General features: G+C 37.1%; 10 protein-coding genes and 1 long non-coding RNA gene across 27 annotated transcripts; 2 read left to right on the top strand and 9 right to left on the bottom strand.

The window, feature by feature from the left end:
- Positions 1-232: 232 nt before the first annotated feature.
- sp3b (Sp3b transcription factor) lies at positions 233-13,470 on the bottom strand. 5 transcript variants are annotated; one of them, XM_077199432.1, is made up of 8 exons: positions 13,285-13,470; positions 12,065-12,193; positions 7,937-8,054; positions 5,309-5,406; positions 2,303-3,470; positions 1,138-1,318; positions 846-1,042; positions 233-654 (listed from the first exon to the last, which is right to left on the bottom strand). In XM_077199432.1, exons 1-8 carry the CDS (start codon positions 13,354-13,356, stop codon positions 377-379), a joined length of 2,241 nt encoding a protein of 746 aa, XP_077055547.1. In that variant the 5' UTR covers positions 13,357-13,470; the 3' UTR covers positions 233-376. The 5 variants fall into 5 exon arrangements, with proteins under 5 accessions (XP_077055547.1, XP_077055548.1, XP_077055549.1 ...); XM_077199433.1 differs by having other exon boundaries at positions 2,303-3,467; XM_077199434.1 differs by lacking the exons at positions 7,937-8,054; positions 12,065-12,193; positions 13,285-13,470 and adding an exon at positions 5,713-5,854.
- Positions 13,471-13,937: 467 nt separating this feature from the next.
- On the bottom strand, positions 13,938-20,107 carry ola1 (Obg-like ATPase 1). 2 transcript variants are annotated; one of them, XM_077199451.1, is made up of 11 exons: positions 19,991-20,107; positions 19,253-19,353; positions 18,409-18,552; positions 18,179-18,306; positions 17,791-17,966; positions 17,585-17,665; positions 16,552-16,649; positions 14,805-14,945; positions 14,535-14,631; positions 14,337-14,459; positions 13,938-14,258 (listed from the first exon to the last, which is right to left on the bottom strand). In XM_077199451.1, the coding sequence occupies exons 2-11, from the start codon at positions 19,351-19,353 to the stop codon at positions 14,157-14,159; spliced, it is 1,191 nt and encodes a 396-aa protein (XP_077055566.1). In that variant the 5' UTR covers positions 19,991-20,107; the 3' UTR covers positions 13,938-14,156. The 2 variants fall into 2 exon arrangements, with proteins under 2 accessions (XP_077055566.1, XP_077055565.1); XM_077199450.1 differs by lacking the exon at positions 19,991-20,107 and adding an exon at positions 19,441-19,807.
- On the bottom strand, positions 19,253-34,343 carry gpr155b (G protein-coupled receptor 155b). 2 transcript variants are annotated; one of them, XM_077199430.1, is made up of 18 exons: positions 34,200-34,343; positions 32,503-32,976; positions 32,229-32,407; positions 31,922-32,142; positions 30,934-31,102; positions 30,679-30,834; positions 28,500-28,583; positions 27,530-27,650; positions 27,300-27,384; positions 27,055-27,145; positions 26,789-26,984; positions 25,920-25,991; positions 25,713-25,816; positions 25,450-25,545; positions 25,285-25,349; positions 25,058-25,195; positions 23,202-23,326; positions 19,253-19,353 (listed from the first exon to the last, which is right to left on the bottom strand). In XM_077199430.1, the coding sequence occupies exons 2-17, from the start codon at positions 32,918-32,920 to the stop codon at positions 23,278-23,280; spliced, it is 2,244 nt and encodes a 747-aa protein (XP_077055545.1). In that variant the 5' UTR covers positions 32,921-32,976; positions 34,200-34,343; the 3' UTR covers positions 19,253-19,353; positions 23,202-23,277. The 2 variants fall into 2 exon arrangements, with proteins under 2 accessions (XP_077055545.1, XP_077055546.1); XM_077199431.1 differs by having other exon boundaries at positions 34,152-34,292.
- A 204-nt stretch (positions 34,344-34,547) lies between these two features.
- Positions 34,548-48,726, bottom strand: wipf1b (WAS/WASL interacting protein family, member 1b). 3 transcript variants are annotated; one of them, XM_077199444.1, is made up of 9 exons: positions 48,597-48,726; positions 48,244-48,326; positions 41,281-41,366; positions 40,585-40,714; positions 40,254-40,400; positions 39,161-39,919; positions 38,855-39,067; positions 37,297-37,410; positions 34,548-37,114 (listed from the first exon to the last, which is right to left on the bottom strand). In XM_077199444.1, the coding sequence occupies exons 3-9, from the start codon at positions 41,329-41,331 to the stop codon at positions 37,062-37,064; spliced, it is 1,467 nt and encodes a 488-aa protein (XP_077055559.1). In that variant the 5' UTR covers positions 41,332-41,366; positions 48,244-48,326; positions 48,597-48,726; the 3' UTR covers positions 34,548-37,061. The 3 variants fall into 3 exon arrangements, with proteins under 3 accessions (XP_077055559.1, XP_077055561.1, XP_077055560.1); XM_077199446.1 differs by having other exon boundaries at positions 48,244-48,323; positions 48,597-48,615; XM_077199445.1 differs by lacking the exon at positions 48,597-48,726 and having other exon boundaries at positions 48,244-48,381.
- Positions 48,727-49,004: 278 nt separating this feature from the next.
- Positions 49,005-59,675, bottom strand: chrna1 (cholinergic receptor, nicotinic, alpha 1 (muscle)). The gene is made up of 9 exons (XM_077199447.1): positions 59,460-59,675; positions 57,804-57,946; positions 57,611-57,655; positions 56,298-56,407; positions 55,954-56,149; positions 55,317-55,554; positions 51,043-51,266; positions 49,870-50,109; positions 49,005-49,728 (listed from the first exon to the last, which is right to left on the bottom strand). The coding sequence occupies exons 1-9, from the start codon at positions 59,503-59,505 to the stop codon at positions 49,600-49,602; spliced, it is 1,371 nt and encodes a 456-aa protein (XP_077055562.1). The 5' UTR covers positions 59,506-59,675; the 3' UTR covers positions 49,005-49,599.
- Positions 59,676-60,251: 576 nt separating this feature from the next.
- Positions 60,252-62,578, bottom strand: atp5mc3b (ATP synthase membrane subunit c locus 3b). Its single transcript, XM_077199458.1, has 5 exons — positions 62,506-62,578; positions 62,207-62,294; positions 61,463-61,540; positions 60,960-61,150; positions 60,252-60,552 (listed from the first exon to the last, which is right to left on the bottom strand). The coding sequence occupies exons 2-5, from the start codon at positions 62,243-62,245 to the stop codon at positions 60,438-60,440; spliced, it is 423 nt and encodes a 140-aa protein (XP_077055573.1). The 5' UTR covers positions 62,246-62,294; positions 62,506-62,578; the 3' UTR covers positions 60,252-60,437.
- Positions 62,579-63,190: 612 nt separating this feature from the next.
- On the bottom strand, positions 63,191-70,951 carry lnpk (lunapark, ER junction formation factor). Of its 2 annotated transcripts, XM_077199448.1 has the most exons (14): positions 70,875-70,951; positions 70,333-70,381; positions 70,214-70,255; positions 68,864-69,051; positions 68,552-68,610; positions 68,398-68,438; positions 68,188-68,271; positions 67,521-67,572; positions 67,257-67,439; positions 66,477-66,582; positions 66,261-66,331; positions 66,016-66,180; positions 65,702-65,788; positions 63,191-64,421 (listed from the first exon to the last, which is right to left on the bottom strand). In XM_077199448.1, exons 2-14 carry the CDS (start codon positions 70,357-70,359, stop codon positions 64,240-64,242), a joined length of 1,287 nt encoding a protein of 428 aa, XP_077055563.1. In that variant the 5' UTR covers positions 70,360-70,381; positions 70,875-70,951; the 3' UTR covers positions 63,191-64,239. The 2 variants fall into 2 exon arrangements, with proteins under 2 accessions (XP_077055563.1, XP_077055564.1); XM_077199449.1 differs by lacking the exon at positions 65,702-65,788.
- Positions 70,952-75,938: 4,987 nt separating this feature from the next.
- On the top strand, positions 75,939-79,515 carry mtx2 (metaxin 2). The gene is made up of 10 exons (XM_077199454.1): positions 75,939-76,128; positions 76,520-76,567; positions 76,670-76,716; positions 76,835-76,907; positions 77,056-77,132; positions 77,213-77,305; positions 77,939-77,977; positions 78,103-78,228; positions 78,358-78,434; positions 78,960-79,515. The coding sequence occupies exons 1-10, from the start codon at positions 76,089-76,091 to the stop codon at positions 79,162-79,164; spliced, it is 825 nt and encodes a 274-aa protein (XP_077055569.1). The 5' UTR covers positions 75,939-76,088; the 3' UTR covers positions 79,165-79,515.
- A 661-nt stretch (positions 79,516-80,176) lies between these two features.
- Positions 80,177-89,179, bottom strand: nfe2l2b (nfe2 like bZIP transcription factor 2b). Of its 5 annotated transcripts, XM_077199437.1 has the most exons (5): positions 89,054-89,174; positions 87,839-87,998; positions 86,004-86,213; positions 85,714-85,872; positions 80,177-82,287 (listed from the first exon to the last, which is right to left on the bottom strand). In XM_077199437.1, exons 2-5 carry the CDS (start codon positions 87,911-87,913, stop codon positions 81,058-81,060), a joined length of 1,674 nt encoding a protein of 557 aa, XP_077055552.1. In that variant the 5' UTR covers positions 87,914-87,998; positions 89,054-89,174; the 3' UTR covers positions 80,177-81,057. The 5 variants fall into 5 exon arrangements, with proteins under 5 accessions (XP_077055552.1, XP_077055553.1, XP_077055555.1 ...); XM_077199438.1 differs by lacking the exon at positions 87,839-87,998 and having other exon boundaries at positions 89,054-89,179; XM_077199440.1 differs by lacking the exon at positions 87,839-87,998 and having other exon boundaries at positions 86,004-86,186; positions 89,054-89,179.
- A 607-nt stretch (positions 89,180-89,786) lies between these two features.
- Positions 89,787-91,605, top strand: LOC143706961 (uncharacterized). Its single transcript, XR_013193054.1, has 2 exons — positions 89,787-89,985; positions 90,596-91,605. It is a non-coding gene; the product is annotated as an uncharacterized LOC143706961 (long non-coding RNA).
- A 3,878-nt stretch (positions 91,606-95,483) lies between these two features.
- Positions 95,484-99,427, bottom strand: cycsb (cytochrome c, somatic b). Of its 4 annotated transcripts, none has more exons than XM_077199461.1 (3): positions 99,317-99,427; positions 96,124-96,298; positions 95,484-96,030 (listed from the first exon to the last, which is right to left on the bottom strand). In XM_077199461.1, exons 2-3 carry the CDS (start codon positions 96,290-96,292, stop codon positions 95,885-95,887), a joined length of 315 nt encoding a protein of 104 aa, XP_077055576.1. In that variant the 5' UTR covers positions 96,293-96,298; positions 99,317-99,427; the 3' UTR covers positions 95,484-95,884. The 4 variants fall into 4 exon arrangements, with proteins under 4 accessions (XP_077055576.1, XP_077055574.1, XP_077055575.1 ...); XM_077199459.1 differs by lacking the exon at positions 99,317-99,427 and adding an exon at positions 97,147-97,381; XM_077199460.1 differs by lacking the exon at positions 99,317-99,427 and adding an exon at positions 97,156-97,236.
- Between the last annotated feature and the right edge of the window lie 2,140 nt (positions 99,428-101,567).

Genomic DNA, 101,567 nt, shown 5'->3' with positions numbered 1-101,567 from the left:
CACATATCCGGGCTTCCCGTGTACCATAATTACACAATCACACTCTCTCAAATGATCGTCCCCTGAACATATACATGAGAAAAAGTAAAAACACATGCAACTCCAGCATTTTATACTACAGATTATGATACAAAATAAGGCATTTCTGTGTATGAGCATGAGTTCATAATGAGCATGTGTGTCAGTGGAAACTGCAACCACATTTAATGTCATTTTTTGCCTTGTTTGTACAAAAGACTGCTATTGAACATAAATGGAGAAGTCATTTTTAAAATATATATATTTATAATATATATATATATATTTTTTTTTATCATATATATATAAAAATTGATAGTGAAAAGCAGACGAGCTGTGAAAGTGGGCGTGATTTTGGTCACTCCATGACCTCACTGGCAGACACAGTGACCAACTGGAGTGGGAGGTCGGAGTTTGAAAGGAGGTCCTGGGTGCCAGCCTGTTGCAAATTGGTGAGGATAAGAGTGGCTCCACCCCCGGTGATGATGGTGTCCGAGGGGGCGGCGGCTTCTATCTGACCTGCCCCAGTGTTGGAGTTTAGCCCTTTTTTGTTCTGGTGAGTTTTAATGTGTTTGGCCAAATGGTCGCTGCGCATGAAACGTTTCGAGCACTCTGGACACACAAACTTCTTTTCTCCTGAAAAACAAAAATAAAACTGTAAACCCATGTCTGATATCAACAAGGAACCTCTAGAACTACTACTCAGTCTATTAACCCGAAGCAGCAAACTGAATTTACAGCAAGTATCAATATAATGGGTCCAAAGAAAACATATGATGTATTTTCAGACTCTGCCTAGTCCCTGATCTCCTCCAGTGTGCCCATACCTGTGTGTGTTCTGCGGTGACGCTGGAGTTCGTCGCTGCGGGTGAATCTCTTGCCACAGTAACTCCACGAGCAAATGAAGGGTCTCTCTCCTGAGTGCCAGCGCAAGTGAGCTCGGAGGTGAGACGTCTTACCGTACACCTTACCACACCCGGGGATATGACAAATGTGTTGTTTCTTCTTTCCCATACTTGAACCTCTGAAATTGCACACAATTTTTAAAGTGTTGTAAAAAATAAAATAAATTTGGCTGTTAAAACAGAACTTGTGCTTCTGCTTTGACATGTACATTACCTTCCTCCAGCCTCTTTGCAGTTGGGGCAAGTGCAGGCTACTCTACGTAGTCTTTTTCCCTCTTGGCCTGTCCCCTCCAAATCATCCTCAACCAACCGCACACGCAAATGCGACAAATCATTGGTGTTCAGGGTGGAATTCGGCCAATCATCTGACTCTGGCTCCTCTTTAATTTGAATATCTGCACAAAAAAAAGAAGGTGAATCTTTTAAAGCAGACTCCAAAAAAAAAAAAATCAAGAACCTCCCCAAAAATAAAGCAACTGGGAGGTACACAATTTTTGAAAAAAGTAATCAAGACCAACTTAATGACTTAAGTTATTTAATTCATTCATGGTTCCCACACCTTTGACCAATGCATTTTCATGACTTTTCAAGTCATTCATTAGCTGCGTTTCCATTACCCTTCAAATTGCGCAAATAGAAATTGCGAATTGAAAATACACCCAATGGAAACCCGCCAATTTCGCAAAAAAACTCCCAATTAATCGCAAAAAAGTTCACGCTCGCATGAGGTGGTTTTTCAGGCAATTCGAAAAATAAATATTTTGCAAAACTGCAATGGAAGGTCACCCGACGTAGATGACGCGGTATGTTTGGACAGAATAGCCTACGAGACAGATCTAATTAAATTCATAAAAGACAAAATAATTACAGAAATACTGTTTCTAAACCTTAAAGAAATGCCACAATCAAAACCCCGAAGCAGATATGAGGGAGAAACACCTCATATGTGCCGCTCTCAAGAATAAGGCTCTTTCCTTGTCATTAATGATTGGATAACACACATAGGTCTCCTTTGATTATGGCCAGTGCGGTGGCTGAGATATACATAAACCTACCAACGTCCGTTGACATGATTTTTGGAATTACTTATCGCGAGAGGAAAAAAATTAAGTTTTAGTCATATAACATCGGTTAATAGAAACACTCATTTCGCATTCGTTTTTTGTCGACATTTAGAGGAGAAAAAAAACGCAAAAGTTTTGCGCAAATCTATAAATGGAAACGCACCTATTGTTACTGAATAATTAATCCAGAAAGATTCTATTTCTGATCTATTTCAGTGAAAAATGACATTTTTAGGGATAAGCATATTTTTTTTTATATTAACATAAAAAATACAAAAATAAAAAAAGGTATTCAGTCTGTGTATTCCTGCATACCTGAGTGGCTCTCCGTGTTCTCATCTTGCTGGTACTGACCAACCGTGACTGTCTGAAGGTTCGGGATCTGCCCCACTGTGCCAGTCTGCCCGAGAGAGAGGGTCTGCACTGGTGCAAGGGTAATTTGGGAGGATGAGACCCCACCAGCAGGCGGCAGCTGCAGATTCTGCAGGTTCTGAACTCCTTGAACCTGGAAGGTCTGCCACTGGATTTGACCGGTCGGAGAGACAGTTTGAGCTTGGATAAGAAACGTTCCAGCATTCAACAGCTGCACGCTTTGTAGTGTCTGCGCTGCTCCATCCGCCGTCTGCGCTGATAAGAGCTGCACCACCTGTTCGCCGCCAGACGTATGGTTATGCTGGATGTAAGACGGATCTTGATGCCCGGCTGATACCGCAGTGGCTTGGGTGAGAACTCCAGTCCCGTCTATCGTCTCAGGAAGCGATGTCGTCGTGGAAGAGGTGGTGGTTGGCACAAAGGTATTAGCGTTAGCGTCATTGGCGTTAAGTGGCTCTGTGCATTTGCCGCTTTCACCCTGGTTATCACTTGTTGAGGTGGTGGGACCGGTCATGATGAGCTGGCCATCTGCAGTAATGCTTGTCGCTATGGTCTGAGCACCAGCCAATCCCAGAGACTCGAGATCCATATTACTTAAGCTGTTTATCGGCACCAGTGTGATGTTGCCTGGCAGCCCCATCGGCACATTAGCGACAACCTGGCCCTGTGCGCCAAACCCTGAGCCGGCCAATGAGACGGTGGGTATTTGCTGCACGTGCCCACTTTGACTCAGTAGGCCCTGGAGGTCATTAGCATTGGTGGCGATGCCTTGCGTTCCATCCGGAAGGATAGTAATGTCAGTGCCAAGGGTGCTTCCGTCTGTGGATGCTGCATAGCTTAGTGACGCCCCATCCGCCCCCTGCAGCTGAGGGATAACCTGGTACTGTACCCCATTAGCACTGGTGCCATCTACCCCAGCAGTCACAAAAACAGACTGAGTCTGTCCTGCCATAGTCTGTAGTGGCACCACATATTGCCCGTTGCTGCCCAGAAGTCCTTCGCTGGGTACCTGCACAACTGATGGCTCATCTTTCACTGAGCTCACAGGCGTTAGAACCTCCCAGCGATCAGAGGAGCCCGTTAACTGGATGGTCGTGAGGTCTGTGGTCTGCTGGGGAGTGGAGATAATACTATTAAATTAGCACTAATACTTCATGATGAATTTGACCATACACATGGTGTATATGGTATGATTTGGTAATCGTCCTTGGTGTTAAAGGGTCTAAGCAAAGATAAAAATATAGGGGGGGGGGGGGGGGGGGGGCAATTTAAGTAATAAGCCTTAACTATAATCTCCCATGTAATAAAGATGTTTATGCTGAAAATCCAATAGTATCAGACCTCAGGGATGATAAAGTTAGTTTTCAAATATTAAATTTAGCTTGAAAAGGAACATTTGATAATTACTATACTTAAACTCGCAATGAAATGCAAGTGGGCGACAGATCTTTTCTTACGTATGGTGACGTACATCCAAGTGTAATGGATTATCGGGGGGAGCTTATTCTGTCCATCAGTTCTCGACGGGATTTTAACTCTCAGGCCCTGTTCACAGCTTGTAGGAGGATGTGTTTTGGTCAATCGGATCACAAGTGGACGACGCTAAACACATGTGTAAACGGGGTCTAAAGCGTTTTGAGGACATCCACTTTCGACCACTTCTAGAGGTAGTCAAAAACGCATTTGACCGGATTGCTTTTGTGGTCTAGAGGCTTATGTGGTCGAATGCTTTCGAACAGCCACTGAAGATTGCCTACTGATTTAAGGCATGCATTATGGAAAGTGCGCTAGCCAGACGGGATTTAAACATTGTCGCCAGACCCAAGTTTGGTTTGAAGATGAAAAGTAGTACCAAGTAGATTGTTCTCTCACCATTTCTGATTTCAAACTTGCAGCTATCACAGCAAACAGTAAAGCTGCTGCTCTGTGTTTTTCCATTGTCTCCGGTTGCATTCATATGTAAATTGAGTGAGATTTTTTCATCTATTAGATTGAAAGATCTGAAAAAGCCCATACATTTACCCACCCATAGACCCTCCCCTCGAAGAAATCACAACAGAAGTGGTTGAAAGTGGACAAAAGAGATGGATTAAAACACCAGGTGTAAATGGGAATGAGTCTACCTTGTCTACTTGCGATCAACCAAAACACATCTTAATACCAGGTGTAAACAGGGTCTGAGATGTGGGAAATGAACTCAAATGGAGGTAAGATGAACAAGATTGTAGGGGTGGGGTTTATGCAGACTAAATGATTTGAGAAGTCCTGCATAAGTCACTAGGGAGAAGTCTAACGTTTTCACTGCCAGCTCTGTTTATGACATTTTAATTAAACATTATGAAGACAAAACAAAAACAAACATACACAGATTAATTGTTCACAGTAAGAGCTATAACATGATTTTAAATCATTTTGATTATTCATTTCGTGCTGCCTTTGAAGTTTGAGGGTGTCATTCAGGGCTTTGGTTCAGTTGTCTGTTTAACAGAAAACTATTACGTCTTTCAATAGCCATGCATCTGTCATAAAAAGGCAAATTAATGATCTAGTCTATATCATAAGCCAAGTGCACATGACAAAAGGTGACAAAGAGCTTCTGTTTGCCAGGTCTGTGCACGCAGCCGCTCCAGGGGGAATGGTGGAGCTGTGGAAGGTGTGTGACAGCCAGGGTAGGGGTGGAGGCTTTTCCCGGTGGAGGGGTCCTCCCCTATCGTGGGGGTGACCCGGGATCACCGCAGGTAAAGCGGGCAAGGCGACGGTGGCGAGTCTGTCCGACCCACAATGGGCGGGTTTAAATGGGTAAGAAAGTGGGTGGCCGTACAAAGCGAAGGCTCACAGGAAGTGTTCGACTTATCCCCTATATTTAAAACGTGTGAACTTCACCAAAACACCACAACACCCCGCAAGACAGCGCCGGGGAAGCGAGAAACCAACAGGGGAATTGCATACCTGGTCTTGGGCGCCGCTGGCTGGCTGCAGAAAGTCGCTCTGATTGCTGTCGACGTCCAAGGCAGCCATTTCCTGCTGTTTCGCTGGCTGTTCTGGGGCTACGGAGACACAGCGAGAGAAGGGAAAAAAACTCAAAACAAATTCATGCTCAACGAACTCCCACCTCGAAAAGGCGGAGATTAGCCGCCAAACCGCCTGGAATTTAAACGAATCAGGAGGTTCTTTCTGCTTTCCCGTTGCCTGAGCAACAGTCTTTTCAAATGTTTACTTTGTTAAAGTGAGGCTAGCTGGCTAACGGTTAGCGTCGCTGCTTAGAAAGATTAAATACTGAGCTAGCTCGCTTGGCTAATGGCTCTCCAAACTCACCGGCGGTGCTGTGATCGGTCGGGCTAAGTGTTACGTACCAGTCATAGCGTGAAAAGGTAAAAATCGGAGGTTAATCTGTTCATTTAAACTCCCAACATGATAGTTTTAATCAAAGGCGGGCTGTGATCGGAGATTCGGGTCGATTTTTTTTTCTTATTTTTGATTGACGGTGCGGGAAACACAAAAGGTGGGGCTTCGGAGATTACCAGTGAAATTTGCGTCACGTAAACGGAAGACCCGCCTTTCTTCTACGACGTGATTGGCTGCGTGATTCGACCCCATGGACACCGAATGGTCAAAGCTTTACGTCTGTCAATTTTCACGCCACGAGCGTTTCCTGTTTGTTGTGCGCTTCGCAGATGCAGAGAGAGTCTTTGGAAATATAGCTGGAATTGTTCACGTATGGCAGGAAGTTAGTTGCAACCCTGGTGGCCATTACACTGAAAGCGCTACAGTAGACGTATTGTGAAACAGTCAGTACAGTTTGCACAATGCCAGAACATTGTTTTGCGTTCACATTAAAACGAAAGGTTATATTGTGACATTTGCTATATATAAGTTATATGTAAATTAACTAGTTTCGTTTTCTACCATAGCGTCCCCGAGTTTACGTGTCAGTTTACCCACCTGGGTAAACAATGCTTTGCGGAAACAGCTGTGACTCCGGATGTCAGGGTCCAACTCCAACGTTACCATAATCATCAACCGCCTCACGCTGCTCATCTCTCATTTGTCGTGCACGTATAACGTGTCATTTTGATATTATTATTAATAATAATTATTATATATATATATATATATATATATATATATATATATATACACACACACACACATACACTTTTCTTTCTTTTCTTTTTTTACAATCGGAGAATACAGTTTGGGCAAAAAAAATTCCCAAAATTCCCCAAAAAAATGTTGCCCCCTGTCCAGAAAGAACATTCATGTTAAAACTGATTGCCATAGGCTTCTAAGACCAAGACCAAGTCTCTGTATTCCAGTGGCATCCAGATCTCTAATCTATATGACACATCACAATAAGGAAGGACCAGAGCCGATCCTGACCTCCCTGGGGACCTAAGCTAAATTCGGTTAGGGGCCCTCCTATCTGACCCATGAGCCATGTAAACCATTTGCCATTGCCACATTCTCACCTGACACCCCAGTGCTCCCACTCCTTTAACTAGTACTAATGAAAATGTAATTCCTGTTATCAGAAACAGACATTTTTAGAAAAAGTACATTCTTAATATCAAGAATTCACATTTTAAATAGTACAAATCTAATTATTGATATCAAAAATGTATCCTGTGAATAAATAAAAGCTAAAATGGCTTGTCATAGCATGCCAGTGTTTTAAATGATAAAAGCAGTACTTGATGGTTATTATTTACTGAGATGTGCATCCATATTGCCCATTAGGCTATGTCCAGCCAATCAACATTTTAAATGCAATATAGCCTATAAATCAAAAGTCAATGTCAATATATTGCTTTCCATCTTGCTTTATTGCAGAGTTGTAACTAAACTGACTTGGAAACTAGATAATCATTGTCTTGTTTTAAAAGTATGTGTGCCTATGAGGAGTGCCATCACGCCCATATTGTACTGGTCCCCACAGATGTTTTGCTGGAAAGTGCGCGTTTCCTTTCGTGCACGCGCATATGAACGCATGTTAACACGCGACGCGGTTATCTTTTCCGAGCTGCAGTTTATAAACAAACACCGTTGCCCTTTGTTGTTTATCAAACGTAATAAATTGTTGTATTTCACTCTCACTTTTTTTGTCAGGCACAAATTCACAGAACACAGCCCTCAAAGCCCTGGAAGTGGCCGGTGTTTTAAGCAAGACACAGAAAGACCAAAATATGCACTTGCCAGCTGGGTTAGCAAGACAGACAGACTAGAGATAGATACACATCAACTTAACTTTACTGTTCTTTGCTGACATCAACTTGGAGAGGAGAGAACACAAGTCTACCTGATTGCTGTTCCCGCAATTCACTCTAATGGTGTGTTTTTTTCTCTCTTTTCGTGACCAGAAGGATATAGTTCCGATGTTTTCTCATCGATATTGTAAACTTTGATTGACGCGGTTTTACACGAGGGGGAGGCGGGACCTTGAGTAAATTGCGGGGCCCTACGCAACTTGCGTAGTGTGCGTATAGGGCTGATCGGCTCTGGAATGGACAAACCACCAATGTCAGTATATCTAAACTAAAGGCCATTAAAAAGATAGAGGTAGAAAACTGTAAAACACACGTTCACTCTTTAGTTCAAGTTTCCAGCTGTGCTGCTTCAAGTCATGGATGGTTTGGCATTGACCATCTTTGGTGCTGGGCTCCTCCGTCTGGCATCCCATTTCACGACATGTTGTGGGCTGCCAGTATAGAGATAGATTAATTTCAACATGCATATTATCCAAAGCATAAGACAAACAAAGTAACTAGACAGTATATAGAGTGTGCATGTGGCCACTAAGGCACACTTTGCCCTTTGTTTCACTCTCAGTGTGAATTGGCCATAGACCTTAAGTTAAAACAGTATTGAAACCTCTAACAATTGTGTTTTGTGAGCTCTTGATACAATAATAGCTTAGCTTATTGTATATTTAAATCATTTAAATATACATACAATAATATACGATATCATATCGTAGAACATGTATATGATGTATTAGCCTATTTGAGTTGATATTACTCTCGCCAAGCTCTGGATTTCTGAGAGATGCACGCATAGACGGATTTGCGCTCGTTTCATTTTTACTCTCACTCATTCACTTAACTCATTATTGCATAGAGATTTTAGATAAGGTATTTGGCTTCGGGAACACCCCTAATCTACTCCAGTAAAAAAATTCTGGAGGATGACCCACCCACATTTTTTTGCTTCTGACACCCATGTGCTAAAAGGGTATGTGTAAACCTATTCTTTTTTTAATTTGGATAAAATATTGTTAAAAGGTATAGAAGCTTGTTTCCGCCACAGAATACAAAATAAAAAAGGTAATTGCGATTTTGTTTTAATCTCACAATAGCCTAATGACTATTTATCACGCAATTCTGACTTTATAACTTGTAATTGCTCGCAATTCTGAGAAAAAAGTAAGAATTATGAGATAAAGTCACAATTATCATTTAAATTGTTTTATTACGTGATGGAAACAAGCTTCCATAAATATACCTATCTATTAATATAATATTCCTTACATTATCAGAGCTTGATAGACAGATAATTATTATATTTTTAGACATTATTAGACAGATAATTCATTAATATTATAAATAATGTTATTTAGATTGGTATTAAGATTATAAATGTCTTATTAGAATGTTATTAAGATTGTTATTTAATCATTTATCATTCATAGGCTACATATAAAACCTTTTCATATACAATTTTGACATTTAAAAAAAAAGATTGATTCAGACTGAACAAATTCCCTTGTTATGGAGCTAGAAATGTGTCTTTATTACATGCGAGAAAATAAATGATCTGAGAGAAGAAAAAAAAAGTTTGAGAGAAAAAGTTATCACACTGATAGCAAAAAAGCATTTCATGAGAGAAAAAAGAATATTTGAGAGAAAAAGTTTTCATACCAATAGCAAAAAATAATATTTGAGACTAAAAAAGTTTTGAGAGAAAGTATTTTCTCATAGAACATAAAAAAATATAAATTTGAAATTTTTAAAATTATTTCTGAGAAAAAAAATCTCTCTCAAAATACTTTGAAAAAAATCTCGAATATATATTTTTTGCTATCAGTGTGAAAACATTTTCTCTAAAAATAAAAAGTGTTTCTCTCAAAACGCTTTTCTTTGCTCTCGATGCAATTTTTTGCTCTCGTGTCAGGATTTTGCTTTAGCTGTGAAAATTGTGTCATGGGCGGGGCCACGTTCTTTTTTTTCCTATTGGAACGTTCCTATTGGCCAGTCGGGTGAGCATCGTCTTGTCTTAGGAGTCGAACTGAATCATTACACCATTGTTCGCGTTCGGTTCACCTAGATAGATGCCGTCTCTGCAGATGATGACACACACACAACTCGATGGGTAGCTGGCTGAGCAAGTTCAGCATCACTGAAGATTACACATTAAACAATAGCACTCATGCAAGTTTACCTAGCATGATGGCTAATTAATAATTAGCTTTACTAGCGATTAGCAAGCTAATAATATAATACACATTCATTCATGAATATGAGTGCTATTTTTAATGTTTAATCTTCAGTGATGCTGAACTTGCTCAGCCAGCTAACATCCAGTTGTGTGTGTCATCATCTTACCCAAACATTGGAGTGTCCGTGCTCGACTTAGAGCTTAGATCAGGCCCAAAAAATCAAGCCCGATCCTACCCGAGCCCGTGCACGTTGTGTCCGAGCCCAGCCCGACGCATTAACAATAATTATGAGCCCGAGCCCGATTTAAACCCGAGTCCCGACCATTTTAATACGTGGGTCGTTATAACTGACGTTCTCAACTCATTTCTATGTTACTTTCTCCTCCTCCTCTGTTCTGCACCTCCAAATACTTTCAAGTTAGCCTACGTGTCGCCATCATACACATCAGCATAAATGCTCCTGATAAATTATGTGTTATTAAAGCATTAACACACAAACCACTGTTATAACATAAAATCAAGCAGCTACTGAGTGCATGGTTTGGCATGACTGAATGCGCGCAAAGTGCGCTCCCTGAAAAATCCCTAAAGCTGACATCAGTTCATCGCGATCTCACACATCTCTGTTATTATCAATGACGCTGACTGCACAATGAATCTTTCATAATATATACACTTTGTTTGTTATAATTTGAGGATTTGCCAGCATACAGAATTCAGCTCTGAACAAAAAGTCCGTTTTGAGCAGTGAGGGGAGACTATCTTAAATGCTTCTGATTGGCCATTGCGTTCAAGAAATCAACACATATGTCTGTGATTGGCTACATCGCTCAACGCTGCAAACATGTTATAAAACAAAACTCTGGCCTGTAAATCATTTGTATTTTGTTTTAGTTGTTCTTGTTGTTTTTCTGCAACAGATGAATAAAAACGTATTAGTTTTTATGTTTTATTCATAGATATTTCTAGTTTGCGGGAGTCCCACAAATCGTTTTATTCTCCCGGAACCCACACACACAGAGTGAGTGCATTACAGCCCGCGCCCGCGCTCGCACTCGGCCATCAAACCTAGTCCCGCGCCACACTCTCTTGCGTTGGGAGTGCACGTCTCTAGATCAAAAGCCCGGCCTGGCCCGAGGATGGTGACGGGAAATATCGGCCCGAGGTCGGGCCTGGGCTCGGGCAGAGAATCTAAACTCTAAGGCAGAGACTGCATCTATCTAGGTGAACCGAACGCGAACAATGGTGTAATGATTCAGTTCGACTCCTAAGACAAGACGATGCTCACCCGACTGGCCAATAGGAACGTTCCAATAGGAAAAAAAGAACGTGGCCCCGCCCATGACACAATTTTCACAGCTAAAGCAAAATCCTGACACGAGAGCAAAAAATTGCATCGAGAGCAAAGAAAAGCGTTTTGAGAGAAACACTTTTTATTTTTAGAGAAAATGTTTTCACACTGATAGCAAAAAATATATATTTGAGATTTTTTTTCCAAGTATTTTAAGAGAGATTTTTTTTCTCAGAAATAATTTTAAAAATTTCAAATTTATATTTTTTTATGTTCTATGAGAAAATACTTTCTCTCAAAACTTTTTTTAGTCTCAAATATTATTTTTTGCTATTGGTATGAAAACTTTTTCTCTCAAATATTCTTTTTTCTCTCATGAAATGCTTTTTTGCTATCAGTGTGATAACTTTTTCTCTCAAACTTTTTTTTTTCTCTCAGATCATTTATTTTCTCACATGTAATAAAGACACATTTCTAGCTCCATACTTGTTGTTTTAAAATAAAAAAGTGCCACAGTCATCTTCAATAATTATTCTATTATTGTCATAGATCTTGTGCACACACAAAAATAAAAAAGAAGACTTATGTAACGTATAGATTCACGTGCTTTAATGATCTTCTTATAATAATATATTACAGAATTAGCGGTGTACAATAATTATAAATTAAAGGGCCATGAAACCTGCTGCTTCAGCACCAGTTTTCAAAAATGCTATATAAAAAAAGTGGGCATGGTAAGCTTCAACAACAACGGCTTCTGGATTTATTAATTTCGTTTTCATTGAGTTAAAATCATTCAGTTTTACCCAAATGGATGCTGCAATTCATCATTACGTGGTTTTGTAAGCTCACCGTAAATTACACATACATGCATGTCCTGTGACAGCTATATGATGTGCAACACACAGCTCTGGTCAAATCTGTAGCAGTTTGTAGTGTTATAAGACAAAACACTTGTGGTTGAATTATATAGCCTACATACCGCCTTTGGAGGGATGGAAAAATCCTCGGGACTTGGTACCGCATCCTTGCCTAGACGCAAACTGCCTTCAAGAGCAGGCCGAAGTCTACCTTTCTCCAATTCTCGTAGCTCTCCCGGTAAAAATGCTTGCTACACACAAACAATTTTGACTTGTCAGTAGTTGATGGCCAACCAACCGCCCGCAGCCAGAGTTTAGACCTGACAGCATCGCGGAGAAAGCCATGCAACACCCTCGAAGGAAACAAACACTTGCGACCCATGAACTCCCCTCAACTACTACGTGATCTTAGTTTGACATGATTTCATAAGAAATAATTCTTATAGAATGATAATTATGAGACACCGTCGCGTCATCGAAGTACAATAATGATTTGTCAAGTCATATCATGTGACGTCGACACGACATAGATTTTATGCTGCCTTCACGTGGTATCGGAATTTCGTGGAGGACGAAAATAGTGGGGGAAACTCAAAATTAAATGGCTTTCTCCAACAAAAAAACGGGTGCTAACACAGTCTTCTATGATGTAAAATACAAACACCTCTGTTAAAAAAAAAAAATCACAGATATATATATATATATATATATATATATATATATATATATATATATATATATAACAACTAGTTTAGTGTTTTATGACCCATTAAACATTTTTGGAGCCGTCAGTCTACGTCATTACCCTGTCAATAGAGCAGACTAGAAGTGTTGAATGTATATAAAAAAATAAAAAAATAAAAATAAAAAAAACACGAAAAGAATCTCCATCGCAAAATTAGTGTGTTTTCAAAAACTAATGGTAATGGGTTGGCTCATTTATTTATGGGCTTAATTAACAGAACAAATGCCCTGAATTGTGCTTACAGGCTTTGATTAAGCGTTTAAAGGTGCACTAAGGGATTTCCGAGAAACTTTATTGAAAACTCCCAAACAAACACAGCCCACCCTACCCAACAGAAACAGGACTCCCCTCATTGCTCTGCCAACGGGATAACGAACACGCTCTGCAACAGGCAACCACAACTAGCGCACCAGCCTGTCCCTTTACTATAGCTAATATTACAACATCATCATCATCATCTTGGTTCTGTGAAACGTTACTCACGTATCAAGCAGAAACAAAGCAACCTCAGCGTCCGTTTTCAGGCCTTCTCGCTCTTTAAAAGTCTCTCCAGCGCTGGAAAGCTTTTCCAATATTAACGCGGGTTCTAGCTCTTACCTGGTCGTAACATTTCTTTTTCCATTCATATTCCTCTGACCTCTTCCTCGTTGGTAATATCTCAGCCATCATCACTCCTTCTACAAACGTCCCGCTTGCTCATCTCTCTCCTCCCCATCATTAGCGTATACACCCCCTATTGCTGATTGGCTACAAGACGTGTTGTGGTGATCGGTCCGATCCAAGTGGTGCCCACTGCAGAGCCAAATGACGTCCAGCTCCGCCTCTCTTGACGTCTTGGGTTTTGCTTAACCCAGTCCAGCTCCACCTCTGTGGATCTAATGGATGGAGGGATAGATTTGTGTAGTAGGGTTTTGGTTGGACCTTCTAGCTCTACCCATTACACCTAGTGAGCAGCCTATCCTCCCATCCACTTTGCAAACACACACACAGAACAGTACATATAGCAAATATTAATATATTTTTTTTGGTGGTTGATTTTTAACAGCACATAAATGCTAAAAATTGCATTATTAAAATAATTTTTTCCTCCCAAATGGTTTCTGTATTCCTAATATATTTGCTTAAGTTAATCTCTATAAATGTGTTTTCTTGTTTCACAGCATCTTAATACTATGAATCCCATCTGACATCAATGCAGCACATACACAATCAATATAGACGATTAGGAAAGTACCTTGAACAGAAAACACTTTGGTCTGAGGAAGTGTTTTATTAGAATAAACTGCTGTGTGACATGCAGCTTTAGTAAGCAGACCAGCCTTTACGTTTATTTCAGCCATCAGCCAAAATAATAAAATAAAAAATAAACCACTAAGGTGTGATTGTGTTTTAAATGTTCCAAAGCCATAAATGATGAGACTCAGCAGGTGTCAGATGGTACGCTCCAACCAACTGGCATAATGATGACTTCACTTCTTCTTGGGTTGATTAGGTGTGTTGAATTTGAAGAAAATGATGTCACCATCTTCCACAATGTAGTTCCGTCCCTGTTGTCTGTATTTCCCTGCAGACTGCAAGTATTCAACACATTATCAGTTTTCAACCTTAAACAATCTATGCTATTTTCTATTATCTTTTTAAAATCTTACTTTAGCAGCGTTTTCACTGCCTTCCTCCTTAAAGTCTGTAAATTTCATGACTTCAGCCATAATGAAGCCTTTCTCAAAGTCTGTGTGGATCTTTCCAGCTGCTTGCGGGGCCTTGGTGCCTTTCTGTAAGGTGTTTCAGAGGTGCATCAGAAGTGTATCCCATGTAAAAATGTGTCTGTGAACATGTGCTTTGCTCACCCTGATGGTCCATGCACGGACTTCGTCAGGTCCTGCTGTGAAGAAGTACTCCAGCTGCAAGGCCGCATACCCAGTCTTGATGATCTTAGTCAGAATACTGAAACAAAAAAACAAAAAATTCACAACGTGAAAAATTTAAAGGGAAGAATTATGATGTCACGACCAAAAATATGATTGACTTTAGAGCATCAGTTTAGTACTGTTGAAAATTATTTTTGCATGTGAAAAAAATGTGAAGTTTCTTAAAATGAGCAAAGAGCAAATCCTGACCTCTGCGTTTTGTTTTCCTCACAATATTTCTGTTTCTCTTCATCTGTCATATCCTGATATTTGCACTCAAATCCCCCACTGAACGGGATGACCAGCGCACCTGGATCATGAGCATCAACCCACTCCTTGATCTTCACCAACCTACAAAAAATAAGATAGCAAATGTTTTACATCAGGTCTCCCAAACTCATATCACCTGGGGACGAAAGCCAGTTCTCCATCGGGGACCAGTTAAACTGTTGCAGCACAAATGTTTTAACAACCATGAATTTGGACTACATAGTTATTTGCTAGTTATATTGAGCGACTCATATCTCCATTACATACCAAGTATACTGCTCTACAAGTGTACTGGAGTAATGACACCTGAGACTGTATTACTTGACAAGTGCATTCGCAATTCAAGATCAAGCAGGAAACCGTGCAATGAAAGGAAAAGTCCATCCAAAAATGAAAATTCTGTCAAAATTTTCTCACCTTGTCATTCCAATCCTGTATGACTTTCTTCTGTGGAGCACAAAAGATATTTCTAAGATGTTGGTAACCAAGCAGTTTTTGTTCCCATTGACTTCCACTGTATTTTTATGAGAATCGAAGGGAACCAAAACGGTTTAGTTCACAACATTCTTTTTTTGTTCCACAAAAGACTGAAAGTCATACAAGTTTGGAAATGACATGAGAGTAAATGATGACAGAATTTTAATATTTTGGTGGACTATCCTTATAAGAGACAAGACACATCACTATCAGGCTTTGATGTAACAGGCAATTATTTAAAGATATACATAATCAACTAACATAAGACATTTGTAAATCATTTTTGCCTCACTTGGATGAACAAAATAAAATAGCTTGTGTAGCTGTGCTGTGTCAAAACTAGAAACGGGGTACAGGTTCTACATTTTTTTAGAAAGTGAATTTAAGGATAAACTATTAAAGGTGCAGGAAACAAATTTCTGAGAAAGGCTCTTGAAAGTGGATCGGACCATGCAGCACAACACACTTGTAGTCAGCAGTAGGGGGCATACACACTCATGATGGGGGAAGAGAAAGAGAAAAGAGAAAGAGAGAGAGAGAGAGATTTGAAGAAAGAAAGATGGCGGAAAGGCATTAAAAAAGAGAAAAGCTCAGAGGAATTTCAATGGAAAAAGAAGGGTAATGATCAGGCAAGAGCATTGGGACCTGCGTTAATTTTAGAAAAGCTTTCCAGCACTGGAGAGACCCAAGCGGGAAGGCTTGAAAACGTATGCAGAGGTCGTGTTGTTTCTGCCCATATGTGAGTAACATTGGTTTTGCCATGTATCACAAGATCAAGATATGCTGTAATGTTAGTTATAGTAACAGGACATTTTTGAGTGCCATTGTTTGTCTGGAGCTGGTGTGAGCTGGCAAACTACAAACTGTTGGTTGCATATGTGTACTGTATGTTCATTTTTTGTTCCTCCTAGTCGTTCCTTTGTTATCTTCGCAAAACATTATTTTGCATCACTTTAGCTATGATAAAGAGACCATGCATTGCATGTTCATGCATTTTGGGGGCGGAGCAATGACGGTGTGTTTGTTTGGATTGATTTAAAATATATTAACAATGTTTTCCAGAATTTGTTTACTGCACCTTTAACACTTGAAGAAGGATTGGCACGCTGGCCAGTAGATTGAGACCTGTTTCACATGGTCCAAATGATGTGTAATACCAGCACAGAAAGGATTCAGTAACAGAAGATAAACAGCTAACATGTCATCTCACCATTTATTCTTTTTCCTGATGTAATCTTTCTCTGAGAGGTTTACCAAGTAGATCATTGGCTTGGATGTCAGGAACAGATACTTATTCAAGACCTCAATCTGAAAAACAACAACAAAGTATAGAGCGCTGCAGATATGATATATTTTTGTAGGCCAACCCAGAAGGATATCACCCTTGTTCCCTCTATAAAAAGACAATAGGATTTTTTAATTGCAGAAAACAAGTTGAGTGACAAACAAAAGTTTGATTCTTAAACGAATTTTAGGGCCTTAATACAATCGCCAGAAGTCAAGATAGGCAATAAACTACACCACATGACTATAACGCCCTCACCACTAAGCTTCCAACAACTCTTTATTTAGAAGTTATTTAAAGTTGGAAAGCTCAAGTTGAATAGATTGCAAGAGCACAAGTATAAACATAAGTGGACTAGTGAGTAGCTGAGTTTTCCTGTTTGTAATATCCACGACAGTCTTTGTAGTCCCATAAGCCATTTGGCATGAAACAGAAGCTGCAATAGTTTTTTCCTCCCTATTGTGATGCATTACTTGAGTGAAACGGCTTCTTGAACTAGAAAAAAATGAAGGGCAGGAATTTTGCCCGGTAAACACGTCATCAGAGAAGAGATGCCGCTGCATGAGGGAGGGGAAGTTATTTTTTAATTAAAGATTACGAGAGCACATGAATTAAAAAACAATTATAATAATGATGATCTGCACGGATAAATCGTTTATAATAAATACTGAAATGTTATATAAAAAAACAATAATTGTCTATTTTGATTTCATGATGACTTTAACAATTGCTTTTTTCAATACACAAAAACTTTTTTCATAAAATGAGTTATAACGGATACATTTTATGTATTAGAATAAAACATAAAATTATCTTGAACTTGTGTTAATCACAGACCTTATTTCAGACATTTAACCCAAAATCCATTAGAAGTACAAAAATGCTAACTCATTTCCAGGTTTTAGGACTCCAGCATCTCTATTTTAGATTAAAAATAATGTCAAAAAAAGATTTTAACCTCTTTGTCGTTCCATTCAAGGTAATAACGGACATGTTTCTTTTCATCAACCACCCAGGACTTTATTTTACACATGATGTCCTGCAAGCAGAGGAAACATTAAAAGAAAATGTCAGTGCATGTCTCTGCAGGCTTTCTGTTAAAGTAGGAAGCAGGTTTTAATTCTGCAGTGGTCAGATGCATACTGGGATCTATAGTTCACTCACATATTCAGGTTTGAGTTTTTTGTCTCCACCCCTGACAGAGGTTTTCTCCAGCTTATCTATGATTGGCCCAATCATCTCTTCATCCTTCATCCTCAGCTCCTCGTGAATGATCTCAATATCCCTAACCGGGTCAACACACCCCTCAACATGTATAATATCTTCATCCTCAAAAGCTCCTATAAACAAACAGTTACATATATAACTGTTATATATAACAGGTTTTTATTATTGTTTTTCATCTCTGATATCAACATGTTTAGGTTTTTACCTGACACATATTGTTGAATTATGTCTCTCACTCACACAGTGTCACATTTATTTGCAACTACATGGTAACTTACAAATAAAGGATTTTATAAAATACAGTTTGAAATGGCAATCTACTCACGTGTCATGTGAAAGATGGAATCACAGGCACTGATGTGGGAGAGGAAGGCGTTACCCAAACCCTGGCCTGCATGGGCCCCTTTTACTAAGCCAGCAATATCCACCACATTCAGAAATGCTGGAACCTTACTGGAGGGAAAGGTAAAAGAGAAATCAAGATCATGTCACTGATGTCTAGGAGCAGAAGGTGCTGACAATTGTATTATGCAGATGCAGACATGCAGTGAGCACCTGACTGGTTTATGGTACTGGCAGAGGAAGTCATAGCGCTCATCTGGAATGGGCACACGGCTCTCGTTTGGGTCGATGGTGCAAAAGGGAAAATTCTCAGCCGCTGCCTGACTCTTTGTCAGAACATTGAAGAACGTTGACTTTCTGAAACACAAACAAATTAACTGAGATAAAGGACGAGGACACGGATCACTGACATTTTGCTATGCATAACAAATAACAAGTATTTGCTATATATACATAGATAGAGACCAAAGCTGCGTCCGAAAACCCACTGACTAGTACTACATTTGGTTTAAAACTTACTTCTCCACTGTTTAAAAAGTATGTTCTATTATGAAAATGGGTAGTATGAATGAAATCTGGATGTAGAACATTTGCCATGTTGTCACTGTCACAATGCTGCATTGCGTCACTGCCATTCACAGCTCCTCTCCCAAGGCTTCATGGGACTGAATCTCGCCGGAAGTAGTAGGTCATCCAGGTACTTTTTGCCATACTATGTTTTTGGACAAACTACTCTTTTTGGCATACTGTTTTTCACATCCTATATAGTATGAAAGTAGGCACATTTGGACGCAGCTCCAATTTGTTTCCATTTAAAAACCACTGCCCATCCTGTGGCATGATTATGTAATTTTCATAATTTGGACCAAGATCATGAATCCCCATCCTAATAATTTCACACAATATAGCAGGTTAAAATTAAGCACACATTTTAAAATAAACAAAAAACAACTGTGCCAAGTATTCACACTTGATCAGTCCCACTATTCCTCCAGCAATGTCATCCTAGAGAGCACACATACATAAAACCAAAATGCAAGCTGGAAGAGACACATACCCTACATTTGGTAACCCAACAATTCCAATTTTCAAGGAAGTCCCGAAACGTCCTATCAGGGGGGGTTGTTTTGGTCCATCACCACCCTTCTTTGGAGGCATCTGTGGAGAAAAACAATCATACCCACTTTCACTTTAATGCATTACATAATTAACTGAGAAACACAACCGGTCACGCAACTACCACACCTTTTTAGGAGCCATGGTAAAATGTTTTCAATAACGTTACTCTCTTGCAATATTACGAATGGAGTATATTTCGCATAATTAAGATGCAGTAGAAGCCACGCAACGTGTAACTTCTTCGCCTGGCTAACTGCAGAAACTAGTAGCTTTTTCACGACAGTTAAACCAATGGCAGCAGGGTCCCAAAATAGCCCCAGCATTGAGTGTAAACTGACCGGCCTGATTCACTGTAAGAGAGGCTAAATATATGCCACTCCCTGGACCAGAGAAGACATATATCAAATCACTGCTTATAAATCCCCGCATCACAACTAAGTGACAGCCGGGTTAGTAGAGGTAGGAGTTCTTCATCGCTCGCTAGGAAGTCAACAGAGACACACATGTGCATCCACAGCATTAATACCCCTATCACCAATTCATTACTATGTGTAGCAAGTTAGCATGCCGGTCATACGGAGGGGACAATATGCAATGAAAACAGACATTTTGAACAAAAAAATACCACGTTTTAGCGATCTATATATACATATGATAAAGCCTGCGCTTATATCACCTTGATATCACACTATTTCTGTAAGCAGATGGGGAATTTCGCTGTGCTCAAATGAACACACGCTGCTCCACACTTCGGCTGACGAAACGCAAAGAATGTGCATACCGGAAGAGTCCTGAATCCTCACATTGTGATTGGTCGAAACCACTTACGATATAATGACGTTAGTGTATGACATATGCAACATTTCGTTTCAAAAATTAAACAAAAATTAATTTAGGGAAATTTAATTTACAATGTTTCACACATTTTACCCTGCTAAACACTTTCTATCTAAGTTTAACTAAGGCAACTTTTTTTGTTTGTTTGTTTTATTGCAAACGGAAACTGTACCTCATATTTTCTGGCATTGTCAATATACAAAAGAGGTTATGAAGTTAGAAACGTAGTTATAGTTACTATTACAGGGAGTACAAACAAAGCTGTTAAAACTGCTTTTAAAAATACATTTAAGATTTACTATTATTTATTATTATTATTTTGTATTTATTTTAAATGCTTTTTTTCAACCATGTTGGGTTTCCATGTTTTAGGGGGACATTCCATACATACATAATGTTTTTATACAGTACAAACTGTATATTGTATTCCCTAACCCTAAACCAGAAAACCTTCTGCATTTTTAGTTATGCAGAAGGTTGACCCCCCCCCAACCCCAACCCCAACACACACACACACCCCAACACACACACACACACACACACACACACACACACACACACACACACACACACACACACACACACACACACACACACACACACACACACACACACACACACACACACACACACACACACACACACACACACACACACACACAGGGTTTTCATGTCTTACGTGGACTTTGCATAGTCATAATGATTTTATACTGCACAAACTGTATATACTATACCCTAACCCTAAACCTACTCATCCCAGAAAACTTTCTGAATTTTTACATTTTCAAAAACATCACTTAGTGTGATTTATAAGCCGTTTTCCACATGGGGACCAAAACATTTCCCCACAAGAACAAGGATTTTCAATTTTGCCATCTTTGTTGGGACTTTTTGTCTTGACTATCAAAGTAGTTTTTCTTTTAAGCTGAAGCTTTGCCCTTTAAACGTATGAATCTTGCTATGCAGTTGCCATTTTATAGGTACAGCTTATGATATTGTTTTTGACTTTAATGTATGAACAATATTACAGAAATAAAACAATTTATGACTTCAACATTAAAAAATGGCTTTCTAATGTAATTTCACATATCTAGATATAAAATTATGACATACTTTGTCACAGAAACATAAATGCCATCACTTGTATAGATTCACACCAGCTAAACAAATTTACATACATAACATATACAATTAGGGAGATTGCACGCTTCAGTAAACATGAAGGTACTTAATAGTTCTGTTGATTGAAAATGAAGTGACCCCATTGTAAATTCCAGAGATTGTCCTGAATTTCTCCTTAGCTAGCTCTCAAAACGTAACTGTGTTCATAAACATGGCTTGTATTGCTTTGCTACAAGGCCACATAGTCTTGTCATTAAGACAAGGATCTATTAACACAAAGCACACAATTAAAATCCCGGTCAGAAGTGTTTTCGCAGCACTTGTGTTGACAGCATATTCAGTGTTTTAGTTGCCATTTCATTATAATTAATGTAACTATAATAATTAGTGCAGATCCAGAGTTATACAAATGTGTCATTTGCTCTGTTCCAAAACCTTCTGGCAGCATTCTTGACATCTTAAAACCCATAAATTACTAATTAGAGATGCAGCAACTCTGTGCATCATACAAAAAGGTTTCTGCATATGAGACTCAACTTGCAATAGATTTTAACTGTGTTTAACTTCTGCATAGGATCTAATAAAAAATAATACCCATTAATACATAGCACTCACAAATACAGGATAAAAATATAGCTGTGAGCAGAAATTATCGGGGTTCAAGCGCTTTAAGGCCTTTAAGCCAATGCGTAAAAAGGTATTATGTTTTATTTAGCAAGCATGTAATAACTTAGATCATGGATGGAAAAGACCATTTATAGCCAATACAGGCAGTTTACTAAGGAAATACATGTTTTTTCACCTTCATAACAGAATTAGTAATAAAGTGACACAAATGGCCCGATGTCTATAAAAGTTTCCATGCTTCTTTAGAATCATGTGACGCATGTGCACAGACAATTCCGTGCAGTTCTATTCAAATCAGGCAGGAAGAGGGCCATTTTCAGCCATTTCATGAGATTTGCCATAGAAATGCAGCATTTTACACATTTTTAAGTTATAATGACCCCAATGGTTCGATTTCCATAAAAGTTTGCATGCTTGTTTAAAATCATATGTCACACGACTCACCTATTTTCGTGAAGTTAAAATTTTTCATTTAGGAATGATAGGCTTTTGGGTTAACTTGGCCATGGCCATTTTCTAAATGACCCAGCTATAGCTATCCAAAAGCCAAAGTTAATTTTGTTTTGATAATTATTGACCTATAGAGAGTCTCGAGAATTGTGGTTTTATCGAGGTTAAGCCCAAAACCTAGGAATAGTTCATGAAAGTTGTTCTTTTAAATAATCTCCAATATTTAACGAACGTTTTGATAGATCGCGGCGGTTTCTCAGAAAATTTCTCAGAATGAGGAGTTCTACCATGTGGTATAAATGACGTGGGTGTGTGCCAAAAGCGCGTGGTATACAGTCCTTTACGCACGTTTAAAATGCGCTACGCGTTTGAACCCCTAAAAATGAATTTTTAATTGATCTCACCATCTTGTACTTATTTTTCACTCAGCTTGTAATAGTGCATACTGGGATTGCCTTTTCACAAAAAACACATGCAATGCTGCCTTCAATTGGGCTAAAATGAGGTGTCTCAGGAGGCAGCATAACCATGTTGCTCACTTGATGCCTTAAAATGCTGTCTACACAGGCAGATCCTTAGGTTTTGGAACAGGCTGTTGATTGTGCATATGAGATAAAGAGTTCTGTGCTTTTTGCATGCCATGCATAGTAATTCAAGATGTACAACACATACTGATACATAAATCAGTCTATTTAGCTCTTGCTTCGGCTTGTATGACACCACAAAGTGAAGATTCACTGAGCACATCAACCCTATGAAGCAATATCACAGGAAGCTGGAAGCAATACAGATATGTCACATGAAGTAAGTCAACGTTTATCTGAAGCCATGTCCTGAAAGCAAGGACACACCTTTCTGTCTTTGGCCACACCCACATACAAGAGCCAATGATCCCACTGCCCATACGCCAATGAGTACACCTGTCAATCAAAGGAAGGATTCACCCACAGGTCCAGTGAGAGATTCAGAAGATCCACTAAGAAGAAATTGAAAAAATAAACAGTTAAGAGAGGAAAAAGAACAGGAATAGGTCAGAAGGAAGGTTTAAAGATGAAATTAGTTATTTTTCCGAATTTGGAGGGGACCTATTATGCCTTAAGTCTTGATTTTGTTTTTGGGGTGTAATAGAATAGAATAGGTTTTCATGCTTGAATATTCAAAAACACATTCTTTTTCACATTTTACATTGTTGCAGCAACTCCATTCCCAGTCTGTCAGTAACACTCTGGCTGTGTCCAAAATTTCATACTCTTTTGAGTAGGTACATTTTTTGAATAAGCACACTTCAGAATCTCGCCGGAAGTAGCAGGTCATCTGGGTACTTTTTGCCTACACTTTTATGAGCACTGTGAATTCAGTCATACTTCTTTCGTCACATACGTTTTTTCGCCAACTATATAGTACGGAAGTATGCGATTTCGGATGCAGCCTCTGTTTAGTTCCTGTTTCTATGAAGCCCCTCCTTCCAAAAAGCGCAATCTACTCTGATTGGTTTGCTGGACCAGTGTGTTCTGATTGGTCAACCACTTGAAGCGTGTTTCGGAAATGTAACGCCCTTTACTACAATTTTATTTTTTTAACACACTACTAACACAACTCAACAAGGCCTAACCCTTTTTTAAGCGGGAATTATTTAAATCAAGAATATTGTGATGCATAACGATAACGTTTTGCAGTTTTGTCACTGCAGTTTTGTCGTATGCTGCTCTAAATGGTGGAGCTGGATTCTGATTGGCTGTCCATGTTTTTATCGTTCATCAACTGTAAAATATACTTCAGAAAGTGATTCCAACGATATAGTTTCTCTGTGCCATTATCGTTATAATTGTGGTGTGGACTCTGCTATTCTTTTACATTCAGAACGATTTTTAGAACTAAATTTTTATTGTTATTATTGTTATCGTCATTGGTGTGAACGGGCCTTTAGAGTTGATTTAGTGATTAAGATTTACTTTTTCATGTTGAAAGAGCAACATTACACACTATAGAAAGTTGAAAATGTAAAAAAGCATAATTGGACCCCTTTAAAACACTCTCATATCCCATGCAGTTAAATGTAGAGACAACAACAGATAAGCCCTTTATATGTTGATTCGGTGAACGTGATTTCACCAAGTACAACATGTTCCTGGATCAACATATTTGTTGATCCTAGAACGACATTCCAAACAACCAATCAGATTTAAGGGACATGTTTACAGTTTATCTCAATTTTTGGCTTACAACAAGGGTTGGGTGCTTCTATATCAGTGTTATTAATCTATCATTCCCCTCTGATTTTAGGGATAATTTATGGGTAGGGATATAGTTAGGACTAAATTTTCAGACAGGAATGTTGTTCCAGGAACTACAAAATATGTCTGTGGTACTATTTAATTTGTTGAAGCATCCTGAACAGTCATTCAAAGAAATGTTTACTTAAATGGAATGAGCGTTGTTATTGCTTTGGTAAATATATATTATACAAATGTTATCAGTTATAACATTTAATAATAAATGTGTGCTGGATTGCCCACTTTTCCCTATCATTTTCAGTCCCCAATTTACTATGAATAAAAATGGCCAAAAAAATAAAAATAAAATAATATTAATATGTTTAATAATGTATTTGTGGTTAACATCTAGAAAATGTATGTAGAAATGAAAAGAAAGCGCAAAAGTACAGTAGAAAATATTTATTCAACCATGTGAACATACACATACTCACCCTCTTTGGCGAACAATATCCTGAACGCACTGATCTTTGTGGTATCTCACAAACTGTGTACAGGTCAGTCGTATTTCCTCAGGAACAGCAGCAGACTCGAGGCTTTCATCCTGACTGAAACCACACAGAGTAGCCAGCCTACAAAAACACAAAGAAGCTGCTGAAAGCACATCCAAAAGAAATAATAAATAAATAATACATTAATGACACAAACATGGCTGATTCACCTCTTTTTGAATGGAAGAATAATCAGGTGCTCGTCCAACCCAAAAATTCCAAAGGAAATAAAACCCTGATGGAGAAAAGGCATATTTTACATTTTTATAGCAACTCTTCACATGTATCTTCTAGATGTTCTAACTGTGCAGTGAGAGTTGTGTTACTGTGCTCACCTGTCCATAATTGGCCACAGCACAAAAGAACTGCAGCTCGAGGTAAAGCCGCCCTGGATCTGCGTTGAACAACCACCACAGGCAGCTGGACAGGTTCTGGGAGAAAAAAAAAAAAAATCCCAAATGTAAAAGAGATTATTTGACGTTGGAGGATGTTGAGTGCTCTGAGTATATTTTACAATGTTTCATGAGGCTTACTTCATTATGCATGTGTATATGCATGTGTGTATGTCTATCTCATACGGTATGTGTAGTGGACATACAGCCAACATGCTGACAATGAGAAGCAGGCAGAGGAGCACGTGTCGAGCTATCTGTCTCTCCTCCTGCACATGCCTGGAGCTTGACGCCTCGCTCAGGAAAATCCCTAGAACAGAAACACGCTCTCTTATACTCCCAGATGAAACTTGGCGATCAAACAGTATTTAATAACTTGATGAGCATAAGTATGAAGTAAAAAACATTTCAACCTGCTGAAGGCACTGGCGAGTCAGTAAGATGTTCGACTATCATATCTGGCATGGGTTCACTGCAGCAGACATCTGTCAACAAAGGAGAAGTTACAATACATGTACATCCTACAAATATGCAGCATTTGAAAAGCCCTTTTTTAAAAACAACTACAGTCCCCATACCAAATAAGGGATTTTGTTGAAGGGAGAGTTGACTCAAAAATTTAAATTGTCGTTATACTTGTTGTTCCAAACTTGTATGTGTTTCATTCTATATGGGAACACAAAAGAAAATATTTTGGAAAATGTAAACAACAACGAATGTTGTTTTGAACCCCTGTTATTACATTGACAAATTTATTTAGAAATGTATTCTTAAAATTATATTTTGTGATTGCACAAAAAAGTCAAACAGGTTTGGAATGACAAAAGTGGTCACAATTATGAGAATTTTTATTTTTGGATGAATTATTATTATTATTTCTTTAAAGGGTTAGCTCACCCCAAAATGAAAATTCTGTCATCAATTACTCACCCTCATGTCCCTCCATTAAAATTCTATTCATCCAAACCTCTTACGCTTTAAAACATTCATAAAGAGACAGAAATCCAAATGAATCGAGCGGGTTAATCAAAGTCTTCTGAAGAGACACAATCGCTTTACCATATCGGAGTGCTCCATCTATGCATGCTCGCTGATCAATGTTCATATGTGAATAAAAACCTAAATTAAATCTGAAGATGAACGAAACTCTTATGGGTTTGGAACGACATGAGAGTGAGTGATGACAAAATTTACATTTTTTGTGAACTGACCTTTAAGTCAGTTGCTTTGCTTATTGTAGAATAAATGTACATATATAATCTATATATAACACACAATCTACCTGTGTTGGTTTGATCCGGCTCAGATGAGTTCTGGTTCTCTGGCTGGGTGTGTCTCACATCTTCTGTTGTGCCTGTCATGGAGTTTTGATCTAGGGCCTGATAGTTCTGCTCCTCCTGGGCCCCTCGGCTCAAACTCAACAAAGACAGACCAGCCGGAACGATGCTGCAGCCCAGAACTACCAGAGTACACACAATCTGAAGAGAAAGGGACAGTTAGTATGTGTTTGGGGGGGGGGGATTGTTGCAGTCAAAAATCCCAACCTACCTGTCCCTTGCCGTAAAAGAAGGCGGAGTCTACGTTGTCATTCATTCTTTGTCCTATCATGAGCAGCCCGCCCACAATCAGAAAAGGAATTCTAAGGTAACAAAATAAAAACAGAAAAGGTGTTTTCTCCAGTAAATATGTAATTCTGCTGTATAATTTGCTATCAGTTTAAAAAAATTCATTTAATTTCTCAATGAAAGGATTAATTTTTTTTGAATAATAAACACACACGCATATAGACTCACCCCCATCCAAAGATGATGAAAACTATGGGTTTCACTTTCAAGTTTTCATTTCTGCCCAATAAAGTAAGAGCGAACGCCAAAAGACCTATAACACAATATCTACACAACTGCTAAACACCGCTACAACTGCACAACACAAAGGAGATGTCTCACAACCTAAAGTCACACTTTGAAAATGATCCTTATTCATCAAGGATATTGTTTACTGTAAGTGTTTGATGATTTGTTACCTGTCCACATGTAGGTACTGTAAAGAGACCCATAAAGTAGTGTAAAGGTGAGAATTTGGCCAAACACGTTCCCCTGCTTCAGCACAAACTTCCACAAGATCATCGACACACACGCAAGGAGCTGCATAAGAGACAAAATAAACATAGCATTCTTGAAGTAAATCAAGAAAATATATTTTTACATTTTCTGAAGAAATATGTTAAAACAACTTGCTGGTTGCCATGGCATTGCTTTGCGGAAGCTAAGGTGTTCTGAGCAAGTTTTATTGTGTCATTTGCAATTGTTAGGGTATTTAGGGTAGGTTGTTGCTAGGATATTGCCAAGTCAAAAGATCCCACCACAAGAGAAATGACTTGGGTCCCAAATTCAATGTAAGTCTATGGAAATGTTTGTCAGTAAACATTTAAAGGTGCTATAAGCGATGTCTTGTGACGTCACTTCTTGTTGAAGTTCGAAGTATTGTCAAACAAAACGGAGGCTAGCTAGACCCTCCTTCATCCGCACACTAACCCCCCAAATCCTTTTTGTCAGTTATTGGCTGGAACAGTTTGTTATGTTTCGTGGTGCGGGTTAGCCTAGTTTGTTTTTGTTGCCGTTTGTGGAGCCTGGGGTGTCTGCAGAGACCGTGTTTTTTTACAGTGTGTTCAGGGGACAGGCAGCTAGCGGATAGTGAGGAGATGTTTGCTGTATGTGACAAAAAAATGTTTTGGCCTAAAAAACACGTGACATCGCTTAGAGCACCTTTCATTTACTTTTAGTAATAGCACTCTTCTCAATAAACCACATGATTTGAGACATCATTCATGTCTGTAACATTGCGTGGAACAAGTTTGATACACTGAATTCTTAGGGGTAAGAGTTTTTGAAAAAGTGCCACTAATTAAAGAGAGAGGGAAAGAAACAGGGAGGGAAAAAAGCAAGTGAGTGAAACAATTATGGATATGTGTACCTTTGTGCAAGATTATGTACCTGTGCTAAAAACAGATTTGTGGCAAACATATGTGGCAGCCTCCTAAACTTCTTACTAAGAAGCATGACAGCAAGGGTCCAAACCTGCAACACACACACACACACACACACACACACACACACACACACACACACACACACACACACACACACACACACACACACACACACACACACACACACACACACACACACATTTTGTTAATCCAGATTCAGTAACTCATAAGATATTTCTATAAACCTCTGTTTGATATAGAACCTACGATTTCTAATCCTCTTAAAATTCTTATGTATGTTCTCTATGGTTAAACATGCATATAAAGCCAAGTTTTACAGAACAGTACAGAATAAAATAAAATCAGAAATTAACCAGATGAAAAGAATAGGAGAAGGAGAAGAGAATAAAACCTGAATAAAACAGAATAAAAATGTTATAGAATCAAAAGTAAAGTAAACCAGAAGGGGCAGAAGAAGAGAATAGGACCTGAATAGAACAGAAAATAATACAACAGAATAACACAACAGTGAATAGAACAGAATTGAATCAGAAGTGAACCAGAATAGACAGAAAAGAACCTGAGTAGAACAGAATAGACAGAAGTGAACAGAAGAGAAGAGAATAGAATCAGAAATTAACCATAAAAAATGAATAAAATTGAACAGAACAGAACAAAATTAGACAGAATAGACAATATAATAATAGAATAGAATCGAACGTGAACCAGATGAGTCAGGAGGACAGAATAGAACCTTAAAATAGAATAGAATAGACAAAAGAAGTGAAAACAGACCTGAAAAGAATTGAACAGAACATAACAAAACAAAATTGAATTGACAGAATAGACAATATAATAACAGAATAGAATAGATTGAAATAGAATAAAAATTGAACCACACAAGGCAGGGGGACAGGAGACAACTTAAATAGAATAGAATAATATAAAAATAGAATAGAATAAACAGAAGAAGTGAACACACACCAGACCTAAATAGAATTGAACAGAACAGAACAAAATTCAATAGACAATAAAATAACAGCACAGAATAGATAAAAAATAATCAAAAGTGAACCACACAAGACAGGGGAACAGGATATAACTTTTATAGAATAGAATAGAATAGAATAGAATAGAAAAGAACAGACAAAAGAAGTGAACACACACCAGACCTGAATTGAATTGAACAGAAAAGAAGAGAACCAAATTGAATAGACAGAATAGACAATATTATAACAGAATACATTAAAATAGAATTAAAAATGAACCACACAAGAGAGTGGACAGGAGAAAACCTTATATAAAAAAGAAGTGACCAGACCAGACAGAAGAGAAGAGAAGAGAAGAGAAGAGAAGAGAAGAAAAGAGAAGAGAAGAGAAGAGAAGAGAAGAGAAGAGAGGAGAAGAGAAGAGAAGAGAAGAGAAGAGAAGAGAAGAGAGGAGAAGAGAAGAGAAGAGAAGAGAAGAGAAGAGAAGAGAAGAGAAGAGAGGAGAAGAGAAGAGAAGAGAAGAGAGGAGAAGAGAAGAGAAGAGAAGAGAGGAGAAGAGAAGAGAAGAGAAGAGAAGAGAAGAGAAGAGAAGAGAAGAGAAGAGAAGAGAAGAGAGGAGAGGAGAAGAGAAGAGAAGAGAAGAGAAGAGAAGAGAAGAGAAGAGAAGAGAAGAGAAGAGAAGAGAAGAGAAGAGAAGAGAAGAGAAGAGAGGAGAAGAGAAGAGAAGAGAAGAGAAGAGAAGAGAAGAGAAGAGAAGAGAAGAGAAGAGAAGAGAAGAGAGGAGAAGAGAAGAGAAGAGAAGAGAAGAGAAGAGAAGAGAAGAGAAGAGAAGAGAAGAGAGGAGAAGAGAAGAGAAGAGAAGAGAAGAGAAGAGAAGAGAAGAGAAGAGAAGAGAAGAGAGGAGAAGAGAAGAGAAGAGAAGAGAAGAGAAGAGAAGAGAAGAGAAGAGAAGAGAAGAGAAGAGAAGAGAAGAGAGGAGAAGAGAAGAGAAGAGAAGAGAAGAGAAGAGAAGAGAAGAGAAGAGAGGAGAAGAGAAGAGAAGAGAAGAGAAGAGAAGAGAAGAGAAGAGAAGAGAAGAGAAGAGAAGAGAAGAGAAGAGAAGAGATCTAACTAAAGAAGTCTAATTTTCTCACTTCTAATTCACTGTAAGCAAATGGCATGTGTTCTTAAACACATAAACTCACACACACTCACCAGAGCTATTAGGCTGACAATGCTGATGTTAAAGCTCACGTCCTGTAGCTCCGCCACCAGGGACGAGGCCTCCAACCATGGGATGGTCAGTAACCAAGCAGAGACATACATGATTGGTGCTGACAGGAAGGTGCTAATGACCATACCAGAGGTCACCTACCACACACAAAACACTTGAACTGATCTGTGATGACTAATGTTTAATAGCAGTGACAGAGTCTAGGTGACATTTACAGAAATTCATTCATAGCTTACCACTTCCAGCTCCATGTTGTACTTGGCAGCATAGATAGCCACGCTGGGAGCGGTAGGAAAAACTCCATAAAGGAAAGCATAATCAGACAGGCTAGAGTGATTAACAGAGCTGGAATTACCAGCATTCAACAGCTCCATCATGTCCTTACACATCAATGGCATAACTAGCCTGGAAAACACAAACATACAGTCATAGATCTGCCTAAATTGGACGAATCAGCACTCAAAAATGGTTAAGATTTATGTATTTTAACTACATTTAAAATTTACATTAAAGGGATTGTTCACCCAAAAATTTTAATTCTGCCATAATTTACTCACTCTCATGTCATGCGTCAAAGTGGTAGTTGCGTAGGCTGTCAATGGAGTGAAAGAAATCTCTCAGATTTCATTAAAATTATCTTCATTTATGTTCCGATGATGAACGAAAGTCTTACAGGTTTGAAATGTTGCCAGAATTTTTATTTTTGGGTGAACTATCCCTTTACTTTGCATACCAGTTGTTTTAAAATAAACAACCTAAACTTAATATGATGCATTTGAATTAGCTTTTATTTTTATATTTACAGTTTTCATTTTCATTTAAGTTTTAGTAATTTAATTTAGTAGTTTAGCTTTAGTGACCTGTCCTGACCTGTTCCTTTAGTTTTAATACTTCATCTTCAACTGATTTAATTTTATTTACTTTAGTTACAAGTTTGTTTGTTTGTTTTTTAGTTTTTAAGTTTTTCATCTGATATTTATATTATATATTTATTTTATTTCAGCTTCATTTCAAATAATAAAAATGATTTGTATTATTTTTCTTAGTTACCAACAACAACACTGCTGATGATAGGAATGACACCTTGGTCTGATGGTAACGTTTGCTATAACTGGCATAATCACGGTAGCAAGTGTGGAGTTCAAAACTACAACCTTTTAGTAAAGCGGCTCAGATCTTAAACCACTATGCCATAACACCCCGCTTACAACTCTCTTCACTCACAGTTTGGCAGTGATAAGCAGGATGAGGGAAACCCCAGTGGTACGTGTGAGTTTACCCATCTGTCCCACCATGTTCAGGCCCAGATAAAAGAGTGCCGCCCCTCCGAAAGAGTCTGCCAGTCCATCAACAAACTCTCCTAATAAAACAGGGACACGTCCACCAAACAGGAAATGAGAGAGAATTCCGACAATAACCATGAAGACTATTGGGTTCTTCAAAACCTAAAAAGAGAGAAGAGGTGAGACCAACATGAAAAAAGGCTGACATCAACAGAAACTTCAGAATTCAGATAAATACACTCGCACACCTGCAGTATGACTGTAAAGATCACATGCAGTTTGCTGTAGCTGCGGTCATTCGAGTGTTTCCATCTCTGGATCTCACACAAAGCAAAGCCCACAGGGTTCAGCAGCATCAGAGACACAGGAGCAACCAGATATATATACTGCACATACTCTGGGTGCGAACCCCTGTACAGCGCATCCACTGTGTGGGGAATATGATCTTATGATTAATATGTTTTTGTACAGAACTGTCTGCATGTGTATTTTAGATCTATTTGTGTGTGAGAGGATCCTCACCTATAGGATATCCCAGTGCAAAGTCGTTGCTCTGTGTGGCAAAGATAGCAAACATCCCTGCTTTACTGAATTTGCTCTCAGGATTTGCCACTAACAGCGTCAGCACACAAACAAGCAGGAACACGCACACTTTTGCGATCAAAACGCTCCATAGAAACGACCAGACGACGTGCTCAAACTGAAGCTGCACCATGTTCTTGAAAAGCAGGGCAGGAAGTGCGAAACACGACACAAAACTGCCCAGTCCTTTGACCTGTCCCACGCTAATGATGTCACTGCGACCCGCCACATATCCGCACAGAATGATGCCAAAGCACTCCAGCAGAGCCGGGAAAAGTTTGTTGATGGACATTGCCGGTGCTCCGATAGGGCTGTGGGTGATGTTGAGGCCATGAATGGTGATATACTGGCCCTCCATGATGATGAGGTTGACAGTGACCACTGAGAGATGATCTTATGGTGCAGATCAGAAAGCTAGTAGGAATAAAAAAAATACATAAAGACATGTCAAAAAACATTAGTGAGGGCTCAACAAAAGAATGTGCTGCTGCTAATACAGAACTGGTTTACTCCGCACATGTGTGCAAAAACATACTGGATTCATAGCCTCCTCAGAATAGTGACTTGTGAATGTACAACAGCATGAATTAACAAAGCTAAGCCTAATACCATTGATACATGGCAATGTTTTTCTTCCAACATATTGGATTATAAAAAAGGAATGACCATAAAAACCCCTTTTTTATTAATTTTTTTCCTTTTTTCTCAGATTGTTAAATTATTGATAATATGTCTGTTGCTCCCCATTTTCCCTATCTGTTTGTTTGTTTGTTTGAATGGATGTTATTTTGTTATATCTAAAGACAATAAAAAGTTGATCACAAAAAATAAGAATGTGCTGCTGCCCTAAATATGTCACTTAAGAGTCTATGATTGGATCATTATTATCAGTTTCTAGCATGTTATATGTTTGGCAACAGTTCTTCTAACCCTAATTGATGGAGTGTGTAGCTTTTCAGTTCTTAAACAAACACCGAGACACACACACATACATCATGGCCATATTCCAGGATGACAATGTCAAGATTCATCAGGCTCAAATATTGAAGGAATGTTTAGGAGGGAGCATGAAGAATCATTTTACATTTATACAAATGCCAAACATATAACATGCTAATACTATATATAATATATAATAAACATAATAATCACATCATAGAAGTTTAAGCATTTGCCTATTTAAATCCAAACAGCGACTTTTCTTTCTCTTTTTTTTGGCCAGGCAGTGCATTATATTATATTATATAAATTAATTGCTGAAACTGCAGTAACAAAAAAAAAGGAAATCACCAAATACAAGTAAAGTTAACATAATATATAAAATTCTATATGAATTATAAAATTCTATAATTATATAGTAAATCAGACATTTTATTATTATTATATTAACAACTAATTATTACTATTATTTTTAAATGAGCTGCAAAATATCTGACCACTGACCAACTATAATATATTCATATATATAATAGTATAAATTTGAAATTTTAAAAATATATATTTTTTATTTCTTATGATAAACAAGGCCATTGAATACACAGCCAAAGCTACAGTTGACATCTATACTACTATAAACGTTTCAGTCTTACCTTGCGAGGAAAACAACCGAAATGTAACGGTTGTTGTCGATGACTTACCATGTGTTCACGATCCGAGATGTTCAATGCATGGATTGCATATCATGTTGAGAAAAACAAAACGCCTGAAACATCCATGTTTTCACTCTGCTCACAGAATCTCTAGAGCTTCGGCACTCCGTTACTTCCAATGTCAAATCACTCAATGACTGACGCTTGAGTCAGCCTATTACGTCCTCAAACCCCGCCTTAAACTTGTCTGTTCATGTCGCTGATTGGAGGAAATATACTGATAGTCACGGAACACTCTCATGTGATTGGCCACCGTCATGAGCGCTATTGGATGGGCGTCATATTGCCTCTAATATTAGTAAAGACGGAATGGGAGACAACCACATCATGGTCTAATTTTCAATTTAAAACAGAGTAGGTTTCCTTTCATTTATTTATTAATTTATGATAAATCAACAAAAATAAAATACAAGTGAATTGAAATGACAAAAAACAAAAGGTTGCCCATTGAAAGCGCAACAAGAGATTTTAAGAACTGAAAAGCACAGAAATGCACAATTATTTAAATGAAAAGCAAAATACAACGTCTTTTGCATTTTTATTTAGAAAACAACATATTTTGGCACACCAGAATAGCAAAAGACTGTTTTTAAGAAAGTAAATACACAAACTCAACAACATAGTATGTTGTATGAAACAAAAATGTGCATGTACAGACACAGAGAGAACATATAAAGTACCACATTACGCATCTGGTCACAACACAATGTCATAAACGGGGTGCATAAAAAATAAGAGGCCGTAGTAGGCTATTACTAATAAGGTTGGTGGCAAATAGTTTCTTTTTGTTTGTGCAATCATCTGTCTCCTCTCCGTCTAATTCAACATACTTCAGAGGTTATGCTGTTTTTGCATAGGTCATTTAAATGTAATTTTCCTTTTAATGTTTCATTAGAAGGCTTTTGCAACTCTTCTTTATGTAAACAGCATAAACCAAGCCATTACATTGACATTGTAATTCAAAGATTGATACACTTATTGATTATACGTTTAGTAAAGCGCTTTTGTCACACATAACAGTACACTTCCTGACAGGCACGTCTACATGTCTGAGAAACATACATAAGGCAACATAATACTGAGCTAATATCAACAAAAAAAGCAAGTGCATACATATATCATAAAATATAACACTTCTTAAACACAGTTTTGGCCTTTTGTCTTACTTCAACACAGACAGAATCCCATGATACATAGAAACACACTTGCATGGGATTTTAAGGCAAATATTTTTTCATTTAAAGATTAGTCCTATACAACATCAGCTCTCAGACTTGTTTAAATGGGGGTTGACCTAAAGAGCCTTTAATACAGGACATCCACATTTCCCCATAAACTCAGTCCTTTTCATTTTTACACCAGGCACTGCATATGTGTACAAATCTGGTGGCAGTACCATCCATACATGCTACAGGATTAACAGAGTCCTGACAGACTGCAGCTCTGCCAACTGGAGAACATTCCACATTCTTTATAATGTGTTGGCCCTTATCACCACATACACATGCACACACAATGGTACTAAAGCAAACACATTCAGTCTGATATTGTTCTAGTCACCTTACAATTTACCTTTGAAACGTCAACGCTACATTCCTACTGTGTTGTATGAAAACAGGAAGGTAGGGGGTGCCAAAACTCACCGAAATTACCAATGGTTTAAATTGATATTCACCCAAAAATGAAAATTCTGTCATTAATTACTCACCCTCATGTCAGTCCAATCACACAAGACTTTCATTCATCTTCAGAAAACAAATCTGAGAGCTTTCTGTCCCTTCGTTGACAACTACCACTTTGACGCTTCAAAAAGTTCATAAAGAGATCGTAAAACTAATCAATATGAATTGAGCGGTTCAGAAAAAAAATTCTGTAGAGACATGATTGCTTTATATGATGAACAGATCAAATTTAAGCTTTTATGCACATATAAACATTCATCAACTCACACATCAGTTGTGGTAAACAGAAGCTCAAGCATGTTCGCTTGACGTGTGAGAACCAATGAGGTTCATTCTTGTGTTACGCAGCACGTTTGAGCTTCTGCAAGAGGTTTGTTCTCGTCCATCAAGCAGGTTTGGTTGAGCTTCTGTCTATGTTCACTGATCAATGTCTATATGTGAATAAAAGACTAAATTAAATCTGTTCAACAAATAAAGCGATCGGGTCTCTATAGAAAAGACTACGGTCAATTCATATGGATTAGAATTTTCGATCACTTTATAAACTTTTTGAAGCATCAAAGCATCAGTTGCACAGCTGTCGATGGAGGGACAGAAAGCACTCCGATTTCAACAAAAAGATCTAAATTTGTGTTCCGAAGACGAACGGAAGTCTTACTGGTTTGGAACGACATGAGGGTGAGCAATTAAGGACAATTTAAATTTTTGGGTGAACTATGCCTTTAATGAGAGTCATAAAACGGACTGTTGCATTTCTTCTTGAAATATAATAACAACAAGGAGTGTCTAACAAACTCTGATGGAGTAGAAGTGACAGACAAACAACTGAAACATTCAACACTCTCCCAAAGGGCAATAAACTGCTGCAACAATTCATCTTGCTCAAAAAAATCCTCAAAAATAAAGTTAAACTTAGCTGTAGTATCACTGTAGAGCTCTTCACTTGACATAGTGATAATAGCAAATATTTATTAATCTATAAAACAAAAAGACTAAATGCTATAAAAGATATGTTTTCTATAATAGAACACCATGTGCTGTTTTTAATGGTTATTTTATACTTTTTTTGTTGTTGATATTTTACTGAACTACTCTGGTTGAAAATGATCAGAAACAGTACCAGAGAAAACAAGATAATTGGGTGAAGGAAGGATTGAAACGGTTTCTTTCACCTAGGTATGGGGGGGAGGGGAGGTGCACCTCGCTCTTTCTTTCCTGAACCTGAAACAGACACAAATATACAAACACACACAGGCACATAAACAAACGGGTAAGACCATGATTGTGATGAAAGGACTGAATGTTATTCAAAGTATTCATTGGCATGTGGAAGTGACAGCTGTGGGTTAGTTATGTCTATGTGCATAGCAACAAAAACTGAAAACATGGCTGTGATTGGTTACCTCGGTTTTCGTTCCTGGCCAGTTTGCTAGGATAGGTCTTCTGACAGGGAATGTAGGGCTCTGGGGATGGAAGGTCTGATACAGGTCGGAACGTGAAGCGTGATTCCCACTCATCTTGGAGAAATAAATCAAACGCACACAATTAATCTGCAACATAATCTCCTAATCCAGGATACTTTCAGTGTTATTTATTTAATTAGAAACTAAATTGTAACTTCAAGGAATATGCTGGGATCAAAACACAATCTATAGACAGCATAGATATGTGACATGCTGTCAGTTACTCGAAACCACCCCCGAAAAAAAATGTGATTCATCCTTCAGTTTAAAAAAAACGATAAAAAACTTAACAGAAATGCACTTACAAAATAAGTATATGGACTGGAGCAAGTCAGAAATGTGAAGTATTTATGTAAAAGCATTTTTATTTATTTATCCATTCAAGTATTTTTATTATTGGATCTGTAGATTTAGTGGTGAGACTAAACTGATAAAGTTCTTGGTGAGTTAAGCCCTGAAGTATACTTTGGCTTTCCATGTACATTAATTGTGTATACATACACTGTGAGTAATGTAAATTTCATCATCAGTATACATACATACATACATACATACATACATACACACAGAACACACTGAACAACTGAACCCAAGATGCATGTGTGATCTGAGCGTATATAGTATGCAGTTAAAAAAACCTGTCTGCATAGGTTTTTTTAACTGCATACTATATACGCTCAGATCACACATGCATCTTGGGTTTTTTTGCACTAATTGCTTTGTCCACAAGATGGCAACACCACTGCTCTGTGCCTTTGTTTCATTACTTAAAAAAAGAAACTGAGAATATGGAACAACAATTATGGAGGCTGAGAGCTCAACACTGCAACTGAAGAAAACACATGCAAATAGAAAAAACACCAGCAAATTAAGAAAACATCATCAGATTGACAACACATGTGCTGAAAATACTCACAATGCAACCAAATAAAATAAAACGCGCTGCAAATAGCAAAGACCACAACGGAAATATTTGAGAAGACCCCAACAAGTGATGAATCTGGCAGCAATCAATGTTGCAATACTGGCCTATTACATTACATGGCTGAAAGTAAGTGCCCCCTTGTAATTAACAGCTTAGAGCATGGTACTGTAATATAATGTCACCAGTAAATTGCCTACAGAGTCTAGTGTGAAAGAACCAAACTAGTCTGCACAAAATCCAGATCTGAACAGCTTTGGGATGATTTAGAGCATGGACGACAAGTCGGACTCCAATGCCCAAGATCCAACATCCTAACTGAGGCTCAAATGTCTGAATGGGAACAAATCCTCAAAGCTACCTTTCAACATCTATTAGACAACCTTCCCTGAAGAGTGGAAGCTGTTATAGTAGCAAAGTAAGGAACAATTACTTATTAATGTCAATGGTTTTGAGACCAACAGTTCAACAAGCAAATGGGAGTAGTGTACTTTTACCTTCTGGTAAGTAAAAAACAACAGAATACACGACAATTGTTCTTGGTGAACTTAAGCAAGCATATGAATGTAACACTACCTATATTATGCCCTTGATTGTGGAATCCATTGCCCATAGGTGGGGGAGGCGGGGGCAGAGGTCCAGAGACGGGTCTGTCTGGTGGGAGTGGTGGTCTACTGCCACCACGGTGAGGCTCCACACCTGGTCTGTTTGGCGGAGGAGGCGCTGGTGATGACCTCACACTTCCTCCTCCTCCTGGACGACCAGAAGGAGGTGGAGGTGGAAGAGGACCTGTGGACAAAAACACAAAGACACATTAATGATCAAATGATCAAACAGGTGATTTCCAGATCTTTCTGCTACAACTTGCCACTCTTCGTTTACCTGTTCGTCCACCTGTATTCCTACCCAATGCAGGCGGTCTCTCAGAAGGAGGTGGAGGAAGGGGTCCGGATCGCCCAGGCGGAGGGGCGGGAGGATGCGAGGCAAGTGACAGGTTCCGTTCGGGAAGGCGTGGCGTATGCTCATCGGGAGAAAGCGAGCTTGGCCGTCCTGGCGGGAGTGGAGGTGCTGCACTTACAGGTGCCCGCAAAGAGGCGGGAGCAGGAGTCGGAGGAGGAGTTGGTTTATTAATCGCTGATGGAGGAGGTGGAGGGGGCGGGCTGTCCCGAGTGAGAGGCAAAGAAGAACGATTTACAGGGGGAACAGGTGGAGGACGGTCATCACCTCGACCAGGTGCAGGGGGAGGAGGGGGTCGTCCGGCGTGACCAATAGAGGGCGAAGGAATTGAAGGAGGACGACCAAATCCACCTGGCACCGGTGGGGGTGCAGGCTGCCGTCCAGGGGGGTTTGGAGGTGGAGGTGTCGGGGCAGAACCCAGACGGGGAGCCCCTGGAAGCGAGGGTGGTCCCCTGCTCTGTGTGCCACTCTGAAAGGGCCGTGGGGCACTTGGAAGAGGTGGAGGAGGCCCTCCAGGTGTTTCAGGACGGGGTGGGGTCATCCGTGGGCGCGGGGGGTCAACGGATTCACTGCGTTGCATAGGCGTACGAGGGCCAGGGCCAGAGCCAGATCCTCCTCCAAAGGGCCGTGGACCAGTGCTACGAGCACCAGGTGGCAGAACCGGAGGCCTGACACAACTAGAGTCTGAAACAGAGACAAAATAATCTAAGAGATAATTTAATAAAATATAAATATAATACACCCATTTCTGAATTTTCTGAAGGAAATATTACATTGTGTTTCATAAATTGTATATTACAAGTACAATTTAAAGTTAAATTCGAGATTGGAGCTTTTGTGTGACTACTAGAAAAACTAATTAAACCGTCATGAGTTATGACATCAGCAACCGTGTCGTTATCAGCCATAACATAATGGTGTTGGCCAAGATTTGTATATCAGTCAATCCCTAATGAGGGTGAAGGAACCAGGCAGTACACAGACAGAACACAATGTTTAAATATTTGTGCGTTCTCACCATCTCGAGTGGAGCGTAGCTTTGGCATACCCCCCTGGAAGAGTCCTCCCAGGCCACCTGGAGCTCCGCCCCCACCTCCACCTCCAAACCCTCCGCCACCTCCTCCTCCAGGCCCACCTCCTCCTCCACCCCCACCAGTTTTAGGTTCTGTCAAAACAAAGATGCGTTTAATATTTTGGACAGGAGAGCAAACCTGCAACCAGTAAGCGTTGCTACTTGCTACTCATATCATTTGTAAAAAAAAATATTTTTTTTAAATAATTTATCAAATTGAATTACGGCTGTATTGGTATAGGAACTTAGCATAACTCCATAAGATGCAAGTTCTTACTTTCGAATATGGGGGCACTACGGTCATTAGTAACCGCCTTCTTCAGCCTGGCTCCTTTGCTGATGTCCGACAGTAGAGCATTTCTGCCCTTCTCCTCCGATTTATTCAAGACAGGCTTCTCAATGTTTGCCTGTGAGCAAAAACAAGCATAGACATTTTCTGTAGAAATCATCAAAACATTGATGCCTCATGCCTACTCCACTAAAAGCTGGAATACACTTCACAACATTTGCCCAGATTTTTGACCCGATTTGAAGGCTGGAAAAGTCGATACTAGTTGACGAAAGTCAAATCCAGTCGGCAGATTTTAGGCAGTTGAGTCAACAGATTTGTTAACAGAACATATTGCGTAGTGTATGATGACCACAAACTAAATTTTTTTTGACTATTATTTGATTATTTTGGAAGATATCAAACATGTTTGATATTTTGAGCCAGTTTTAAAACACACATCGTTTTCCTTTGTCATGCATCTCTTAGCAAGGAGGAGCATGTTTCTGCATGAGTTTGTTGTGTTCAGAACGACTTGAAAGTCTGTTAGTATGTGATCCTTGGTTGTTTAGTGTATAATGCCTAGTTTTTATCTGTAACCATTTTTAAGTCGGCAAGTATATAATGCCTGGTGTTTAAAAGTCTCAGATCTTAAAAAGTTGCGTAGTGTATTCCAGTCCAGTATGTGAGTTTATTTGTGTGTACCTGAGAGAAGGTGGGGGGAGGGGGAGGGGGAGGTGGAGGAGGTACCGGCATTTTTTCTCCTTGATGTCACCTCCTCTCACTGAGACCTGACAAACAGACAGAAAAAAAATTGTGTTGCTTGCAAAACTCAATGCAATAATGCTACGTGGTTTCCAGTGTTGTATATATAATTGAAATTAATGTAATCCTTGAAAACCATCACTGGCACAAGTTTTCTAAACTAGATTAAAGTTGGCATGAAACAGAAGTTGCGATAGTCTTTCCTTCACTATTGTGATATATCTGAATGAAGCGGCTCCTCAAACAAAAAGAAATGTAGGGCATGACTTGATTTTGTCTGTCGGGAATTGATGGATCATCAGAGAAGAGATGTCACTGCAAGTGGGAGGGGGAGTGATTTTGATTAAAGATTACATAAAATTATATATATACAGACAAATAATTTATAATAATAAATACTGCAATATTCTATAAGAAAACAAGAATTGTTCATTTTGATTTCATGGTGATATTTGTCATTAAGCCCATTATCTTTGATTTTGTATTGATGCTTGTATTGATGCTTGAACACCATAAACAGGAAACCCAACTGTCGCACAAATAGCAACATATGAAACTTTACCACACTTTTCAGGTTAAAAAAAAAACAGCCTAAACAATTCACTGGTACTACCCAGACCACATGACCCTAAAAAAGGGTCTCACATAGCCACAAAGTTTTGAATGGGTTTGCAAATCTTGAAATACCCCATTGTGCTATACACCAAGATCCCTTATTGTGTATGTGATGACAACATGTGGGAAAAGCCATAACAAAAAAAGAAGGTAATTTCTGAGATGAAGAAAGCAAACTGTAATAAACTAGTTCTCATAACACTTCTTAATGCCAACTGTAATTTTCACTAAATTCATGTGCAAGTTGGATGAAAGGCTCTTACTGCTGACTTCCGGAAGAGATCATAAACAGGAAGAGCTACAGCAATATACCTCTCACTTCTCAATCTCTCTTTCATAAACACACATCCACATGAGTTCATACTGTCCAGACAAAGATGGCAAAGAAACAATAAAAGGTTGAAAACCAGAAGTGTGAATACAGATGAGAAAAGTGGACACAAACATGGAAACACACTCAGTTTACAAGCTCTTAAAACGTCTGCTCTTTCATCTCAAGATCTCTCAAGGCGTCTTACAAACAGCCACATCACACTACTACATTTCTCTCTCCTCCTCTCTTTCACTTCCTCTCTCACACCCTCTCCCTCTCTCTATTCAGAGGTAAGCAGACATCCGGTCAGTTTGATTCACTGTGAAGTGGGCAAACTCTGATGCGGTTTACAATATCATCATGTACACAATATCATCATACACGTCATATACAATATGTCATCATACAGTAGAACGCAGACACGTATATCATTTTCATAAAAAATTAGGCTGATCTTGACTTTGGGTTATTTTTGATAACACTAAATGCAGTCACTACTTGGAAATCCCAGAAGTGTAGTGTTGCCATTATTCATAATCACTAGAAATGTTTGAGTTCCCCTATACCCCACAACTTTTAGGGGGAAATAATCATTGGATTTTAAAAGCTTAATTTTGCTTGGCTGTGGTAGGAAGGAATAAAAAGGTAAATGTAAAATGACCAAGCTGATGATTCTGCCAAATGGTTCCATTGGCAGTAAAAACTTACATACCAACCATTACAAAAATCAGTTAGGACTACAGGGTTGAACGCTACATCACCTATTTAATATTCATATGCCACGCTGATTAGATTTATAATATGTCACTGTACTTGAATATCTGTTTGTTTGAGAATCCTGACCAGGGGTGCTCTTCCCAAAAGAATCGTTAGCCAACTATGGCCACAAGTATAGTCGTAACAACAGTGAAGGGGAACAAAAATAGTGAAGTACTATAAGTAAAAAATGAACAGCTTTCTGTTGTTCATGTAGATTAACTATAATAATCTCAAATCAATCAGTTAGCAAAAGTTATTACTCCACCACCTTTGCGCAATGTCATTATTCAGTTTTTTGTTGAACAAAGATGGCAGTGTAGCCATGTTACTACAGTTTTGGGAAACAGTCGAGACTAACTGGTTAATTTCACCAGTGATGCAACATACTATGGTTGTTAAGCAGCGAGTTAATTTGCTGTACAGGTAACACACCCCAGACAAACACAGCAACATTGACACAACAGCGTGAGTTTGAGGCAGGGCTTTTTGATTTTACAACTAAAGGAGGGAGTGTTCAGATAGCCTGTTCGAAAAGAGTGGTGCTTCTCATTTCTTTTTGTGCATCCTCGTTTCCTTTCCACGCTTCCTTTCCTCGGAAGGATACACCTGTGTATCTACGCTTCGCTTCCACACTCGTCGGCTGCGTCCGAAACCTTAGACAGTTGACTTGTTGCCTCGCTGCCTGATCAAGGTACCTCACGAAACTGATTTCAGACACAATTCTGAAGAAGCGTAACAGTTTAATGATCTACAGCTAAATAGGGCGAGCTTTGGTGAAAACTAAGAGAATATTAAATTATTACAATAGTAACTTCTCGCTAGAAATGACATCATAGGTGGAAGACATTTACAGACAAACTGACAACCAGCCTTAACTTTCAGATGTCATATTTATTTTTCTAGCTGAACTGTCACTGAATGGAAAGCACAGGATTGTGGGATATCAAAGGCAGCGAAGGATCCATCTATGCTCCCTTCAAAAATCGATCAGTTGAAAGTATCTCAGGAGACAGGAATGATTCGGACGTGCCTTGATGCCTTCCGAACTTGGAATGCGTTCTCTAAAGGCAGCATTTATCAGTTTTCGGATGCAGCCCTCGTTCCTCGTCTTCACGAGGTGCAATTAGAGAATCGAGATGTCCTTCAAAATGGTTGAGTTCAATCGGTTTCCGGGTCACGGGCTGGAGGACGGAGGAAGCATCAATTTGAGTATTGAGAAGCACCCATTGTGTTCAACTTTTAGCTGCACCTCACCTAACCGATCGCCGCTTGCAGTCTGGCCTACTGCTTTATGTCACGTCAAAGTCAAACTTGAAATGGCCTGAAAACATGATGACTATGGGGTTTTCAGTGAGCAATCAGCTTGTCTGTGTCTTTGACCAGTGTGCACAACCTTGACTGCTTAAAATAAGTTGACTATTAAAAAGAAAAGCTGAACATTAGTTCACAACTAATATATATTGTTTAAATGGTTACTGAATTTAGTTAGTATTTTGGAATACATGAAAAATGCATAAAAACAGTTACTTGATGAAATTTATACTTGGTTTTAATTTAAAAAAAGAACATTACATAGTTAGTGTAAAAATACAAAAAGGAATAGTATTTGGTCTCTCTTTTTATGTAATGTTTATTTGACCAGGAAAGTGTAACAGGGACACACACACATACACTATATATATATATATTTTTTTTTTGTATATAAAAAGATTTTTGCATCCTCATTTTAAAACACCACCGTACACCACTGGAATACATCTATAATTATCATTTGCAATTATGTTACTAGCATAATGATGCAAAAATTACCTCACCGTTATGATTTACGAGGGGTGCAGATTGGTGCAAAAAAGTGGAAATGACAGGGAAGAACGAACAAGAAGAAAGGGTATGAGAAGAGGATAAATGTAGTGAAGAAGAGATGAGAAGAGAAGAGTTGCACAGTAAAAGTTTTCTGGACACGGACTATATTTACATTCCAGTGAGAGAGAGAACAGGGGAGATGGACTATGGAGAATGTGATGCTATATACACCCTACAGCTGCACTGTCCGGATGGTGCTCTACATCCAGCAGTCTGAAATGTCATCATGTCGAAAACAGGGACTTTGGCTAGACATTATGTTCTTTTTGGAATTAGTCTATGCCAAGTGTGTGTTTTAGTGTGCCACTGTCTTATGCAAGCCCATAATGCATTTCACCTATGGAGCGGTCAAGAGAGTCAACCCTGCATCCCAATTGGCATACTATGTGTTCTAAATAGAATGTGAGATTAGTGTGTCCTTCTATAGCAGCTTGTTAACAACTTTCACATTTGACATATGCCTGTGTGTACTTTATATTGTAGAACAAAACATGAAAACAATTTTCTAAAAAACCCATAGGGGAACTGATTTTGAACAATAACTTATAAAACTTAAAAGACAGACATACTGTGAGCTATGAGGTTGTTAATCAATGGTATATGCTTTTGTCTTCATTATTTTAAACTTATTTTTTTTAAATAATAACAGAGGAATTCCTGGTGAGAAACGAATTAACCCATGATTCTGCAGAGAAATTTTCCCAATCAGACAATCGAAACAAGCAAATTGTGTCAAAATAACTCTTTATGGCCCGCCCACTCCCATGAAGCCCTGCAAATGACGTGATAGGGACAGTCTCCCCTACTCTCTCAAGTTACTCAAATATTTATAATTATATGCATATTTTGCAATAGGGGTTTTTTATTTATAAATTATTTATCTGTGCACATCCTTTTTTTTTATTCACATGCCCATGTAAACTTTAATTAAAATAATGTACAAGAAGCTGTTTCACTCGGATATACGTGACGATAGGGAACAAAAAGACAACTTCTGCTTCATGCCAGCTTTACAGTCTTGTACCTTTGTTGTTTTTTCCAATTTTCAAAGTTTGTAATGCTGTGATTCACCTGGTAGCTGGTTGGTTTGGTTCATGGCTATACCAAAGACTTTTTCTTCTTTTTTTTTATCTCTGAGGGAAAAATACTTCCGGAACCAAGGCGGCTGAAAAAGTTGGCTGGCACTCTATTGGGATACAGCCAAAGACCCTGAATTTATGGAATCCAAAAGTAAGGCCAATGTCAACAATTAAAGGTTAAATCCGAGATATCCAGACCTCTCTAAATAATGTTAATTTAAGTAAGAACTGAAGAGATGGTTGGAGTCATTCAACCACAACCTGCTACATCATACATGCAGAATCAGGCAGGAAGGGGCCACCCACAGAGAATCATGCATTAGTTTATTTGAAAGTGTCAAGGCAAGTTGTAAAGCAGAATTTCTGTCATTTGCGCTTTGCAATGCTTGCTTATAATTCCACATCAAAAGCCAAAAAGCAGCTTACGAATGCTCAGCTAGCATAATGCGAGCATGTTCCAGCAAATACTGTGCTCAGTCTCTTATTCTGTCTTTCCATCACTATTGTCCACTTCCTTTCTGAAACTCAGCATAATGTTGACACCTCTGGCTGCATGCAACTGTGAATGATCTCAGATCCCATCACATGATTTCTGACTCTCTTTAAATGGCTGGTCAGATAGAACACTAAACCACCAGACAAGAGAGAAGTAGAAGTTATGACAGTCATAGAGAGGAAGTTAATGCAGAGAAAGAACTATATTTGTGTGACTTATGAAGCCTAAAATTACTTGTTCCTACTTAAGTTCTCACTTAAAAAATGCATGCCTAAATTCACAGCCTTAACAGCAACTCTGTGATTTTAAACCAACAGTTACTTAATAGTGTCACATTTCACACTTGCTTGAATCCACATGAAATAACTCAAGAGCACGGCTTGGCAATGACATCAGCAATCATAGTCTAATAAAAGTCTTTAATGCAAGAAAGAAATCTCACTTGAAAGCTACATTTCTCAGCTTTTCAATGATCAAAGCAGTTTCATGGTAGTAATTTGTCAGACACACTGACATTGACATCCCTCGTTAGTTTTACAAGACAATTCTACATCTGTAAACACAGAAATCCACACAATCTCAAGCCAACTAACACACAAACGAAGAGCTTTGAGGTAACCAATTTAAAAGGAATGAATAAAGCAAAAAAAACAACTAAAAAACAATACTGTAGGCCTACTTGAAAAACTTTGGGACATTGACAGAACAAAATAATGAGGTCTTTAATTCACAAGAAGAAAGGAATAAAAAAAACTGAAAGAAAAAAGGAAGGGGAAGAGCATATGACTTGTATTGTATATCTCACTGTGGAGATCCCATACCCATGGCCTTTCAATTAGAAACACATGCTCACAGAAGTCCGACTCATGTCCACGAGTCGATTCTTTTGAACAGTTCATTTTTTAAAGAACCGGTTACAAAAAAAAAATGATTCGACTATTCTTTTGTCATACTGTGCGCGGTTTCTAACATTCTATACAGACTTACATTTCTTTATTTATTTTAAATTCATTTTTAATTTCGATTAAGTTGTAGCCTATTAGCTAATAAGGTTGTTGGAGCCATGATTCAGCTCACAAAAGTCATTATTTAGCTTAATAAAACTTGATTTACATTACACAATATTAAAACTAATTTACATCCTTTGGCTGAAAACGTTTCTCTCCACGTTTTTATAAAATGGTTTAAAACCAACTCATGCAATCAAGTTGAAAAACTATTTCCAGTTGTTTGTAACTTCTCTGATATTCCTCAATTAAAGCAACTTATCACCCTATAAGTGAAATCCAAAGGTCACTCCAAATATTGCTCTTATTATCTCATTAACCGGTTATTGGGAATCGAGCCGAGCATTCGTGAACAAATCGCTCGGTCCTATTAACCGATTCACTGAAAAGATCCGGCTCAAAAGATCAAGTCTTTCACTAATCAGAATCCGCCAGAACCAACAGCAAAAACCAGATTTTAAGTAATTGTGAAATGACAATGCTCCTTCATAAAAACTAGTGGAATTTGGTTGAAAGACAAAACTTGAAAGAAAAAAATCTTATTTTCCCTGCCACATATGCACGTTAAAACTGGCAACCCTTTGGTGGAGACTTCCTCTAAAAGTTGGCAAAGTTTGTGCTTTTGTGGATTAAAAAAAACTGAAAACTTAATAAAAACCCACACAATACTTACGAGTTTGCAACAATAAATAAATCACGGCGAGATTAAATCATAAATTATATCCTTATATCGCGCGTTTTTAGAAAGCAACATGCTGCATAAACACTCACCCGTGGTTTGCGTCTTTTTCTCCGCGTCCTCCGCTTAACGTTATGAAACAAATGCAGCAGCGATCATCATCATGAAGAATCTACTACACAAACACACACAGAGGAATTCAAGTTTTGGGCCACTCCTTCATGGCAGAAAACACACACACAACTTCTCTCCACTGTTTCCGCCCAGCGCGTGCAGCCTACAACCCCATCATATTCACGTTCACTGGAATAACATTCGAATCTTATCGCTTTAATACTGCATGCAACAATTCAGTACGTCTCAGCAGTATCACATCTCTTTGGATGAGGGAAGTACAGCTCAATGCTTTGAATAAAACGTGATATCTTGAAATTCGTGTCTTTACCCAGTGTTTCTTCCTCCACCACAGACTCTCTTCGTTCCCTTTATCCGGGACATTCGTCTGTGATGCAATGTTTCCAGATGTGTGCGACTGCCTCGAGCTGAGCGCAAACAAACATCTGTCAAACTCTGTAGAATAGAAAATGTGTGATAGAGCTCTGTATGAATGTGGAATAACAGACATGTCAATCAAAATAGATAGAAAACAGGGGGGGTGGTATGCAATATTTTTTTTCCTTTGACTAAAGACAATTTTCTACCCTAAGTTTTTTTATTTGAAAATTTTGATTTTGATTTTTGATCATTCTGAGAATAAAATCAGTCTGCTACAGGCATAACAGTTGCTGAACCACTAAAGCATATAATTGCAATGAGGAAATTAATTATATGAAAGAAAACCCAAACATTGTGATAGTTTTAGACAGAGAAGTTTATGATGCATTTAAAGACAAAAATTTAATCAGGTATGCATAATCAAAAACATTCGTTCACAAAAGAAACGTATAATAATCAGACCAAACAAAAACAGCAATATCGCCAACCATTTGTTTGCTACACAGGTTTAGTTTTTTTTAATGTGCAGTTATTGCAGTTACAGTTTACGCTAAAAAACAGTTTATTCATCCTTTTCTCTCTTTAAATATCAAGCCATTCAAGTACATTGGTTACCACAGAAAACACAAACCAAGAAAAATAAAAAACATTTGAAACAAATCTAACACATAAAATAAACAGAATAAAATATAATACACTCCTACGTAAAATAAATGCCATGCGTTCTCATGTTTCTTTGCTTAATTTTGTCAATATAAATATGAACACAGGGTACTGACATTCTGAGTGAAGGAGCAACTGTTATAACAGATATACTTTAAATAAAGAGAAACAAGTGGTGCGTTTTATTTTCCAGTTGTTGTCTAGCACACTGTTCCAGGCAGCCTCTTTACTACAGCTCAGCAGAGAGTCAAGTCACTCCAGTCCCTGGCTTCAGTTGGGCCTTTGGACTCTCACAGCATGCTGAGCTCAATCAGGCGTCCGGCAAACACCCCTAAAGTGCCAATAATACACACCGCCATGAACACACAGAGAAGAATGTGATCCAGGACCATAGCGACAAACTTCCATTCCTCTGCGGCCTAAATGAACAGACAGAGTGAAAGACAAAGAAGGAAGAGGAAGAGGAAGTTAGAGTAAGTACTTTACAACTTAAGTAAAATAAAGGAGAAAGAAAGCATTATAGATAAGTAGAGCATAAAATGATAGAGATGAATTCTCACATTGTTGGACTCCTCGTCGCTTTTCATGGTGTCTGCGATGTATTTAACACCCTCGATGGCACTACGTACATCAGGATTTTTGGTTATGGGAGAGTGGTAAGTGACAGAGGCTGGCATGGGTTTCCCTGAGATGTCAGAGATGTCAAAATCGGCAGGAAAGAGATGCTTTTCCTGTCGTTCCTGGGATGGTCGCTTCATGGTGGAGAAAAACATCAGGTTTGGAATGGTGTCTATGAAGATCTGTAAAACAGAGGCATCCCTGATCAGAATATAAACAGGTTCATCAGTAGCTCAAAGTACTTCACTAGCAGCACAAAATGGGACTGCAAAAATAATGACTCTCAACTCATGCCTCTGGTTGAGAGTCCACTTTAAAAATTTTAAACCAACTGGTTTTTGAATGTAACTTCCATAAAAGTACCTTTGTGTGAAAAATGCTGAGTAAAAAGTAACTATAATAAGAAAACTTAAGCAAAGTTCAAGTATATTTTCCAAGTATACTCATGTAATAGGTATACTAAAATCAATGTACTAGTTCTAGTTATATACTTGTAAATGTACTATTTCAATACATTTTGGGAATTAAATTTGCCCATATTTTAGTTTAAGAAATTAAACTGTTAAGTGTACTTTAAGTGTAACAGTAGTACATTTTGAGTACACAGTTAGTTTCCATCAAAGTTTTTCTTTTGTATTCCAACTATACTGTGAACTATACTACATGTGAACTTAATGATATACTGTTTTAGCTAATACAGTTGCTGTATACTAGATCAGGGGTGTCCTCAGTCCTGGAGCGCTACTGTCCTGCAAAGTTTAGCTCCAACCACAATTAAACACCTTAACCAGCTAATTAAGGTCTCACTAGGCGTACTAGAATGCGTTTAACTCCACCTTTAGACATAAACTTGCAAACTTCCCTAAGCACTTCCCCTTTAAGGAATCCCCACTTCCATTTTGAAGCACGTTCAACTTCGTCAAGTGGACAAGGGACGTTTATTTGGCCAGACTCTTTACCCCTCAATTTTGACAGAGTCTACTCAACAAGTACACTTCAGGCAGATCCATAAACCACAATGCACCATGATTGTGACATCACAGCAGATCGCTCTTAATTTACCCCACCCAACACAACTCTAGTGTATGTTATTGGCATTATTTTGACATGCGTACCTTGCGGACCCAGGCAGGCATGGTATGTGTGCTGGGGGAGCGGTGGTGTGTGTTGATGACAATCACAGTGATGATGATAGAAGCAATGACAAAGATCATGGTGAAGAGCATGTATTTGCCGATGAGTGGAACGGCACTGGACGTGGAGGGAATCAACTCAACAATCACCAGCAAGAACACAGTCAGAGAAAGCAGGACAGAGATGCTGAGGGTCATCTTCTCACCTGCAAGCAACACAAGACAAGACAAAAACTAGTGAAGTTCAAAATGTCCATCAAGCTCTAAGTACCTGTCATTTGTAATATACTTAAAGGGATAGTTCACCCAAAAATGAAAATTCTGTAAGTATTTACTCACCATCATGTTGTTCCAACCCCGTAAGAACTTCGTTCATCTTCGGAACACGAATTAAATATTTTTGATGGAATCTGAGAGCTTGATCACTCCTCCATACTAGTCCATAGGCTTCTTCAGGGATTGAACTCGCCGGCCTCGAAAAGTCACTAAAGACATCGTTAAAATAGTCCAAGTGACTACAGTGGCTCAATCTTAAGTTTATCAAGCGACGAGAATACTTTTTGTGCGCAAAAACAAACATAAATAACGACTTTATTTCAACTATTCATTTCCTTCTCTTTGGGCCTCTAGTAAGTTGTACTAGTGTAATTGCGTAGTGCTACGTCACACGTAGGCTCACTATTGGCCGACGCTTGTCATGTGGGGGATGCGTGTGACATACAACAACAGAAGCGTACGATGTTAAACTAGTAACCTGACTCAAGGCCCAGAGAGAAGGTAAAGAATAGTTGAAATAAAGTCGTTATTTTTGTTTTTTTTTGCGCACAAAAAGTATTCTTGTCGTTTGATAAACTTAAGATTAAGCCACTGTAGTCACTTGGACTATTTTAACGATGTCTTTAATAACTTTTCGAGGCCGGCAAGTTCAATCCCTGAAGAAGCCTATGGACTGGTATGGAGGAGTGATCCAGCTCTCAGATTTCATCAAAAATATTTAATTCGTGTTCCGAAGATGAACGAAGGTCTTACAGGGTTGGAATAACATGAGGGTGAGTAAATACTGACAGAATTTTCATTTTTGGGTGAACTATCCCTTTGAAAAGGACCAGTCATGTTTTTTACATTTTCAACTTTCTTTAGTGTGTAATGTTGTTGTTTGAGCATGAAAAAGGACTGCAAAGTTACAACACAAATTCCACTCCAGCGGGAGTTATTCTAACTTATGGCTTCTTGCTCATCTTACTACTGCTTTCTGGGGATGTTCAATTAAATCCGGGACCAGTTTGCCCAGGAATACAGCAGGACTCTGGAGCTGAATCTCACTTGGTGACAACCATGGTGGGGTCTCAAAATAAAGGGTGTGCCTGGGGATTTCCTGTAGATCTACCTGGCCTCACAAACAATGAAGTGAGTTTAATCAACACCATACCCAATGCTCCAAGGTATGACACCTCTACACTACTTTCCAGTCATTTTACAAGAGTAAAAAAAATATCATTGTACCATGGAAACGCTTGTTCGTGCCGAAACCCTGCAGCAAGAAAGCAGACATTATGTAAGATCTTTCAGACTGCTAACCATGCGAAGGTCCTATGGGATCCGAAAGTGAAACCGAGAGGACTTTTTGGCAGTCATTTGAATATACGTAAGAAGCATTGTTGCAAAGAGCGAACAGTTGTCTCATTTATAATCCAATTCAAACTTGAACTTTCTTTGTATCTCTGAAACGTGGTTGCAACAATCATGATCTTCTAGTGTATTTATTATGCCTGGATATCAATGTTTTAGACTGATTTAGAAAAAAATGAAAATCATTGCAGATAAATTCCATCTAAATCAGTTAATCAAATGGCCAACTAGAATTTCTAAATCTTCAAAAACACAGTTAGATTTAATATTTGCTAATAAACCTGAAAGGACAATCAAGAGTTATAATTTGGTCACCGGGTTATCTGATCACAATTTAACCTTAGTTGCACGGAAACTAACGAAAAACAGATTTGAAAAAAATATAGGAACTTCTAATAATGTTTTTCATTGCATACCGAAAGGAAAATTAGTAGCATATGACGAGGAAATAGCTGATCTAGAGTGGAATGATATCTTATCTTCCAAGGATATAGATTATGGTCGTAATATATTTTATAATAGAATTAATTCTGTAAGAGATAAATGTATTGTTAGTGTTCGGGGGAAAAAAACAGGCATAAGAATATATTACCGTGGTTGAATGTGAATTTATGGAAGCTGATGAAAAATAGGGATTCTGCACTAAAGAAAGCTATTAGGACTGGAAGAGACATTGATAGGCTTTGCTATAAGGGTCTGTGAAATAAAGTAATTTGAGAACTGAGAGTAGCTAAATCCAATTATTATCTTCATTTAATGAATGAGGCAAAAGGTAAAAGTAAGCTAATTTGGAGAAACATAAATACCCTTTTACGAAAAGAAATAAATTTTACAGGAGATGTTAAACTTAAAGTTAGGGGAAAGCTAATTGAAGATGATTGTGCTATTGCTTAATTTCTTTATTGATTTGTTTTTATTTGATTAATTTGTCATTTGAAGGTAGTGTTTTTCCCACTGTGTGGAAAAAAGCCATTGTTACTCCTATTTTTAAATCTGGAGACCATTATGTGGTTAGTAACTATAGACCCATAATCATACTGCCAGTACTCTCTAAGGTTGCAGAGAAGAATGTTTTTGAACAGCTGACATCCCAACTCAATACCATTGAGTCTGGCTCACATAGTATGCAATTTGGTTTCAGAGTAAATCATTCTACCAAAACAGCTACTTTATATTTAATAGAGCAAATAAAATCTAAAGTTGATAAAGGAGGATTTGTTGGGGCTGTATTTTTAGATCTACGTAAAGCCTTTGATACCGTTAATCATACAGTTCTCCTTTCTAAATTGTCTACATTTCATTTTTCATCGGAGGCTTTGGCATGGGTATCCTCATACTTATTGAATAGAGAACAATGTGTAAGAATTAAAGGGGTTAAGTCCTGTAATTTGCATTATACAATGGGTGTACCCCAAGGATCAGTACTATGGCCCTACTATTTAGTTTGTATATTAACGATCTTCCACAACAGTGTGAAGGGATACAAGTACAAATGTATGCTGATGATACTGTTATCTCTACACATGCGAAAACAGCAGAATTAGCAGCTGAGAAGTTAAAAGCTGCTATAGTGAAGATTCAACAGTGGCTGGATCAGTCATGTCTTAGCTTAAACATCCGTAAAACAAAAGGAATTTTTTTCTCAAAAACACATGTTAAATCTTCTGATGTGGATATATTTAATAATGGTGAAAAGATAGAAATTGTAAATTAGATTAATTATCTTGGTATAATATTGGACTCAAATCTCAGTTTCAAAAAACACGTAAAGAAAATGGTGAGGAATGTTAAATATAATAGTCAAACTTTAGACAAATTAGACAATGTCTTTCTTTTGATGTAGCAAAGGCATTTATGCATGCTACAATTTTTTCTCACATGACTTATTGCTTGACAAGTTGGGGTCAAGCTGGTGAAACTGTTATTAAACCCTTAAAATCTCTATATAAACAGACATTAATAATTTTAGATAAAAAACCTAACCATTTTCATTCTTGTAGGATCATAGAGAAACATAACTTTCTTAACTAATGTACATGTGTAGTTAAACTAACTAATAATTTTAGACTTTATTCATGTTTGTGTATGGTTCATAAAATCTTAAACGGTCTGGCTCCTTCTGTATTACGTGATTTTATTCATCTTCGCTGTGACACCTCTGTGAGATCTACCAGACTATCACTTATGAGTAATTGTCTGGTTCCTTTTCGTCGTTCAGCATTTGGACTATCATCTTTCTCAGTGAAAGCCACAAACCAGGGGAATGCCCTATCTGAGGATATAAAAGGGTGTAAATCCTTATTATGTAACCATTGAGATTGTTGTAGTTAATTTTTTATGGCCTTGACAGTATGTGGGTATGTATGTATTTATTGTCTGTGTAATGTTATGTTAGTTTTGACCTGTTTGGGGGACTGCGGATGAAAAATAGCCTTTGGCTAAATCCGGTACAATACATGAAATGGCAATTTTATGTTAAAAATTGTGCATGGTCCCTTTACAAATAAACAATAAATAAAAAGTAAAAAAATAAAATAATGAATTAAAAATAAACAATGATATAAGATTTTGGTCATACCGCACAACCCAGCACACATGTACGCTCACAAAAACACACAGTGGGTTACCAGAGTCTGTGGGCAGGTAGAACACAAGCCCAGTGAGGAAGGAGAACAGCATGCAGGGGATGATGACGTTCACGATGAAGTAGAGCGGGAGGCGGAGCAGGAGGAAGTGATAAGTGATGTCGAGGTAGGGTGTATCTGGACAGCAAGCATAATACACCCAGTGTTTCCAGTTCCTGTAATCCTTCATCACCCACTCCCCGCTCTCCATGAAATTACTGAGGTCTGGTCTGTCGCTGTCCTTACACATACACAAAAAGATGCATTAATATCCTGGTTCATACAATAAGCAATGTACAGTCATTTATCCATCTTATTTTGCAGTGCGGAAGCAAGCTATTTTCTGTGAATGTGCGAGACTTCTTATTCGTTAGCCGCTAGAAGAATAACAAAGTGCACAGTAAAACAATTTGCAGTACAAGCCAGTGTATTTATGATTATGATAATCAATTTAAATAATACTATAACAAATACCAGCTTGCAAGCAGCATAACAGACTGTTTTTGTACCAGTAAAACAACTGGAAGTGAATGTCACCAGAGGCCTTACACATTTAAGTTACATATGGCCGTACCTGCGTTTCCATTAAAAACAAGATGGATACTAAATCCTATAACCATCATGTGTGTGTTATAGTTACTGGGTTGATGATGACAAGGTTGCCATCATAGGTCCACGTTCCAAGTTTCATGCTGCAGTTCTGCAGGTCGAAGGGAAAGTGAAGGACAACGATCTCACAGTAGCTCTTAAAGATTGCCGGGGGAGTCCATGTTATCATACCCGTGTGCTCCAACATGACCTTTGTCTCATGGACGATGGCAAAGTCTCCATCAGCACTGCACATACACAAATAAAGAAATATATTAGACCAAGTATATGCACATTTCAATTCATTTATTTTACCTGATAGACTCACACTAACATAAATACACTCGGATAAATACATACAATGGGAGAAAGCCAACTGGACAAAGTGACTCATACTTGTTATAAAGCACTAAATCGGGTTTCCAGATGTCAGTGGAGGGAATTCTGATCTTCCTGATGCCACCATAGTCATCAGGATTCCACTGCAGATTCACATCCTTCCATTGCTGAACATGAGAAAAGGAGAAAAAGATTGATACATGTGTATTGAGTCCTGGCTGTATCCACATGAGTAATGTAATTCTAAAAGTTGGCATGAAACAGAAGTTGCAATAATATTCTTCCCTATTCTGACGTATGAAACAGGTTTACAAATGAGAGAAAAAATGTAGGATGGGACCTGATTTTGTCCATTGAGAATTGATTGGATGGTTGTGGTTTGCTATTGCTGTGATCTCATGTGAGAGACAGGTTGCAGAAATGGATAGGTTATTGTTCCATTGAACGTTATCAGAGGACAGATGTTGTTATAAGGAGGAGGGGAATTTATTTTGATTAAATTCACCATGAAATCAAACTTGACGGTTCTTATTTTTATGGAATATTGTGGTATTTATTATAAATTATTTATCCATACACATCACTATAGCTTTTTTTATTTCATGCTCCTTCGTAATAATCAAAATAACTCCCCCTCCTTCTTGCGGTAAGATCTCTTCCCTTCTCTGATGACGTGTTTTTGGTGCAAGGGCCGGACAACCTGTCAGTAACGAGATCACAGCAATGGCAAACCACATCCATCCAGCAATCCAATCAATTCCTGTTGGACAAAATCAAGTCCCGTTCTGCATTTTTTCTTGTTTGAGAACCTGTTTCACTCTGATATACTTCACATTAGGGGGGGAAAACAGTCAGTTTTATGCTGACTTTAAAGATCATGAGGGCACATGATTTTTCTAAAAGAAATAATGGTGTGCACAGATAAATGATTTATAATAAACAATACAATATTCCATTAAAAAGAAGAATTGTGTATTTTGATCTTAGGGTAATTATATGGCAGGCAGCATATGTTGTACTGCCTTTTATTCTTTAAAAATTAACTTAGTTTAATTAAATCAAAATAAATCGTTGCAAAATGAAATTAGAATCATCTTTAAAAAGAAAGACAATACCAGGCACATTGCAGTTAAGAAAATTAGTGGTTTTAACATAAAAATAATGGTGTTTTCTTGATGCAAAATATGATTTCTAATTTGTTTCTTATAATTTAAAGTTGAAATGTGACCTGGACATTTTTGACTGATTTCAAGTGACCCAAGTATATTTGACACATTAAATGTTATAGTGCAGAATGTACAGAAGTAAAGATTTTGATATCTACTTTGATAACAGCACACAGGAACTGAAACAGCAGCTCAAACCCACACCTGCTTTAGTCGTACATTGCTGGAGACAATCTGATTAACTTCATCCTGTAAAAAATAAAAGGCAGGTATGGAGGGTAAGAGAAAAGAAAAAGTATATGATTTTGCAATGTAAACTTTTAATCATAAGAATTTTTAGATTACAAAAAATAAAATTAGAATACAAGAAATAAAAATGAACAGAAATATAATTTACCACGCTGATAAGCTGAATGAGTTGTAGTCCAACAGTAACCACTACTGGATCCTTAAAATGGCTGACAGGACGAACAACCTTGTTATATCCGGTAAACAGAGTCTTTACTAATTTTGTCTCATCTTCCGAGCACAGTGCTGGTCCTGCAACACAAGCACACACACTACTTCGATGCTCTGCGAGAATAAGTTATCACCCTACTCTTTTTACACACAAAACACACACACACACAGGATTAAATTTGAAGGACTCAAGCAACTGCATATGACACACACACACACGTTGTGTTTTCATGTTTTATGGGGACTCAATAGACATAATTATTTTTATACTGTACAAACTGTATATTCTGTCCCCTAATCCGTACCCTACCCATCACAGAAAACTTTCTGCATTTTTATGTTTTCAAAAAATATAATTTAGAATGATTTATAAGCTGTTTTCCTAATAGGGACCAAAAGGCCACCCACCCAAACATACACACACACACACACACACACACACACACACACTGACACTAAAGGTGATGATACACACATGGCAACTTTTTGAGCATTGTTGCCGGGCAATCTCAACCAGCTGAGGCACAGGGCACACGAACGATCAAAATTATCCAGATAGAAATGTATTGCCCATTTTCAATGGGAAAGTGCCCAAGCAACAATCGCTCGGCAAGATTGCCCAGCAACATTGCTCAAAAAGTTGCCCTGTGTATCATCACCTTAAGACACACTGATGTGGTGTCATGTGGTGGCTATTCTTTTATAACCAGAACTAACGGAAAGAATGCAGAAATTCTGCAGGCAAATAAGCAATTTATTCAGATAACTGGGTACCACTGGTTTGTTGAAATTATGATGTTTTGTTACATCTCTGAGCCATTTTGAGAGGAATAATTAAGTAAATAATTTCCCACATTTCCTTATAATTTAATTAGAAAATGTGACCATTTATTTTTCAATATTTGACTGATTTGCATTGTTTTACAAATATGCATATTAGAAGTGTACAGTCAGGTAAACGAGTGAACGTTTGGGTCCACATGTACATTTACAGTTACAGATACAAAAATTTAACACGGAGCTTTTCCGGTTTAAGTTTAGGCCAGTAGCCTATCACTTCGCCCTGATGAGCAGAGACTTGACTTCAGCCTCAGCTAAGAGATTCAGCATAAAAGATACAGAACATTTAAAGACAGAGAGACGAGATGCTAATATTTGTTAGCAAATAGCACAAAATTGCCCTCTGACACACTGATCTCATATCACCCACAAACCACCTGAATGACGCCGGCAGGCCGCGCACTTGCACATGTCAATCAAACGGGGCGCATTGTATGCATACCATACAAAGCAGCATAGAAAACTTTTTAAAGTGTTTAAAAACTAAATCATTTTAACATAACGTATCGCTATGGAAATTAACCTGTATCGGTTTCAAACAAAAGCTTGGGTGAAATGGCTAAACGAGTATCCGCTTTCGTAGTCGTGGGAGTTTATTTCTAAGTACACTCTTCTTCTCCATAATAGCATAGATTGAGCTAAACTAAAGCCTTTATCAATGTATTATAACTTATGGCCATTTTAAATACTTTGTCGTCTATTTAATAGGGCAGGTTCCCCATGCATGAATCTAAAAGAAAAAGTGGTTACTCACCAAATAGAAAAGGCAAAATATGCAAAATCAGTATAAAGTTATTCATCTCCTTATGAGAAAGTCCGTGTAGTCGTCTGAAGGAAATAATCTATAGGAGCACAGCTACAGTTGTCTGTGCGTCCTGACAGTTGTCTGTGCGTCCTGACTGTAGCTCAACTCTGAGTGTGTGAGTTGCACTATTGTTAAACATGCATGTGGCGCGCGCTGGCAGCTGTCAGAGTCAGCGCGAGACAAACATTGCTGCACGTGCGTGCTTGGTTTAAACTTAAAGCGCTACGCGTTTACGGTTTCACATAACTATCAAATATCTTAAAATGTAATCATTTCAGTTAATCTAAACCGATTGCTGTCACTAATAATAATTTAAAAAAAGAAAAAGTCTAAAATACGTTCCGTAGCCCCCTTGCAGTTGCAACAAATTAAATGATACATTATTGTAGAATATGTAAAGCAACATTTAATGATGCTTTTGTAGATTTAAGTGCATTTAATTCTTTATATTCAGAAACCTAATTATGGCACAATTTTCTATATTGATACATCATAGAAGTACATTTTATTATCTACAAGAGACAAAAATAAACTAAAAGTTTAAGGATAATCATTTAGATTTCAAGTAATGCGTAAGCTCCGAGCCATTCTGTAACAAATTATGGCACTATAAATGGTTGACATGAATTATTTAAATAATTCTAAGTAACCCCTTTTAAAACACCCCCCAAATAGCTTGAAATCTGGACAGGCGTCTGCATTGATACCGGATTCCAACACACAAAAAAGGGCATTCCAATATTTTAAATAGTGAAATGCATGTATTTATTCTGTATTTGGATACATTTTTACAATACATGTTTTATCTTCTCAGCCTTCAACAAAACTTGGAAAATGTACAATTTTATGACACCAACACAGAACTCTTTTGGTAGCCAGTGTAAAACACGTCGTCACAGCTGTGGGAAGAGGTGGACGGAGCCGTATTTACATGGCAAACAGAATGAGGAAAGCCACCATCAAACAGAAGAGACCCATGGCCTCAGACAGGGCAAATCCCAAGATAGCATATGAGAACAACTGCTGCTTCAGAGATGGGTTCCTGTAGGAGAGAAGGAGAGGTCATGGGTCACTTATCACCAGATCTCTGTAATGAAGTTGGCTTTAGGTCATGGACAAAAGACATCGGCTCCCAAAAGTGTGATGCGTGACAGATGAGTTTGCTCAAGTTGAACTACATAAACTCAATATTTTACACAATACTACACTTGCATTGCTGCAATAGTCAAGCTCAGTTCTTAATTAAACTTTAAAATATAAATGATAATGTAACTATGAAATAAGTATTTTAGAAAAATACCAAAATTGGTTTACATCGGACCACCATCTGGAAAGTCAAGTACTGCTATATCCAGAAGCAGTCATTCTGTTTCTGGGTATGGCAGCTAATGGCAAAAAGAGGGTAAGCATTAAGGGGTCATTTCAGTGGTTTGTGTTGGTCTAGTCTACCTGGCATATCCAATAATGAGACTGCCGAAAACAGTTCCGATTCCAGCTCCTGAACCTGCCACTCCCACAGTGGCGGCACCAGCACCAATGAACTTGGCGGCTGTGTCGATGTCACGGCTAATGGCGCTTGTCTGAAAACCCCGCACTGCAACCTGGGAAGCGGCGGTCTGTGGCAGGAAGGCTGGGCTGGCCTTTAAAATAAGGCACAATAATCAAAATTAATGAAATGCAACAACCATCCCTCGACAGAAGAATAAAACTTTGCAGATAAATTAAAGTGACATTATGCAACAGTTTTATAATGGAAGCAATTTCACATAATGAAGGAATGCATCTTAAGGTGACAAAATCCTTGCACAGGGAAAACTAAACAGCATTTCTTTCAACACTTAGTTTCAAAATAGCTTTAAAGAAAATTTTTGTGTTCGAAAGAACATTTAATGTTGATTTAGAACAGGAAGTGCCACTAATGTTAAACATCTGCAAATACATAAACTACTCACCTCTGCAGAGCTGACATCTGGCCTGGAGAGCACAGAGGCAGAGAGTGGTCTGAACAGCACCCTTGAACCAGAGCGGACCTGAGACACGGATCAGAGGAGTCATTAGAAACAAAGACATAAGATTACATTCATTAGGAGTGCTGTACTTAAGACTGACACACTGGACTGTTGCTTCAGCACTAGAATGATGTGGGAGGGACCCTGTCGAGGAAGGTACATTTAATATGTGCAACAATTAGAAATTACACATGACATTTGGAATGTGACTGGTAAATGCCAATTGAACAAAACACTACATTTATATTTAAAGGAATCAAAGGTTTGTGGCAAGTCCAGTGCAAAAGGGAAGCAACAAACCAGGACATAACCATTGCAGCCTTGATAAAAAAAAAAAATCAACCATTTTTACCCTTTAGCTCTAATGCAATACATTTAAAAGAGTTGTTTCACATTTCAGTCATCCATGAAACATGGACAGACATACTGTCAGATTGTTATAATGACCTTGACTTCACTGGAATCGCAGTTCAGATGATAGCATTAGCAACACAACAGCTATCAGATGCCCATTGACATATTAGCCAGAATGACATACAGAAACATGAATTTTGCAGCAGCAATTTTTGATTTAGATGCAAACACCGCATGTCAAATGGACAGAGTTAAGTGCACCAGGCCTCTTCCATAATTCTCTGACCATATCCATAGTATTGCAGCTTCAAAAAAATCATCATAAATACTCACCAGTGCGGGTGTGGACACGAACTTTGCACAGGCGTACATGTTTGATTGAGCTCGCTGACTGTGGTGAAGAATAAACCCGCGTCTGTCTCTATGGGAAAAGACGACAGTTTAAGGTCAATGCAATATCAGCGCTTTCAAAAAGCTACCAGGCACTAAATAGCTGCTTTTGCAAGGGTAGTATAATCAGTAGAACGTGAAATACATCAAATGATTTGAAAAAATACATCTAAAGCGCAATGATGGTATACGATTGTGACAATTTAGCTTCGCCGGTTCCCATTTAGCTCTCCTTCACTTACCCGGCTGCAGAGGTCGAACCGCTGAGGAGCTACTGCGCATGCCCGACCCTCTATTTAATGTAGCGCCCGGATGTTTGAATGACGCGTTTGAAGGTCATTCAATGGTGCTTTATTTAAAACTGCACTTAGGGCAAAGAAAACATTAAACTCTTATTTACTGCATTTTTATTTTTCTAAAAGACAGTAACAATATGTATAAGAGAAATGAGGGAGCCAGAGAAGTGTATTAAAATAAGGTGAAAGTAAATCGATATAGCACAAAGACAACTTTTGTAAATAAAATATAAACAATTAAGCTAATAACACACATTATTCTCATACTTGCTTATAGGCTACTTCAATAAAATTATACAAAAGATGACTAGGATCATGAGAGAATTTCTACAAATAGTTTATGACAAAATATTGCTTTATTTAGGGGGCTTGTTTCACATTCCATTGCTAAGGGCACATATAAAAAAGGAACTGTTGTATAAAAAACTGAATATACTCTAAAATTATTGATCTATTATCTAGTTAATTATGCAATAAATATTTGCTGAGGCACAGGTCTCAAAAACATTCATGTCTCACTTAGCCTTTCCATATTGTGCTTTTTAATTTCTAAAACATTAATTTGGTAGACTCCAATTTGCTGTCTACTAGAGAAAATTTCAATTTCATGATAACGTTTAAAGAATCATGCTTTAGATAAGAAACATTTATTGGCATGTACAGACTGTAAAAGCAGCAGACATGTGCAAGTATTGACAAACAAGTACAAACTGATAATTCCAGTTTTAAAGCACATACATATTATGTGTTGCTGTTGAGATAAGAATCAATTCACCATGAACATGACAACGAAATAACTAATGCAGAATTTAGAGGAACAATAGTTGATAACTACCAAACTATCATTCTCATCCATTTTTTTATTCATGAATACAATTTAGTGTCACTTCTGGCATCATTTGACTTGTAAAGCGTAAACATCAATGCAGATAACATCCTATGTATGGACACCAGTTATTGTGACAGATTTTGCTACATTGTAAACTGTGCAGTAAGTCACATATTCTCAACCAGAAAGGCACAAAACAGTTGAATTCTTCACAAATAAGTAAACAAACCATTGGCCAGAAAAACACAAGCAATTAAAACAACTCAAAACAAATACATATTTAGGAATCAAAATAGTGCATTTAGCAACAAACAAACAAAAAGTAAAAAGCATTACTTCTCTAGAAGAACAACGCTTTTATTAAAGAGTGTATTTTTGTTCAGCTCTCACTTTGCAGGTTTCAAATAATTCTGTAAACACAATGATAGCTAAACTTATAGCTATGATAGCTAAACATTTCTTGCAACCCGCTTTTGTCCTTATTTACTATGCAATATTAAATGTTAACACTGTAAAATTATTCTAAGCTTCAACACTATAGCAACTGCAGTTTGTTTTGTTATATCAACCTCATAAACAAACCATGCACAGGAATTGCACCGGGTGACATCACCACTATGGGCCGCACCACACCATTAGCATTACAGATTGTAATGTGATTAGCCCACTATATGTGAATGATGTGGTGCATATAAATAAATCAGCAGTAAAAACTCTTAACAGCCTTCAGAATTACTAAGATGTACTAAATGAACATGCTGTAGAGAGAAGTTAAAATAAAACATGCCAAAAACCAAAAGCTCTTGTGAACAGTGTTGATCATGAACATATTTAAACTGCATTCAAACAGTTTAGTTTGATTCATCCTCTTTCTGCTGTTCCCCCTGAGCTCCAGCTTCCTCCTGTGGGACATCCTTTGAGGGGGACGGGCTACGTGGAGGCTGTGACAGCTCTGCCTCGGTTTCATGTGAGACAGGGGGATCTTCAGCGGTGGGGTCCTGAGGGTCAGCAGATGTAGTTCTTTCCACGTCATCTATAAAAATTAAATAATGAAATAAAATAATTAGCACTGGGGAGTCATTCTCCTAAGAGCCATGGCACTGTTATGGGAGTGTAAGACAGTATGCGTATTAGGCCTGTTAATGCATCATAAAATAAGAATATCATTTGTGGCATTGTTCATTCAGTATGATAACACTTGTTTAAAAGAAGCACAATATGCATTCAATGTAAATAAGCTAATTATTAATCATACAAAAAACAAAAATTACGACAATGAACCATGCACTTAACGGTTTAAAAATAAGATCAGATCGGAATTTTTTTAAGAAAAGTATTCAGCATTTTTAGACATTCAGTCTCTAAGCATCTTACCATTTTGCTAAGTTTAATATTAACATTGCAGATAACTGTTGCTCCACAAAAAGAAAACAAATCATCTTTTTGATTGCTATTTCGATTTGTGTATTTGTTTTATATATATATATATATATATATATATATATATATATATATTAATATATATATATATATATATATAGACAAAAACATCTATTTGCATATAGAGCAAAAAATAGCTGAATGTCAAATGCAGAATGTTTTCATTAAGACAGATATAAAAAAATAAAAAAAATAAAATCATTAGACAACATTAGAAGACATTTTTCATATATACGATTTACAGCCATTTACAAACACACCTTCTCGCCTTATAATGGTGACCAATGTTTTTGTGTTGTGTGATTTCGTGTATGAGAGGGAATAGAAAATTATTGTGATCATGATTGTGTAACTGAAAAGAGCAGAGAATACTTCAGCACCAAAGCATCATGCAGTGTATAAACTTATGGTCAAAAGATTAGGGTGAGTAAGATTTTTATTTTTTAATTCAATTAATATATTTATTCAGCAAGGACACATTTAATTGATCAAAAAATGACAGCAAAGACATTTATTATGTTACAAAACAAATCTATATCAAATAAACTTTATTTTTAGGTTTTTTTATTCATCAAAAGACCATAAATAAATAAAAATAAAATAAGAATAAAATTATATATATATATATATATATAATTAGTTTACTAATATATATATATATATATATATATATATATATTTAAAAGAAAACAGCTATTTTAAATTGTAATAATATTTCTAAATATTACTGTTTTACTGTATTTTTAATCAAATAAATACAGCCATTGTGTGCATAAGACACTTTCAAAAACAATAGAAAAATCACACGAACCCCAAACTTCTGAATGGTGGTGTATGTGTATGTAAAGTGAGTCTGTGCGTTGGTTCTGGGACCTGAGTGAATTCTCTTGAAACTATGAACTTTACTCCAGGGGGTGCCAGAGTGTGTAACCTGAGAGGAGCGGGCCAAGACAATGTGGTCTAAAAACACATAAATAAAATAAAATACAACATACATACACTAACATACAAATGATAAATGTAAATGATTTCAAAATTGCATGCATGGACTTCCAAAGTTGTTTGCTCTCCTCTTGGAGGCTTAACAGTTGCAGTTTTAAGACTGATTGAAAAATGACATGACAAGATGACAATGATTTTATGAGGTCATCATAATGATGTCACTGGCTGTCAGCAGCATGAAATACCTTCAGGGACGTCACTGTCCTCTGGTGTCTCGGTGGCGGCAGAAGATTGTGTTTCAGGAGATTCAGAGCGAAGTCTGCGCTCAAAACTGAACTCTGGGAGTCTGGGTGCCTGGGGACGTGTCTTTCTTGCCGGGTTCATGAAGTAGCAATAAGCACAACGGAATGCTGTAACATTAAACATCACACATGAGTATCCTCAGGCAAAAATCTGCACAGTTCCATAGTGTGCTCTGACAGGCTCTTACCTACATACTCAAATTCCTCCTTCAAAGCCATACCATTGTGGGAAAAACACTGCTGGCAAATCAATGCATATCTGAATGTATAAGAATAAATGGGGGGAAGGCAAGAGACAAATCATTCTCACATGTACTGACATAATTCTGGACTGTAGAAATCTCAGTGTGTTTCTCTGACTAGCCTGAAAGTCAAGCCGGTTGTTTATTGTTCCGGTGTAATACCTGTTCTGAGGTCCATCTCCCACCAGATACTCAATGACTCTGTCCACAGAGCTACGCTCTCGTGGAAGAATGGGTCGAGCGAGAGGTGGCCCAGGGGGATGCATACCTGAAATGATCAAGAACAATCAACACTTCATCAGTGCACAAATCGGGAAAATGATATGCTAGAACTTCAAAATAATGCAAATGACATCAAATATGGCAAGGAAGTGAAAAGTATATAATGTTCAGTCTGTAGCTAAAACTATGGATGCAGAATATAGATTATCGGCCTGTATTACAGTTTGTAAAATTTATTTGGTAATATATGTCAATACTGAAAATTAAATTAGGCATGCTCATTTCCCTGACTTTTTACATTACTTAAAATGAATCTAAAAAACGATTAATTTAATAGCATATCTCAAAACATATATCCATTTTCCTTTGTACCATTATGTATGTACCCTATGTTGTGATGCATTTAATTTATTTGTAGTATTTAAAATGATTGATTTCGTTTTGTTTTAACTTATTTGGTTAACACTGTACTGTATTTTAATATCAGCCATTTATAATTTATACTCTATGATAAAAGACACCAATGTTCATAAAACAGGTACATTTATTCAAGAATAAAAGAATGCATGATATGAGCCATTTATTATAAAATTCAATTGATTTATGTCACAGGATATATAATCTGCTATTTCATCAGAATTTCACATTCATTCACATTTCATATTAATTTACTTATCCATGTGAGGACATGTAAGTAACTCATGTATGAGTTTACTAAACCTGATCCAGGTCCTGGTGAATAAGGATTCATGTTTCTTCTCATCATTTGTTGTGGTGTTTCTGCCGGAGACCCAGCGAGCCCTTTCTCTGGAGGTCCTCCTGGGGCAGTACGATGTGGTGTGGCTCCTGGGGTCATGGGGCCGGGTCCAGGAGTTGCCATGGCAACATGCCGCTGCCGTAGGTCTGTATATAATGAGAGTATAAAGTGCATTGTGCATACAGAAAACACGATTACTCAGTCAAAAAACAAAAGGAAATACAAACCTTGTCCTGGTCTAGGGGTCATGTGGGGTCTGACTGGTGTGGCTTCTGCTTCCTGTAAACGCAAACCAAGCATTCATCTACCACAACTCATCTTAAAAATGCTAGCTTCAAACATAAATCCATATTCCCTACATCCGTTTGAAACCCTATTCAAGCTTTAAAGGGATGTTCACTAAATAAATTTTATTCTCTCATCATTTCATGCAATCCCGAAGATTTTTAGGAAAAAAATTCTAAAATACCATTGAAAGGTTGCAGCGCGGTCGATTCTTGAAAAGCCACACACAGCGATCATGACGGTAAGTGTGGTGATAGGTGTGTAAGAAAAATACTTTAAATCATAAATCTACTGGTCTACTGTCTTACGAGCATTCACGAGGGATGTTGTGACGCATATTTTTCTTACACACATTTCACATATCTCATATCATTTCACTTCAGAAGACATTGTTTCTGGGGTTGTATGGATTACCGTCACAATCGTTGTTTGTGGTTTTTCAAGCTTCAGCCAAGTGACACCCATTCACTTGCATTATATAGACTCACAGAGATTTGTGTTTATCTGAAGAAAGATAGTTATATACATCGGGGATGACATGAGGGCGAGTAAAATGATTCAATTTTTTGGGTGAGCTATCCCTTTAATATTACACATGACTGGACTTACTGCTTTCTTCTTAGATTCTGGATCGAATCTCTCCAATATGAGCTTAGCATTTTTGTAGGTCTCCGTTTCCATCACCTCTTCAAGCTAAAACAGAATTCATTTGTTTCATGGAACATACAGCCAATTTTATTCATCTGAAATATTAGAATCCACAAACAAGCTTGGCTCTCAAGAAAGCTTCTGTTCTAATGTGTCTGAAATCACACTTACTATTTTTCGTTTCTTTGTCTTTAAATCATCTAGTTTTTCATCTGAAACAGAAAAAACAAACAAAAGACCAGTCAGTCAATCGATCAAATTAGATCAAAATTGTTGGTGAAGACAATGAAGAAAAGATGAAGAAAACAACATATAATAAGCTTACTGTTTCTCTCTGTGCGTTTGGAGAAAAGGAAGATGAGCAGTTTTCGTAGTAGTAACACTCTATGAAGAAACAGAAAAGGTCAAATTATGCAAGAGAACAAAACTACCTAAATAGTTGAGAATATAATAACATTGACCTCCCTTAAATAAACAACCTTTAAAAAGAGGTATAATAAAATGCAATGCATATAATACGTGTAATAAGTAGTAATGCATCCATAATTACATCAGCTGCGCTAAAAATAGTAATAAAATAAGCATGCTTAATAGGATGTATCATTGTCTGTCCAGCAATATAATACTTAAGACTCACAGTGCTGGAAATGCTAGCAGAGGCAGGGCAGTGATGATGCGAGCGCTCCACTGCTCAGGGAAGTACAGGTAATACACACACAGACATGTGATCAGGTACAAAGCAGATGAATAGAAGAGAAGCCGGCCCACCCACAACTTCAGCAAGCGCTGGTTCTTTGTACGGAACTCCTCAAGGTCAGTTATGTCCTATGGATTCAAGTCATAATGAAATATTGTAAGTTAATTAGCAATGCCATTATCTTATATGTTGTAAAAATGCTTTGTAAGGTAACGTAGAATGCTTCACATGATCTCATTTAACCCTATAAAGCCTACAGTATCATTTTTGATATCCATTTCTTATTATCATCATCATCAAAACTTTGCTGAAGAACCTGTTTTACACAAATCTTCTACATGCCTTCTGTTGTCTGATTGATAGATCATACTTTAGAGATTAAATGGCCTTTTAGTATAATTGTACAAATGTACACATACAGGTAATGTACATGCATTATATGTTTTTAACTACAGAGCTTTGATCATAAAAGTAAGCATTTTATTATTAGGAGACACAGAGAGACGATATATGCGTTTTATGCCTGTAGTCACAATAATATTACTTTGAGACCGTATAAATATCAGCAACTGCACCAAATTGCATATTGTTGCTCAGTTTAGGCCTTTGCATGAAATGTTTTTTTCTCCTTCTTGAGTAATATATGGGCCATAAATTCCTTTTGTATCAAATATGATATAAAACGCAAACTTTTTGTTTACTTTTCGTTTTATATTTTGTCAAAATTTTCAATAAACTGTTCCATTTAATAAATATATTATTTTATATATCAGGCTTTATCCTATTTTATTAAAGTGAAGTAAGTTAAATGTTTGCTGATATGCTGGCACGAATAACCAATTTGTCGCAGTGTGCCATGTTACAGCATGCCATTAAGAATCCTAAACAACATAAATCTGTGAAACGTTGACCCTGCTATAGCAGAACCTGTGACTACTGAACGTCAGACATAAGCTCTGTTAGTTACAGTTGAAAGTGTGTGGTGAAATTAAACATAAAAGCCCTCTGGTATAGCAAAGTGTATTTCTATAGCTCACTCTAAACCAAAGCAGTGACCACTACTGGGCAGTTAAGGTCAGCCGCAGCAATCCAGCGAACAGATGGTCCTGTCAATACAGTCTCCAGACAGATAGAGGCTTCGGGAGGAGAGCCAGGAATGAGTAAAGCAAGGAAATGCAGCCAGTAAAAGGGTTCAGATGATGACATACAGCTCTGTGATGTGTGATAAGGTCACAATGGCTGAAAGAAGTCTGTGGGTTTGAAAGGGCAGGACAACAGTGGGGAACATACCTTATCCAGTGTCTCTAGAATATCCACAGTGGAAGTTTTAGTCTGTAAAAACATAACGATTACATTTTTTATAGAAAGGGTTTGATTAGGGAAAATAGAAAAAAGAGTGAAATACACACCTTCCACCGTGAAATTATGGCTCCCATTTTCAGAACTGCAAATCCAGACCTTAAAGCAAACAAAAACTATCTAATAACGCTTACAACACATTCAAAACCCTTCTAATAACGCTTACAACACATTCAAACCCCTTCTAATAACGCTTACAACACATTCACTGCCTCTAATGCATCTGTCTGGAAGATATCACTTGCACATTCATTATTAGGAAACACAATCCTGTCTTGGAATTGGGATCAGTCATCTAATCAACAACATGGGTTGGAAAGGCAAACCCTAAACGAAAACCATTATATTCACCTGACAAATAAGAAAACATCGTAACTCTTGTCTTATTATTGCAACGGCTATTACAACAACAACAGGGACTGTCTGGCAGTAAACACCTGCCCTGCCTTTTGACCAGCCTAAAACTGTCCTGAATCTTATTCGCTCAGGGGAAAACCGTAAGCAGTGTGATTTAAACATATTTTCATTATATTATTATTCGGTGGAGCATATTATAAGACAAACATTTGCAAGAGTTCACTTGTTAACTTGCCTTTCTACAGAGATGGAACGGAGGCTGAGCCTGTGCGTGTGACGGTGACGTATTTAGAGGTTTTCGGAACTTCGTTTGAAACTTCAAAATAAAAGTCGTGTACAATTAAAAGCCTTGCACCAAAATTTCGCATCTGACCATGATGATTAAACTTAATTCTGCATTTAAAAATGCATTGACTGCATGGTTCAATCCTACGTCTAATTTAATTATAAGAAAGTAATCACGAATTACAGTATAAAAAATAATTATTGTTATTATCTTAATAATTATTAATTAATAATTATTAATTAATTAATAATAATTATTAAAAATAAAAATGGAAAGACGGAAGGTTATGAAATTAAGTAGGCTAACGGTGGTACTTGGAAATATACAATTTGTAAATATAAAAAATCGAGAGTGTTTAAGCTGCTAAATTGTATTGAGAACAGAATAAGGTATGCTTATACCATTCACTGTAAAAAAAAAAGGTTTATACGCATATTTTAGAAGGATACGCATCTATAAGAAATGTGTGAGCTAATTTTAAACAACCTTTCACTTGTTTATAGGCTATTCAGAGGAAACTGTTGAATATGTTAAGGTGAGGCATTATAAATTAGTTACATATTTGATGGTAGAAGAAATGCTGCTAAAACAACAACAACAATAACAAATATAAAAAGACCAGGAATCTTTTAGTTCGCCAATTATTTTTTAAAATAGGCCACCAGGCTATAGCTTACGTTTGAGCTCAAATTCCCCACTTCATAAACTGACGTTTATCATATTTAGCTGGCTGCAATATCCATAAATATACACACCACCACACACTTGGTGGAACATAAAACTGCTCTACGATACGCTTTCTCTAGCACTTGCACGTAGCCTACACGCGCGCACACATCAAGGTTACAATGAATTTCAATATTAAAGTTTAATGTTATAGGCTATAAAGTTACAAATATCATGTGCTTATTCTAATAATATTCTATTTTACATGCCCAAATATTAATTCTCTCTCAACTCCAGACACGCATGCACATTTTAACACTTTTATCGTATTGCCAATTGTTTTTCTAAAGTCATGCTATAGGCCCAACCTAAATGAAATTGCCGTGATTTTAAAGTTGCAATTGTTTTAAAAAATATTTACAAGATAACAGGGTAAGATGCCCCGATCTGCTCAAGCCTCCCTGGAAAAAAAAAATCGACACCACCGCAGCTAAACAGGCGACATATCGGCTACGTTCCGTTTAATGATGAGCTGAAAATGACTTGAAAATATCAGTAGGCTACAGACCCATTTTGGTTAAACATATGTGTTTGATACTAAAGTAGGACTTGGGCTTTTAAAAATGATGCCCGAATTAACACGCAAATAACTAGCCCATAATGTGCAGAAATAGCCTGGCTCCAAAATGAGGTGTTCACAGTAATGTCATTGAAGATCTATTTTTGTTCCCCAAAGAACCTTTCAATGAAAAGTTCTTAAAATAACAATTTTCTAAGTGCGAAGAAAATGTTAATAATCTTAATAAAATGTTTCCTTTATAAAGAACATTTTGTCCAATATAAATACGGATGTTAAGGGTTCTTCATGGAAACATCGATGCCAATAAAGAACCTGTATTTTTGATAGTGTAGGCTATAGCCTACTGCAATGCTGCGCATTTTACCGGACTTCTCCCTGAATATTTTGAGCTATTTCGGGCGTTTCTGTTTCCTTCATTTGTTCGTTTTTGTAGAATGTAAATGGCAACGCTGGCAACGCCACTGTGGGGTAGAAAATCTGCGGTTTCTAAGCTCTTCCCAGCTCAAAAGTTGATTTACAGCTCAGGTTGTAAAACGGTTTTTACGAGCCTCGCGCGTCCGTCATTGGGTCTCACAGATGAGACGCGCCACGGGCTCGCGGTAATATTGGCCCCTCTCTTCCCTTCCCACGCGTTTTGTCGAACAGAAAAGCTCCGGACGAGGACGTCTCTCTGCATTTCTCATTGTGTTTCATTAGTGCAGAATATTTAACTTGCTTTTTTCTTTGCTTTTTTCCCCTCTTATTTAAAATAGCTTTTCGTCTATTTTCCTTAGCCCATCGATTAAAGGGGATATTCTAAATAGTCATTTTTACATCAAATGGTAAGTGCAGCTGCAAAATCAAAATTACAGTAGGCAAATATGTTTTTGTCTTTTTTGACTCTTCTGAATAATCAGTCGCTTTATCAATGCCTAATTGTGAAGCTACGGGAAAAATCCGTCTGTTCTGTCGAGTGAGAGAAATTTTAAATATAAAATATTAAGACATTATGACAAGTTTGACATGAAGTCAGAAAAGTAAAAAAGTGTTACGCATTTGTTTTCTACGAGTAAACCTGAATTAGGCTATATTGTTCTGTTTTCTTTGTTAACGAATCATTTAAATGTGAAAGCGAGAGGGTCGTCTAATTTACTGCATTGCGGCGAGAAGAGAGAGAGAGAGAGAGAGAGAGAGAGAGAGGGGGGGGGGGGTGGCTTACTAGCAGATTTCTCAAATTGCAGTTAAAATTATTTGATTCCATAAACAAGACATCATTTGTATTTCGATTTGAAAATACAAAAATAGAAAATGTCTGAAATTGACAACACGATTTTTTTTTATATAAAATAGCATAACTAGGCTATCTTTTTAAGTGAAATTTTATTAAGCCTATATTTTAACGTGGTCGAACAATTGATAAAATTGTCTTTTAACCTTTAAATTGTATTTTAATTAAAAGGCTTTTGCTTGAAATGAAGGGTGTAGCCTTTTCAATTTTCGGGTGCGAATTAGGCAACGCCTTTTCATTTTGTTTTCTGGACTGTGGAAAACGATGTGCTCCCAATTCCAGTTATTCCATTTCTGCGCAAAGCTTTGTTCCGTCGTCTATATATACCCTGTAGAACCGAATGTGTGTTTCCACTGCACATTCACAGATTCGGTTTTAGGGGAGTATATGGACGATGCAAAAACGTCTGCTTTCAAGATAAAAACACTGCAGTTTATTGAATAGCCCCCATAAACGACTAAAACTGTTAAAATGATGTTTCGTTTATTTGAATAAATTGCAATTGCAAAACAAACGGTTCCTTAAGTCTTTGTTTTTTCATTGCCGTTTAAATACCACTGTCGTGATTTTGTCTAACATCCAAATCCTAAATAATTATAACATTACCAAGTGTTTACTGTATTGAATGTTGTTTCTATTCTCTAACCCTTTCTTTTGGAGAACAGGGTGAGATGCGCGCGCCCCGACATCTGCTCAAGCCTTAAAAAATTCTACAGCACCATAAAATGCATGCATGAGCTGAAAAGTGACTTGAAAATATCTGTAAATGTATTAAATCTATAATGAGCTCTAATAAAATGCCATTGTACAAATGTGTCATTTCATGTTTATCAATGGATATAGCTTAGCCTACAATAATGTAAAAATATTATAATTCAATATCTCTGTTTATTGTTCTATTAATATTAATAACACGTTTTTAATGTATTTTTGTTATATATAAGTATTAGTCCTATGGAATATTTACATTTTAAAATAACGAAGAAAGGTTTAATGCGTCTGTTTTATTACCTTCATTTTACAAGTTTTCACATAGGCCTATTAATATTTAGGCTATATGCTTATATTCTTGTTCACATAGAGATGTAAGGATTATAATCAACATTGGTATAACTATATTATATGAAGAAAGAACAATTGAGATGCAGCTCACACGAAGTGGTGAGAGAGCGCGCGCGCGCGCGGGCAGCGCACATGAATTACGACTCGCGCCCAGTTGGCACCTTAATGACCCCTTGCAGACACTTGCACGGTGCACCTCCACTATTAAAATACATCAGCACATAAATAAATATAAAATATTTAGAATTTCAGAGCCTTATACGATTTTGTATTATGGTTACAAAGAAATAAAATAAAACAAATAGCTATTAAGGTTTTAAGAATAGGCCCTAATGTTGTAAAAAGCACAAAGCATGAAAGGCCGCATTCATATTCCGCGATCGGAAGTGGAGGATCAAGACTATATAGGCTAAAGAATCCAAAGGGAGAATAGTAGGATTGAGACTGAGAAGAAAAGAAGAATCAAGAATCAGAATCTACCATATTCTACCGCAAATGGAAATCTAAACAAAGTGAAGAATCATCATCCAGTGGACACTGCGGAATGCTGAACATCTGCATTGCAGAGTATATAGCATATATACTCAATAATATACATTGTTATAACAATGAACGAAAAATAGCCTACTGGAAACAAAATTGAAAGAAGAAGGTGCAAACCATATGAATTTAGAGCATTTAATGAGTCAGCAACAAGGAAACAAACTAGGCTATTAATAGCTCCTCAATTATCTAAAATAATCAGGAAATGATAGCCTATAAGAATATAACGTTTTCAAAATGTATTTTGTTTTTATTTCTTTTGTTAGTTTATTTTATTTTGTGACATGATCAAGGTACTGCAAAGAGATAAGCTACATAAAATTATTCAGATGATCATTGGTAAATCGTTAGCTCTCCTCGGCCAGGCCTATATCTATCTCTTGAATTGTTGAATTACACCTCGACCATGATCTATATGTGTCTGTGTGTTACATATTTGTACTTAGAAAGAACATGTAGCCTTAAACTTCTTTTGTGCTCCACTCCTCATGTCTCTTCTGTGGTTGAATCGAAAACTAATTTGTTTTTTTGGCGTATTCGGCCCCCTCTTTGGAATTTTCTCAATAATTAATGTTGAATGTCTTTATTTCTTGACTATTGTTTTATTTTTATTTTATTTTTTTGGCACAATTACCCTCCACTCAATCCTTGAACTCAGTTGATGGATGATTCTCATACACACACATGTAGGCTACCACGGTTTTGATATTGTAAAAAAAAAAAAAAAATTTAATTTTTAAAAGAATAATTTATATATATATCATTTGTTTGTTTCTTTCATTATGATGATTATTAAGTTTTTTCCTAAACATTGACGCTCCACACTCCAGTTCAGTAGCTGGCGGTAATGCACCATAAACTGGTTTGCCGACTGCCAATATAACAAAAAGAAGAAGAAGGAGGAGGAACGTGACTGGCTAGAAAGCAGGAAAAACTTCTGGGTGACGTCACTACACTGGGACAGGAGCTTGCTTTGCCCTTGCGTGGGAAATTAATACCATCTCGTTGTTGTGCTTCGATTCAAGTAGATTTCTTCTGCGCTGTCATGTCTCTTGCTGCAGAGGCGTTCGTCTCTCAGATTGCAGGTAATGTTTACGCTTGTGTGTAATGTAGCGAGACCATAGGCGTGTTAGTGGTTTGTGCTAGAGATGGGCAGGTTAGGCTGATTATCTGTAACGTTACTTCTTTTGATCATAGTCATTTAATTTCTCTCCATATTAGTTGAGAAAAACCAACATTTCTGGTCACGAGTCTGTTATAAATCTACCAGATGTCCTTACAACAGTTAAGTTAGAGTTCTGTTGTTTGCAATGCTATTGTCAGGGTCAAAGATAAAGAAACCTATTAAATGTTTAATATTATTATAATGCGGTCTCACATAGATGGATTTTTAAGGGTCAGAGTTTCTGAAAAATGGAAAGATACAGTATTGTTTGCGAAATGTATGTTTCCAGTTTTATTGGTTTTCTATTGCAGCTGCTGAGCCATGGCCTGAAAATGCTACTCTGTACCAACCTCTTAAAGGTAACAGTTTTTTTCACATTTACATTTAGCATGAGATCTTTACAACCAAAAAATAAAATAAATGAAATGAACATGAATATGGTTTCCTTTTTTTGTGTCCAGAGGATCAAATTTTGCTGTCAGATTCTGCATCCTCACTGGCAGTTCAGGTGAAAAGTAGTGCCATAATCACCCTGTTCATTCACACGCTCGCCGATTCACATCTTGAAAAACCCAAATAGTTTTGTCTCTTGTTTTAGGTTTATGAATTTAATCTTGTTTTTGCAGACTTTCCTGAGGATGTGTGGCCTGCCAGTGCAGGTGTCCTGCCGTGCCAATGCTGAATACATGTCACCGTCAGGTGAATAACCAAAATCTCTCAATTTTACAGTCATTTTCATGTTTTTGTTTCGTTTATGGGATTTGTTTATTCTTATCACATGTTGGAAAGCTATTATGTTAGTGCTTGTTCATATGTCTTATAATGACTCTTCCTCTCTATTCATTAGGGAAGGTTCCTTTTATCCACGTTGGAAATCAAGTTGTGTCAGAATTGGGGCCGATTGTTCAATTCACAAAGGCAAAGGTATCTTTCTCACTCTAAAAAACAAACTCCATATGAATACTAGAATATTTGACTGTTGGCTGAAATTGAGCTGTCCATAGGGTCATGCTCTGAGTGACGGGTTGGATGATGTCCAGAGGGCAGAGATGAAGGCTTACATGGAGTTGGTCAATAACATGCTGCTGACTGCAGAGGTACAGACCTGCACACATCAGCACGTCTTTGTGTATTGCATACACTACCGTTCAGTTTGTGGTCGATTGAATTTAAAAAAAAAAAGTCTCTTATGCCAAAACGGGAGTTATTTGGCCAGAGTAATACTGTGAAATGTTATAGAACTGAAATAAAACTGTTTTCTATTTTAATATATTTTCAAATGTAATTTATTCCTGTGAATTTTCAGCAGCATTACATTAGTTTTCAGTGTCACATGATCCTTCAGAAATCATTCTAATATGCTGATTTGGAGCTCAAGGAACAATTTTTATTATCAATATTGAAAACAGTTGTGTTGATTACTAGTTTTGTGCAAAACGTGATACATTTTTTTCTGCATTCTTTGATGAATGGTCAAACAAGCAGCATTTATTTGAAATTGAGACTTTGAAATTGTTACAATAACATTCAATTTAATGCTTTAAATCCTACTGTATTTATTAGCCATATACATGAAAATCAGATTTATACATTTGTTAAAAATGACTCATCATACATTCTTTGCTCGTGGATTTCTTTAATTATACTATTTATTTATTTATATGTATTTTATCTTTTACATGAATATTTTAAAAGTGATAAACTGTGCAAACTTTGCCTCTTCTTTCTAGTTGTATATCCAGTGGTGTGATGACTATACTGCTACTGAGGTATGTTTCAAATATAAGGACATCCACAAATCATAACGCATATCTTATTAACAAAGATGACATCTATGGCACCACATGTCAGCATATATGATCATGGTATGCATTTGATTGTAATATGTGTTCAGATCTCTAGGCCACGATACAGTAGTCCCTATTCTTGGCCCCTCAATCACGTTCTGGCCTATCAGAAGCAGTGGGAGATACGGAGGAAGATGAATGCAATTGGATGGTCTGGAAAGAATCTGGAGCAGGTATTTTTTTTGTGTGTGCAGATAAATGAAGTGTAATTCATTGACTCAGTTAGTTAGTTAGTTTTTTTTCTTTCTTAAATGGAGCCAATGTACACTACATAAGGCTTTGTGTGGGTTTTCTCTTCACAGGTGTATGAAGATGTGAGTCAGTGCTGTCAGGCCTTGTCACAGCGATTAGGAACACAGCCCTACTTTTTCAACAAACAGTACGTTTTGCGCACATACACTATCGTTCAAAAGTTCTTTTTTTTAAAGAGATTAATAATCTTATTCAGCTAGGATGCATGAAATTGGTTAAAAAAAGGTAACAGAAAAAACATTTATAATGTTGCAATCAATTTCTATTTCAAGTAACTGCTGTTTTTTTTTTAAACTTTCTATTCATCAAATAATCCTGAAAAAATGCTTCATGGTTTCAACATTGATGATAATAAGAAATGTTTCATGAGCAGCAAATCATCATATTACAATGATTTCTGAAGGATCATGTGACACTGAAGACTAGAGTAATTCAGCTTTGTCATAACAGGAATACATTACCATTTAAAGATGTATATATTTTTGATATAAAAGATAAAGATATATTTTAATTTGTATAAATATTTCCACAGCATTACTGTTTCTGCTGAATTTTAAACGTAGTAAATGAATCCTTGTACACAAACATACATGCAGCATAACTCAATTATTACATAGTGTCTTTGCTAATTGTTGTACTTTAAATGTCACAGGCCAACTGAACTAGACGCTCTGGTGTTTGGTCATCTTTTCACCATACTCACCACACAACTGACCAGCGACGAGCTCGCTGAAAAGGTTAAATCCTACACCAACCTGCTTTCTTTTTGCCATCGTATTGAACAGACTTACTTTAAGGAGCACGACCGAGAAGGCCAGATTGGGTCCTCGCGCCATTCCAAAAGCTCACTACCCTGAAGACCACCCTTTGCCCAATATTTCTCACTCCTTTGATCAGGCTGAAATGATTGACATATATAATATCCTATGTGGATTAAAAGACTTCAAATATCAAACAGATCAGTAGGAGGGAGAAAAGGGGCATTAAATAAAAGTTTGTGAATATTTAAAGTATTCCCAACACGTTTCCGAACTACTCCTTTGCCTGTTCGTAATGCCATAACGGGAACTCGCCTGCCGCAACAGTAGAACTAGGTTTCGTGCATAAGGTTTTAGTTGATGTAAATCTTTTTTCCACTGTGTGATGCCTTTGTCTGATGTGTAAATGGAAAGTGCCTATGAGGTAAATAAACTTCAAGTTGAACATTTGTTTCTATGTTAATAATGTCTTTTTATGCAAATCTTAAATGTGTTATGTATGATATGTACTTTAAAATGTTGAAATGTAGATTGATTAAACACTCCCAGCATAATTTTGCTGTTGTTTATACTCCAGCAGGGGGCACATTAATGCTGCATAAAATTAAAAGCATAGTCAATATTTAGTGAATACATAAATGGATCTTGTGTTCATTGTATTTAGCTTTTAAACAGTGTTTAATGGATTTAAATATATATTAGAATTACATGACAATCTTATGTAGTTTTAGAATACTAAATCCATTTTATGTGGTTAAAGCTTGCATATTATTAAGAACACAAGTACTCAAAAAGCAGATTTGTGTTTCTGATATACGGTATATGCATTAAATCTTTAGTAAAAGATACATTTTCATCTGAATATGTATCTTAGACGGCCTTCCAAAAAGCTTACGTTTTCCAACATACAGCATGAATATTCAGTTTATGCAGAATCTCATATAATATGTAAAATTCTGGAGTTGTCAATAAATAATTATTTGCCAAAGCTCTACCCATGAGGCGAGTATTACTTGTGATATGGATCTACATGAGTAGGTTTACACATATACATCTTCTCTATATATTGTCTATATTTTAAATATACAGCATACTGTACCGTTCAAACGACTGAGGTCAGTAAGATTTTTATTAAAGAAATTAAAGATTATCCAGAAAGGATGAATTAAATTGCCTGAAAGTAACAGTAAAGACTTTTATATTATTACAAAAAAACTTTTTTTGTTCTTTTGAACTTTAAGAATCATGAAAAAATGTATGCATGTACAACATTTGTACAACTGTTTTCAACATAGATAATAATAAGAAATGTTTCCTGAGCACCAAATCGGCATATTGGAATGATTTCTGAAGGATCATGTGACACTGAAGACTGGAGTAATGATGATGAAAATTCAACTTTGCCATCACTAATAAATTACATTTTAAAATATATTAAAATAGAAAACTGTTCTTTTAAATTATAGAAATATTTCACAATATTACTGTTTGTAATGTATTTTTGATCTAATAAATGCAGCCTTGGTGAGCATGATGAGAGACATTAAACATCTTCCGGATCTCAAGCTTTTGAACAGAACTGACTATGTATTAACTGGACCAGCCTCATTATTCAAGCTAATGATGTACATTTTATAATACCATAGTTGCTAGACTTTATTGCTAATTTGAAATAATTAGCTTAGTTAGTTAAATGTAACATTGACAACATTTTGGAATTTCAGTGTTTCCCCATTGAAGTACCGTAAACAGTATATGTACTGCATGACTGAAAACAGCAGGTTAATGCTCTTATGATGCTCTTTTAACTGGTTAAACTGATAAACCAACCTCCCTTAACAAAATCTGATCACAAGTGGTCAAAGAGATGCATGTAAATGCCAGACAAAAACAGCGCCAATGACTCCACAACAACTGGAATCCAAAGCCACTGCTGTGTCAAGTTACAAAGACCAAAAACCAAAGAGCTTTGCTGTAAGCACTTCAGGTGTGTTATACTAAATCTTCTGACAGTGTATTTTTCTTGTTGGCCGTGCTACGTGGCAGCAGGTAAACTGTTCCATCAGTGCTGTGCTGTAGTTTGTACTCTTTAGGATTGTAGGAGTTTCCATGCTCATCTCTCAGCTGTCTGAACACCTCATTGTAGAGATTCCTGAGCTTCTCTTTAGTCTCGCGAAGATCTCTAGTGTTTCTCTCTTTTTCTTCCTTGCTTTTATCCTTCTCCCTCTTCAAAACCTCAATCTCGTCTTCGAGATCAACGAGACTATTCAGCTTTCGTTTGCGACAGCTCTGGGCTGCCATTTTATTTTTGCCACGTCTTCGAATGTCTCTTATGAGTGCATGTTGAGCGTTGTTAAGTTTGCAGGAGCTGATGGCTTCGTTAAATGCTTCCACGGGCAGGTTGATGATGTCATGCACACTAAGCGGCAAACTCAACGCTCGTGCTCGCTGTTCATCATGACATGTACGCCGGACACCTGCAGCTCTGTTTGTGGTTGTGAGATTTGACTGAGGTTCTCTTTGTGAATATTCAGGTGTTGATTCATTTTGATTTTGGTTTTGTGCACACATAGCAGTTTCACACTTAGTTGCCTCTACAGTCTCAGAGTGGAGAGATAAAGACAGCAGATCGCTGTAATCTGACTGGATGCTCTCCAGCTCATCCTTTTCTGATTGGTCGTTGCTTAAGGTGTCAGCCGCATAGAGGGATGTCTCTAAATCCACAGAGCTAACAGAAGAGTCATCAAAACCCAGAAGAATGTGACGCTCCTCAAATTGTGAAAGCATTCGTGGAGCGTTCCTTCCAGGCGCACTATTTAATTGTTCTGACGCACTGACTGTGCTAGTATTGATGGTATATGTATTTATATTAGGGCAAAACTCACTGAGGGTTGAATCGCTTGAGTTTATTTGGCATTTAGTTAAAATTCCTAGATTCTTAGGGTTACTACAGCTGTAAATTGTGTCTGAAGGTGTAAGATTGCCTGGATCTGAGAACGTCTGTATGCATGTTTCTAGGACTTCTAATGGGTCAGAGGACATGCATGGCAAAGGCTGAGCAACCTCATAAGAGTCTGATATTGTCTGTGTGACTTCACTGATGCCACATAATGCATCTGTTGAGTTTTCCCTCTGTGGTTCTGGCAGGTGATGGTGGCAGATTTCGGTGATATCCTTTAAGGGCAAACTTGAGCCCTCAGACTCCAAGACATCCAGATAATACTAACAAAGAAACAAAACAGTATATCAAATACATTGGGCATATTTAAATAATTTTATGTTAAGAACTATTTTATTATTATTATATTTTAAATTTATTATTCTGATAATTTATGATGAGGCATGATATAGGCAACCCATCAAACATTTAAACTTTTTGGAGTTAATAACTAGATTAATAACTTTTAATGTCATTACATTTATTTGATAAATTGTGCATTATTTATCTGGCCATTAAGATTTTAGTGCAAATGTACATACGTAGACTGTACAAATCACAAATCATCATCTGACCGAAATTAATTTGTATAAGTAAATGAAGAGGTGTCATATCGATCACAAGTTTAGTATGGAGTACCTCAAGGCTCAGTACTAGTACCATTGCTTTTCACCCTGTACAGGAAGCATGCCGTTAGGTTTTTACTGTTGAGCTGATGATACTCAGCTTTATATTTCTTCACGCCCAGACAAAACATACCAATTCACAAAATTAACGGAATGCAAAAATTGAATGATTAGTAATTTCCTACTACTGAAAAACAGAGTTTTTAAATTATTGAACCAAAGACCTCAGCAACGTAATAACCTAGAATACTGTTTAACACTTGATGGCTGCTCTGTTAAGTCTTTGTCATCCGTTATGAAACTGGGTGTACCACATTTTAGCATCTGTAAAACCGCATTTTCCCATCTTAAAAATATATCTAAATTTTGACATATGCTCTCAGTGACAAATGCAGAAAAGTTAGTTCATATGTTAATGACCTCAAGGCTAGATTATTGTAATGCCCTACTGGGTGGTTGCCCTGCACGCTTAATAAACAAACTCCAGCTAGTTCAAAATGTAGCAGCTAGAGTTCTTACTAGAACCAGGAAGTAAGCATATAATAGCCCAATTCTGTCAACACTGCAATGGCTCTCTATTAAACATTGCATACATTTTAAAATCTAGCTAATTACTTACAAAGCACTAAAATGTTTAGCTCCTCAGTACTTGAATGGGCTCTTAACGCTTTATAGTCCTTCATGTCTATTGCAATCTCAAAATTCTGGCCAGTTGATAAAACCTAGAATATCAAAATCAACTGCATGCAGTAGATCATTTTCCTACTCAGCACTGAAATTTTGGAATAGTCTTCCTAGCATTGTTCAAGAAGCAGACAAAAATGTTTAATGTCAGTTTAAATCTAGACTAAAAACACATCTCTTTAACCTGGTATACACATTACCACATTTATATTCACATCCGTTAAATAATTGTAAGGCTGCATAAATTAGGTCAACCATAACCAGGAACACTTCCTGTAACACCTGATGTAATTGTTACATCGTAAAAAGAATGACAACTATGTTTATATTAGTCTCTCTGTTTATTCTGAGGTTACCGTAGTCAGCCGGATCCGGGTAGTATGCAGATCGGACCTGGACCTAGACACGGCCTCATCACAGCCCTGAATGTCAGCAGAGACTGTGTCTACTAGAACAATCCCCTGAGAAGGCCTCGTTGATACGACAGCCATCGGCACAGACCCTCAGCAAAGACTACAAGAACCAGACAAGTTCTCCGCACAGACCCATATGGCCAGCTTCGTCTCCATACTGGCGTGATGAATCCGATCTTCAAGCAAAATGAACTGGATGAAAAATATTTGAACGCTACTGAACCACAATCTGACTTCTGACTTGTGATGCAGCCTGAATCATAATCACACCGTGTTTGTTACTTGGCCAGAGGAGAACTACCCCCCCGACTGAGCCTGGTTTCTCTTAAGGTTTTTTTTTCTCCATTTCGGTCACCTGATGGAGTTTGGGTTTCTTGCCACTAGTGCCTCTGGCTTGCTTAGTTGGGACCACTTAATACTCAATAATATTATTGATTTGACGGCATGAGAACTGAACTAAGCAGTGACGATGACACATTGTTTTCTGCAGTGCTGCTTTATAGTGGAAATGAACTAATTTTAACAATGACACTGTTTTCTTTTAGAGCTGCTGCACAGCCTAAATGAACTGTTTGCATCACTGAAGACTGGAGAGTCTTCATTTTCCTGTTATCACTATAAAGCTGCTATGAAACAATCTGTATTGTATAAAGAGCTATATAAATAAAGGTGACTTGACTTGTACATGATAAACTAAATTATATACACTACTTTTCAAATGTTTGGGGTCAGAAAGATATACATACATACATATATATATATATATATATATATATATATATATATATATATATATATATATACACACACCCAGAAGGCATTAAATCGATCAAAAGACATAAAATATTTATCTTCTAAAAAATTATCATAACGTTCTATTCATTAATAAGTACAGTTCAAAGGTTTGGGGTCATTACAAAAAAAATTTTGTTGCAAAAATTAATACTTTTATTGTAAGCAAGGAGGCATTAAAAAGAAACATTTAAATGGTTGCAATAACATTCTATCTAAATAAATGCTTAATTATTTATTTTTATTTAACTTTCTTTATAACTTTCTTTTCCCCTTAAAGAATCCAGAAAAAAATGTATCATGGTTTCCACAAAAATTACCAGGTGTTTTCAACATTAATAATAAGAGGAAATGTTATATTAAGTCAGTATATTAGAAAGAATTCAAAAGAATTTTTGAAGAAATGAAATTACATTTTTTATATATTGTACATTATAAAACAGATAATTTTTTACAAATATTACTGTTTTACTTTTTAATATAATTTGGATTCTTCATATATATTAGAATGCCTATTTCAGTGATGATAGGGACATTACCTGCATGCTATATACTCCATAAAAAAATTAAACATTAACTTACTGTATCTCATATAAGCACACACCTCAAATTAATGACTATTGCCTTTTAATATTGCTGATTAGATATATGATAGTATTTGCTTACATTAATTTTTACCTAAATATATTAAACAGCTAATAAGTTAAGATTAGTATGAAACAAGATACTTTCATAAAATTATGTTAGTACGAAGTTACGAAAATAATTTTCGTTGTACTTTTCTCTTAATTTATAATTTATTATACTTTAAATTATATTGTAATTAAGCTATGTATATTTAAAATGTGCTTTATAAATAAATCAGAGGTTGAGCCAAGGTAACTATTTAGAAAAAATAATATAAGATTAATTATATATACACACATATATAAGCATCTGTCAAACCTGTTAGCTTTTAATCACTTAATATAAACAATTATTGAATGCTTACTCTTTTTTTTCTTAGGCAGAGGGAGAACTCTACTAAGCATGTGATTTTATAATTACCACAGAAGCTAATACAATTACTACTAGGTTATGTAAATCTAATATTACTTTGTCTGTAAATCAAAAACGTATGACTAAACTCAAAAGACAATCATGAACCAGTTCAGGCGTGTCTGTGTGTGTCTCTCTGCATTGTGTGCATAAGCACCTGTAAGTCTGGCAGTGACAGAAGTTCACTAAAAGCCTGCTCCTGAGAAGGAAGCTTCTGAGACTTAGAGAATAGCAGGGCAGATAGCAGGGGATTCTGGGTAACGGGTGAATCCTGAGTAGACACCGTAGAGGGCAACGTCTCGGAGAAGGGCACAGCCTAAAACATAGGTAAAATAACACTGTAAGCAACACTACACAATAGAGAGTGAGTGGGTGTGTGTGCAGGTGCTATTTTCTATATAAATTAAGGGATGCACAATGTCTATGTGTAGTTGATGAAATGGTTACCTGGGAGTTCACCGATGAAGGACTAGGCAAACACTCTCCAGTCTCCTTGTCAAGTTTCTGTAACCGTTGCATTATCCTTTCAAGCTCTCTCTCGCTTTTAAACTCTCTCTCTCTTGCTCTCATGGTCTCTTTCTGCTGAAGGCATCCATCAAAGATCTCTCGTTCCACCCCCAAATCGACATCCTGCCTCCATAAAATATCAATCAAATCCTAAACACAGAGATATAATGTGAAACAGACAATTTACCATGTTTGTATGTGGCCGTGCACACTCATATTGCAATAAGAGCATGTTTGCATAAACTTTCTGTGAACTCGCAATATCAGTCATGTTTTTGTACGTGATTTGCATTCACATTAATTTGCCTGTCAGGTGCACCTTCTAAACAAACACACCTGTACACTGGCCTCATGAGTGCAACAGATTAGTGTAGCATAACAATAAACACTATCATGGTGGATCTTTCTTCTTTTTTTTTAATACAGTAAAGACACTTTGATTTTACATATCAGACAGTGGTTCTCAACCAAGATGACAAAACAAGGATTAAAATAAGCTAAAACAACAAACAATTAAGATATGTTTAGTTTTAATACACCCCCTTATTAGTTTTTCTTTGAACAATCAAGGATCCCACTGTTTTGGAAAACCTGCATTACATGAGGTAGGCTGCCATGGGCATTCACAAACAACTGGAGAAGTTATGGGGTTGTACGATATTGTTGTGGACAAAAAAAGATATAAGATCCCTTGTAATCACTTCTTTTGATATCATAAAATGGTAATCTGAGAATTTATGAGCCCTGATTGTATATGGTCAGAGGTTGTGCTGCCACTGAGGGAGCTTATCCACATGATATATGACACGAGACCAATAAAGTGCTTTAGTGTTTTCTACTTTGTTTTCTACTCAAAATAAATGTCAATGTCATCTGTGGTGCGCACTACAGATGTAGAACTGTAAATAGAAACAGTTCAGATCAGATCAGGGAAGTTCATGTCAGTTCACATAAGGGCAGGTAAGTTCATTTCAGATCAGATCAATTCAGGCAAAGGGGTAAATCAATGTTTGTCTGGTTGGCATAGTCAAGTTGATTGGCTGAAAACAAACCTGAATGCAGGTTAAAAAAAAACTGAGTACCCATGAGCAAAGATGACAGAATTCAAATGGCATACATTTGTGGAGTAGAACAACCAGAACATCTGTGTTTGAGATGCATGGGAATGCTAACGTATGTTTCTCCAGGCACAACACACCTTTCAGTTCAGTTTAACATTAGTTAATTTCATGTCAATTTAGTTCTGACTGAATTTCTATAGTTTTATTTTCTTCAGTGAGCAAACAAAATTGGACAAAGACAAAGAAAATAAATAATAGTCATTTAGTTCTAACATACCATCTCTCTCAGAGAATCCCATTACTAGTTTAAAGCTTAATTTGTAATCTATTTTTCAATTCACTATCAGAAATAGATTTTACCAATGGTGTTTACAAGGTGGAAGATAGAGCTGTGCACATTGTACACAACAGTGGCAATGATTCAAAAGTTTTCAAGCATATTTTATCAGACCCCGTAACTAGTGTATGTCCATTCAAGCTTTGCTGTTTCTGTGAATGTGTGTTAACCTGAAGGCTATGACACCGCGGTCCTCTGAGTGAGCGCACTGGAGTCACGCAAGTAAATAAAGGCTCCAGGTTATGTAGGAGATTGTGAATTTAGCTCACTAATCAACTGCGGAAAAACAATTCATCATATAATGAAAAAAATCCAGAACAAGAATAACTGGGAGACAGAAGGTATAAAGGTGAGCTGAGTGAAAGGTGAATACTCACGCCTACAGCTGGGTGGTGAATGTGATGATGCAACTGTGTTAAAGTGTAGACAGGCTGATAGAGCCTTGTTTGCATAAAGGACAACGGATTTGTGAATTAGCTCTTCTCTCTGGGGTAAATGGCTATCCACCCTGAAACAGTAGTGCGGTAGTAGGTGTGTCTGGATCAGGTGCACAAAGTGAAATGTTTATTTAACCAACCCACTCACTTGAATTCATGACAGCCAAGACAATTTTTTAGTTTTATCTGGGTGGCCTCCCCCTGCGTCAGATACCAAACCACAAAGCTTTTCTCATTGTTCGCCACTCCCCATTTATAGCCTAATATTGACTAAAAAAAGGATCAATTTGCAAAGTTTTAAAATATGCTCTAATTGTATTTTTTTTTAAATGCTACTGCGCATATAATTACTTTATTATACTGTCACATGAATATAAGGTCCCTATAACAAACGATGCTAGACCATCAAAATAATTTACAATTCTGAAAAAGCCATTTTTGTGATATCTAAGGTGATTTACCACCGGTAAACAGGTGTCATTCAACACATTAACTGGTTACAAAAAATAGACAAATATTTTTGTTTATGACATACACTACTGTTCAAACGTTGGGGTCAGTCTGATTTTTTTATGTTTTTGAAAGAGGTATCTAATGGTCAAAGATGCATTTCTCTGATCAATAATAATGTAAACAGTAATGTTGTGAAATTGTATTACAAATTTAAACCAATTTTTCCTATTTTAATATATTTAAAAAGGAAATGTTCATGTGATGGCATCACATGATCCTTTATAAATCACTGTAATATGATAGACACACACACACACACACACACACACACACACACACAATCTGTATTTTGGCTTTACTAAAAAGAGGTTGAGATACTGAGATGCTGACAGTAAATGTATATAGGCCTATTCATGATGCTAACTTTCTTTTATTTCTTTTAAACACTGCTACAACTTTAGTAAGGTTAAAATTCAAATTAGTTTGTCTAATAATATTTATTTCCGGCTTGTAAGGCACTTTTCTTTCAAGCTCATCTCAGCAAGTCATAGATTATGGAAAAAACACTTCAAAACAAATAAGTCCTTGATTTGTTTCCATAAGTTGCACCAAAGTTCATTGATGTTTCATTTACACAGTCCAAGGTGAATGTTTAACTAAATATATTTGGTTTCTCATGAAAATATTGTTTTTAAAACTTACCGAATCATGTAGAAAATGAGCAGAAGGGTCGTCCATGTCTTTAAGCTGCTGTGGATAAAACTGTCTGATGAAGTAACTTACTACTATAAGCGGCAGCAAAGCACATTACTGAATCAAATCTGACGACACACGCGTGCAACAGATCCCAAATACAGAGAGGACTCGCCCACATTATCCATCATCCAATCAAAACGCAGATAACAAATTCAGGGACAAAACATCAGCTAATCAAACGGCAAAACACAAATATTAACATTTGCCCGCCTCCTACAAAGCATCGACCAATAGCAGCATTCAACGAGACATACATCACTCTATAACATGCCTTACAAACCTTTTTCCTTATCAATGAAACAGTTGATAAAATTTATTTTGATTCTTTACATTAGGTACAAGTTTACCTCATTAAAACGTAAAATGACATAAAATCGCTCTGATTTTCTTTCCAGAATGTACCAAAAATATAATTGAATATAAGTTTAATGGCCAAGTAAAACGAGGATGAAACTCTTGTGAGGATGAACCGCGTAACGAACCGCTCCCAATATTAAACGTGCACAATGAAGACCTAAAATGCATTGGATTATGAAGTAGCCTACAACGAAATATAGGTTATAGGATATATTTAAACAGCTTTTTAAACGAATCAATTGTAGGCTACGTCTTTCAAGAATTTCATCCCCCTCAGCTTTCAATACGTCACGAAATGTGACAGGTAGCTGCGATTAGCGCCATGCCCACTCTACCTATGCCAAGGGTACGAGCTCAGAGAAGACTCTCTGACGAGCGCGTTCATGAGTACCCTACACGTTCACGTTTGGCAGCTCCACGTCGACATTCCTTTAGCGACGGCAGAGAGGGGGTCCAGCGATATATTCAGTCTGTTACTCTGTTTCGAGACACAGCTAGGAGAAACACCGGTCAACCGCGAGGTAAGCGGACACTTTACAGTCCAGTATTAAACTTTCATCAGTGGCTTTGGCCTCAAGTTTATGTTTTTGGACGGGATGCAATAAACTTAGGAAAGCGTGCGTACTAAATTAGTTTTTAGTCAGTTCTTAAAGTGATGGCTTAAACTATTTTACAAAGCCATTTGAGAAGTTTTGGATACAAACCCTGAGAAGAGAACCTCTGCAAAATCACAGATGACTTGTTTCAAATAAAGTTTAGCTTTTCACAAATTCATATAGGCCAGTTGGTTCATTGTAGATCTTTAAATATTCTTCTGAAAACTGAATTGGTGAATTGCCATGTTATAGCCTATATTAGGGAAAATTCACATGTATATATTTCCATAAAGTGCGTAGGCTATAAACTCTTCATTGAAAAACTTTTTTTTTCTTGTGATATAGGCCTACTTTCCTCCCCATTTTTTGTAGACCATTGGGATTTTATGAAATAAAACCTCGATTATACAGACTTTTCAATTATTTAAGGATTTTCTTAATATTGTTGCAACAGTTTGAAGTTGTAAATGCATGAAGACACGTCAGCTTATTCTAGTGAGTGGACATAAATTCTAACATGTGTTTTACTTCCCAGGATCCTCAGAAGCTGATTGGTCCTGAGAGGGCTACCTTCTCAACCAAGGCAACTGCAAGCAGACTGACTGAAGCCCAATTGACATGTTTCATATTTTATGAAATGACTCTAGAATTCAAAAACAGGCTTCCTCTGCCAAAGTCGCATACGCACACATGCACATATGGACACACTTATACAGAGAAACACACACACTCAACCATGGCTCCTCGGGGAAAGGTCTGTGGTCCACTCTGGCTGTGTGAGTGTGTGGTCAGTGCATTACAGAACTTTGCTTTAGAAGCTCCACCCTTCAAATCCATATTGATCCCCGAGAAAATAAAGGCTTGGTTTTATGAGTTTCATGACTGGTTTGAAGTATATACTTAACTGTAACATGGAATATGCTTTTTGTTCATCTAATTGTGTTAGATGTTGAATTCAAATGAACTTTTCAGATCCGTTAACCTAATCCCTATCTTACTAGTATTTATATAAATATATAATGATTATGTATATTTAGAAATGATTAACAGCTAAAGGAAAAAGATATGAAAATGAGATTTTATTAAAACACAGTTATTAAAATGAACAATGGAAATTTATGATGATGTGATAATTCAAATGACCTCAATGGTTGGTTAACAGCTTGCAGATTTATTAAACCTTCTAATGTTTTTGAACAGTGTTTTGTTTTTCTTCTTTACCCTGTCAAGGATATTTCACACAAGTGTGAAAGTATACAATTTTGTATTCTTGGCTTGTAAATTCTATTGGAACTCATAATGGTTTATATTGCTCAGTGCTGCTGGAACCAAAATGGTTTATGGAAAGTTCTAATCGTATGAGTGTAATATATTTGAAGTAGCCAGTCAGTCTCTCATTTGTTGAATACATAACACATAATGTTTTCAAGAGTGGATAAACTCTCACTATTTTACTGTATTGCCTGAAAGAGACTACTCTGCTGACTATTATGAATGTTATCCATAAAAAAGGCATTAAGTGAAATAAAATGTTGCAGTTATTAAGTATGTTGCACTTGAGTATGTCATACAAGCTTCACCAACAACAACCATTAAAGGGACCCAGAAATGAACCCTCATGTTGTTCTAACCGCATGAATTTCTTTCTTCTGCTCAACACAAAACAAGATATTTTGAAGAATGTCGATAACCACACAGTTAACGGTAGCTATTGACTTCTAGTCGAGTCATCCTCATTTATATAGTATAGTATTCTATAGTATCCCCCCCCCCCCATACTACAAAAGTCAATTGGGTCCATCAACTGTTTGGTTACCCATATCCCTCAAAATATCTTCTTTTGTGTTCAGCAGAAGAAAATAATTCATGCAGGTTTGGAAAATTTTGAGGATGACTAAATGATGAAAGAACTCTATTTTTGGGTGAACTATCCATCATTTTGGATATCCATCATCAACTTACATAATTTTGCAATTTCAAAGATTGTAGGTTAATATCTATATGGATATGTCTTTCACTATTTTAATTCATATTATTTCCCTTCAGTAGTTAATTTAAAATTTTTAATGTAATCTTTCAATTAAACGATTTCAATTAAATAATAATAATAATAATAAAACATGTTTATTTAGCAATCTTGTAACTGCACCCAATCTTGTGGCATTTTTTCACCACTATTTTATGGTGGTTTCAGTATATTTTAAAATGGAAAATGGTTTAGGTTAGGTATACATGCATTATTACATGAAATATGGGTTAACTGTTAAAACATTTACAGTTTTAAAGAAAGAAAGAAAGAATTGTCTGCTGACCTCTAGTGGAGTTCAGTGGCAGCACTGCTCTGATCCCTCAGCTCGTGTCTTATTCAGATTTCATATCTCAGTTTCTGTAGACACATTCACCTTGAGGTTGAGGATGTTGATGCAATAGTCACATCAATTTCGATCAAATGTCTATTACACACACTTACATCTTTACAAGATTACCTGTCACCCGTGTTCACAGTCCGCTCATAGATTGTCGGTCAAACATAGAACAAAATAAAAGTGAAAGGATGTTGTATTTTGTTGACACTGTAATTTAACATTTCGACACACAGTAGCCTACATGTGACAGAGGTTCCTCTCCATGACACAGACGGTGGTAGACCTACTTGCTCTATTTATGCCAAAGGCATAAATCAACAAGATATTCTCGTCTTATAGCTTTAAATAAACAGGACTTAACTCTACGTAAAACATTTATTTATCACACACATGTACGCAACACCGAAATAACTGCTACCGGCCACAATGCTAATAGCATATATTTCACTGACATTCAGCCTATATTACACTTGACTTCCATTGTATTTTCCATTTTTACTAAAACACAAGATATTTTATTATTTTCAAAAAATAACCTCTTTTGAGTTCAGCAGAAGAAAGAAATTAGAAGAAGTAAGTAAATTATGACAGACATGCTCTAAAGCATTTACCTTGCATCAATACAAAATATAGTCTAAAAGTATTGTTTAAAATGTTCACGTCATGTCTCCATAAATTCATGTCTGACGTACTATATCAAATATCCATGTCGATTGTGCAACCTAAAAGTGTTACAAAATAGCGTTGCGTAATTGTCGTTGTCCACTAGATGGCGGCATTTTCATTTGAAATGACACTTCTAATGACATTGAAACTTTAGTGAGTCAGGGTAGATTATTTAAGCATATAAACCAGATTGTTTCATTCCTGACATTGCATATGATATTCCAAATATTTTTATGAAATTCCAAATATATTATGAACGTTCGCAAAACCCGATTATTTTATAGGATTAATGTAAAGTAGTTCAGATCCTGACCGTGACCTGTAACTCGATGTACATTCTCATCACATGTTAAAGCAGCGGTAGAGTTACTCACTGGACACTGCACTTATTCGCAATGACAAAAATGTATTCTTTGCATTTGCTTTAAAGCCTCGCCGGTTTAACATCTCGTTCGCGTGCTGTTCTGACATCCGTTTTTTTTCCCTGTGCGCGTACACACTGAGCGTGCGCACATTAAAAAACCAGCGCCCGATTAAAGGACTTTATCTAAATTGCGTCTGATTGTGCAAATACTGTCAAATACACACAGAATTTACATAAACACTGTTGGTTATGTCTAAAGTGAAAGTAATAAGTTGCTTCTGTCAATTTGTTAGAAGGGGGACAGCAGCCTATACATAGTTAAAGGGATAGTTCACCCAAAAATGATATTATTTACTCACTCTCCATGTATCAATTTCTTTCTTCTGCTGAACAAAAAATAGGATATTTTGAAGAATGTGTGTAACCAAACAGTTGCAGGTCCCCATTGACTTAAATATTGGAAAAAAATACTATGGAAATCAATGGGGTCTGTCAACTGTTTGGTTACACACATTCTTCAAAATATCTTCTTTTGTGTTCAGCAGAAGAAAGAAATTGATACATGGAGAGTGAGTACATAATGACAGAATTTTCATGGGTGAACTTTTATGTTAATACATTTATTATTGTTATCTTGTTACAGGTCCATCTGATTCTGATCTGTTCATTTTATGTCTTATTTAAGCATGTAATTTAATATTGTCAGTTTTGTAATTAAATTATATATATATATATATATATATATATATATATATATATATATATATATATATATATATGAAGATACTATTAATCTAAAGTTTAGTTAATTGTTCTGGACATTTGCATGCAAATTTGTTTTATACCAAAAGCAGGTTTGCTGGTTTATTTAGTACACCACAATGAGTATACCACTTAGTACTGTAAGACTTTGAATAATAAAGTGCAAAATAAGACCTGGCCACACTTGTGGGTTTGCTACTGTTAAAATCTGAAACCGTATAAGGGTAAAAACATGCCAGGCAGACATTGACGTTTTCAACACAACTACAACTAATAAAATTGATAATGGGTGTTTTTTGTAGCCTGCGAATAATCAAGTATTTAGTCAATCATATTGGTGGCACCATGGGCCCCCAAATAAAATTCTGGTTAAGGTCTCATAAAGGCTTGGGCCGGCCCTGAAGTAGCTGATCAGACTGGATTTGACCAGCTGTGCAATTTTCTGCGAGGACTCAGTTCTCGTTCGGACTTTGCTCTCTGACGTGAACTGCACGTATCTAGATATAACGTTCGAGTCAAAAGTCAAAGCTTAGCTCTGATAAGGATTCTTCAAACTGATAACAAGTCTGTCCTGGTTAACGTGTGGGGATTTAAATTAATTACTCATGAAGCTACACGACTAAGCTCAGTACACAGGTCACATATACCAATTAACCAACCTGTACAGGCTAAAGATTAAATTAAATCTGCTTAAATCCATTAATGTTAGTTTCTTTACTGTTACAGTTATTTCAGATTTGTATCTATCATTTGGATATAATGCATCTGAAAAACAGAGGATACTAGGCAACAAAGCATTTTGTTTCCTAGTCATCAAAATTATTTAACCAAAGAGCACTTTAGTGATATTGAATTTGCAGTAATATTTTATTCAATAATAATGTTTTAATTTTCTAACAGCAGTGCTATGGATACCCAGTTTCCTGATCATAAAGCTTTATTTCCTTGGAAATCAATCAAGAGCCACACCCTTTATATTGAACCATGACTATGATGACGATTCAATTTTCAAGGCAAACCATATGCATGCCACATCTTTTTACCAGGACTTTGTCAGGACTTGCCCTGACATTTCTCTTTGTAAGAGAACACCTGATGCTTTATATCCGGAGTTTAAAAGTCTCAAGTACAGTGTCACCAGAGTCATTGGACTCTTACAGCTCAGTACACTGAAAACAGAAACTTAAAAAGTAATACTGAAGAAATGTTGCACTTTCACTTTAACTGAACAACATGAAAAGCTAGAAGAATAAACATAACAAATGGACCGTTCTGACCGTTTTATTTGACAGTTCAAATCCATCCATTACAGTTAGTTACCAATAAGCATGCTGCTTGTTCAGACAACTCATTGCGATTCAAATACTAACAGGGTTTAGTATATTTTTAATAATTTAACAAGAGCTCCTGTGAAACCAGGTGACAGTTTTCATTCCCTCAGTGGAAACACTGGGGACCTGCAGTAACTTGACTTTTACAAAAAAAAAAAAAAAGAAGGAAATCCTCACAGCTAAAATGGGCTTTTTTTAGAAGCATACCCCATTATGATGAATGATCCTGGCCCCCTAATCGGTCACACCGTCTGAATAGATATTGTTAAAGACATTCAAATCTTAACTACAAACATTTAATTTAAATATTGCCACCTCCTCGTTCTTCATCTGTATTATGATGTGGCTGACTTTAAGTATGCAATAAGGTCTGCTCTCTCGCCCTTCTTCTTGATCCCGGCAAAGATCATCTTTGTGCCTGGAATGTACTTCTTAGGGTTCTCCAAATATTCCATCAGGGTATCTTCACCCCAGACGATGCCTGAGAAAAGACATCAAAAAGACTTGTTAAACATTACCATTCAATCTCATTGTGAAACAAAAGACAAGCTGTACTTTTATCAATAAGCCTTACCCTTGCTCTTATTGGCATCCGTGTAGGAAAACCCCTCTGCCTGGCCAGTCTTGCGACCAAAAAGACCCCAAAGATTTGGCCCCACTTTGTGCTTGCCTCCATTTTCAACAGTGTGGCACTGGGCACACTTCTGGACGAAAACCTTCTTTCCCTTCTCAGCGTCACCCATATTTACCTAGAAGAAAAGGAGATGTGAAAACACTGCAGAAAGGCATTTGAAGGGTGAACTGTTTAAAAACACAGTGGACAGATCGTCAGAAGGTCATTCAAGGATGGAGCATCTACATGCTTAACCAAACAACTTCAAGACATAAATCAACCAATATAAGCTCTAAAACAGCTTATAAGGTCAGTTCACCACCTAAGGAGATGTAAAGCATCTGCTGCAGGTTTCTTGGTAGATGGATAAGCATGTTTCCCCTGCCAAAAGCCTACGTATCTGTAAACATCTTGGTATTACGTTGTTCATCCGAGGATAACCTCAAATCGCCTTTATTAAAAGAAGCCTTAATCACTGATGTATAACTCGTTAGGAATCAGCCAATTAGAATTATCTTAAATTTATAAGTAGTCGGGTGGAGTTTTTGTGACAAAATGCCAATTAAAAATGTATTAAAAGACTAATTTAAACTATACATTTTTGAAGAACACAACAAAATTCGTAAACCGGTTTTAGATCCACGTTGCGGAAGCTAGCAGCTAACGTTAACCATATCAGATTCATATCTGGCTAGCCTCACATTAAAGCACACAATTTCCCACGAATTACTTAACATTTATTATTGCTCAATTACATAAAAAGAGTATTTTCTTATTGTAATTAAAAATAAACATTTTTTTTATCATTAAACCCTACATGTTCCTTTCTTGACAGAGAATTGTTCTTGAAAAGTACCGGTAAGCTTACGCAACCTCACGTCATCATTCCTCAGAACAGCTTAAAAATCCTCCATTTCGTACAAACATCACATCTGTACCAGGGCGAACAGATCTCAACACGACGTGATCGGTTTAAAATGTTACCTTTCAGACCGTGTGAGGAAGCTCCTTGCCTGCCTTGCTCTCTGCCTTGTACTCTGCTCGTGCCGGTCGGCGGACCGATTCTGTTATATCAGGGCGAAAGAGAAAGGTCACTTCATTTTACAGGCGCGAGCGGGCTCCGGTATTTTACGTCACAATCATGCGCTGCCTAAGCCGTCACGTGCCTAATTCCGACGAATCTGGTAACGGTCCCGCAGCTGTTCTCCTGAAGATCCATCTATGGAGTTGTGACAGACAAGTGCAGAGATAATCGGTTTATAAAGCGCAGAGTCCGGAAACGTTGTTTTTACATAATTATACACATATATGCAGATATATATGGCCGTCGGTAGTTTATTTTAAACTTAAATTCTGGAATTTTATGGTTGGTTAATTAATTCATGAGAAACTATCGAAGGCGTGGTTACCCAGAAAACAAGATTTAACGAGTCTCAAATGTACGCATTACTCAAACAAGCGAAAGGCGCCTCCTCGTACACATCCAGAGCCATAACGTGCATGGCGTCATGTGATTTTTTTACTGCGTGACTGGAATTTCATTACATGGCAGCACGTATCCATTCACACGGTTATTGTTCTTCTTGGCTAAATGGGCATGCAAATCAAGTCTTTAGTACACGACACGTTCAAGTTTTCTGGTGTTTCCCTTTCAACAATTGAAGCTGACAGATAGGTGACTCATAAATTAGAGGCTATAATTACAGTGGTGTAGGCTACATTCACATGACTGACAGGAATGAAAAATTACAGGTTGTGCCAGACGTAGGCTACAAAAATATCATCGTTGTCAATAAATCATAACTGCGAAACTTATCATGAAGATTACCTGTTTACAATTTCTGAACTGCTTGGAAATTTGCTTTTATTTGAAAACACACATAGGCCACCTGTGTATCTTAACTGATCCCAACCTTCCTTACTACATAGCTTATGTTAAAAACAACCCACGAACATTAGGCTACACATGTAATTTGTGACATATAACAACCATAATATATGCAGACTCTGATTAACAAATTAAGACTGGTCTGAGCCACCTCTAAATTCCGTGTAAAGATGCAATTTAACATAAAAAGCATATTATGCAATCTCTGACTCCCCTCGGTCACACTGGTGCAACATGTTCCTGGATCAACATATTTTGTTGATACTGGAAGTTGGAACAACATTTTTAACATACTTTTAAAAATTTTACTTGTTATGAAAATGTTACACTTTAAAAGAATACTTAAATGTTATGTTGTGGACACTTATTGCATGTTATTCGCAATTAAAATAAACTGCATTAGTTGAATTTATATTTAATGCAACTTAATAGTGCTTAATTTGACCAGTCTCTTCCGAAAATTTGGATTAAACCGCTCAATTCATATTGATTAGTTTTACAATCTCTTTATGAACTTTTTGAAGCCTCAAAGTGGTAGTTGCGTAGCTGTCAATGGAGGGACAGAAAGCTCTCAGATTTAATAAAAAAGATATTCATTTGTGTTCCGAAGATGAATGAAAGTCTTACGGGTTTGGAAATACATGAGTTTGAGTAATTAATGACAGAACTTTAATTTTTGGGTGACCTAACCCTTTAAGAGATCCATGTAATATCCGACTTTTTAAATTTTAAAATTAAAAATGAAATGGTTATAGAGTATCTATCGCAAACACCACTAACACTTTCCTTTAATCAAACTGCTACAATACTAGAAGAACAAACTTGCTGACTGCAGACCGCTGAACTTAATTCACTGCTGCCCTTGTTACCAAGACAACAAGCCAAATTGTAAATGGTTCCCATAGCAACGGACAGAAATCATTGCTTTTGAAGCCATGTTCTTTTTCATAATCAGCACGTCTTCTCTCATAACTAGCTGTCATTGCAGGCTTATCCTCTCTACTGTTGGCAAATTTACACATACCTGTGGGAAAACCTAATGTAGTCAGTCTATTAATACAGCATCTGAGATATTGGTGTTCTGTTCACATAGACTGTGAAAGAAAGGCTGTGAGAGACGCTCTCCTCAGATGACCTTTAGTTATTTATAAACCAATACAATTTTTGTCCATATAATTTTTTTTCCTGGCCTTAAGATTCAAGAATGCTTAAAAAATTAAACATTGCTTAAAACATTGCTTAAAATATGAATCTTTTGGCTCCTACTGTAGGTTTAGGGGTGACTATGTCCTTCCCATATTATTCCCTAGTGTTCCTTGATGCACTTCCTCCACCTCCAACACATTTAATAGTTTCCTGTTCTTTCTCTTCCTCTCACATTTTGCTGTTTGCAGAAGGGCGGCGGCGACCCCTGCTGCTCAAGTTTAGAACTGCATTGTAATGTTCTCAAATAGTTCTCAGTATCAAGATAGTTTTATGCAAGGCGCGCTCTAGTGGCTACATATTTGAACTACAGCACAGAGTATATTATAATCACAGGATATAATACGGTTTTATTTCAAAGGGTTTAGCGGGGCTAAAATATTTGCACCATGGTTTTTGGAAACATACATCTGGCTATTAATTAATTAATTATTTACATGCGTTCGGAGCTTAAGCACAACGGACCAATTTTCTGCGCAAACCGACTGAAGCCCAGTAGCTATATTTAATTGTGCATGAGTGGCGTGCGCGAATCACAGTATGCTCTGTATGCTGCGTAACACAAGTAGTATGCGCTACGAAAATGTGATAAGATTTATGCAAAGGAAAAGAAGAAAAATGTTTTCCCATCGCGACTTCGATGATAAAATGTTCAACCCATTTTAATTCCGTGTGTGAATGTACCACTTTAAAACGTAATGGAGAAAGGCAACATGATCACCTTTACTATAATTTATCACGTTCTATTGTATTTATTGTGGTTGAATTTATTTATAGTAGATTATCTGTTCATAATAGACTTTTCGCCAAAAATATATTAGCCTACAAATGTTGCATGTTGTATAGTTTCTACGTGTAGGCTATTTAAAAAAAAAAAAAAATTATATCAAATGCTATAGATAAAAAAGCCGGAAAATGTGATCATTGACCTTAGGATGGTAATGAGGAACAATCAATGGTCTTACCTGTAATTAGGCTATAGCCTTGTTGTAACAAATGCTTTACAATTACAAGAACTAGGCTAATGCAGTTATTTAACCAACTTTACATGTGGATGATAATTTTATCAAAAATAAACAAACAAACAAACAAACAAGCAAACAAATAAATAAATCGTATGAGGGAGCATGACCTGGTACCCCACTAAACAGTTCACACTTCAATCCCCACAATGTTCAAACCAAATCTACGCCCTTGTGTTAGCCCCCCCCCCTCCCCCCTTTTTTTTACATTTTGCAAGCAACACTAAATATCAAATGTTTCATTCAAGAGTAGCAGTTCCTCTTTTGTACAGTTCAGGTTTTTTTTAGAGGTCTGATATAAATGTGAGATTTATGATATTCCTGGCCTGCTGCCTTTAAGGATGTCCAGTTACTTTATCCACTACAGTAAAAGACCTGGGTGTTATACTAGACCGCAACTTGTCTTTCGAAAATCATATTTCATATGTTACAAGAACAGCCTTTTTCCACCTTAGAAACATTACAAAGCTACGTAACATGCTATCTGTTTCTGATGCAGAAAAGCTAGTTCATGCATTCATGACCTCGAGACTAGATTATTGTAATGCTATATTAGCTGGCTGTCCTGCATCCTCAATAAACAAGCTACAGTTAGTGCAAAATGCAGCTGCTAGAGTTCTTACTAGGTCAAGAAAATATGATCATATAACACCAATTTTATCATCTCTACACTGGTTACCTATTAAGTTACGTATCAATTACAAAGTACTATTACTGACCTATAAAGCCCTAAATGGTTTAGCTCCTGTGTATTTAATGGACCTTCTATCGCCCTACAATCCATCACGTTCTTTAAGATCAATAAATTCGAGGCTTCTGGTCATTCCTAGGATATCTAAGTCCACTAAAGGAGGAAGGGCGTTCTCAAATTTAGCTCCAAAACTCTGGAATAGCCTTCCTGATATTGTTCGAAGCTCTGACTCGCTGTCCCAGTTTAAAACTAGATTAAAGACGCATCTCTTTAGCCAAGCATTTACATAATGCTTACCTTTTATACCACTGCTGAATCAGATCAAATGCATTTCATATTATAAAACTTGAAGAGTCTGTAGGTTATTTGTATAAGTTGCATAGTATTTACAGTCATTACGTTCCTGTGTATATTGCGTGAATGACGGGTGGTTGGGTAGATATTGTGTTTTGCGGTAGTTGGTATGCCATACGGAACCGTTGCCACTGAACCTGCATTAACGACGACAGTGGGGCTCGACAGCCTTAGTCAAACGGGTCGGCGCGTATGGTTGGGTTGCGGAGAGATTGTGAGATTGTGGTTGGGTCTCAGCAGCAGGAGG

This window comes from Siphateles boraxobius, unplaced genomic scaffold, assembly GCF_051911475.1.
Source record: "Siphateles boraxobius isolate OS27281-9 unplaced genomic scaffold, OSU_SipBor_1 41, whole genome shotgun sequence".
Taxonomy (NCBI): Eukaryota; Metazoa; Chordata; class Actinopteri; order Cypriniformes; family Leuciscidae; genus Siphateles; species Siphateles boraxobius.
This window is presented reverse-complemented; position numbering and strand designations above follow the sequence as displayed.

Bases quoted from the DNA above. Each gene is read 5' to 3' on its own strand.
- chrna1 (XM_077199447.1), bottom strand. From the start codon at position 59,505: ATGAATAACTTTATACTGATTTTGCATATTTTGCCTTTTCTATTTG. The intron at 57,947-59,459 runs GTGAGTAACCAC...CTTGTGTTGCAG, and splicing joins TATTTTGCCTTTTCTATTTG to GACCAGCACTGTGCTCGGAA. The intron at 50,110-51,042 runs GTACGCATGTCA...TCTGTTTTACAG, and splicing joins TGCCTGCCTGGGTCCGCAAG to ATCTTCATAGACACCATTCC.
- wipf1b (XM_077199444.1), bottom strand. From the start codon at position 41,331: ATGCCGGTACCTCCTCCACCTCCCCCTCCCCCTCCCCCCACCTTCTCT. The intron at 40,401-40,584 runs GTAAGAACTTGC...TTGTTTTGACAG, and splicing joins TAGTGCCCCCATATTCGAAA to AACCTAAAACTGGTGGGGGT. The intron at 39,920-40,253 runs GTGAGAACGCAC...TCTCTGTTTCAG, and splicing joins GCTACGCTCCACTCGAGATG to ACTCTAGTTGTGTCAGGCCT.
- cycsb (XM_077199461.1), bottom strand. From the start codon at position 96,292: ATGGGTGACGCTGAGAAGGGAAAGAAGGTTTTCGTCCAGAAGTGTGCC. The intron at 96,031-96,123 runs GTAAGGCTTATT...GTCTTTTCTCAG, and splicing joins GGATGCCAATAAGAGCAAGG to GCATCGTCTGGGGTGAAGAT.
- gpr155b (XM_077199430.1), bottom strand. From the start codon at position 32,920: ATGGAGGGCCAGTATATCACCATTCATGGCCTCAACATCACCCACAGC. The intron at 28,584-30,678 runs GTGAGTGTGTGT...TGTGTGTTGCAG, and splicing joins TTGTCAGCCTAATAGCTCTG to GTTTGGACCCTTGCTGTCAT. The intron at 25,350-25,449 runs GTGAGCACAGTA...TTTCTCCATCAG, and splicing joins CTGTGGCCAATTATGGACAG to GGTTTTATTTCCTTTGGAAT.
- nfe2l2b (XM_077199437.1), bottom strand. From the start codon at position 87,913: ATGCAAACAAGGCTCTATCAGCCTGTCTACACTTTAACACAGTTGCAT. The intron at 86,214-87,838 runs GTGAGTATTCAC...CTCTGTGTTTAG, and splicing joins TTCACCACCCAGCTGTAGGC to GATTTGATTGATATTTTATG. The intron at 85,873-86,003 runs GTAACCATTTCA...CCTATGTTTTAG, and splicing joins CTTCATCGGTGAACTCCCAG to GCTGTGCCCTTCTCCGAGAC.
- atp5mc3b (XM_077199458.1), bottom strand. From the start codon at position 62,245: ATGTACGCCTGTGCAAAGTTCGTGTCCACACCCGCACTG. The intron at 61,151-61,462 runs GTGAGTAGTTTA...CTTATTTTAAAG, and splicing joins CAGATGTCAGCTCTGCAGAG to GCCAGCCCAGCCTTCCTGCC. The intron at 60,553-60,959 runs GTAGACTAGACC...TCTCTCCTACAG, and splicing joins CTCATTATTGGATATGCCAG to GAACCCATCTCTGAAGCAGC.
- lnpk (XM_077199448.1), bottom strand. From the start codon at position 70,359: ATGGGAGCCATAATTTCACGGTGGAAG. The intron at 68,439-68,551 runs GTAAGCTTATTA...TTTCTGTTTCAG, and splicing joins CAAACGCACAGAGAGAAACA to ATGAAAAACTAGATGATTTA. The intron at 65,789-66,015 runs GTATTTCATGCT...ATGTGTTTTTAG, and splicing joins GGACAGTGACGTCCCTGAAG to ACCACATTGTCTTGGCCCGC.
- ola1 (XM_077199450.1), bottom strand. The intron at 14,946-16,551 runs GTGAGATGACAT...TATTTTTTGTAG, and splicing joins ATCAGGAAAAAGAATAAATG to GTTGGTGAAGATCAAGGAGT. The intron at 14,259-14,336 runs GTAAGATTTTAA...GAATACTTGCAG, and splicing joins GCAGTGAAAACGCTGCTAAA to TCTGCAGGGAAATACAGACA.
- mtx2 (XM_077199454.1), top strand. From the start codon at position 76,089: ATGTCTCTTGCTGCAGAGGCGTTCGTCTCTCAGATTGCAG. The intron at 77,133-77,212 runs GTATCTTTCTCA...AGCTGTCCATAG, and splicing joins TTCAATTCACAAAGGCAAAG to GGTCATGCTCTGAGTGACGG. The intron at 78,229-78,357 runs GTATTTTTTTTG...TTCTCTTCACAG, and splicing joins CTGGAAAGAATCTGGAGCAG to GTGTATGAAGATGTGAGTCA.
- sp3b (XM_077199432.1), bottom strand. From the start codon at position 13,356: ATGATGGCTGAGATATTACCAACGAGGAAGAGGTCAGAGGAATATGAA. The intron at 3,471-5,308 runs GTATGCAATTCC...TCCACTCCCCAG, and splicing joins CCAGCGGCGCCCAAGACCAG to CAGACCACAGACCTCACGAC. The intron at 1,319-2,302 runs GTATGCAGGAAT...TTTTTTGTGCAG, and splicing joins GAACACGGAGAGCCACTCAG to ATATTCAAATTAAAGAGGAG.